This window comes from Sphaeramia orbicularis, chromosome 4 (genome assembly GCF_902148855.1).
Source record: "Sphaeramia orbicularis chromosome 4, fSphaOr1.1, whole genome shotgun sequence".
NCBI lineage: Eukaryota > Metazoa > Chordata > Actinopteri > Kurtiformes > Apogonidae > Sphaeramia > Sphaeramia orbicularis.
The window spans coordinates 55,706,014-55,812,225 of record NC_043960.1 but is presented as its reverse complement, the minus strand read 5'-3'; the positions used below and the strand labels follow the sequence as shown (position 1 = coordinate 55,812,225).

The following is a 106,212-nucleotide window of genomic DNA, read 5'->3' as shown; positions in this document are numbered from 1 at the left end:
TGTGTGTGTGTGTGTGTGTGTGGGGGGGGGGGCTCAGCCGCATGTGCACAGTTCGGCCGGGAGGGGGGTGCATGTGCGTGTGTTTCGGCTGGTCACCTGCGTGTGTGTCGGTTTCAAAGTTCCTTATACAATGGGGGTACGTGGCGGTGCGGTCCATGCCTCCACAGAAGTGAAAGTGAAACTTTATGTTCGTTTACCTTTTCCCTGCACTTATGGTCCTGGTTGCGAAGCGACGTCAGCTGATCTGTGAAAGTTTGCAGCACAAAGAAACTTCCCAGCAGCACAATGGAATATTTTTAATATAAAATTTTTGTAGAGGGTGAGACTTTTGATTCTTGGTTAAAGGCCGAGTTCTCCTCACCAGCAAAGAAAAGAAAAGAAAAGAAGAACAGCAGCACAGAAGTCAGAAAAGTGAAAATGAAAACACACTTGGATCTGGACGACAGAAAAGACTGACATGAGATTCACACCACTGAATGTGAGCCTTAATTGTGCCCCAGTTCAGGTGGGTGACTCCACTACCACTGGGGTTTTCATCCATTTCACTCTCTTTACCGCAGACGTTCCTCCGCTGTCATTCACTCTTTCTTCATTCAGCTTCAGCCGACAGCAGCAGGTCACATGTTGTAAAGACACTTTACCATTGGTTGAGGGAAGAGGCGGCAGCAGTTCTGCGTTTGTGGGCATTTGTTTGTAATGCAGCCGTAAATAAAATGCTTAAAAATTGTCCGTGTTTAGAAATGAGATTGCATTCATGTGTTTTATTAACATAATTTCTGCTGTTGCAACACAGGACAGCACCGCAGCGTTTATAACGTTTTGAATATTCTGCGACTGGACACAGAGGTAACATTTTAGACTCTGATGACGTACAGACTGGCCTTCCCTATACCTTCTGCAGATAGTGGTGGAAGGTACGATCTATCACAAAACTAAAAGACTGTGTTTGAATTATGGCACAAAATGAATACAGCTAATATAATGTATAATAGTACAACCTGATGGCAGACATACTGTAGCTCAGGGGTGTCAAACTCATTTTAGTTCAGTTCCATATTCAGCTAAATTTGATCTGCAGTGGGCCGGACCAGTGAAATAATAACATAATATAGAAATAATGTCAACTCCAAACTTTCCTCTATGTTTTAGTGTAAAAATGTAAAATTGCATTATGAAAATGTTTACATCTACAAACTATCCTTTCAAAAGATGTGAATAACATGAACAAACTGAAAAAATAAGTGTAATTTAACAATATTTTGCCTCAGTTTATCATTTCCACATGTACATTATAACTTACAGATCACAGTGGATCTACAAACACAATTGTTAAAATTGAACTTACTTCTCTTAAGACATTTCAGGTTGTTCATATTTGTTCAGGTTAGTCCCATTTTTTGTGAAACTGTACATTGTTTTAGTGTAAATACATGAAAATTTACATTTACAAAGAGAAACATTTGAAGTTGACATTATTTATAGTTATTATGAAAGTATTTTTTTGGTCCTGCCCACTTGAGATTGAATTGGTCTGAATGTGGAACCTGAACTAAAAGGATTGTTCATATCTTAGTGTAATTTTTGCATTTGACACCTGTGCTGTAGCTGGTACATTGTAGAAAAGCAAATGAATACTGGATACAACCTCAAGGACAGAAATAAAAACAATCAACCCCCCCCCCCCCCCCCCACACACACACACACACACACACACACACACACACACACACACTGACAGATGCACAGAACTAAAAATGATTTCTCTGGCACATGGAAGGAGTGACTGTTAGCATGAGTCACAACCTCTGAAACTATGAATACTAAAGTAGGCCAATAAAAGACACCGAAACACAGAAGCTGTGAAATAATTTAATACATTCAATTCAATAAACAATAAAATACAAAGAAAATGCAAAGAACAAAACATTTAGTAAATAAAAAAACCCAAAAACAAGTGCAAGTGAAAAACCTAAATGTCAGACAAATTAAAATGCTTTTTGATCCTGAGTGAACGTTAAAGAAGCCAGACAGATATTTGTGGTTTTAAATTATTCACAAAGATGTAATAAGATGTAAATGGCATAAATAAACATAACAAGAGGCAAAAAGACGAAGAAAAAAGACTTTCAAATGTTCTCTGTCTCTGTTGATGACCCCCGACCTGCTTTCAAACCACTCAAATATCTGCATTTGAACAGAAAACTAAGATGGAGTTTAGTTCCAGCAGACCCTCGTTTAAGCCCAGAGCCACTGGAAGAACAGTCAGTTTTCAATCAGACATGACGTTCAGGACACCGTTCACGTGTGAGGACAGTTTTAAATGTCATTTAATCCATAAACACCCAGGGCTACGCTTGTGTCAGTTCCCAAGTGAATTTTTTTCTCTATATTTAACCTTCCTTAAGTGATTTATCAGCATTTATTGTAATATTATCTTCTGTATTTTATGTTTTTCAGCAAAAAAACATGTATATTCCTATATTAAATTCACTGATCATGTAGATGTTCAGTAAAACTCAGATTAAAGCTGCAGGTTAATATATCACACAGGTGTCAAACATGTGGCCCGGGGGCCAAAACTGGCTCGCCAAAGGATCCAATCCGGCCCGCGGGATGAATTGCAAGTGAAGTGCAAGTTAGGTCATCAAACTCAAAAATAGTATCATAATAATCTATAAATAATGACAACACCAATTTTTTCTCTTTATTTAGTGCAAAAAACATTAAATTATGAAAATGTTTACATTAACAAACTATCCTTTAACAATAAAATATGAATAACCTCAACAAATATGAACAACCTGAAATGTCAATGAAAATTAAGTGTAATTTTAACAATATTCTACCTGTGACTAAATGTTTTGTGCCTTTGTAGATCTGATCTGTAATGCACATGTATAAATGATAAGTCGAGGCATAATATTGATAAAATTCTTCTTATATTTCTTTACAAATTTCCTTTTTTTTCAGGTATTCACATCCTTTTTGTTTGGATAGTTTGTAAACGTCAATATTGGCACAATTGAATGTCATTTTGAGCACTAAAACAATTTGGAGTTGTCATTATTTATTGGCTATCATGCTGTTATTTTATTGGTCTGGTTCACTTCAGATGAAATTGGGCTGAATGTGCCCCCCCCCCCGGAAGAAAATGAGTTTGACAGCCCTGTTATACCAGAAACAGAGAAAACTGGAAAACAAGGGTCTGTTTCATCAAAGATATAAATAACTGAACATAAACCCAGTGTGTCCATCCACTGTCACTGATCCAACTCCATGGGTTTTACTGGGGAATCAATGTTGTAGAAGATGACGGTGTTTCCATGGTAACTACGGAGCCTCTGAACGTCGAAATATGGTCATATCCATAACCGTGAAAAGATGAAGAACTGTATTTTACACCAATTATTGACATGGATCGATAGGATTAGTGGATCCACATGATGTTTGGGTCTTTATGGGTTAATATTCACACACACACACACATAACACACACACACACACACACAGCACATTGAAACAGTCAATCCATAATGTGATTATCAATTCAAAGACAAGATGCTTGGCACAAACAGCCAGCATCGCCATGGCAACCAGCACACAGTCATTTCTCAATAAAGCCAGTCTTTATTGTTGTGAGCGTCACTATCAGCCCCCAGCAGCAGCAGATGACAGCGTGTCCTGGAGGCTGTGTGCATGTCCCCATCTCTGTCTTCATTCCATGGCCCAGACGATGGCCCAGATGGCCATCGTCCACGCCCTGGAACTGGAACTGCCCAAAACAGCAGCGCTGACTCACTGGGATTCGTGACAAAGAAGTCAAACAGTCAAAGGAGCTTGAGGTGGCGTACATGTAGTCCTCAGACTGACATCACCGACAGGAGCGGCTACGTCAGCATAGACCAGGGTCCAGTACAGCCTGGGGAATGAATTTGTGAAATTCCACTGAAGGTATGAACAATCAAAGGTTTCAGAAAAGTTTTAGTTCCACATACAGACCAATGTAATCTAGTAAAATAATAACATCATCTGTAAATAATGACAACTACACATTTTCTTCTTGATTTAATGTGAAAAACAAAAACACGACGCTATGAAAATATTTACATCTGGGTTCTTCTCTGAAACTGGTCCTAAAAACAGGACATGGGGTAAACATTCAAACCAGATGTAGACTAATGTTCTGAAGCAGGTTTGGAAGCACTTTGGGTCTATTTAAAAAATAAATACTTACTGAGATAAAAGAGAAACTATTTTCAGATAAAACGCAATATTATTATCTTACATTATTTTAATACATAAATCCGCATGTAACACGGTCAAAAGGACATGAAAATTACACACGACTAATTTTTTAAATATCTCTATTCTGTCACAGGCACATTTGGGAATTGAAATAATTATTCAAGGCAGAGTGTGTCACAAAAATGACCAGTGTTGTAAAATCATTCGCAATTTATTAGTGTTTAAATGTTCAGGTTCTGTATGTAACACCAGTGGACACGATGGGTTCCACACCAAACCTGGAATGAGACTGAGATTGATGCCAAACCCACATGTGTGGATTAGAAAAACCACTAGGATCCACACATTGAACACAGTGTCTTTATTTAGAGTCTATAGAAGACCATTTACACATGTTTTCACATCTAATGCACTGACACCTAGGGAGATTTAATGTCCATATTTGGGTCCTGTTTTTGGACCCCATATTTGATTAAAAATTCACTAATTATGGGATGGATCAGAGCAAGAGGATAATTTTTGTGTATTTATTTGAGGTCATCATTAGGTCCATCCTGGAGGGAAATATGTCTACATTTAACTTTTATTATTGGGTCTAAAAAGATGGAAAAGTGACAGATACTAAAGTAAACCCAGTTTCATAGAAGCATCCATTTATAAACTCTCCTATAACAATAAAATGTGAATAACCTGAACAAATATGATATTACCACATGTTTGTGTAACACTGTGTGCAATGTACATGTATACATAATAAGCTTGAGGCAGAATATTGTTAAAATTGCGCTTGTTTTTCTTACAAAATTTCAGATTTTTATGGTTATTCACATTTTTTCGTGAAAGTTTGTCAGTGTGTCATTATTTATAGGTTATTCTGTTATTACTTTACTGGTTCAGCGCCTTCAGATCAAACTGGGCTGAATGTGGAAGTTGAACCTGCAGTCATACTCTTACCATATGAACTGGAATTAGAATAGAATAGAATAGAATAGAATAGAATAGAATAGAATAGAATAGAATGCCTTCAGGGGCGTAGAACTGCGTAGGGACACTAGGGACACACCCTCCCTACTAATACCCATCCACTACTGTGTACTCACTATCAGTCCAACCACTGTCTGTAGTGTTTAGTCAGTGATTCTGGCACACAAAGGGTTAAACAGTCGGTCTCTGGTAGAAGTCCCGCCTCTAACGTAAATGTCGCTCTCCGATTGGCTCTTTGGTTTTGCTAACGTACATGCGATTGGCCGTCCCCGCTGTCACTCCATCCACTTGTAAAAGGAACCTGCTAGTTGGACCGCTAACGTAAGTTTTCAACATGTTTGGCATTTGTTCTGCCTGAGTCATGTCAGCTAGACGGATTTGAATATCAGTGGTGTCATTTACATGTACATTTGTACATGTGTGTGTTTGCGTGCGTGCGCCCGGTGTGTGTGCTCGGAAATTAGGATGTAAAGGATGTCAAAGAAAAGAAAACTGGTCATAAGACACTTCTACAGGAGTCACAGTGTGAGTTAGTTCAAGGGTCTAGAACTGTAGAGGCTCAACACAGATACTGAATAAAAGACACTATTTAATACCAAACACATACACTTTTTAAAGTTATTTTACTTATTATTTTAATGCATTTCTGTGGAAGAGCAACTGTTTAAAAACACACATAAAGAAAATTTGTGGGGAAAATACAATAAAACCTCAGACTGTAAATGTGATTCTAGATGTGATTTGATCCATATTTTGTGGAATAAATTACATGTAATAATTGAAACCAAAAGCCTTTTTTGCTCAGACAGTAACTGTACCATCAAACTGTATGATCAGTGTATCCAGAATCTGTTCATATGACATGAATCAACATATTTATGTCAGGTAACAGACGGTAGAGAGGGGAGGAGGTAGAGGAGGAGAAGAAGGAGGAGAAGAAGGAGGAGAGGCTGGAAATTCACAGGTGAGGTTCAATAATAATGCATGTTAGTCATGAGAATAACTTTGTAGAATGCTTTAAATTCTTGTATTGTCCTTAGATATTCAGATATGCATTATAAACATGTTAATTACTGAATTTTTTTCTGACTTTGATTGTTTGCTTGTTTGATCAGTGTTCCACCCTTGAAATGAACGACCAGACTCATGTTCATCTTTGTGTTGGGAAAATTTTATTACTGTCCTCAGTTCGTTTTACATCAAGCATTTTCTTAAGTTTCTGCGTGACTACACAACAATGCACTGACTCTATTACCCATGAGTCCTGTCGTGTCTCGCTCTTAAAGGAACATGGCCGTGTTATTACACAGGTACACTTTTAGAAAGAAAAAAATGAATTACTGAATTGTGTATCTGTATTGTGTAATTGTGTACCCTCAGCTATGTCTCTGGGTCACAAAGGGGACCATCAATTCCTAACATATCAGCAGATACAGCAGCTCGAGTTTTTTTCCGATTAAGCAATTGGTATATATATATATGAATAATGTTTTAACCTCTACAAAGAAATATGAATTTACAATTATGAACTTATAATTGACCAAATCCTTTTACCATGTAAATAGTTTGGGTTTTTTTTTTGCTTTTAAATTTCAATGTGCTACATCAGCTCGACATGACGTGAAATTATGATTGCAAATGCAAAAAAAACAACTGTCCAGAGTGCTGCCTTGGATCTCTTTTGTGTCCCCACCAATGTCCAAATCAAACCTCCTGCCTTGATTGTCATTATACATATGTACAACAAAATTAAAAGAGACAACTCTCTTGTGGTGCGTAGCGCAAAAACAGTTTAAAAGAAAAAAGGTGTAAATAAATATACAGACTAAAAACAAGCATGTCAACCAACCAATAAACAGTCCAGATAAATATATGTTGCACTTTGACCCTGGCTGGACACTGAGGTTAAATGTTAAATGTCCGTATTCGAGGTACTGTCAGTGTAATGTGTTCAGTACCCCTTCCACCCTGAACCTGCTCGGTCTCTGTGGACCCGTCTGGATCCACTTCAGTCTGAGACACCACCATCATGTCAGCAGCTCACGTGTCGCTGCAGATTGCTGAAAATGTTTTGCACATTTACTGTAGGATTGGATATTCTCCTTCTAGATTGCTTGACCTTTTTGGCACCATTTCTTTTTGTACTCGGTACAAAGCGGCTGATCCTCAGAGGACAGAGCACCGGTGCAGTAAAGAACAGCATTTCCATCAGGCCTGTCCAACCCATGTTAGTTCAGGGGCCACATCTGATCTGCAGTGGGCCGGACCACTACAATAAAAACATAATAATACAGAAATAATGACAACTACTAACTTTACTGTTTCCATGTTTTAGAGCAGGGGTGTCAAACTCATTTTAGTTCAGTTCCACATTCAGCCCAATATGATCTAAAGTGGGCCGGACCAGTAAAATAATAACAGTGAAAAAAAAAACTAAATTAAATTATGATAATGTTTACATCTACAAAAATCTGAATAACACAAACAACTGGAAACATCTTAAGAAAAACAAGTGCAGTTTTAACAACATTATGCCTCAGATTATCAATTTATCATTAACACGTGTGCATTACAACTTACATTACAATTACAAATGCGCAAAACATTAAATAACAGGCAGAATATTGGTAAAATTGCATTTACTTATCTTAGGACATTTCAGGTTTTTCACATTTTTTGTAAAATAACACTTTTTTTAATATAAATATTTTCATGTAATTTTACTTTTTTACACTAAAAGATAAAATTTGCTGTTTTCATTATTTATAGTTTAATCTGATAGTATTTTACTGGTCTGACCACTTGGTATCTAATTAGTCTGTATGTGGAATCTGAATTAAAATGATTTTGACATCCTCCATTGTTAATATTTTCAGTGTACTCTTGTACTTCACAAATCCATCCTACAGGCCAGATTGGATCCTTTGGCGGGCCGGATTTGACCCCCGGGCCGCATGTTTGTCACCTGTGTTTTAGAATGAAAACAATAAAATTACATTATGAAAATGTTTACATCTACAGACTATCCTTTAAAATAGGGGTGTCAAACATGTGGACGGGGGCCAAAACCAGCCCTGCAAAGGGTCCAGTCCAGCCCATTGGATGAATGTATGAAATGTAAAAATTATACAAAGACATTAACAGTCATTTTAGTTCAGGGGTCACATACAGACCAATTCAATCTGAAGTGGGTCAGATCAGTGAAATACTGTCAGAATAACCTCAAAATACTCAGAACTCCAAATGAGCATGACCTAAATTTACTCTAAAACAAAACAGATAAACCAAATTTTAAAAAAACGATTGATTTTCATTTTCTGTAATAACAAAAAATAAAGTTACTACCTGACAGAAATGGAAAAACAGACCAAACACGGCTGCGTTTTTCATTTTCTGAGACCAGATGTCACATTTAAGGACAGAGCATTAATGCCTCAGTCACAAAGATTCTTACGAACGATGGGTTTGTACAAAATCTGGGGTTCGTAGACATTCGAGGAGGGAGCATGTCTACGATGTCCAGATTTTGTATGAACTGGAAGATTCGGAACAAACCCATCGTTTGTAAGAATCTTTGTGACCTCGATGGCATTAGCGCTCTGTCCTTAAATATGACAGCATCCGGTCTCAGAAAATGAAAAAAAAAAACAAAAAAAAAAACAGGTGTTTTTGGTCAGGTAGTAACTTTATTTATTGTTATTAGAGAAAACAAAAATGAATCTGTTTTTTCAATTTGGTTTATCTGTTTTGACAATGAAAAAGAAAAACACCTTTAGATTCAATTTTAATTCTTGTATTTGAAAACGAAAATGAATGCACCACTAGTTTTTCTTTTGTTTCTGAAAAGAAAATCCAATTACCAACAGATCCACTGACCGTTGTTTATTGTTAAAACTTATTCATTCTATTCTGAAAAATACACACAATACATTTAATATATGACTGAACTCATTCAACAGTTTACACACATTTATTTTTGTACAACTACAGACTAATATGAACACAGATCTGTCTGATGCACATGAATATTGGACACAACCTAACCCCACAGTTTTCTTTCCTATTTTGGTACAAAGTTCAGTCCAGTCAGAGCTGATAGTTTTGGTGCCAGTGGTCCATCAGTGTTTTCTGCTCTAACTCCTGGTACCTCAAACATCTACAGCAGGGGTGTCAAACTCATTTCAGTTCAGGGGCCACATACAGCCTGACAGGATCTAAAGTGGGTCGGAGCAGTAAAATGATATAAATAATAGGATAAGAACTGATAAATAATGTCAACTCCAAAGTTTTCGCTATGTTTTTGAGTGAAAAAAGTCAAATTCCATTATGAAACTGTTTACACCTATGAACCGTACTTTAACATAACATGAACAAATATGAACAACCTGAACATTCTTAAGAAAAAAAGTGCAATGTTAACAATATTACGCCTAAGTTGATCATTTATACATGTGCATCACAACTTACAGATTTAATAACAGGCAGAATATTGTTAAAATTCCATTTACTTCTCTTAAGACATTTCAGATTGTTCATATTTGTTCAGGTTATTCACATTTTTTGTAAAAGTATAGTCTGTAAATGTAACTTTTTTTTTTTCCTAATTTTACTTTTTTTTATACTAAAACAAAGAAAAAAATTTGCAGTTTTCATTATTTATAGGTTATTATCACAGTATTTTCCTAGTCTGATCCACTTTAGATCAAATTGACCTAAAGTAATTCCAGCATCCTTGATTATTAATATTTTCAGTGTAATTTTTGTATTTCACAAATTGATCCTAGGGGCTAGATTGGACCCTTTGGCGGGCTGGTTTTGGCCCCCGAGCCGCATGTTTGACACCAGTGATCTACAGGATGATTCAAGGGTCTTGGATCTGGACACAGAGACTGTTTAACCTCCTAAGGCCCAGGAAATGTCAGCAAAGTGCAAGCTTTTTTTCATTCATTCATTTTCTGAACCCGCTTTATCCTCACTAGGGTCACGGGGGTCTCTTGGAGCCTATCCCAGCTACTTACGGGTGAAGGCGGGGTACACCCTGGACATTTTACCAGCTCATCGCAGGGCTGAACATACAGAGACAAACAATCACTGTCACATTCACACCTATGAGCAATTTAGTTTAGCCAATTAACCTATCAGTGCATGTGTTTGGATGGTGGGAGGAGCCAGAGTACCCGCAGAGAACCCACACGACACGGGGAGAACATGCAAACTCCACACATAAAGGTCCCACCCCCGTCAACTGGTGTTGGAATCGAACCCGTCAACTGGTGTTGGAATCGAACCCAGGACCTTCTGTCTGTGAGGCACCAGTGCTAACCACTGCACCACCGTGTCACCAGCTTTTTGTCTTTATTAAATCAGTGCCTATATTGGAAACATCATGATGCAACAGTTTTTTTCAGATGTAGTTTTTAAGATTTTTATGGAATGTCCTTTGTGGTGGACAGTTTTCTTTTCTTTTTTTTTTTTTTTTTTTTGTATAAAGTTGTGAAACTCTTGTCCACAAATGTGGACAGAAAACCCATAGCTGGGTCTGAGGAGGTTAAAGCTGATCAATATCAGCAGATTTTGGCAGCAGAGTTTTAATGGACTCTATGCACAACCCCACTACTTCCTGAACTTCAGGTGGGTCCTTTATTTCCTTTCATTACAGAGGGTATGCATGTGATGTCACCGCTAGTGGAAGTCACCGCGGTTCCGCCCACTGAGTGGCAGAAAGAGGGAAATGAGTGACAGCGTTGGCTTCAATACTGTCTAAACTGAAGAACAATATTTAATAAAAATGGGGAAGAGCTGTTGTGTGGTTGATTGTATGAACAGGTTCTTAAAGCAGTGGGAGCTATCGTTTTACAGACACCGAAAGACAAAGAAAAGAGAAGGAGATGGATCCACAAATCCAGGAAACCAAACCCAGATCTGTGGATCCTGTTTGGTGTCAGCTAACATTAATTTATGCTGAATTTTTGGGCAAAATCAGACCTTAAATGACGTATTGTTTTGGCTAACGTTACTTCTAAGTAAAGCTCTTGGTTTCATGATCAGATCTTTCATGGTTTTTGTCTTCATTTTGGGATTCTGAGCCTTGTGCTCCTACATGATTAGTAAACTAACTGAAACTGAGGCTAACCCAGTTTTTCAAATACAGGGAACTGGAGAATAAAGCTACGACAGAGTATTAGAGCCACAGAAGAAAATATAAACACTGGTCATTACGAGTATAAAGTCATAAAATATCAATATAAAACCCGTAATTTTATGATAATGAAGTCGAAAACAAAAAGAATCACAATGTTATGAGAATAAAGTTGTCGTTAAAAAAAAAAAAAAAAACTCATAAAAATGTCATTCGTTCATGAGATTAAAGTCGTCATATTCCGACAATAAAACCATAACGTTCCAAGAATAATGTAATTTAAAAACAGGTGGAAAAATCTCCTAATTTCCCAGAATCCAGTCGTCCCCTGCTGGTCCACAGCAGTAGTATGTGTGTTGGATAAAGTACTGGATCTGAACTAGACTCAGTAAATCTCCTCAGTCCCAGTAGATCATGCATATATTCACTGGGGTCAGTCCACGGTCTACTGTGAATGCACTTTGGATCAGCTGGTTCTGGGCCCTAGTTTTGGACCCTGGTTGTCAGTGATGATGAAACCATGTGTATTTGTTCAGGTAAAAGCGCTGATCCCCTCCACCCTGGATGTCAGGATCCTCCATTTGTGTCCACATGTCAGTGTTCATGGACCACTTGTTCTTTGGTACTCGTACAGATCCATGTCCAGTCCAACTGTCTTCATTTAATTTCAGATTTCACATTTTCCTGCTCTGGCTGTGTTTACTGCTATACTCCATCATGTTGAGCAGGTTGGTTTAAGACAATCAGTCTGACTTAGAGGGGCGTGGCCTGGGGGGGAAGTGACGTATGTGCATACCCTCTATTGGACACTGATTAATCCAGGTGTGCCTAATTAATCAGTAATCACAACAAGAGGCAGCAGACACACCTGGATTAATCAGTGTGTCCACTAATGAAAGACAGGAAATAAAAGACCCAGCTGAAGTTCAGGATGTAGTGGAGCTGTGCTTAGAGTCCACTGTTTCTAAATTCAACCCCATTATCAGACAGAACACCGCTCTGCTCCGATACAATAAAAACAGGCCTCTGATAACCATGCCCAGAGGGGAGTATTTCTTGTGTTTTCTTTATGGGCTAAATCTTTGACTGTAACAGTTTTCCTTCTCTCTCAGGCACAGATTTGGGTCACACAAAAACAGAGGTCACTTAATTCAGCTTTAACCCGTAAAGACCCAAACATCCACCGACGACCAAAAGCATCTACTGATGGAACTGTTTAACAACATCTGATCCTCTAATCCTATCAATACATGTCAATAATTGGAGTAAAATACAATTGTTCATTTTTTCATGGTCATCAGATATGGCCCATTTGGACGTTCAGAGGCTCCGTAGTTACCGTGGAAACACTGTCATCTTCTACAAAATTGATTCCCCAGTAAAACCCATGGAGTTGGATCAATGACAGTGGATGGACACACTGGGTTTATGTTCAATTAACGACAGATTGGACTGAAAAAGACATAATTAACTTTGAATTTATTGAGTTTTCATGAGCATCTAAACTAAGAGTAGGAAACTAAATATGAGAAAATACATACAGTAATTTAAGCTGAAAATGTAAAGAACAGAGGATAATACGATCATAAATGATGATAAATCATTTAACTATAGGGACAAAATGATTTCAGAACTGCCACAGAAGTAGCTCTGGGTCTTTATGGGTTAAGTGGTTTCTTGTCATCAGTATTATTGACATCAGTATCATTATGTGCTACACACTTCATCTTTATGAGGAAGGAATATGAATGTACACACAGTTTTAAATAGTCATGTTTTGAAGTTTACAGACTTGGTTTATTATAGAACAATGCAAATCATGTTTGAAGCAAAAAAAAAAAAAAAACAACCAGATTGTGTGCAAAAGTTTTTTTATAGTGTTTGAAAGTAAATATGAGTTGAGAGATGGATACAAATGTATGTTAGAAAAAGATGAAAAAAAAAAAAAAGAAGGTAAAAGCAGATGGATTTCTTTTAAAGGGGTTCAGCTGTGGAATAGAGCTCATATCAAACTTAAGCAATGGACTTCCTTTATGTTCAAAAAAGCATCATATGCATCTATATTTGAGAGGTATGGGAGAGGTATGGCTGGAATTGAAAAAGAAAAAACATTTATTTATTTATTTTTATTTATTTTTTTTTTTTTTTTCCTACTTGACACCATGTATTGTGTAGCCTAAAGTGTAAAGTAGGCGGTGTTAATAAACTTTGCTGCCGGAGCCTTTTTCAGTCTCATGTATTATTTCTCTCTTCCTCTGTTGTATGAAGTGTACATATGACTGAACAGACTGAGCTCATGAAATCGCGCTGTATGTGACACCAGTTCTTATGGTATTTGGCGTGCTATATGTACGCATTTTCATCCTTTTCACGTGTTATTCAACTCCATTTGATGGCATGTCAGTGTATGCCAAGATCTCCAGTTCACATATCTGTAACCACTAAGCCCAACCCTAACTGCTGATCACGCTAGATGCAAATTGTTAACCCTAACCCCTAACCTTAACCTTAATTGCTAATCACACTTAATTGCATGTTTTTTACCCGGCGTGAACATTCACATGGACAGCTTATAATGTGTACAGATAACATGCCAATTAAAAGTGGCATGTTACCTGTAATTATCAGCAATTAATGATATCACATTGGACTGAAATTAACTAACTAACATCCCAGATGGGCGCAGGAGACCCATTAAAGCATGTTTTTGTTCCAGTTGAAGATGAGCAGATGCAAACAGAACATGTGTGTGGACAGAATACTGACAGTGTCACACAGCTTCATGTAAAATCCACAGAAACATGTTCATTTGTCCTGGCAGGTAACAGAGCCCTGCTGACAAATGTGTCTGTGTGTGAATCTGACCCATATACTGTGACCAGACCCACAGGTGGTCCACAGCTGCACACCACTGGAGAGAAAAGCCCAGTGTGAGAAGACGGAGGAGGACGCACGGAAAGGAGTCCACTGCTCAGGTGAAGGTGTTGGATCAAATACTGACACTGCTGTTCACGTTCAGCTGTTCCATCAATGGTGTGTTCAATTCAGGGAGGATCCTGTTCCAAGTCAAATAAAAGGGATTAGGGACGAAAAATAACTATCGGCATCCTTAAGTATTGGTCTGACATCGAAAAAAAATGACGTCATTCAGATAATTCTGAAAATTAAAGTTTTCACTGATAAATACAGCCCATAATACTGAATCTAAATTGCTTAAATTTGGTGCATTTCACCAGTTCACAGTGTTCGTTGTTGCCTTGGCAACCACCATAAAACAAGAAGAAGCAGAAGAAGCAGAAAGCAGATGGCAGAAGCAGAGGGTGTGGATCCGTCCACTGTTTGTCAGTCAAAGGCTTTTCAGTCCCTTGCTCTGGTCCAGCTGTCAGACCCACAGCTCTCCATCAGTGACCTACTCTGTGACCCGGAAGTTGTTCATATTGAGTTCAGGTGTGAACAGGCTATCCATCCAGTGGACATGCGAAGCTGTCACTCAAAAACTTATTAGCCAATGCTGATGGACCTCTTAAAGAACCCGCCCACCTGAGTGGTTTGTGCCAAAACTGTAAACAAAGAATCACGGAGCGCAAACGAAAAAGCGGGGAGTGTAACCGCAAAGCCAGCAGCGAGAAACAAACAGAGAGAACTGGAAACAAAAGGACATGTTGTGAAAAGAGCAAAATACAAATACTTTACACAATAACAGACGGTTTGTTTGCAAGTTATAGGTTTGATTTTGCGATTACTTTTTTTTGCTTGGGTAAGTTTTATTCTCTTTCAAATTCATAGATTTTGTTTGAGAATGAAAAAGTTCTGTTTGAATATATTGGCACAAAAAAAAATTCCATAGTACTTTATGAGAGTTTTTGGCAGCCTTGATGATTAACTAACTGTGATGTTTAAAAATGTGATTAATCGTAACACCATGACATTGTTACATCATCTGTGACATAAATAGTAGGAACTGAAAACTAGGGATGGGAATCAAGAACCGGTTCTTTTTGAGAACCGGATCCCAGTAGCTCGATCCCTTTGGAATCGTTTGCCTGCCTGCCTAATGATTCTGCTTATCGATTCCACCGTCATGCGCATGCGCAATGATGTCACAGGTACGCTGCAGTGTTTTGGTCAGAAACGTAGCCAACATGATGTTGAGGCAGAAACCAGGTCGACTGGAACACTGTCAAAGCTTCCATGTCTTCAAAAGGGTCTGCTCAAACATTTGTCCACAGCATGTGATTCATTTACAGGAATGTCACGTATTTGATACGCTCCTTAGCGACGCTTGTGAATGTAGCGGCAGAGTGAACACCAGGGCCGTCATCCAGGCCCAGTTCTGGTTCGGTGTGGGCAACAAACGTTCGTACCCCCTCAAATGCAAGTTTCCAAAGGTAGGGGAAAGGAAATGAGGTGCGCAACAACAGGAGACAGGCCAAGTCGAACTGGTTCCACGTAGTGGAAATGTGGCAATAGAGCAGTTAGTTAAAGTGTCTTTAGTTTCACTTTCAATGCATGCACCCCCCCCCCCCCCCCCCCCAAACCGGAACCAGGCCCAGCCTCATCTGTTCTTATTATTTGTGCATACTGTATATGGTATATTTTCTGTGCAGATGGACATATAAAGGACAGTAAATGCAAACAAACCTGTTTGTACTCTTTTATTCCCTCACCCAATGAGAATCGATAAGGAATCAGATCAATAAGCAAAATCGATAATGGAATCAGAATCGTTAAATTCTTATCGATTCCCATCCCTAGTGAAAACCCTTGGTCTATTGTCCATTTGAAGCAGACGCAGGCTTTAGGTTCTGCAGAAGCCTTATGGACTGTTAACAGAGTTTAACACTGACTGGAAAGAAGAAGAAAACAGCTGGAAGAATGGGAACTGTTGGGGTTTGGGATCAGTATCAGTTATGAGAAGCAGGAGGTTATCGGTTATCAGTATTGGTGGAAAAAACAGTTATGGTGCGTCCTTATTTTAAAATGACTCTCCTGTTTCAAACATTGTCTTGCAGAACATTCAGAGGATGTGTTGATTTTGACATGCAGTCGGTGCATTATTGACATTTCCCTCCTTTCTGCTGTGGGTTTGCAGGTTTTAAAATGAGCGTCATTAAAGTGAAGGCTCCAGCTGTCAGTGGAGCTGAGTTTGAGGAGGTGTGGGTGGTGATGGACGACTCTGGAAATATACTGCATTCATGCTCATGCTTTCACTCCCTCTGTCTGTCAGATTTGAGCTCAGTTGAGTCTTAACCATCCCATCATTTGTCTGAATCCGTACATGTGTTTATCGAACTAAAGCTGGTGTGGTTTCTTCATCCTTCTGTCCGTGGTCACATTTACAAAACAGTTTATATGGAGCGGGTTTGTTTTATTACCTCTGCCGAGGAGGTTATGTTTTCAACGGGGTTTGTTTGTTTGTCTGTCTGTCTGTTCGCAAGATAACTCAAAAAGTTAAGGACAGACTTTGATGAAATTTTCAGGAAATGTTGATACTGGCACAAGGAACAAATGAGTAAATTTTGGTGGTGATCGGGGGGGGGCGCTGATCTGCCTTGGCGGAGGTCTATGCTCTTTGAGTGCTTTTGTAGTTTAACAATGTGATGATGGTTTTTTTTAGTAGCCTCAGAAGTTTAATGTGAAACACAAAAGTTGCTTTTCCATTGGACATCTGCGCAAAACTTTACCGATAATTATTAAATGTCAAAAACCAGAAGTGCTTAACGTTGGTTTTTCCATTAAATCACAAATGTGATGATTTCAATTTGTGCATTTAAAAGGATGTATATAGTATAAATCCACTATAATAACAAAATATAGAACATTATAGAAGTACGCATAAAATACGATATTATTGTCGTTAATTGGTTATCATGATAAGAAGATATTATCACATTTATTGATCATTGTACTTGGAGTAAATATTTAAAGTGCATATAAATATTATAGTCTATGTTAAAAATGGTTGATTACGCAATCTGATTGTGTGTGAGGTGACTAAAAAAAGTATATATGAATGGTTTGTATGGATGTTTTGTGTTATTGTAAAAATATACAGAGGAAATGTGTGTTAACAAAGCAAAGGAAGCAGATCTAGTTTGATTATTAGTTTGTAAAAAGGGGGTGGAGTCAGTAAGTTATACTTCTTCCCACTCCTTTTCGAGCGCAGGAAAATTTTATTTATCTATTTTTTCTTGACCATGTTGTATGATTCTTTGTTATCTGATGATTCTCCGTGATCAAAATCAAACTACTACTACTACTACTGTTTTTTTATTTATTATCGCGAGAAGACACGAGAAGTCATTCCATAAATATGGAGACGATCATAAATATCATGTTGATTTACATATATATTCATATTTCTATCATAGCGCCCTCTCGGTCCTGGGAAACGCTGACATTTCTCTGTTATTTGAATCTGGAATGCTTCTTACTCCTCTATCTCCTACTAAATTCTAGAACAGGGATGTCAAACTCATGTTAGTTCAGGGGCCACATTCAGCCAATCTGATCTGAAATGGGCCGAACCAGTAAAATAATAACATAATAATATATAAATAATGTCATCTCCAAACTTTCCTCTGTGTTCTAGAGCAAAAAAAGTAAAATAATGGGATGAAAATGTTCACATCTACAACTATCCTTTAAAACAATGTGAATAACATGAACAAACTGACATTTCTTAAGAAAAACTAAGTGCAATTTTCACAATATTTTGTCTCAGTTTATCATTTAAACGTGTAAATTACAACTTACAGATCACAGTGGAACAACAAATACACAAAGATTTAATAACAGGCAGAATATGCTAAAATTACACTTAAGACATTTTAAAGTGTTCATATTTGTTCAGGTTATTTGTGTTTTTGTGAAATGTTAGTTTGTTTTAGTGTAAATGCAGTAAAATTACATGAAAATGTTTACATTTACAAGACACAAAATTTGGAGTTGTGATCATTTATAGGTTATTATGACAGTATTTGACTGATCCGACCCACTGCAGATTAAATTGGTCTGTATGTGGAACCTGAACTAAAATGATTCATGTCTTCAAATTCATTCAAGGGGCCAGACGGACCCTTGGGGGGCCAGATTTGGCCCCCGGGCCGCATGTTTGACACCTGTGTTCTGGAATATTTGGGTTTCCTGGTGTGTCCACACATACCCACACGTTTGGTTTAAACTCTTCTTCTCTTCTAACATCCACCAACATCTGTTTTTTTTTTGTTCATGTGACTCTAGTTGGACTAAAAGGTCTGTCCATTACAGTTTTGGGCAATATACTGATTTCACTATGAAAAACCGCCTCTTGCCAAAAAACTTTTAATCAAAAAACAAGATTTTTTCCATTTTTTGCGCCAATTTTCATGTGCAAGTTCTATTCGCACTACTTGAGGGTCAATTGGAAAGTGACCTCAGTCCAGTTGAACCAGACATCACTGAACAATGATGCTCCTACTTCCTCCCTCTGGCCTTAGAGACACTGCTGGGGGGGTCAGGCCCAGTCCATGGTCCGGTCCACGGCCCGGTCCACGGCCCGGTCCATGGTCCGGTCCACGGCCCGGTCCATGATCTGGTCCATGGGTGAGGACCTCTCACTCAGCTGTGCTTCACCATGACACCCTACATACCCTATGTATGTATGGTACCTTCTGTAGAAGCCTTTATTTGATTATTAATCCACTGGCTGAAAATAATAAAAGAATCTGAAGAATGGGAGCTGTTGTTGTTTGGTATCAGTATCGTTTACTAGAAGCAGGAACTTATTGGTTATCGGTAAAGTCACCACAGAGGTCATCTGATTGATACGGAAGCAGCAGTTTTGACTGAATGATTGTTTTAGTAGTTTTTTGTTTGTCTTTGTCGGTGAAGTCAGTCACTCACAGCAGAAACCTAAATCTGACCAAGCGTATTTTTCTCATTTCTAGTCCAAATATCTCATCACACTTAAAATCAGACAGAACCCATAAAGAGGAACTTTTCAGTGAGATATAAGAACTGATTTATAAACAATAGATCTGGAAAATCTGATTTCAACTAATCTTACTAAGATAATTTTCACTTTCCATTCCATTGGCAAATTTTTTTTTTGCTTAATTCAAGATTATTATTTTTTTTTGTGTATGTTTGACAACCCCGTTTTTACACCATGTAGCCCATTTTAAAAACATTTTTATGTTTTTTTAAGATATGAATGTGAGTTGATTGAACAGTTCCTTTTGTATGACTGGTATGAATACATCCATACAACTGAAATATCTCACTTCTAATTGTTCGTTGCATTTTAACACAATGAGGTTGGAGGAAACTTTATCTTTAAGTGATGCAGTAAATAATAAAACATGTGAAAGACTTGACAACAAATAAGACAAAACAGATGCTAACTGTCATCATTATACATTGGTGTGTGTGTGTGTGTGTGTGTGTGTGTGTGTGTGTGTGTTGTGTGTGTGTGTGTGTGTGTGTGCGCGTGTAGATCTCAGTGAAAAGTTCCTCTTTAGGTGATTCTGTCTGATTTTAAGTGTGATGAGATATTTGGACTAGAAATGAGACAAATATGCTTGGTCTTTTTGCAGATTTTTGCAGTGTTTCTCCTCTCATCGTCCTCCATTCAAACAGATCAGACGGGGGTCAGGGGTCAGGGATCAGGGGTCTCTTTTTGAACACCCCAAGGCCATGACATGTTCATGCATGATTGAGATCTTGCATATTTAGTAGGGATGTCCGATATTGGCTTTTTTGCCAAAAACCAATATGCCGATATTGTCCAACGCTTAATTTCCGATTCCGATATCTACCGATATTGCTGCCGATATATGTGGGATATTAAACTAATTTTGGGTAACATCACATATCTCCTGTCATGGAATTAACACATCATGCCTAATTTCATTGTGATGCCCCCTTGGATGCATTCTCAAATGCAACAAGGCTTTTCAAATGTAAACACTGTCTGTGCACAGAATACATACTTCAACTTAACTCTTTCCCGCCAGAGCATTTTCCAGTGAGTTGGTAGCCAGCGCCAGCCTTTTTGGTCATTTTCACTAATCTTTGGAGGCTGACTGAAAATGTTGTGTTAGGAGTATGTGAACACTGAATACATCAAAAGAAAGAACAGAACTTCAACTTTTAAACACAAGAAACGATTTTATTCTATCTTCATTCGTTCATGAGATATGAACATTTGAATATTGGTCATTTTCAGGAAAAAATGAATTTTGAGCAAAAACTGAGAAAACTGCATTTTTTCCCAAAGATATTGATTTTCAAGATAAAATTGATTTCCTATTTACATTTTTGACTCTTTCTCATTTACCAACAGTAACACTGTATTCCAAATCACAAATAAAATAATAATAACAACAATAATAATAACAAACAGCTCTAAGATATCCCATCATTCCACAAAATATTAGAGGAATCTACACCAAACTTTAGACCAAACATCTTCTAAAGCACCAGGTTCCTTCTAAACTTATCACATTTACATACATCAGTTATAAGTCTTCCACATAGTAGTTTAGTTTTTGATATAAACACTTAAATATTCCTCATTTTCAAGAAAAAAAGAAACAAATGCACTAAATACTGTAGATTTCTGGCCTTTCCTTGGCTGCACCAGGTCCTCCTGTTGGACCACCTGCTGTGTTTGATCTGGAAATAATTATATGGACATCTAGTTATTTATCTATGTATGAATATATGTATTTATTTATTTATTTATTTCATACAAAGCCAAATCCAACAGTGTCTTACCTGTGTCCTGCTGACATTCTACAGTTGAATCTGTTCTGTCCTCAGTCTGAATCTGAACTCACTCTAACAGATGAACACTAGCTGTCCTTTATCTTGTCCCACGTCTGTGTGTCTGTCTTCTCCTTGAATGTCCTCTAGAAATGTCTCTTCTCTCTTCCTCCTGTCTGTCATTTTCTCCGTGTCGCTCCGTGCCCCCCCCCCCCCCCCCCCCCCCCCGTGTCGGACCTGAGCTGATCCGTGTTTCCCGTGTTCCGTGTCCGTCTCCCTCACCTTCTGTTTCTCCGTTCCTGTCTCTAAATGGTTCTTCTGTAGCTCCATCACATATTGAATTGTCAGACTCTGTCTCCATAATCATCTTTAAGGCTTTTGAAACTGCACGTGGTTCCTGCACAGTCTGCATTTCCTCATTCAGTGACTGCCGCTGGAGCGTTGCCATGGGATACGGAGACTCCAGTGCGAAAACGTTAAACCCGGTCCTTCATTTTTCTGAAAAAGCTGCTTAATTGTTTGTTTTTGGACTAAGGAAAGTAATTCACACGATCCGCAACAGCTTCAACTACAGTATAAAAGTGAAAACACAGAGTGACGGAAATCTCGTCATTGGTGGAGAAAGAGTTTAAGTTGTGGAAAAAATGCCATATTTATTTATTTTCTCTCCCTCCCTCCATGAGTCTATTACAGTGTGGCAACTCTACTGTACAATTTTGAAAACTGCACATTTCTTTCAGCTACAAACAATGCTTCATTTACGCGTCGGTAAATGCCGGTAAATGGTAAATGGTGAGATCAAAGCATTATTTTATCGGTTTTAATGATAGGCAAAAAAAAATGATACCGATATTCACCGATATTACATTTTTATGCCAAGATTGGGCCGATAATATCGGTGGGCCGATATTATCGGACATCCCTAATATTTAGTTTAGAAGAGCATTAGTTTAACTGGCTCTTACTGTACAAAGACTGAACTAATACTACATATTTGTTGAGTGAATAAGTAAATCAGGGTTAGTATTGACAGACTTGTATGTTAATATTACTACCAGGACACAGGGGCGTAGAACTGCGTAGGGACACGTCCCTACTAATATCCATCCACTACTGTGTACTCACTATCAATCCAACCACTGTCCGTAGTGTTTAGTCAGTGATTCTGGCACACAAAGGGTTAACAGTCGGTCTCTGCTAGAAGTCCCGCCTCTAACTTAAATATCACTCTCCGATTGGCTCTTTGTTTTTGCTAATGTACATGTGATTGGCCGACCCCGCTGTCACTCCATCTACTTGTAAAAGGAACCTGCTCGTTGGACCGCTAACGTAAGTTTTCAACATGTTTGGCATTTGTTCTGTCTGAGTCATGTCAGCGAAACAGATTTGAATATCAGTGGAGTCATTTACATGTACACTCAACAAAAATATAAACGCACCACTTTTGTTTTTGCTCCCATTTGTCATGAGCTGAACTCAAGATCTCAAACTTTTTCTGTGTACACACAAGGTTCATTTCTCTCAAATATGTTCACAAATCTGTCTAAATTTGTGTTAGTGAACACTTCTTCTTTGCTGAGATAATCCATCCACCTCACAGGTGTGGCATATCAAGATGCTGATTAGACAGCATGATTTTTGCACAGGTGTGCCTTAGGCTGGCCACAATAAAAGGCCACTCCAAAATGTGCAGTTTTATCACACAGCACAACACCACAGATGTCACAAGTTTTGAGGGAATATGAAATCGTCATGCTGACTTCAGGAATCTCCAGCAGAGCTTTTGCCTGTGAATTGAATGTTCATTTCTCTACCATAAGCCATCTCCAAAGCTGTTTCAGAGAATTCATGAAGAAGACTGTGCGAGGAAAATGGTGGTCACACCAAATACTGACTGGTTTTCTGACCCCCCTGGACCACCCAATACAGTAAAAGTGCACATTTTAGAGTGGCCTTTATTGTGGCCAGCCTAAGTCACACCTGTGCAATAATCCTGCTGTCTAATCAGCATCTGGATCTGCCACAGCTGTGAGGTGGATGGATTATCTCAGCAAAGGACAAAGGAGAAGTGCTCACTATCACAGATTTAGACAAATTTATGAACAATATTTGAGAGAAATAGGCCTTTTGTGTACATAGAAAAAGTTTTAGATCTTTGAGTTCAGCTCATGAAAAATGGGAGCAAAAACAAAAGTGGTGCGTTTATATTTTTGTTGAGTGTACATTTGGACATGTGTCTGTGTGTGTGCGCACCCGTGTGTGTGTGCTCAGTAATTAGGATGTAAAGGATGTCAAAGAAAAGAAAACTGGTCAAAAGACACTTCTATAGGAGTCACAGTGTGAGTTAGTTCAAGGGTCTGGAACTGTAGAGGCTCAACACAGATACTGAATAAAGACACTATTGAATTCCAAACAGAAACACTTTTAAAAGTTATTTTACTGATTATTTTAATGCATTTCTATGGAAGAGCAACTGTTTAAAAAACACACCTAAAGAAAATTTGTGGGGAAAATACAATAAAACCTCAGATTGTAAATGTGATTCTAGATGTGATTTGATCCATATTTTTGGGGAATAAATTACATGTAATAATTAAAACTAAAAGCCTTTTTTGCTCAGACAGTAACTGTACCATCAAACTGTATGAAACCATTGTATCCAGAATCTGTTCATATGACATGAATCAACATATTTATATCAGGAGACAGACAGTAGAGAGGAGGAGGAGGAAGAGGAGGAGGAAGAGGAGGAGAGGCTGGAAATTCACAGTTGAGTTTAAATAATAATGGATATAATTACTCATGAGAATAAAATTGCAGACTGCATTAAATTCTTGTATTGTCTTTCGATATTCAGATATTCATTATAAACATGTCAATTACTGATTCTTTTTTTTCAGACTTTGATTGTTTGCTTGTTTGATCAGCTCTACATGATGTGATATTATGAAAATGCAAAAAACCCCTCAACTTTCAGGAGTGCTGCCTTGGAGCACTTTTGTGTCCACACTAATGTCCAAATCAAACCTACTGCCTTGCCAGGACATAGTCGTTTGTGTGATAAACTGCTTGGATTCAACACATGAACAGTTCACTACAGGTCAGGTGCTTCTACCTTTAAGTCATCAAACTGTAAAAGCTCTCTTTTGCACCACTTTTTTTTTTTTTTTATTTCATTTTGCTGTATGGATTCTCGGAGCCACGGGATCTGCAGGCACGTGAAAGCTTTAAATGTGTGAAAAAACATCATTGATTGTTTGCTTTGCTGCACTCGTCTGTTGTTGGTGGATCACTGAGCTGTGACAACATGATGACAGTTCAGTCCCTTTTGTGGGAGTCCTTTGAACGGAAGCATTTTCAGGCAAACTGTCGGGACAAAAAAGATGAATCAGAGGCAAAACACAAACCACAGATGTTGTTGGACCGTGCACGTACAGTTCAGGCTGGAGCCGGTAACAAAACAGAGGAATGAAGAGCATAAGTTTCACACACCCCCACCCACCCATTTTTACCTCCACCAAGGCGGTTCTGTTTTTGCCGGTGTTGGTTTGTCTGTCTGTCTGTCTGTCTGTCTGTCTGTGCAAGATAACTCAAGAAGTTATGGATGGATTTGGATGAAAATTTCAGGAAATGTTGTTACTGGCACAAAGAACACATGATTAAATTTTGGTGATGGGGGGGGGGGGGGGCTGATCTGCCTTGGCAGAGGTCCGCGCTCTCCAAGTGCTTTTCTAGAAAAGAGAGCGCGGACCTCCGCCAAGGCAGATCAGTGGGCCCCCGTGGGCCCCCCACCCCCGATCATATTCATCAAGGCAAACGCACTAAATCGGTTGCACAAGTGATTTTGCCCGTTTGAGAAACACAACCCTCTGTGTGTCCTGTTAGTAGAGAAACATTTGTTTGTGTATTTGGACCCTAATAGTTCAGACAGTTTGAATTTGAACCCTCCAGCTGCTGCAAAACTATCTTTAGATTCATTTGGACAAAAATCCAGTGGATTTCTCCAACCTGTTTGAATTCCTGCTTAATTAGTTACGTTTTATAACTACTCACAACATTTGCACGTATCGGTTTTGTTCATTTTTATCATTATTTTGTTCGATTTTTGTTCAATTTTGTTCATTTCTTTCATTATTTTTGCTTAATTTTTTTCGGTTTTCTCAAATTTTTTTCTTTATTTTGCTCAATCTTTGCTTGGTTTTGTTTATGTTTTGCTCGATTTTCATTCAGTTTTGTTAATTTCTTTCATTATTTTGCTTAATTTTTTCGGTTTTCTCAATTTTTTTCATTATTTTGCTCAATCTTTGTTAAGTTTTGTTCATTTTTTTCATTATTTTGCTTGATTTGTGTTCGGTTTTGTTCATTTTTGCCATCATTTTGCTTGATTTTTGTTCGGTTTTGTTAATTTCTTTCATTATTTTGCTTAATTTTTTTGGTTTTCTCAATTTTTTTCATTATTTTGCTCAGTTTTTGTTTGGTTTTGTTCATTTTTTTCATTATTTTGCTCGATTTTTGGTCAGTTTTATTCTTTTTTTAATCAATATTTTTGCTCAATATTTGGTTGGTTTTGTTCTTTTTAAAATTATTTTGCTAAAAAAAAAAAATTGTTTTTAATATTTTGCTGAATTTTTGTTTGGTTTTGTTCATTTTTTCATTAGCAAGAAAATGTTGGAGGACTTTAGTCCACCCATATTTCATATTCATCAAGGCAAACGCACTAATTGGATTGCACAAGTGATTTTGCCCGTTTGAGAAACACAACCCTCTGTGTGTCCTGTTAGTAGAGAAACATTTGTTTGTGTATTTGGACCCTAATAGTTCAGACAGCTTGAATTTGAACCCTCCAGCTGCTGCAAAACTATCTTTAGATTCATTTGGACAAAAATCCAGTGGATTTCTCCAACCTGTTTGAATTCCTGCTTAATTAGTTACGTTTTATAACTACTCACAACATTTGCACGTATCGGTTTTGTTCATTTTTATCATTATTTTGTTCGATTTTTGTTCAATTTTGTTCATTTCTTTCATTATTTTTGCTTAATTTTTTTCGGTTTTCTCAAATTTTTTTCTTTATTTTGCTCAATCTTTGCTTGGTTTTGTTTATGTTTTTGCTCGATTTTCATTCAGTTTTGTTTATTTCTTTCATTATTTGCTTAATTTTTTCGGTTTTCTCAATTTTTTTCATTATTTTGCTCAATCTTTGTTAAGTTTTGTTCATTTTTTTTCATTATTTTGCTTGATTTGTGTTCGGTTTTGTTCATTTTTGCCATCATTTTGCTTGATTTTTGTTCGGTTTTGTTAATTTCTTTCATTATTTTGCTTAATTTTTTTGGTTTTCTCAATTTTTTTCATTATTTGCTCAGTTTTTGTTTGGTTTTGTTCATTTTTTTCATTATTTTGCTCGATTTTTGGTCAGTTTTATTCTTTTTTTAATCAATATTTTTGCTCAATATTTGGTTGGTTTTGTTCTTTTTAAAATTATTTTGCTAAAAAAAAAAAAATTGTTTTTAATATTTTGCTGAATTTTTGTTTGGTTTTGTTCATTTTTTCATTAGCAAGAAAATGTTGGAGGACTTTAGTCCACCCATATTTCATATTCATCAAGGCAAACGCACTAATTGGATTGCACAAGTGATTTTGCCCGTTTGAGAAACACAACCCTCTGTGTGTCCTGTAGTAGAGAAACATTTGTTTGTGTATTTGGACCCTAATAGTTCAGACAGCTTGAATTTGAACCCTCCAGCTGCTGCAAAACTATCTTTAGATTCATTTGGACAAAAATCCAGTGGATTTCTCCAACCTGTTTGAATTCCTGCTTAATTAATTGCATCTATAACTAGTTCCGTCTCCACATTTGCTCATATCAGGTCCAGACTTCAGACAAACATTCTCCAGTATTTCTCTGTAATTGTTTGTCGTCATCAGCGGTTGTAGTCCAGACTGAAAATATGTCCAAACTTGAAGCCCATTACCTCAAATGTTCAGCTGTTGGTTGTTGAATGGGACAGAGCAGCACAGCTGACAACCTGGAGGGGGCGGGGCCTGAAGTGGCTCATGTGCATTTAAAGGGCCAGCGCTCCAAACCACCTTTCTGGTGTCATTCCTCAGAAATAGGGTTGAAGATGGACCTGTGGAGTTGAATGAATGAAGAATTCAGACCCAAGCAGAGCATTTACAGTTTATGGAGACCACAGGGAAATGTGGGAAAAGGAAGAATTCCATTTAAAAAAGACTAATATTACTGCTTTAAGGCTGTGCACAGATTTACTGTATTTTCTTCTTGTATTTGGAGGAAAGAGACTGAGAAATAAATATGTATGTTCATTTCAAGGCAGCAAAAACTAATCTAAACAACAAACAAAACTTTGGCACAGTAGTGTAAATACACACACACACACACACACACACACACACTTATATATGTGCTTCTAAATCTATGGGATGTCGTTGTCTAACAGTGTGTTCCACGTGGGAGGAAACAGGTGAAACTCTGGGTTTCTTATAGAAAACCTGCCAGCGAGCAGGTTATGTTGACGGAGTCAGTTACCATGGCGACAGTCTCAGAGTTTGACTCACCTCTATGTCTGGAACAGAAAACCCTGAGTTTCCCTCATCTCAGGGTGAACATACTTGGAGTTTTGACATAACCCACTTTCTGGAACAGCCCTGTGCTCCAAGTGTAAAGTGTCATTAGATAACATGTTCTGATCCAACACCATTTAAATAAAACTGGACTGGATCTGAAACATCTATTACCCTTTAAACAGAACACTGAACATTCAGCAGTTAAACACCATCGTTAAAATCATAGAAGAGCGTCCATCTGTCCATCTGTCTGTCTGTGTATCTGTGCAGTTCTGATAAATGTAGGCGTTTTTATCTGTCCACTTTAGTTCCTACAGTTCAGGAATCGTCCCACATTCACATTAAATATCTGTTTTCTTTAAAATTCACTTTTTAAAGTGTAGGGATACTGGAGCCTGTGGGCCTCAGGAGGTAGAGCAATCCAATAAACATCCAATAACCAAAGGGTTGGTGGTTCAAATCCCACTCTGTCCTGGTCATGTGCTTGGTCAGCACCACCCGGCTCCAGTGTCACTCACACTGGTGTGAACGTCTGGTGGGGGTTGGAGGGGCAGACTGGCACAGATGGAGTTTACCCCCACCAGAATGTGAGGGTGAATGTATAATGGATGACTGATGTAAATGTTACAGACATCTGATCCGTTCTAATCCACTGCAGCAGGTCTGATGGCTGCTCTTCCTGTTTAGTGAGGACTGGGTTGAAAACCTGGACACAGACCTCTGCCAAGGTTTGAATAGTTTTGGATTTTTAATTATAGTTTAGTTTTATTTAGTTTTGACTTTTTTTCTGTAATTCAGTTAGTTTTAATTAGTTTTTTAGAGCAGGTTTGTGAGTTTTTATTAGTTATTGTTTTTTCTGAATACTTAGTTTTAGTTTAGTTTAGTTTAGTTTAGTTTAGTTCTAGTATTAGTTTTAGTTGTTTCAAATATTTGATCTTCCTCACCATCCTGTTCAAAAATAATGAGGTGCAGATCAGTGGGTTACCCTGGACACTTTATTTGGGGGTGGGGTTAGGGTGGCTCATTGACTGAGCAGAGACTTTTTTTCTCACTCTTCGAACCCTGCGGCTTATACAACAATGCGGCTCAAGTACAGATTTTTATGAGCTAACAGCCTCCAGGGGGCGCTCTAGCAGGAAGTGCAAAAATGAGACAGACAGGTGGAAGAGGTGATGAAGAAGATAAGTTTTAAGCTTAACAGCTTAACAGTCATTTTGTGTGTCATGCACAAACCTTCATCATGGAAAACACACGAAGAAATGCATATGATGCAGCTTTGAAGTTAAAACCAATCGATGTGTCTGACGAAGAAGGAAATAGAGCTGATGCATGCAAGTGCCACTGAGAGCGACAACAGAAGAGAGACTGAGAAGGAGTGTGACGGAGCCTTTCTGAGGCTGTTCAACTCCGACACTGAAGAAGACGACTGCAGTGGTTTCAATGAGCAGAAGGAAGATGAAGATACAGACCAGTAACTTTTCTGGGTTTTTGAACCAGCTGTGTTCCTGCTGTTTTACAGGCACTGTTTGGAAAAAACCTGTTCAGGTATGGAAATAAATATTTAAATCATCTTTCTGTGTAAATATCTCATGTTACAATGTGGACACCTACGGCTTATAGTCAGGTGCGGCTTATACATGTACAAAGATTTTTTTCTTTTGAAAATTGGTGGGTGTGGCTTACATTCAGGTGCGCTCTATAGTCCAGAAAATACAGTAGTTAGACTTGACCAAATGTGAGTCTCTGATCCAGACTAACCCAGTCCTAAATGCTGGTTGGTTGTAGTTTCACAGATACAGTCTGGGCTCCAAATGTGAAACTGTAGAATTAATGATAGAATGGGTTTAAGTCCAGATGAGTATTAGTGTCAGATCTACTTCAAACACTGTCTGCACATGACAATACATGGACTGGACAGGTTCTATCAGTGGAACACTTATAATCTATTGGATAAATGGACACAAACCAACATATATGTGTTAGAACACACCGTCATATACCTGGAAAACATCAGTAAACCAGCACTTGGGTCATTAGTTTTCTGATTCATCTGATTAAAGTATGTAATCATGATCAATCCTAATCAATTGTGCTGTTTGCTTAAAGTCTTGGGCCCAGTTTCTAGGCTATGGATAGTTTCTGGGGTTACCCTTTTTACATAATCATATCTTGCTGTAAACTATGAATACAAGTTGCGTATGTGTTTTCAAATGATTTATAAATAAATAAATGTGAACTGGTAAAATTTAACACATTTAATGATATTTTCTCAGACACTGAAGATCAGTGGAATAATTGCGATAATCAGAGCTGCTGAACTCTGTAAATTATTTCTTGATGTGAAAATTGAATTATTGTCCCAGACAGAAAAACACTGAAAACATGGGACCACTTGAGGCTGAACTGAAAAAACCCCTATTGATTGTTTCTTGTCTGGCGTCGTCCATTCTTCCCCAAACCGACGCTCTGTTGCATTCGGCTGCTTCACTGTCGTCGTGCGTCAACGCGTGCATCACCTCAGACCATTTCCTGACTGATGAATATCGAGTGTTGACATTTCTTTGAATTGTCGGATCCGTTCAGTGAACACAGCACCGAAAAAGTGGGTCAGTCGTGCTCCAGCCTCACTCCGACTGAAACGTGTCTGTGTTTGGCTTCAGTCCAACGTCAAATAGAGGCAACGGGCCACGGCCATCAGTGCCGTGGTTAAGTGTCACCTCCCCTCCCCCGCCCCCCTCCACATGCTCAGGTCTTTTATTTTTTCATGTCCTTCCATCTACAGACAGATTTGTTTGAACAAGCCAAAGTGCTGTGCTGTCCCGTAACCATCTGGCCCCGCAAGATGGAATGAACTGTTGGTAAACAGACCCAGACCTGCCCTGATATCCTTCAGGACACCGGTACGGCCATAATTTAAAGCCAAAATTCACATCAGGTCAGGTCAGAACCAATCTGAAGCAGACCAGAGCGGGTCATCTGGTGCCATCCTGCGTCTGCCTCGCACACTGAGGTGAACTCTTTCCCCGCTATTGACGAGATATTCTGTCCACGGAATGACACGGAGACAATGACAGACGGGAGGAAGAGAAAAGAGACATTTACAGTGGACACTCAAGGAGAAGACAACCAGACGTGGGACAAGACAAAGGACACCTAGTCTTCATCTGTTAGACAGCGTGGGTCTGATTTACTAAAGGTTTGCACGTGTAAAAACTGGCCTGTAACGGTACACAAAATTTTCGGTATGGTGCGTTTTCAGTTTTCAAAGCCACGGTTTGGGGTGGTTTTTTTTCGGTTCGGTACGGGAAGAAAGAAAACCCCTCAAAATGTCTATTAATGCATTTATGATTTTTTTTTTTACATTTTTCCCCCAATTTTTGGAGACAATAGAATATAGAAAAACAGGAAAAATATAATTCTGCTGCTACAAATCAAATAGAAAATAAAATAAATTATTAATATTAGTAAATGTATTTTAAACATTAGTATTGCACTTTTCCCTGAAAGGTAGTTTCGAACAAACAAGAAAAATCTAATCACAGTTCTGTCAGTTCACATTCTGCATAAAAACAACAAAAATTCCACATGAAGTGCAACATCAACAAGAGGGTAAACTGGTATTCTGTTGAAACAAACTGAAGAGAAACACTGACAACACAATGAACCAAATTATTTATTTTAGGACAGAGAACAAACTGTTTAGGACACTGTGTGTATTTGTGTGTGTGTGTGCACAGGGGATTTTTAAAAAAATTTTTTTTTGGAGTCGGGGGGTAGGGGGGGCGCGCAGTTATATACCTGGGGGTGCGGTCCATAACTAACGTAATGAACGCTGTCGTGAAACGAAAGTGAAACTTTACATACTTTCAACGTTCTATTTATTCCTCTATTATACAGTGTGTGTGACAGACACACACACACACAGACAGACAGACAGAGCTAGTGTAAGTGTTTTAGATCTACCGTAGTTCCCAGGGGCCAAACAACGTCCGTCTTATTACCGTCTCTTTCCTCGTTGTTGTCTTTCACCTGAACCTGAACTGATCCAAACTGGACTGGACTGATGGTGGAGGGTCTTCAGTCTCTTCCTTCCAGGTTCACATCATATTTGTTGTTTTTTTTAACCTTATATCAGCTGCTATTTCATATTTTGGGTCAGTGTGTGCGTCCTTCCATATGTCTGTGTGAAACTTGCGCGGATTTGAAGTTCCGCATCGAACAACGTCTTTTGTTCCTTTTTCTTTTTCTCATCATACTGTGCTGTTTCGGTACAGCTGTGTACCGAACCGAACAGGTGTGTACTGAAACAGTTTGGTTTGGTACGTGTACCGTTACAGGCCTAGTAAAAACATGTGCAAACTTGACTGCGCACACAAAAACACGTTGAAGCTGATCGACTAACAAGACGCATCGAGGTTTGCGCCTCTCAAATGGGCAAAATAGCTCACGCAACCCATTTAGCGTGTTGGCCCTGATGAATATGTAATATGGGCGTTTCTGCCAGAACACGCAAAATTATTGGGAGGGGTAAATGCAAATATTTATTTAATGTGTGCAATGTGATTTACCAAACCTGAGACTGATTGAGGTGGCTGATTTTGAGTCTATATTTAGCGCGTCTGAAAGGCAGGTTTGAACTGGAACAGCTTCACGCAAAACTGGCTACAGGTGTTATAGCGAGGAGGCGGGGCATAGGCACAACCAAAGGCAACACACAGAACCAATCTGTTCTGTTCACATCAACATTTTTGGAAAGACAGGAGAAAATAATAATAATAATTTGAGACATATGGCCCCCCCACTTTATGGGCCTGCCCCCCACACCTGGTTCCACCAGTGGCACATCACCATTAGACCAGGACCGACTCCTGAGAGACGTCTCCTTTTTTTTCTTTTTCTCTCTCTCGCATGCGTGCAGGGGAGACCGAACGGGACAGGTTCTAGCGCTGGACAACACACACACACACACACACACACACACACACACACACTGCTGTCCACAGTGGTGTGACTGGGTTCCTGAACCAGTTATATAAGCGAAAGTTTGTTTTTTTTTTGGTTTGGTTTTTTTAATCATGCCCACTGACTTAAAAGTTTTCATTCACCATAAAGAGAGAAGGCATTTATTTAACTAGTAACACACTTCACCACTGATAAGCAACAACAGAGAAATACCTATTCACCCCTCTGAGTGGAAAAAGAACAACTTCGTATTTATGAGTGCTGGCATATCCCACAGCAGTTTTTACAGTGCACTGTTTCCATGACGACAACCAATAGCACACGCAAAATCCTCATTTAATTGGGGCGGTCTCCAAGACTTTGCACCTGTTCTCATTTGCGCAGGCAATCTTAGTTGATCACCCTTTAATCAATAGCATGTGCATTTTTTAGTGCAAGCGAGCATATTTGTGCACGTTATTTGCGATCTTAGTAAATCAGGCCCTAAGAGTTCAAATTCTGATTGTGGACACGGAACAGATTGAACACAGATGTGGTTCAGCTCCATAATGTCAGTGGTGACTCAGGTAAGACACTGTTTTATTTGGCTTTTGTATGAAATAAATAAATACATATATTCACAAAAAGATAAATAACTAGATGTCCATATAATTATTTCCAGATCAAACACAGCAGGTGGTCCAACAGGAGGACGTGATGCAGCCGAGGAAAGGCCAGAAATCTACAGTATTTAGTGCATTTGTTTCTTGTGTTTTTTGAAAATGAGGAATATGGAAGTGTTTATATGAAAAAGGCTAAACTAATATGTGGAAGACTTATAACTGATGTATATAAATGTGTAAAGTTTATAAGGAACCTGGTGCTTTAGATGTTTGGTGTGGATTCCCCTAATATTTGGTGGAATGTTGGGATATTTTACAACTGCTTATTATTATTATTATTGTTATTATTTTATTTTGTTATTTTGAATACAGTGTTACCGTTAGTAAATAATAAAAAAAAAGTCAAAAATGTAAACAGAAAAACAGTTTTATCTTGAAAATCAATATCTTTGAAAAAATGCAATTTTCTAACTGTTTTGCTCAAAATTTCATTTTTTCCTGAAAATGATCAATATTCAAATGTTTATACCTCACGACTGAATAAAGATTGAATAAAATAGTTTTTTGTGTTTAAAAGTTGAAGTTCTGTTCTTTCTTTTGATGTATTCAGGGTTCACATACACCTAACACAACATTTTCAGTGGGCATTCAAAGATTAGTGAATATGACTGAAAAGGCTGGCGCTGGCTAGCAACTCACTGGAAAACGCTCTGGTGGGGAAAGAGTTAATACACCTGGGATGGCACTGGATGACCCGCCCTGGTCTGCTTCAGATTGGTTCTGACCTGGAGACAGAAGGTTTCTAAACTGACCAATCAGAAGGAGAGATGTTCTATCCAATGTCCATCCCCAGAGTGACACAGTTCAGCAACTGTGAGCGATTAGAAGGCATCGAAAAGGATAAGATAAGAAAGGATGCACATAGGTACGGCGAGCACGTAGACGGTGGCATCGAGCACGCAGAGTGGGATTTATGAGCGCTGATTATGGTTTTTATGTGTGCGAATTTTGGCACAAATCATCGCCATACCTTTGGGATGAGCCTGGGCTCGTGATATCAATGGAAAGGAATGTGAAGCAGCCCAGAGAACTCAGACTGTTCAAAGAAGAGCTGAAGGTGCTTTTAAAGGCCAGCACGCAGAAAAAAAGGATCATGTGACCTCATGTTACATTCAGTAAAAGGACAGACATGGGGTCAAAGTGAGCCTGACCTCTGACTTTTGCCCACCAAAATCTTTTTAGCTCATCATTGAGTCTAAAACCTTCAATCTAAAGTAGAGCCCGACCAATATGGGATTTTGTGGGCTGATGCCGATGCCCATATTGGGGGTTAAAAAAAGCCGATATCCAATATATTGGCCGATAACTGATATATTGGCCGATATATGAAAAAAGAACACTGATCTACACAGGATATAATAATCTTTTATCAGATAATTGTGGACAGGTGGATAAACAGTTGCATAAATCTTTGTTTATCTCACAAATATAATTTACACAACTTTAAAATGCAAACTATGGAATCACAAAAATAATTAGAGCAAAAAATATGACTTACCACACAATTCTGTTTTCACTCACAAATTTGGATGTGTCTGCCTCACGGCACTACAACTTCCCATGTGGACTAAGGACTAAACTGAGCATGTGCAGAGTGAATTAGGTGAGTCCTAAGTTGTTCCTGATTGGAGCAATAGCAAGAGTTACAACTGACCCCTGTTACAACTGTCCCCAGTCTCCCCTACACTATTAACACCCAGGCCTGCCTGCAGAAGGAAACTGTGAGGTAGACAGGAAGTGCATGGACATGGGTGTGGGTGGGGGGGTGAATACTTCATAAGACAGGGGGTCCATGATTTTCGGGGGGAAGCGGTCCATCAGAGTGCGTGGTAGCGGCCCGTGATTTTCGCCGGTGGTGGTGGTGGTGGGGGTGTCAGAGTCGGAGCGGGGGGGATTAGCAGTAGCTCCGTGAGAATGTGATTATGTGTGTGGGGGTGATAGCGTCATTGTCCAAGCAGGAGTGAAAGTGAAACTAACTCACTTTACTGTTCGTCTGACTCTCCGTGTTGCACACACACACACACACACACACACACACACACACACACACAGGAGCAGTGAGCGACAGAATCTCCACGCAGCAAAAAAGTTAATACATCGGCCTCATTGGCTACATATTGGCTGATGTTGATTAATTGGTGAAACGCCATAATCGGCCCGATTAATCGGCCGGGCTCTAATCTAAAGACCCCACATTCAGGCGTACTGGACTCTGTGGACGTCTGCGCGTATTCAAAGCGGACCCAAAGCGGACGTCCACTGGACATGTCCACGCAAAGCTCAATTTTTATGACTGTGTCAACAACATTTAAAAAACAAACCCCCCCAAAACAAAAACATTAATGTGGATATGGCATCACTGTGGACCTGAACATATACATGGAACTCCAGAAATGTCCCCATGTTGGACAGAAGTGTGGCCGTCCTTTAGACTTGTGCTAAAGTGCAGTCTTGCTACTTGACCACCACTGCTCTCCTTTGTTCACTGAGTTGAAAGGAAGCTCCAACTAGAAAGTCTTACATTTGTACCTTTAATATATATGCAAATGTAAGAAAGTATTAGTCACTTACACAGACAGACAGGGGACGCCATAAAAAAGTGTGCGTTTGAGGGCCTGTCACTCACCCCTTGACCGGCAGGGGGCAGAGTCGGTGACAGCACAGACATGAAAATGGGCAACTCCCTGAAAATGTCCCAACATTTCCTCTCGGACAACAAATATTATTGACTTTACTTCAGAGGTCCGCTGAGCATGTTTCAGCTTCAGAACAGGTTTGGTTTATGTTTCAGTCGTCTGGTATCGGTGAGTTACAGTTTCCGTGGTAGATGTAGACGGGCTCGTCACAGTGATAATACAACTGAAACACGTCCCCATAGCCGTGGTCCCTCCACCAGGTGCACAGCTGCCGGTTCCAGCCACAGCCCAGGGGGTAGAACAGCTCAGGGTGCTCCATGCCGATCATGGTGAAGAAGTCCTGGTCGCCGAGGTGACCCCTGAAGCGGTACTGGTCCGCCAGCTTCGCAACATTGTTCGCTTGCAACAGCTGATTATAGAGAGCGGAGGTCCTCATGGCCCCCAGGTCCAGTAACATCACACCACTGTTGAATCCTGGGAGACCATCAGGAGGAGGTTCGCCTACTTTGGTGTGGGGGTTCTCCTTCCGATACTGCCAGAATGTGTGTCTGCGGTGGGAGAGGGAAAGAGGTCAGTGGGTCAGTGGTTTAACTCGGCAAGTGATTCCTAAACTATTTTAGAAATTTCTATGATTGAATTTGTGCTCATTCAATGAAAGATGAAAAACTTTTGTGAAGTGTACTCTAGGGTTTTATTATATTATAATAAATCATACAAGAATAAATTATATAATATAATAAATTATATTATAATAAAGATTTTTTTGATTCAGGGGCAAAAAAGGTACAAAAACAACAAGAAAAACTAAATAACAAATAACACTGCATGAGTTGGGGAAGACAATGTAGTCCAGTGTTGGTCAAACTGTGGGGTGGACCCCCTAGGGAGGGCGTGGAGTCTTCCCAGGGGGGTCATGGGATCAGTCCTGGGTGTTTTTTTGTTCTTCAGGTTAGAACATGTATCAGGTGGAACTAATGTTTGATGGTTGGAGCACCCTGGACTCATTTTATGGACGCACACCAAACCAATCTACTGCCATGGTGACCTGTCAGCAAACTGGACAAAGAGTTTAGGTTTAGACACTGGACAAGGACTGGACTGGAAAAGACACATGGACACACGTTTGTGTTTTGGACCAGTTTGGACCAGTTTGGACTTGAATATTCTCAGCTGTCCAATGGAAACGGGCTCACTGACCCACTGATATTGGTCACATGTTCATCTGTGGAACCAACATGTGTTTGTTGGTCTAAAAAAAGGAACTTTATTGTGAAAGTTGGAAATAATTAAACATTTCCTATTTTTATTTGTATAAATATTGTCTTGGAGCAGTCTGGTTGAGTTCATTTGTATTATTCAAACAAAAATCTAAGTTATTTTTAATTTGAACAAAAAATTATTCAAGGAAAAGCAAAAAGTATTGTTACAATATTGATGTTTCTGTTAATAAAAGTTCTAATTACACCACTGTTATAATGTTGGGGTTAAGGGGGTGGCCTGGAGGTTTATGGTCCTCTAAAGGGGGAAATGACAGAATAAGACTAAGAACCACTGCTGTAGAGTCATTACTGTGGACACACCAATGTGACAGTGTTACTTTAAAACCAGCACAGACTTTCACCATCAGTACCTCCTTAACTGTTACACAGGATAAAACAATAGGTTTCATTCTAACACTGTACAAAGGGTTACCAGTATAAAAACAGCTCACACCACTTAAATGACTCCTGTATGAGTGGGTTTTGGTTTTATGTGCATTTAGTTAATTGGGAAAAAAAAGAAATTGTGCTTCAGTGCACATTTGCTGAACAAACAGCGGCATGAATGAAAAACAGGAAGAGAGTGATTCCAGAGGCCGGTGCCAACTCAGCAGCGTCTGCTGCCAACAGCGACTGAAAAGCAGCGACAGGACAGCAGGCGCTGACGGACTGTGTGCTGACAAACATCAGACCGGACCCGGGTTAGGGTCTGCCCGTGACTGGCTGAACTGATGATGGTGCTGTAGATTATGACTGAGTGCTGAGTGTTCCATTACCTCTGTTAACCTCCAATAAATGCACTCTTTTAGGGGTGGAGACAAAGACCCAAACCTATTTCACCCCTTGGCCCCTCCCCCTTACCTCTACCCCTCCATTTTGTACGTTCACACAAATTGGGATTGGACCAAAATCCTCAAACTGTAGGTGAAGTTATGGAATAATGACTGAAGATTCAAACTCTCAGATCCAACAGAATCACGTGTTTCTGAGCTTATTAATTCCATATAATAATGCTTTAATAATTAATGTTTCTGACAAAAAACTCAAAGTCCTGTATGCAACAGAGTCAGAGCAGAGAAGAAGCAGTGGTCATAAGTGTGACTTAGTTTCATGAGGAACACCTGTGACAGGGCAGGTCTGTACAGGTCAAATGGAAACACTGGCACTGCGCTCAAACATCTTCATGTGGAACATGGTCTTAAACACCAGCAGGTCCATGTGTCTCACAGTGTGTGCAGTGAGTGAGCATGTGTCTGAAACACAGCGTGTATTCACACCAGGAAAGTCCGACAGTTCACTTGCTTTGGTCTGGACCAAATTTGTAAAAAAAAATTTTATTTGGTGCGGTTCGCATTCACATTGTACATTTTTGTAAGTGGACAAAAAATCTGTAAAGTAAAACCACGTGTGCTGAGGTCTTTCAGCCATTGGACAGAAATGAGCAGTGTCGATTAAAGCGCTCAGTCCAAAGTGAAAGGAGAGAATCATGGACATTTTGTGTGCTGTTTTTGTTATCATCATAGCGGTTTTTACAGATGCAGGTGTTTGCACAAGTGTTTGAGCAGCAAGAGCGTTTGAGGCAACGTCAGGTTTACAGTATTGTAGAATTAATTTCTCAATGATGAAGACACGGGGCAAGACGTCTGCGGAGGACAGCGCTTGTGTGTGCACATCATGTTGTGACTGTTGGTCTTACTCATGCAAGATGTAACAGGTATGAAGTAAATCCAAACACTGTTATCAAAAAGCATTAGTGCTCCGTACTGCTGACCCATGTGTATCTATCCTGTATCACCGTTCAGTTTAACCAGGGACAGAATTCCTTAATGCAAGTTAAGTTTGCTAGGGGTGATGAAGTCGTTTATTATTTTTTCTTTTCAAGCACAACAGACAAATCTAACCGTCATCCTAATCATTCTCTCACTGAACAAGCTGAAAACGTCAGAGTTTTTCTGTGTCCTTTCTATCAGTTGTGTTATATGGACATCTGCCCAGATGTCCAAAAGGCAGCGTGTCTCTTCTGAGCTCCAAGTTTGACCACGGCTCATTTTCAGCTACATAGCCTGTTCTCACTGAGCGCTTCTCTGGTAAAACTCTGTTTTCCATAATGCTCGACACACGATGGGAGCTCGTTAGGTACAAAAAAACCCAACTGTGTCGGATCGGGTCCGGGCTGCTTTCACACCTCAAATGAACCACACCAGGGTTCGTATGGAACCGCACCGAGACCACCTCTTCAACTGGGTCTCGGTTCGCTTGTTTGGTCCGGAACAGTTCAGTGGTTTTTATTCACACCAGCCCAAAAGGTCTGAACCAAGGGAGCAAACGAACTCTGGTCCGTTTTAAACGAACCAAACAAGGCAGGTGTGAATACACCCACAAAAACATCCACCCCCCCTCTGACCATGTTTAAGTCCGAGCTGACAACATTTGTTTTTAACTCTGCATGTGTCAGCTGCTGTTATTTGCACTCTTCTTTTTATTTTACCCATTTTAATTTCTTTTAGATTCTATTTAAAAATCTGTATCATACTGTTTTTAATCTCTATTCTTGTTCGGGCTGTAATGGTGCCCTTGTTTATACAGAACCATTTCAGTTCAGGACCTTCAATCCAATACAAAGGTGAACCCAACGAACACATAGAATATGTGAAGAACACAGACACTGGCCTTAAGTTTCCACACGAACCTTGAAGTAGAACGCACACAGTATGAGCAGAGAGGACGCAAACAGAACCCATGTGGAACATCTGATATTCTAGACCAGTGGTTCCAACCTTTTTTGTCTCCTGACCCCATTTTAACATCACACATTTCTGGCAACCCCAGACATTCAAAACAGAGACTTTTTTTTTTTTTTTTGCCAAAATTAATTTGTTATTGATCTTGTAATAGTTTTCTACCCTATGTTTCAAATACAGGTTAATTTTAGAGGACATTTAGTCTATACAGTATAATGTATATTATTATGGACGGAGGCAGTAAATCCAGGTGTAGATTACTGCACAAAGGGAGAATTGGATTTTCCTTGGTCAGGATATGTACGTCAGTCCAGCTGTGATTTACAAGGGTGACAATGAATACTGAACAAACAAGAACTGAAACTATGAATTAGGGATGTAAACAATTAATCGACTAATGATTAATTGTCGATAAGAATTTGCTCGATTAAATTATTAATTGTCAGTTAATTGCCCTTTTCCACCCGTCCACACCTGTGGACGGGCTGGTTTGTTGTAACACTGCGGCTGGGATAGGCGCTCATGGAACCAGATCCTGGCGTTGATGCGTTAGAATGTCTGTATGGACCTGGAGCCAAACCCAGACCAGCCTGTCTGTCAGTGGGAGCGGTGCACCCCCCAATAAATACACGCACAAATGCGGGGTTGATATCGGAGCGTTTTCCCTGGAGGTTGGTCTAGTCTACAGTCAGCGAAAAGTTTCACTTTCACTTCTGTGGGGGCACGGACTGCCCAGTACCCCCATAGTAATAGAAGGAGGACAGAAAGTGACGCACACACGCATACGATTACCAACCAACACGCACGCATCCCCCGGCCGTACTGTGCGCATGTGAGTACCCCCCCCCCCCCATGAAATGCACGCATGTGCACCCCCCCCCATTACACACCGCCACATCAACAGATGAATTCCACAGGAAACACTGACTGTATCCAATGGTTCCATAAATCAATCATTTAGGAATATGACATGGTTTATCATGAAGTGTATAATCAATATTTAACTTATTCTCATAGACCGTCTTGAAAAAGAAATTCAGGTTCTCAGGAAAATCGCCGCTTATCAATTAATCGTTAATCGATCGATAAGGGCAACCAACTAACAAATAATGAATTAATCGATAATTTGCATCCCTACTATGAATTATGAAAGAGCTGCAGCATCTGAAACTGACCTCAATGAACATCTGACAGATAAACAGATCCACAGTGCTTCAGTTTCACACTCACAGTTTGTCTGCTATGGACTGGGATGGGCTCTGTCAACTCAACACAGATTTTTCATTACTAAGATTTGTTTTTATTTTTATCAATTGCTAGAAATTTCAGGCGACCCCATTTGAATTCCAGGCGACCCCAAATGGGTCCTGACTCCAAGATTGAAAAACCCTGTCCTAGATGGATGTCTAAGCGGTCCAACACCGTCCACAGGCTGAAGGTGAACCAGCTCAGAGCAGATACAGGGACAAAGACAGCGGTGAAGACCCTCCGTCTGCTCTAAAGTCTATGATTATGGAGCATCTGGGACTCACTGTCAGTTATGTCAACGGACAGAGACGAGTCGACTAAACAAGAGCCATGTGTCAGTGTTTGGTGAAGATCAGTTAAGCTTTTTTAAATGAAATTGATTTCCTTCACTGTACTGAACTGAACTTTTTCTGTACCGTTACACCCCTACTTCTTGTCTATGCATGTGAAACTTGTCTTTTAAAGCACTTTGAGTGACCCTGTGTATGAGTGGTGCTTTATGAACACACTGGGCTGACTTTGCCCTTTGGTTCTTTCATAAACAGACTGAACAGAAAGCAGAGGCGTCACCTCCGCCCTTCTGTGACTGTTTCCACTGAGCCAAACCTATTGAACTAATTAACTCCAACACACAATGCGTCACATACCCAGTACCATGAGGCCTTTATAAAAGTATCACACTGTGAGTCACTGGATGTGTCACAGGAATCTGCATCTGACAAACTGGAAATCAATGGTGACAATCAATAGACCCAGCCTTCTTTATTTTTACTGTCATCTTCAGTTTACACCAATTAAACTCAGTCACACATAAAATCAGATGCTTAGGATGTGTCAACAATAGGGGTGTGTATTGACGAGAATCTGGTGATACAATACAAATCACAATACTCGGATCACAATACAATATATCACGATATATCATGATACTGTTGAAAAGGCAATTTTTTGTTTGTTTCTTTTTTTAAATGATTATTTCCTTGAAGAATTGAATTGCACCAGAAATCTGCACAAATACTAAACACATTTTTATTTGATCAGAACAGGATCTAATGCTGTATCACAAAATGTTCCTGTGTTCAAACTGAAATTCTGTTTTATAGACATTACAGTTTAAGATCCTGTTCAAATGTTCACATTCTGTTAGTTCAGAACTAACATCAGAATAGTATTTTTGTCCCAACAAAGGAACTACCATCTGCCTCTCAGACAGTAAAAAGTGCTTTTAGGATGATTAAAATAACTATTATTTAATAAAACAGAGTTAAATAATAATAAATAAAATATAAACAGTAAAGAAAACAAAAAATGAAAATGAACCTCCGCCATATCTGCATTTGAATAAATATCTAAAAATATCTATACAGTATTTTTTAATATTGATACAGTATCGTGAAATGAAATATCGCGATATATTGCAGAATTGATATTTTCTAACACTAGTTAACAAAACATAAAATTAACAACCGACACCAAAAATCCATAGAAGTACTGTGTTCATATTTTCTGGTATCACCCCAGTTGTGTTTGGAAGCAACCGCCACAGTTTTCTGTATGTTTTTTTTTTTCTTTTTTAATATGTGATGTGTTCAATCCCATGTGCTGGTACTAATACTTCTGCAACATATGCCAATGAGCATCTAGAGCAGGAATGTCAAACTCATTTTAGTTCAGGGGCCACATACACCCAATCTGACCTCAAGTAGAACAATAGTATAAGAACTTAGAAATAATAAAAACTCAAAATTTTTCTTTTTGTTTTAGTACAACAAAGTATTACATTTACAAATTATCCTTAAACAAAAAATGTGAATAACCTGACATTTCTTAAGGAATATAAATGTAATTTGAACCATAATATGCCTCAACTTATGATTTACACAAATGCATCACAGCTTACAAATGACAGTGGATCTACAAATACGCAAAACATTTAATAACAGGCCCAGAGAAGTGACGACACATGTCCTGTTCAACAATGTCTGTGTTTAAACTCAATAACTGATCTGTTTAATACATGTATGAATAGGTCTGAGAAAGAACTGTCACATGACACATGGTACAACTGACACAAAGAACATTTGGGTAAAAATACTTAAATTCCTGCCACATGACACGGGGACTGAAAATGAACATCATTTTACTGACTTTATTCAAATGTCCAAAACATGCTGTTCTCCTCATAAATGGATCCGAAATGAAACATAGGGCTTTAGCTCTGATGATAAACTACAACTGGGATCAATAATGGATCAATATGTGAAAATGATCAGTTTGGGTGAACACAAATCTGTTGGGACACGGGGACAGGTGGGAACTGGGACACGGACTTTGTTCAGTATCACAAAAACGGACTGACTGGAACTAAAACACCACAAATATGATCCTAAGCTTTTATTGAACAGACATATTACAACTGAAGTGATATATACAGATAATAGCTGAGAATATTGGACTAATAATTGGATTGGACAGAACCTTTAAAAATTCATGTACTGTTGAAGAATGAGTTCAACAGATTCACAGACTGAAAATATCACTGATACAAGAACAATTATTATTATTAAAGTTAATAGTGCATTTACATATTTAGGTCCTTTTTTGGGTTTCATTAAATAATGATTATGTCTTTTTTTCTACAAGTGATACTGAAATTTCATAAACAGTTCCATAAAATAGAGTCGTTAAGCTAAAAAATTAGCCAATTTGAGAAATGATAGGACAAACTGTAATTTATGACACTGATGTTCACTTTGACTGGATCTGGCCTGACTGGCATCTGGAACTGAAAAACACAGGGTGTCCCATAAATCTCCATACATAGGAGACATAATCCATATGGTTCTAACATGTATTTCTTTATATTTCTTCTTTATAGATCTTCGGCAGTGGAGGACATGCATTGAAATGTGTTCCCGACAAAATGGCAGTCATATAGAGCATATTATATAAATAAAAATGGTTTATGTCAAGAAACGTTTATTTTTCCTATGTATGGAGACTTATGGGACACCCTGTACTGTATAGGGTTTAGTTTTGTGATCAATACACCTTGAGTGTCTGTGTCTTTGCGGAATCATCTTGGGGGCCGGAGCGAAACCTTTGGAGGGCCGGTTTTGGTCAACGGGCCGTAGGTTTGACACCTGTGATCTAGAGCAATGACTTTTCATCCCAGTAGAACTTGAGTCTGATTCCCTTTGTCACACACACGCACACACACACACACACGACAGATTATTTTTAGTATTGTACTGGACAATCCTAATGAGGAGGTTCAAATATAAAGAAACGTTCGTCTTTAAACACCTCAGACTGACATCAGCACACAGCACTGACACAGAGCTCTATTACAGATAAATGCATGTAGGAAGCTGCTTGTTTTGCAGGCGACCTCTCTCCTGCTCATATCCAGTGGGATCTGGCTGCAGATTCTCTGACTCATGCTTTGATCTTATTACTGACCTATATTCAGCAGCTGCAGCTCTACTGTGCTCCTCCACAGTTTTCTAATGGTCTGTTGGGTTGGAGGCTGGGGACTTGGAGCCCCTGTGGAGCGTTTGTCATTTTGAAGACGTACTCTGGGTCTACGTGCCCCCATACACATTCAGGGTGAGGCAGGTCACTGAAAAACATTTCCATTTGTCCACTCTACTGTTTCAGTACTAAGAATGTACTGGATGGAACAGAATGTATTTCCTCCAGTGTGATGAGGTCCATGCTATGGAACTGACGGACAGTGAGCTGAACCTTCGCAAATGTTTCAAACATGTTCAGAGAAAAATGAGAAAACACAACATCACTTTCAGCCTTTTGCTCTTGGCTGATCCCAGTTTCATCCATGAGTTACTTAAACAAAACATCATATTAAAGAACACTCTTCAAATCTTAAATCAGATTAAGGTTAGTGATGTCCCGATCTGGATTTTTTTGCTTCCGATTCAATCCGATTTTTTTGGGGATTAATTTTGCTGATACGGATCTGATAGGGACTTTATAGAATTAAAATCTGATTCCAATTTGGAGTCATTATTTATAGGTTATTATACTATTATTTTACTGTAGATCCCAGTTGGTCTGAATGTGGAACCTGAACTAAAACAACTATGACACCTTTGACTCTGAATCCTACTATATAATACACGTTCTGTGTCCCATTGATGTTGCAGCACAGGACGGCATTTGTACAGATTTTCCTCAGCCTTCACAGGGCCGATCACCGCCAAACTCGCCAAATGAATAGAAACATTACCTATCTACTAGGCACAATTTTATGTCCGTATTCAAATGTTGTGAGGTATGCTGGGAGATTTTAGCCTCTCTCTACTTTGAATTCTTCATCCCTGCCGCCATACTCCATATTCGGAAGTGGTTATGCTGCCGTTCATGCAATTTCTACTGCTAGCAGACGATGCTACAATGTGAAGGCTGCAGTTCACTACCGCTGTATGAATTTAATCATGCTTGACAGGCCAAACAAATACATGCTCTTCCCTTCATGCCTCACATGTTGGCTCAAATTATTACCTGCACAATGCAGGATTAAATGGTAGTTTACAAATGGATAGTGGTGGCAGACAAGTTCTACTTATCATGCTATCGTACAATGGCACCACGGGTACAATGCCGCTAGTAACTTTAATATAATTTTTGCACTTTCCAAATTCAGACTGTGGGACAAATTAGACCCTTATATTTTCCACTGCTGTAGTGTGTCTATGGACAGGTCCGTCCAGGTAACATACGGGGGTGCGTTCGGTGCCGCGCGTTAGTGATGTGAAGCGGGTTCCTCACAGGTTGGGTTGGGGCGGGTCAAAAGAATGGCAGTTTATTCGCAGGGTGGGTAGGTTTGGGTCAGATAATTCCACTAAAGCCCTGCGGGTTGAAAAAAAACCAGACTCACGCATCACAACCGGACCTCATAATGAGTCCAAGTGCAGAGTGGAAGTGGAACTTATAGATGCTTTACTAGTTCCTCTAAGCCTCTGCTGTTGCACAGCTTTTCCCTACTTTTGGAAATGTTAATTTGAGGGGACAGGACATTTGACGTAAGAACTGGTGTGACATACAACGCCATTTCATGAGATTAGTCTGTAAAAATTTGTAAAAAATGCCAAAATTGAGAGAAAGGCACATGTAAAGAACGTCTCAAATTTGAAAAGAATCAGGTGAATAGTGTCCGAGAAACAGGTTGGATTATGTATGAGTAGGTAGGGATGTCCTGATCCAACCTAAAGATCAGTATCAGCTGCCGATCTGGCATTTTTTTGAAGACCTGATTGGATTTAGTCATGTGAACCAGTTTTCACAAGTGGTTCTGCTTAACGGCTTCCATAAATAAAAACAAAACCTCATCAATATGTCCACTGTGTGTTTGAATATTTTTCTCTGGAAAGCAACGAAAGTCAAGCAACAATTTGCAAGATGTGTAAACTGGACGAGGAGGAGCATCAGGACTCACTTTAATACAACAAATTACATTCACCACTTACAAAAGTATCACACGATCGAGTATGAGAACTACAAAACTGATCTCATGAAATGGTGTTGTATATCACACCAGTTCTTATGGCATTTGGTGTGTTATATGTAGGCATTGTCAACCTTTCGCGTGTTATTCAACACCATTTGATTGTGTGTCTATTTACGCCAAGATCTCCTGTTCACATAACCCTAATCCCAATCCCAAACCCAAACCCTCAGTGCGTGGTATTTGACACATTGATTACTGGCGTGTATATTTACATGAGTCATGGTATCACGTTGGAACTCAAAGGCTGCAGCAAAGCTACATGTAGGGTGAATACTGAAATAAAAGGGTTAGTTCTCACCTGATTTTTTATATGCAAAATCTAAGTTACACTTGTCTTGATAATTTATTTTTTATATTCAAAATCTTATTTTTAGAGTTTTCTTTTCTTTTTTTTTTAATAAGAGGTATAATATACCACAAATACTGGACTGGATTGGACTTGGTTCTTTATATGACCTGACTTAGTGTAAGTTTGTGAAAAAAAAAAAAGTTTGTTATGTTATAAAACATAAAAAAAACCTTTAGGCCATTCTTTGGATGCATTTAATTTTAATGTTGCGAAGAGCTATTTTGATTTAACCATAAACCAGAAATCCATGTTTGTTATAAAATCTAAATTTAACAGTTAAAAAGTATCGGAATGGGGTCAGTATTGCCAAAGCTAATCATAAAAAAATTGGATCAGAGGCAAAAAAAAATCCAGGTATAGACATCACTATTAGTAGGCTCCAAAAATACTGTTATTGGACCAATTATATATAATTTAATCATAGACCTTGGTTTTCCCCTCGTATGTCAGTTAAAGCTGACATACGAGGGGAAAACCTTGTCATTTACTAACTGTTCGTGTGTCTCTCACCTACTTTCTAACGACTGAAAGAATGAAAAGGCATTAGCAGGTGACGGGGACATTCTGTACTGCCATTCCATACCAAATGTGTTCTTCACTTTGTTCAGCACAAGAAACAGCCTGCACTCTGAAAGCTGCATGACACCCTTTTCCTGACAGAGGGGGGGCATGTGTTGAGCTACAGACATGGAGTGTCTACTCTGTTAGATAGCACAGTAGTCTGCCAGTCTGACAAATGCATACTAAAGAATAAATTCCTGTTTTGACAGAAAAGTGGAGGCTTTAAACAAGCATGGATTTAGATATATAAGATATAGAGAGATAATATAACACCCCAAATCAGGAAAGTTTACAATGATATTGGCCTGAAAGTGATAATTGCATTATCTTTACACTGAATACTACACAAAAGAACATTATTTGACCTATGACCTATTCAAAATAAGCTTATTTGAATTATGATTATGTTTCTTTGCACAACACTAAACAGATGTTTGTTGTACATTTCAGCATTAATAGTGCATCACAGCGGTGATGATCACCTCTAACTCAAACCTAACCCTGACCCTAACCCTAACAACTCACACCGTAACAGGCCCTGGTTTTGGACCTTTCCATCGTTGGTCCACAGCATACAGCGTCTAATTCAGTGTTTTTCAGCCTTGGGGTTGGGACCCCACATGGGGTCGCCTGGAATTCAAATGGGGTCACCTGAAATTTCTAGTAATTTATATATTAAAAAAAAACAACAACAACAACAACAATGACGACAACAAAAATTACAAATAAAAAATACATGGTGAGTTGAGAGAGACAATCCCAATACATAAAAGACATGACAAACTCTGAAGCTGAAACTGAAGCACTGTGGCACTGTTTATCTTTCACATGTTCATTGTGGTCAGTTTCAGATGCTGCAGCTCTTTCATAATTCACAGTGAGTTCTTGTTTGTTCAGTATTAACTGTCAGCCTTGTAAATCACAGCTGGACTGACTGGACATATCCTGACCAAGGAAAATCCAATTCTCCCTTTGTGCAGTAATCTACATCTAGCTTTTCTGCCTCTGTCCAGAATAATATACATTATATAGACTAAATGTCCTTTAAAATTAATGTTTATTTGCAACATAGTATAGCAAACCATTAAAAGATCACAAACAAATTAATTTTTGCAAAAAAATGTTGAAGTTTTGAATGTCTGGGGTTGCCAGAAATGTGTGATGTTAAAATGGGGCAACAAGGCAAAAAAGGTTGGGAACTGCTGGTCTAGTTCTTCCAAAAAAAGAACTGGATACAGATTGGTCTAAGGCACAGTCCACAAGTGGAAAGGTAATTATGGAGGTTTTGCCCAGTGATGCTAAAAAAAACCCTATGCACTGCAGCCTTAAAGGAGCGTCTGACTTTCATCACCACTGTTTGTCCAAATGTGTCCAACCCCAGTCATGTCCGAATTATCACTAAACCATGAGTCTGTCTGTGCTAATGCACCTGAATCACTTCCCTCTCGGTGAACAACTTCGAAGATGACTCCACCACAACCAGTCCATTTGTTTACAGAACACACCAATACGTCACTCAGGCCTTTTTGGAAATTATGTCACGAAATGCATTGTGGGAATTGGAATTCCACACAACTGCCGCAGCAGCAACAAACACGGACGCAACCAGCAATGAAATTGTGTCCTCTACTGGGTCAGAGGAAATGGAAGGAATCGCTGTAAGTCAATGGTCATCTTATAAAACAGGGTGTGTGATGGTGAAAAACAATACTTAGACATCAATTTCATGACATTTTGGGAATCTGTCAGTGTGTAGGTTTATCATACATGTACTGTAACGAGTGAGTGAGTGCTGAGGGCGTGGCCATACCCTTTATGCTTATGAAGCATGTGTAAATATAAAAATCACCTAAATCTAAATGAATGTAAAATCACTATAATTTTTTTTTTCAAAACTCTTAACATTCAAGCTCTGGTACAATCTTATCTTACAAGTGGGAATGTGTGGGAGGTTTCATACAACACAGACTCATAATCAATATACAAGCGATAGCCTCTGGCTAATGCCTCCTCTGTGTGTGTTTGTGGCTTTGACTGTGACACTTATGTAAGTGGTTCCTGTCTGTTGGGATTAAAAACATCACAAATGCAGCTGAAGGGAAAAGACACGGGGCATTTTTTCCAATAATGAACTTTTCAGTGACAGGATGTGCTTTGAATGCGACTAGTGGGAGGATGCGTTCTCTGCATAATGCTGTGTCCATTAGCACCCAAACAGAGCAGGAGCTGAGAGCCCTCACAGTCGCAACAGGAAAACACTCAAGTGGAAAAGAGGCACAGTCTGTGAGCCGCTGGCTCATGGGTAATAAACCGGCTCATCCTGGGAGATTCCTGTCAGATTGGTCTCTTTGTTTATATAGATTCTGTTTTAGTGTTTTAGATGTACAGAGAAATGAACATCAGGTCATCAGGAATAATGCAGTACACAGCTGGTTTTATTTAAGGGTCTTCCAGTCCTCCAGGGACAACATCAAATCCAAAGTCCAAGAGGACGTCAACTAGAGGACCAACGTGTCATCTGGTCCCAAAAGGAAAATCAAACAGTTGTTTTACAGTAGTATATGTCCAACACAAAGCAGGTTTACATACAAACTAATATTCTACTCTTCTTCAGAATTAGACAGGTGTCATGTAAACAGAATATCCCACTTGGATATTCTCAATTTGACCTTTTTTGGAATTGAAGCATTTTCCAATTCAGACATGTGAGATATACGGATATTATTTCAGGGTGACGTCGAGTCTTTGGACATGGACTCTCTTATTTGCTGATGACACGTTTGGTCATATCACATGGAAATTTAATACACTCATTAGAGAAGCAAATGAAGAACTATGGTCTGTTTCTAGATGGTTTCAGATGAATAAACTTTCTCTCAATACCCAAAAATCTAATTTTATGGTATTTTGTAACAAAAATAAGAAGTATAACAATGAAACTAACTAAATATTCACAGATAACTTTGAAATAATTCAGGTTTCTTACATTAAATTCTTAGGTGTTATTGTAGATGAAAAATTGCCAGGCAACAGGGGGCAGAAAAGGGACCCCGAAGACCATAAACAGGGATGAGGGCTCCTCCACCTTATCCTCCACCTGGGATACTGTCCTCTGTGGGATGCCAGGCAGGAGGGGGCATAATCGCCCCCTGTTGTCTGGCAAACCAGGGTAAAACAGCTGACAATAACATGTCACAGGAACAACAAGTGACCCCTCTGAGGAAGAACACAGGCTGTAGCTGAAACATGTCAAGGTAAAAGAATTAACTGTTTTTCTATCTGTCTGACAAATAAGAAAAGGAAATCTGTATAAGTTCTCCTTCAGTGGCATTATAGGTGTTAGTCGAGGGACTGTTACCAAGATCCAAAACCAACATCCTGATGTATTTATTACAACAATATCTGAGGATTTCAATCTTGTCACCATCTCCTCCCATCCAGCCTGTTTCACACAGTTTAAGTGTCCTACCAGAGAAAACAGGAACCTTTAGGTCTCTTATCTAGATTGAAAATTGCAAAAATGCATCAAAGACAAATGTCTTTGTCAGAAGACAGAGTTGGAGAAGAAAAATGTATGTTTTTTCTTTAACTAGGACTATTAGAAAAACTGATCTGATCTTATCGATCAAAACCAAAACTCTGTAAGAAAGATAGTCTTCATCATTAAGGGCTGTTTCATAGTCAATGTAAGGGCATGCAGACGCGAACACATTGTGATGCATTGAGATGCACTGGCCGCCATGATGCATGCTTGCATCGCAAAATGTCTTGTCCATTTTTTTGATACACGACGCAGCAACGCGTGCAATACCATGCATCACCGGCGGAGGCAATACGCAAGCGATGTAGTTTAATTTAACACATTATATTACAGAAGAAGAAGATGACTGTGATTCACCGGAATCTCCAGCAGAGGGCGAGTCACTGGAGCCGGCAGGTCGGAGACAGACATCGGAAATATTGGAAATACCTGTCCCCATTTAGAATTCACATAGGCCAAACAAGAGATTAGAATTCCCCATCCTGACTCCATCTCTGCTGCTGTTCAGAGGTCAGACACACCACTGTCTATACGTGGCATGTTGTTTTTTTGCGCTGTCAACATTGTTCTATATTATGACCTGTTATGTGCTCTTTGTGCTCTGAAACTGAAGGGTTTAACAGGATGTTCACTAATAAAAAGTGACACAGGCACAGTGAGTTCCGGTCCAACGTTACCGATGTCTGTATGTGATTATTCTCCCGTGAATTGGGTGAGTTACCACTGTATTCCTACCCTTAAAATGTCTGGTGCATTGAACATCAGCATACACTCTTCTTCAGTAGACCACGTCGATCCGAATATCACCCGGTTTGACACCTGGACTGTACCGGACTCAGAGCTGCCCCCTATTGTGCTAGCGATGTATTGTATTTTACGCGTCACCCAGCTTGCTTGCGTTCAATGTATTAACTATGACAAGGAATGTGTTGCTCGCATCGCACGCGTCGACTATGTAGGCAGCCTTACAGTATATGAGCATTATATTATCACACTTGGCATCAATGAAAACTTTACACTTGCCTTTTTTTTTTATAAATTGTGGGAGCTTAATAATTCTATTTTTTCCAAATCAACTCTGCTTTGATTTATTACCTGCACAATTCTAAACATGAAATTGAATGAATGCTGTGTATTTATGGCACGATCAAGGCCAATAAATTTGTTGAAAAGAGTACAAAATTAAAAATCACAACAGTCCATATGTGGTCTGACCACCGTTTGCCTGGACACAGGCTGCACAACGCCTGCTCATCAACCACCAGATGTTTGATATTCTCCTGGGGGATGTTCTGCCACTCCTGCTGCAAGGCCATCACCAACTCCTGGACATTTGTTGGACCAGGAGTGGATCTGGATACCCATTGTCCCAAGTGATCCTATAGATGCCCAATGGGTGACAGATCAGCCCAAAGGTTTGTCCATGGCAGAACATCATTGTTAATTTGCTCCAGGAAGGCTGCAGTGACCCCAGTAGTGTGGAGGATCCAGACTTCTGGGTGGTCAGTGTGAACCTGAGGTGTCGTGACGTTGATTTTTGAATAATTTTGGCATGGCGTTGTTCTTGAGGTCTGGTTATTCTTCACTTTTGGGGACATTTTGTAGACAATATCAGTCCCAGGATTAAAAGTACAGGATTGGCACTGACCACTGAGGAAAATCACCTCATCCATTTTTCAGCCAATCACACGGCAGCATACTGAGGGGGTCAAAGACGGGCACAGTTCAGTGGTCGTCAACATGCCTTGAGCTGTTACAATTAACCCTATAACACCGAATGTACCATATTTGATCCATGAGTTTTGAAGCCCTCTACATGATCAGTGTGATATTTTTTTTCTTGAAAAACCTGAAGTATATAATTAGATACATGCAATACACAGATAATCCACCAGGGGGAGGAGTTCATTCACCAGAGGCCTTTCCAGCGACACTACAAGACTGTCATTAATGAGGAAGGAGGAAGAACTGTGACCATTTAGAAAAGGAATTAATGCTGTGTTCCAGGCAACCCATAACTCATGTTTTTCTAACCTTCTACCGGTGAAAAGGCACTGAAATGGCAGTCAAACCTGTGACTTCCCACCCGTGAAATTGTACTAGACTGATGCACTCCCAGTTCTGAGCTCTGACGTCACGTAGCAATGGCGTCCCCCATGAATACGCTGTTTATGCAAATTGTTTATTAAATCAAAGTACTGCTCTGACATTTATCTGCAAATGTTCTGCATAATCAGCAGCTACTCTAGCGTTAGCTAGTTTTCAGTCCATTAAGCGCAAGAATAAATTAATACTAAATACATATCCAAATATACAAATAACATAACATAAAAGGTAGAACAGCTTCTCTTGCCCTATGCACTGTTTTTACTCTCCCGTTTCCCTCAAATAAGCTAGGAATAAGCACCTTTGGTGATAGAAATGATTGTAAATGAGCCTAACATACGGTCCACCATGCTGGTTTGTTTACATCTAACTACTACAATTCCTTACGCTCAGGCAGTTTGGCGTGACTTGCCTGGAACGTTACAAAGTCATTAGTCGTGGTTGGAAGTTGTGACTTACAGGCTCAAAAAACCACCTGGAACGCAGCATAACAATTTGTTAGACATGTTTGTGTAATATTATGTTTTTGTTTGTTCAAAAATAACTCTTGTTTGTTCAAAAATAACTGTATTTGATAAAATTTGTGCATTGAGACCCGATGGATCAAATATGATATAAAATTGAAACTCATACATGGAAATTGATATTTGAAAAAAAACTTTTTTTTGGTTGTTCAGAAGGACCAATAAAGGCTCCAGTTTGAAAGAAATGGAATTTTCTGTCAATGATTTAATGGTTCAGGCTTTATAGGGCTAATTCAGCCAGAAATAACTGCTCAAATAAGTATTTATAAAAACAACTACAAAAAATAAGTGTAAAAAAGTTTTCTTTGATGCAGAGTAAATTTTACTTATTTTTACTAGTTCACTACCGGGTAAATAACATTATCCTTGAGACTATCAGTGACGTAAAAGCACAAAGTGCTGTCAACACTTTTTAATTTCCTTAAAAATCCTGGAATGTGCTTCAAATCCCCCCTCTGAAAGAGTACATTGTACTCAAATGCTTCACTGAACTTGTCCTCTATGACATTGTAAGAGGAAAAAAACTCCAAACACATGTATACTCTGTATACATATCTTTACTAGTCTAAAGGACAAGCTTTTACTATAATTTCAACAACTGAGGTCATTCAAGTTAAGTGGAACTTTTTCCTACCATACTGTTGTGTGATTTGAACACTATGTTTAGGAACAGAGGAGCAACATTAGTGGGAGATTCCCATAGTCTGTAGACAACAGAGCCAGTACAGACAGACAGACAAATGTGTTCAGAGACACTGGAGCCTCAAAAACCAAACCAAAAAAACTAAAACAGGGCCATGCTCTTGAAACTCTGCGCGCTTAAACATAGCATTACAGAGAAGCTTTTCTGTTGAGCATAAGTGATACTATTATTTGTAGTAATTAATTACATTTCTTAATAGAGGTCAACAGATAGTGAAACCATAAAAATGACTAAAACAATAAATATGACACAAACGATGTAAACGATGCATCTATACTAGAAATGTTTCTAACCTGGACAGATAATACTTATGAGTATTTTCAGTTTAGAAGACTGATATTAGCCACTTTCACCGATACTGATAAATAAATATCCTATTGACGCTGATTAATACGGTCTTTGTCCATTTACCAAGTAGCCTGTCAACAGTGGTCACATGACGAGAATGTACTTACAGTTTAGGAAAGACCCTCCCTCTCACATACACTTAACTGTAATACCCTCAGATTTATTATCAATACCCGATAATTATTAGTTCAACAAACAGACACAAATCTAATGTATGCAGTCTCAGGCAATGAAGACAGATAAGATAAACCACCTCAGTGAACTACAAAAGCTGCAGCTTCAATCACCTAATGACTAGTCATGTCGCCATTTGGATTTTTTTTTGCTTCCTATCAATTTTGTTTTATGATTAGTTTTGCCGATCCCGATCCGATTCCGATACCTTTCACTATTAAATTTTGATTTTATAACAAACATGAATTTCTGGTTTATGGTTAACATCCAAATAGTTCTTCCCAACGTTAAAATTAAATATAACCAAAGTATGACCCAAAGGTTTTTATTATGATTCAGAACATAAACTACAACATTTGTTTTGTTTAGGTTTTTTTTTTTTTTTAATAAACCTACACTAAGTCAGGTCAAATAAAGAACCAAGTCCAATCCAATCCAGTATCTGTGGTATAATATACTGCTTTTATGTATATGTATATATATATATATATATATATATATATATATATATATATATATATAAAAAGAAAACTTTTAAAATAAGATTTTAAATATTAAAAAATAAATAATGAAGGTAACTTACACTTCACATATAAAAAAATCAGGTCAGAACTAACCCTTTTCTTCTGTTCTCTACATTCATCTTTCTTTCAGTGTTCACTCTACAATGAGCCTTATAGTTCTCATACCCGGTCATGTGGTACTTTTGTAAGTGATGAATCTCCTCCTCCTCCTCCTCCTGTTTACACATCTTGGAAGTTGCTGTTTGACTTTCGTTGCTTTCCAGACAAAACTATCCTCACACAGCAGACATGGTAATGATGTTTTGTTTTTATTTACTGAAGCCGTTAAGTGGAACCACACTGAAAACTCGTGAAAACTGGACTGGCCAGATCACGTGACTAAATCCAATCCAATCTTCTAAAAAATGCCAGATCGGCAACTGATACCGATCTCCAGTCTGTCCATCCATGGGAGTGGATCTGTCCTTGACTGTGGTTCTCCCTCAGGTTTCTCTTTTTCCCACTGGGGTTTTGGAGTTTTTCGTTGCTGAGAAGGAGGGTCTAAGGACGGGGGATGACCGGGACATTAAACCATTTCCTTCTTCTACTGTTTTTTTGACTGTTGTTTGTTTTCATATCCAACTAATTCTGTAAAGCCCTGTGAGGCAACCATGTTGTGATGTAGGGCTGAACAAATAAAACTGAATTGAAGTGAATTTAGATCGGACAGTGACATTCCTACTAATGACTGAACCCAAACCCATTCACACTGACACAGACTTTAAAACCCTGGAGGAAAGCACCTGGATGCATGTTCAGAACAGTGAGCAGCTGCTGCAAGAGCCTCCCTCCAGAGCCTTTCCTCATGTAGACTCACCACAAACACACACACACACACACACACACACACACACACACACACACACACACACACACACACACACACACACACACACACATATATTCATGTCCTGTTTTGATGCTTTGCCTGAATGGAAAACAGTGCAGTAGTCTAAACTGGCTTGTTTGTTTAATTGTCCATGTGTGGAACAGAAAATCAGCTGAGTAACAAAGAACTGCGAAGTCCTTTGTTGACATGCACGCACGCACGCACGCACACACACACACACGCCAGTAAATGCATAGTGAACATATGATTTAGATCTGGAAATAATTAAATCTGATAATATATGTAAAGACTAATAATTTCATTACTTCCAATGGCCTTTGTCATACTTCTGAATATCTGTATCCTTTAGAAAAACAACGGCCTAGTCGTGCCCTTGAACAGGGTCACAGAACTGAGGTCAAGAGAAGGAAGTCTTGGCCTCTACAGAGAGTACACATCAGACCACAGTCACAGCCTGAAGTCCAACTGGTCCAGATCCAGCAGTTCCACATGGACCCATGTCCTGTTCTACAGTGTCTGTGTTTAAACTCAGTAATTGATCTGTTTAATACATGTATGAATTGGTCTGAGTAAGTACTGTCACATGACACATGGTACAACTGACACAAAGAACATTTGGGTAAAAATACTTAAAATCCTGCTGCGTGACATGGGGACTGAAAATGAACCTCATTTTATTGACTTTATTCAAATGTCCAAAACATGCTGTTCTCATCATAAATGGATCTGAAATGAAACATAGGGCTTTAGCTCTGATGATAAACTACAACTGGGATCAACATTGGATCAAAATATGGAAATGATCAGTTTTGACACGGGGACATGTGGGAACTGGGACACGGGGACAGCAGTTTGGACCTTTGTTCAGTATTACAATAACAGACTGACTGGAACTAAAACACTACAAATATGATCCTAAACTTTTATTGAACAGACTTATTACACCTGAAGTGATATATACATTTTCTTTTGTATTGTCCTCCATATGATGAACTGAGAGCCTCTTTGTTTGATGACATGTTTATCCGAAATCCTGTTATGTTCTGGAGCACTGATGATGACAAGATGAAATGGTTGTTTAGTTCAAATGTATTTAAATTAGCATTATTTGTTTGTAAAGCCTGGAAAAAGCAGCAGATGTGTTTGTTTAAATAGGTCAGTACTTTGTTTTGTTTATCTATCGTGCCTATTGTCTGGTATTTGATCTTTGGTTTGCATTTATGGTGTCTTCTAAGCCCATGGAAGGGCTGGGCATGTCTGTATGCAAGACACAATAATAAAAACATTCATTCATTCATTCATATACAGATAATAGAAGACAATATTGGACTAATAATTGGATTGGACAGAACCTTTGTATATTCATGTACTGTTGAAGAATTAGTTCAATAGATTCACAGATTGAAAATATCACTGATACAAGAACAAATATTATTATTAAAGTTAATAGTGCATTTACATATGAATCCTTTTTAGGTTTCAATTCATATTGATTCTATCTTTTTTCTACACGTGCTGATACTGAAATTTTGTAAACAGTTCCATAAAATAGAGTTCTTAAGCTAAAAAAAAAATGAGCCTATTTGAGAAATGATAGGAGAAACTTTAATTTAAGACACTGATGTTCACTTTGGCTGGGTCTGGTCAAAGTGAACAGGCAGGAGTCGCCTCTGCTCAGATCCTGCCAATTACTACATTATTTATGGAGCATGAAATGAAGGACTTAAAATAGCTTATTCATGAAAACATCATAATGACAGCGTTGCACAATCTTGCAACTGCGGAATAACGGCTGCTATCATGAATTTTGCAGCCCCAGCCTGATGCTGCCATGTTCTAGTTCTAGATTGTTTGTGGCTGGTTAATTATATCCATCAAGGAGGTTATGTTTTTGTTGCCGTTTGTCTGTTTTTCAAAAAGATTACACAAATAGTACTGCCCTGATTTGATAAAACCTGGTGGAGGCGTAGGCCAATTACCATACCCTATTTTATTAGTCGATGGTTATAAAATAAATATGTTGATCATGGTTTAAAAGTGGCTGCTGTTTAATATGTAGTCGTGAATATTCTGCTAGTAAACTGCCATGTAGCATTTGTTCAACTGTCTGACAACACAGGAAAATAAGTGAATTAAGGTGATTTCAGTTGGAGTTAAACACGTGATGCAAGCACATAAAGCTAAGTGGAGTAAATAGAAGTATAACAACAGGCTGAAATTAGACAGGAACTGACTGTGCAGACGCTGAAAGAGGTCAAACCAGACTAAAGTTGGTTACCTGGATGAAGCCAAGGGAAGGTTCATGTCTGGTCAAAAAAATTAAATTACAATTATCTACACCAAACTTACATTTTTGGGTAGGTAATTACCTCCGCCAAGGAGGTTATGTTTTTGCCAGGGTCTGTCTGTCTGTCTGTCTGTCTGTCTGTCCGTTAGTGTGCAACATAACTCAAAAAGTTATGGACAGATTTTGATGAAATTTTCAGGGTTTGTTGGAAATGGGATAAGGAAGAAATGATTAAATTTTGGTGGTGATCAGGGGTGGGGGGGCCCATTTCCAATATTATATATATATTAGTATAATATATTATTATATTCAGTTAACTACAATGTTTTTTCAATTCTAGTTTTTGTCATTTCATTAGTTTTCATTAACGATAACCTTGTTACAAGCTGCGCTTCCAAAGTAACTTCCCCAACACTGTTTAAAACCACATGGGAGTAAACTTCAATGGAGAGAAAGACGGCAAACAGAAAGGATTATCATAACCACAGAAACAACCAACAACAAATCACATCTATGTTAAATTCATGTAAAAGCAGCAGACACATCCAAACACATCCAAACACATCCAATTCCCACAGATTCAAACCTAACTGCTGGCATCACACTGGGAACAAATAATCCCATAGTTAAGATGTCTATCTCTTGCCAAATGTTAATGCGATGATGATTCAGTTTCCTGTGCATTGTGGTTTTGTTCGTACTGTCTAATAAAGCACCAGTGTGGTCCAGTATTACCCACCTGTAGACCGGCTGCATCTCCCTTGTGATACCTATTACTGCCCCAGGAGGAAATCTGTCAAATTCTTGGAAGAGGTCTCTGATGTTGGTCCTGTATTTAAGGTCCAGATCCAGCTGCACGATGTGGGTCAGACCTGAAAGACAAATGCTCTGTTAAAAATATATATTTATTCAATATGTCAGGCACATTTAAAACATCTCTCAACCTATTACAATAAAACAAAGTATAAAAAAAAGCAGCATTATGGTGATGTAATTACACACAGCAATAATGATAATTATCATGTTATAGCAATTAAGAACGGTTCAAAACAACCAATCTCTTGTTTGTTTCTTACACACACACACACACACACACATATATATGTATGTAACATGATATATGAATTAATTTTCTTCATTAAAATAGAAAAAGGGTGTTTTCTGGAAGTTTATAAATGCCAACTTATAAAGTAACTACACATCAAATCCAAAAGAAACACCTCAGTTGCAAAAGTCATAGAGGACGTAGCTTTAAATAAATGACAAATTGAAAACTACGTAAAAGAGGCAGGAAGAAGAAAACGTCAAAGATGCAACAAGAAGAAAATCATGTAATTATGCATAAGAAATATGCAAGAAGAAAATTACATCAAGACGTAAAGAAATAAAAATGACATACAAATTACAACAAATGAAAACAATGTAAATGACAGAACAAGATGAAAATCTAAACACAAAAATCTGCTCAAAAAAAGGTCAGAACACACACAAACATCCTACTATAGTTTAGGGAAAAAAGGAACCAACATTCTTGGTATCGCAACAAATCCAAATGGAATTCAAAACAATATCATCCACGGTTTCTAGTGCACAAAGTGACGTAATGAGAAAACTCAGCAAAATAGACCGACCCATTTTGTTCTGTCCAAACACGGAAGCTACATATCACAATACCTTCATGTGCTATGGCAACACAGAGGGGCTCTGTAAATTATGTACAGAGTGGTGAGCGCTGTTTTTTGGACCAAAGGGGCTTAACTAGTGCCAGGATAACAGGAAAAGGGTCTTACACTGTTTCAACACAGTGAGGTTGTGGGTTTGGTGACAGATCCCAATGAGCAAAGCCAAAACATGTCTGACTCCCCCTGGTGGCTGGATGCAGTATAGACGTAGAAACCCACCCCCTTAAAAGCAGCTGCTCCACTGACACCATCAGCTCAAGTCCACTCAGGACAGTGTTGGAGTTTCAATTATGGGATGGCGGGTACTATCAGGTAGTATTTTTAGTACCACCTTCACTTAAGTTCCAAGCAGGACGATGAGATACTAAAAAGTCACCTGAACCAAGGGCTGGGTGATATGGAAAAAAATCGTATCACGATATATATATATATATATATATATATATATATATATATGTAAGGGTAGAGACTGCAATCTGGTAGGATCGGCGATTCTACCAGTAGAGACTCCGATCGTAGTCTCTACCAGTAGAAACTCCGATCAGAGTCTCTACTGGTAGAAACTCCGATCCTGCCAGTAGAAGGGTTAGGGTTAGGGTTAGGGTTCGGATCGGAGTTTCTACCAGTAGAGACTCTGATCGGAGTTTGTACTGGTAGAGACTACGATCGGAGTCTCTACTGGTAGAATCGCCGATCCTACCAGATCGCAGTCTCTACCCTGACATATATATATATTTTTTTATATCAGATGATATCAAGATGTATCACGATGTAAATCAAATCACTGAGCTTGTCAAGCTTAAATTTTCTGTTCCTCATAAGTTAGTTGTGAAAACATCAGAAGGTTGTTTTTTGATTTAAATCTGATTTACTTGTTTTCTGTCAGAGGTTGAACATGACAGAAGTGCTGAAGAACATTATCCAACTGTTTCAGATCAATAAAACAGGTCCATATATTTACAACTAAACTAAAAGTCTGACCAGCAGGTAAAGGCTTTATAGTTTTAAAAGAGAACACAAACTAAACTATGAAGATAATTTTGTTTCTTCATTATGCAAGTAAAGGGAAAAAAGGCAAACAAAAAATATAGTTTTGAAACTAACAAATCAAGATTTGAAAACAAAAATGAAGGTTTAAAAATTTTTCAGCTTAACAAAATCGATTGCGTTCTCATTTGGTTTCATTTCAGATCTGAAACTTCCAAAATATTTTATCATTTTAAAAGTTTTGTTTCTAAGTCCAAAGGTTTTGCACCTCTAAATCTTTTGCAAATCAAAAAGTTTTCTAGCTTCCTCATCTTCCGATACAATCAGAGGTGTCGCCGTGGAGACGACCTGTGTCACACAGCACTTCCACCTCCGACTAATTGAGTGATTCTGACTAGTTTATGTGATAATGAACAAAATATTAGCAAAGTGCTGCTGAATCAATTCAGTTGCATTCGTGAATTGATTCAACTTGTTAATTTAAATGAATTGATTCTTTTGAACTATTCATTTGTGAATCGCCCATCACTGGTGTTGTTCCTGGTCCTCACACTCATCACTGTTCACTGATGGAAGGAGGTCATAGACATAACATCAAATGTTCCAGAGGCTCAACCAGTGGACAAATAGGGGTTTAAAAAAACTTTGTTTAGTCACATGTTAAAACAGTGTGCAGTCTCTCTCTTGATGACTGATATAAATAAAAAAATTAAAAAAAACACACAACAGCCTATCAATCACTGAGAAAACGTGCATCTCTTGTTCCGACTTAAGCACAAACACCCTGTTGTGGAGTGGGAGTCAGTGCTATGGCAACTAAACATGTGACTTGTCCATAGTCTGCTCTGCTATCTTTCATTTCCTCTGAGAAACGGAGCCTTTCTGTGCCCTGCATTTACGTCAGTGCTCAGACGACCCTTTGTGAAAAGGTTGAACATTGTGTGTTCCTCCACCGACACCTCCAGTTCTACCACAGAAACTCCTCCCACTGATACCTCTCCCTACATTTCATTTTCTTCCAGGCTGAATCCCCTCCACCTACACCAACTGTGTCAGCATTTGTACATTACCTGCCACTCCTCTCACCACTTTCACAGAATTGTTTTTAATCCAAATTTAACACTTCTTTAAATGTTGCAAATTAAAAGTCCTTTCATATTTGTAGGGATGCACCGATACCACTTTTTTCCAGACCAAGTATGAGTACTTACATTTGAGTACTTGCTGATACAGAGTACCGATACGAGTCCTTACTAACCCCATTCCAGTTCTTAGTTCCTTTTGCAAATGTGCTTTATTGTCGTTGTCATTAGTCTGACTGGAACAAAGTGCTGCTGCTGACATTTAATGTGTTGGAATGAGCGTTTCTCAATTAATCCACCAGGGGGCGCCGCTCTGAATTAATCATATTGGACAAACACCACGAAGAAGAGGAAAGTTTTATGAGAAGAAGAAGAAAGTCAGTAATAACAAACATGGAGACGACAGAGGTAACACTAATGTGATACTAATGTTGCAGCGTTTTTGCTGGTAAGGTTTAAAAGCTTAGCTTCAGCAGGAAGAGAAAAGAGAAATGAGAGATAAGTTTCGCTCTCACTTCCGCTGGCGGCGGTCTGCACCGCTCCATACCCCTCTCTGTCTGGGTACGCATCCGCCAGCACCTGGAAAACGGATGGAATGTACGCAGAGGAAGGACAGAACGCTGCGTCCATATCCGTCTGTGTCTGTAACGTTACTTGCAGTCAGCATTACTTTTATCACCAACATTTATTTCATTAAATCTCCACACTCTTCACACTCCACACACATTATTCCTCCTCCTCGTACCTGCTGCACTGAACTGGGAATGTCACACGGCCGTAAGTGGTATTGGTGCATTTGTATCAGATTACTTTTACGAGTATGAATACGAGTGGAGCCAATACCCGATACTGGTATCGAAATCGGTGCATCCCTACATATTTGATAAGAAACATTCATTTCTTTCCAGGCCTATTATTATCTTTACCTTCTTGTGGCACTTGTAAGTTTCTACACACAGGATTCATACACACTTTTCAAGGTCAAATTAACGTACTTTTCAAGACCTTTTAAGGCTCATTTTCAAACTTTTCCAGCACAGCACCTTATCGCTGGGGTCAAATACATACCCACAGGAATCCATATACTAAGGATTAATTTTTTTTTTAACTTTTTATCACAATGATGTACATTGCATTATACTATAAACATCTAAAATGATGTTTCATAATAGCAAAAAGTTTAGAAATTAAAGAAGAACACTCGCATCGAGCCAAAGATTAAGATAAAAATGTATGTCCATCTGAGAGGATCAGGTAATTTTTTTATTTTTCTAAATGTATCACCTGTAGCTTTGGCTTGGCATCTACCCTGGCATCGACCCTGGCATGGTAAATATTAACCTCCTAAGACCCACTGTCCACATTTGTAGACAAACGTTTCACAACTTTATACAAAAAAAAAAAAAAAAAAGAAAACTGTCCACCACAAAGAACATTCCATAAAAATTTAAAAACTGCATCTGAAAAAACTGTTGCACCATGATGTTTCCAATGTAGGCACTTATTTAATAAAAAACTAAAAAGCTTGTACTTTGCTGACATTTCCTGGGTCTTAGGAGGTTAAAAATGAATAAATCAATAAATAAACTGGAAAAGCACTTAGAGAGCGCAGACCTTCGCCAAGGCAGATCAGTTCACTCCGTTTGTAGTGTGGTCCTGGAAAATTTCTGTTTCAAGGGTCAAACAGCCCCCCCCCCTTAGCCCCTCCCCTCTGACTAATCAAGAATTGGGACACCCATACCCCTTCACGTATACGTGCAAAACAGAGGGGTAGGGGTAAGGGGGAGGGGCCAAGGGGTGAACTGGGACTCAGCCTTAGTGTAAACTGGTCAAAATTTGAAACTAGAGCTGCTGAACAAAACCATTAGGAAATAATCAGGGTTCAAATCTGTCTATTTTTACACTGATCACAGGCCATAGTGTGGGTGTTGTCCATTTATAGGAGGCATCATGTCATTAGATGGCTTAGCAGAAGCCCGAGGCTGTGGATGGATCAGAACTATCCTGTTTGACCCAACCTCAACTCAGCAACAAACAACACTGACATTATCTAACATCACATTTTTCCAGGAGGAGAACTGGGTCAATCTCATTAAACCTCTAATACTGGTCTTTATGGGGGCACTTAAAGCCAATGTGTGGGGGTCATTGTTTCCTGCTTGTCTCATTTACTGGGAAATACCCTCCCTCCCTTTTAACCCCTTAAACAAAGTGGAGATGTGCGGAATTTCATTTTCACTCTAATTATGTTCCCATGCATGTAAACATTCATGTGTTTAATGACAGAAGGGGTTAATGATGGTGCAGCATGATCACTAAATGGACCTGAATAAAAACTAGTTTCTCAATTCCTTTTTTTTTTCTTTTTTTCCAATAGTTTTTCACAGTTGCGGCGACACATTTTCTGACACTTGTCTTCATTTTCTCAAAACTACATATTTTATCAAAATGTCGTTCTCATCTGTACAATACACGGTTTGCCCTCAGAACAACATGATTCAATCTTCTACAGTCATTCAGGACACTAAACATTTCCTACTGAGTCAGTCCTACTGCAAAGACTTTGAATTCTGAAATGTATGTATTTCTTAATTTTAATATATAACATATTAAAAACATGTGATTCCACTGCAACGCATACTTTTCTGCTTTTCTGAAGTGAACACATTTGTCAAAAAGCTCCACTAATACCTTTGATTCTTTGTGATTGCCATTGAACAAAGCCAACTGTTCCAAGGCCTCATTAGTTCATAGCTGATCTACACCTGTGCCATTTTGGACTGTAAGCTGTTTTCTAAAATCAGTGGAGTAGTTTTTGCATAACTGTGCAACAGATGGACAGACAAATAGTAGTGACTACAGGAGTAACTACATAACATCCTTGGTGGAATAAAAAATTTAATGTTCTACAACCATTTATATCCATAAACCATTTATGTCCAGGAAACATGGAATTAGCTTCTCTATGATTCATTCTAATTATTATCAGACAAATATGACTTACATGACAAATATGCCATAAACATAACAAACAACTGTAATTAATTCTTTTTCCTCTGCTTTGGATCCAGCTATAAACATTCATATCACAGAGGAGGCTTTCCCTGGCCAGGAAACATGGGAAATATGCCCTACAATGTCTAATCCAGCCTTGGACGGTTCCTCTACACATACCCACAGGCCTCCTCCAAGGATATTAAAGGCTTTTATTTCGTATAACGCATTCTCTCATAAACCTTCCAACACCATGCCAAGAAAAATGCCTCTACTGCATTTAGGAAAGCACAACATGTATATTACACAAATGATTTATGAGTGTGGGGTTGTTATTCACCATCAAATGGACAATAAAAGCAGAAACAGATTAGATGTTATCCCAGAGATGATCACCATCACATACAGGGACCGCTCTGGTGGATCTGGGATTGGATTTGGATGGTACTGACTTTGGTTTGTTATATGGATAGTATGTGTTTTAAAAAGGTACCAAGCCTTTACTTTAAGGTGCCTTGTGGAGTCAGGGTTTTATTTATAGTTCCCTTTGTTTAACAAGTAGAACTGATCATCTTTAATATGATGCCTCATTCTGATCTGCTCTGATTTGCATTTTTAAAATGACAGCATTGTGGTTTTAATACAAACTCAACACTTCTTTAAATATTGTAAATCAAAAGTCCTTTTTATATTTGATCCAAAATATTTTTTTTCCCCAAAACCATTATTACAGTTTCCCTCCTGTGGCAGTTGTAGGGTTTTTTTTTTTTGTTTTTTTTTTTTTACCTTTATTTAACCAGGAAAACCTAATTGAGATTAAAAATCTCTTTTCCAAGAGTATCCTGGCCAAGACAGGCAGCAGTACATTCAACAGTTACAGACACAAACTTTCATACATAAAACAAAAACAAGTTTTCAAAACATGTAATGTGACAAATAATGAGAGCCATGTTGGTGGTCCTGATCAAGAGGGTCTTGGATTGTTACACTGTCTTGGGTCACCACACATACTCGAGTCAAACCTTCCAAAGTCAACTTTGCAAAAAACTGCCCACGGGATGATAAAGTGTGTCAGGCAAAACATCTGCAGCCAATGTCTCTCTCTCTCTAAGTCATACAACATCCTCTTAAAAGTGTCCACCGAAACCAGATCTTTAAGTTTCAGGTTTTTTGTAGTTCGTTCCAGGTGAATAGTGCCACAAACCTGAAGGCCTTTTTCCCCTGTTCAGTTCTAATTTTAGGAACAGACAAACATCCTGAGGTGGCAGAAGTGTTGAAAATCACAGGATTATATTGGTGAATTTATTAAATCAAAGCAGTTAAAAAAAATACATTATAGTTCAATGGCAGCACAAGGTCCATAAGTTTATCCATTTAGGTCTACGACTGAGTTAACCCTGAAGGTCTGAGCCTATTTTGGCCGTTTTTGAGTACTTTTGATTTTGCCTTTATATACTATATAAAGAAATGTTTATTATACCCATGTTTGGTATCTTATTTTTCCAGCACAACTTCATCTCTCATCTGCCTATTATTTTTTCACTTTACCCGACTATATCAACACAAAAGGACAAAAAAAGACACAAAAAATATAAAATCCGATTTGAAAAATTTATATAATTTATTGCATAAATAACACACAGATGCTTAATGAACCTTTTCAAAGACTTTAAAAGTGAATATTGGTTCCAAATATTAGGTACATAAAATTAAAATTGTAATAAATTTAAACTGTACTCAAATATTTGACACAAACGCATATCTTTACATGGGCATTTTCTCTGGTTTAGGGTTAGGTTGAAAATATCATGTGATTCAGTCCTTGGGCTGTGACCTTGGACCACTAAGGGTTAAAATAGTGAAGAATGTGGTACGAAACATGTGACGTGAACAGGTACAAAGGCAGCATCCAGGAAAGGTCAAATCATTTAGAGCAAAGACGGGACAAGGGCCACTACTTTAACAACAAATGTGTGAGAAACGTACATAAATGTCTTTAAACAACACTCTTCAAAGAAAGATGAGAAGGGATTTGGGTATTTTGGCCTCTATGATGCAGAACATAATGACAAGACTGAAGGAATCTGCTTGTATTTCAGTGGTTAAAGGTCAAGGGCTCAAGCCTAAGGTGAACATCATGACCTCAGATCACACTGCATCTCACATCAAGAACCATCATTCATCTAGAGCTGATATATCCACATAGGTGAGAAATACTGTGGAGAACCTTTGTCAAGCTCTACAATATTCAGTCACAAACACAAATGCCAGTTGAAGAGCTTTTTTTTTTTTTTTTAACTTTCAACTCCTCCTAAAAAAGCCCAGAGAAGTTGACAATGGATCCAGTAAAATGTGAATCAGCATTTGTGGATGTGACTACGTATCGCAGGATTGTAACTGACTCCCAGTTTTTATTTGCTATAATTTACTAAGAACATGAACAAGCATAAACAAGTTTAAATACTACAGCTATGATGAATCTGTTTCTGGAATTTTGTGACTTTCCCTTCCTGGCAACACATGTTTCTCACTTATGCTCAGCAATTCACACATCAGTAGCACCCCTCCTAGTTCAGGTGGAAAATGACGGTGCAAGACTCCAGTCCTGACATGTTCAGACCTCTGGAGGGACGTAAACATGTGGAACAATATCCACACTAACAGAAGTGGCACACTCCTGAGGAAGCTCATCATTAGTAACATGTTTCCATTGTGCAATTTCATTATGTGACCAAAGGATGCAAAAATAGATTCCATTATTTATTCTGCAACATTTTCTACAGAAGTTGCAATTAAGGTCAAACATATGCTAAAATTTACTTAGGGGGTCAAATGAGTGGCCATTTTTGTCAAAAAAAAAAAAAAAAGTTGTAAGAAATGCATAGAACTGTGTTGAAATAATGCTAATACATTTGTGCACAGACTACTGACATTATTTGACAGTGGAAGCTATATTTTCAGAAACATTGGATTTTGAATAGCACATGTATGTGAAAACTTTTGCTGGTGGACGGATGTGACATTTGAGAAATGCATGTGTATTTAAATTGAATAATCTTTCAGTGAACTGGAATGAAGTGTAATAAATGCTTCATATACACAAAATACTAATTTAAATAAGGTCATATATCAACTTTTTTTTGAAAACTGGAATATTGCCCTTTGTAGCAAAACCACATTTAGTTAAATTTGTTTACACCTGGCGGGGGCGGGGGCACTGAAATTAATAAATTCAGTATAGAACAGAATATAGCATAGAATATAAAATAATAACACAGAACAGAAGAAAATAAATTAGAATAGAATTCTTAAAATAGCATTAGAAAGAGCGTAAATAACCGGTGGACAGATGTGATAGTGGATGGACATGACATTACCCATGATGATCTGGTCAGCACCAGTACTTTATTAGTAATAAACTTATATACTTACTATTGCCAATCGTCCTCTTATACATAAATGTTAGTATTGTGGATCTAAAACAATAACAGCTTAAAAAAACACAAAATGTGTCAGTGGACGGATGTGACATGGTTGTTGTGGATCCCATCATACTGATGCTCGGCAGCCATGTCACCGTTTACACTAATGATCACTGTGCAAAAACTAGGATCATAATTACTTATTGTATCGTTTATCATCATACTAAAGAGTAAATAACAGTATAGAATTGTTATTTCTTTATAAAAATGCTTATTATTAGAAAACTGTTGATTTAAAAAGTGACGTGTGACATTCTTCATGTATGTATTGGCGTAACATAAGCAGGATGGACCAGCACCATACTCCATATTGCAAACTGTAAAAATAAAACGTGATATGTAGGATAGAATCTGGTAAGAAAAATTGGGGAATCTAAAAGAACAGAATATTTGTTTTTCAGGTAAATTCAGTTAAAACATAATTTGGCCATTTGTGACATGAAAATATAGCATTAATTGCGATGAAACTGGACATTTTTGAGCTGAAAACATAGTTCATATGAGCATCAACATGTTGAACAGAACTGAAATCCTGTAAAATTTGCATAACTTGCATTTACCAACACAAAGTTCCTTTGGGGATTCACTTCTATTGATTTCTTATGCACAAAGACAGAAATAAGACCTCTGAGCAAATTTTAGCCCGTACACATTTAATGACCCTCCCAAGGCCCAACTCAAATCTTGAGATATTTTATAGTTGACAATCGATGGCAAACATTTTGACATTTGATGATTATTTGATGACTACTATAAACCCTGCACTTGTAATTCAAATACAACGCTTTCATAAAACCACATGTAGCCGTTTCAACACTGAATCCCACGTAGTAACAATTTCTTCTTCCACTTTTCGCTGTCTTGACAACCAAAGTAAACTTGCTGAAATCACAACACCCACTTCACAACTTGGAGGATGTTCCCTCCCACCTCCAGCTGATGCTAGTTTCTCATTGAATCAGATGTGATGTTTCCGGTTCAGTTCGGCCACCAGAAGGATGATGTGACATAGGTTTGTGCAACAGCCTGTCTTTCTCGTATTGTGGCCTTTACAGATAAAAAGCATCCTTTAAATAGAATGTGTGACCACTTAGACACACAGAGCAGACGGGTGGCTCAGTATGTGGCTGATCGATAAGCATTTCAGGAACAGAGGGACATCAGCCGACACACAGCTCTAGAGCCGACACCCAGTCACATGGACAGATGGACATGTCACTGCAAACAACCGCCATGAACGGACGGCTGAATACATTTGGATCAGAGTCGCAGCAATCAAACAATTAGTTTTCTCACTAATTAATTAACAACTGTTTAGATGAGTGACAACCAGTTTTGTTTGACTTTAAAAAGGGGCATAAATTCTTTGCAGCTTTTTAACTGTCACTTCTCTGGTGTCTTTCCCCCTCTGTGACACAAACTGAACATCTTCAGGTAGTTGACCAAACAAGACATTTGAAGATGTCTTGTCTCTTGGGTTTTGGGAAATCTTACCACCATTTTAAGTCAGCCAGTCATCTTCTGAACCCATTTATCCTCACTAGGGTTGTTGGGGGGTGCTGGAACCTATCCCAGCTATTTTAAGACAGTTTATTGGCCAAATAATATATCATATACAACTACACTGACAGTCAATAGAAACTTTGAGGTAGAAATGTATGCATATTATTATTATATAGGGGGTTGTAATTATTCATTGTAGATTTATTGATGACTTAGTGCTGGGGTAGTTGAGATAATGATGAGTTGTCATGTTGTCACGGTTCATTGCACATGGGTTGGTCTCTTTGCAAAAGTGGACCAAATACATATTGAGTAATACTCAGTGGGTATCTGCACAATTTGAGGATTGGTTTTGAGGGCCTATATAAAGGCCCAAAAAGGCCACCATTGTTAGTCCAGTGAACGGCATCATGCCACGTCTATCATGTAAACGTTGTCTCTGGGCACTGGGTATGGTGGAGGCCGGTTTGAGCTACAGTGATATAGCCAGGCATATGTATGGGCTGTTCCCAACCCACAATCATAAACCTGGTTGAACGCCACAACACCACAGGCTCTGTTGATGATAGACCGTGTCCAGGGTGAGAAAGAGTGACAAGCAAACGGAGGCCATACCCGGTATTGACTGTTGTGACTTTGTGTTTGGCAGGTGCCATTTTCTTTTGTTAAGTTTTTTGTTTTGAAATTATTCTTGAAACTTTAGATTTTTGTTTCTGTATGCCAATATCCTAAACAAATGATTCATGTGAAAAATTACAGTTTAGGGTTTCAAAATAAAAATTATGTCAAAAAATATGGTCTCAAAGTTTTCATTGACTGTGAGTGTAGAAAAGCACTTGGAGAGCGCAGACCTCCGCCAAGGCAGATCAGTCCCATCACCACCAAAATTTAATCATTTGTTCCTTGTGCCAGTATCAACATTTCCTGAAAATTTCATGAAAATCCATCCAGAACTTTTGGAGTTATCTTGCTAACAGACAAACAAACAGACAAACAAACACACCCTGATGAAAACATAATCTCCACTGTTTCACTTGGTGGAAGTAATAAAAATAATCATTAGCGGCAGCCCTAATTTAGATTTAAATGTGTTATTTTTATTGATGCATAATTGGTTATTGAAATTAGAACCACTGCTAAAATTTTCAAATGCTTGAATCATAAGTTTTATAAACTCCAAGTACAGAATTAAATCCTATAAATTCTATAAATTCCTCGCGGTGTGCATACAGGGCTACAGCAGACAAGAGTCGTTTGGTTTCATGTGTCCCTCTACTGACTATTGACCCAAAGGTTCATTTATAGAGTCACAGTGCATGCCCACCCACTGCTGTAGCACCACTGGAGCGCTGCCATCAGTCAGCACAAACGCAGGGGGCACTGATGTGGGCAGCAGTGACGGAGCACATCCTGACTCCCCGGGGCCTCTGCAGCGGCCACGTGCCTTCCTGATACCTGACATACTGCATTTATCCTGCTGTGCACAACCAACACCAGCACAGAGAGGTGACGCCCTGACTGTGTTTAAATAAGGACCGTCAAAGATTCAAAACAAACTTTAAACCTACACATGGTAAAACAATGATGCTTTTGTTGGATGGAAAACTAAGCTCTTTTAAAGCCTACAATGAAATAAAGGCTGCAGCGCGAAAGAGCGCATTGTGTTACTGTGATGCAGAAAAAACAGGTTGAGCCAAATGATGTACTGGTGGACACACACACACACACACACACACACAATAATTGAAGGCCTATCCAGTAAATGTATACCTGGTTCGTGGGACAAAATATCAACAATTAGGCCTTGTTCCTCAAGATATGAATATTTGTGGTGGAGTTTGTTCAATGCCGTGACACTAATTTCACTTCCAGATCAAAGATGTACCTGAAATTATATTTCTTGAATAAGTAAAGTAAAAATAAGTTTTAGAATGAGGGGGATCCATGAGTTTTCTTGCTTATGAATTACAGTCAACATATGAACACCTTTCCACACTTCCTGATTGTCTGTACTTACACATAGATCTGGACAAAGTTCAGCAGCTACACTGATCTGACAGAGTCTTTGGGCCCTTGGCTCAGGTCTGTATGGACATCCCATCAGTTTAATTTCCAATTTTTCATGGGCACAAACCAGAGGAATCAAGGGCTCCACAAAAGTCACCCATACGGTCTAATAATGAAACTAACATGTTCCAAACTACACATTTTAAATAAAAAGGTTGGATATCGTCTCTACAGCTTTGGCCGTGGCCTGTTCAACATGTGGTGAGTTAATCAGAACAAACTGATGAGGGTTCTAATTTGACCATTACACATATGATGTTCGTGAATTATGGTTAGTTTTGGAGATCATGCGTTTCCAACTTCTGCTGATCCTTGGCATTTCTCTCTTTTTTAACATAAAATATTTTTTTTAATTTATTTACCAGGCATGAGTCATCTCGAACTAGTGGCATTGTACCCGTGGTGCCATTGTGTGTGAAAAGTGCCTATACATTATTGTAAATGCAGCCTTCACATTGTAGCATCGTCTGCTAGCAGTAGAAATTTCATAAACAGCAGCATAACCACTTCCGAAAATGGAGTATGGCAGCAGGGATGAAGAATTCAATGTAGAGAGAGGCTAAAATCACCCAGAATACCTCACAACATTTGAATACAGACATAAAATTGTGCCTAGTAGATAGTCAGGTAATGTTTCTATTCATCTGGCGAGTTTAGCAGCGATCGGACCTGTGAAGGCTAAGGAAAATCCGTACAAACGCCCTCCTGCGCTGCAACATCGATGGGACACAGAACGTGCATTATATAGTAGGATACTCAAATGTGAGTTAATATAATGGTCTCACATGTCCTCTCTTACCTTCAGGCATGATGTGATGCATTGCTACAGAGAGGAAGAAGATTGCATCACTGTAGTATGCTCCAGAGCCAGCACTGAAGTGCTTCTGCATGGACTCTACAATTGGGAAGAGCTTCTGTGTGAGGGTCACCACGTCATGAAACAACACCTGCAAAAGCAGATCAACAGTGTAAACATCAGTGAACTGTCACATTTCATTCAATCCTGTCCTTGTGTCCATGTTTTCTGGCTCTCACGCTGCTCATACGAGCCTTTAATCCAATGACAGTCACTTGGTGGCTGCTTCTGCTCTGATGTACAGTAGATATCTACAGATTAGTGACACAGGATTATAAAAATACAGTAAACACAGATCTTCATGAAAGATTTCCGGTAGGAGGAAAAACACACATTGGTTCAGAATTGGTTCAGAACCCTACATTTCCTGGATCAGCTTAATATAAATAATATCGTGTGAATGTTAAAGGACTCAGATAAACCTAGATGCATAAATATGGATGGATAAATAACTATGTCATGTCTTAAAGTCAGCCCACGTGCCCTTCGTAGAGGAAGCCTAGGCTCATTTGAGTGAATCAGTGCCTGGTGTCGGTACTGTGACATATAATGTAAATACTGTCAAATGAGTTTATTCTAATCGGGTTTAGGCCCATCTGTTCATTGTCCTGGTTTGAAGTTTAAAGACAGGAGTAAGAATTTGAAACTTCATTTTGTTAAGTTATTAATGAGAAATGGGGGTGGGATTAAATGTGTTTTCTTCTTCCCACTCCGTTTCCAGCGTAAATGAATGAATTTTAAATAGTGAACTTGCATGTATTCTGTTGAATGTATTTGCATTATAAGGAGGTTGTTGAATGCAGGTCATTTGTGTTGTAAAATGTTTATTTACTCAAAATGAATGCATGAATGAATGAATGAGTGAAAAAAAATCTTCTAAACACATCCAAAACAGCCAACTGTGGTCAAAAAAGCTGCATCATAATCGTAAAATCCAACCATGAATTTTGTTCATTGTTTCATATCAAAGTACTCATTTTCAACGGCCGATGGTAAAATTATTTTTTGGTGGGCACAGTATCTACGTAGGTTTTCAGATGGACTATAAGCACATATCACCACTAGGATATGCCAAAGCACATGCACCACTGTTTTGTCTTGTATTGGAGGAGCTCTACTGCGCACATGATTTTTGCCCCGAACAGGAAACACATGACTTGACTGCTCACTAAACAAAGGAAAACATGTTTAAACTTCACTTGAATACAGATTATACATGGTATTCACGGGTTGTATCATGTATAGGGGTGTGTATTGGCTAGAATCTGGTGATACAATACAAATCACAATACTAGAATCACGATATGATATATCACGATACTGTTAAAAATGCAATTTTTTTAAAAAAATTGGTTTTGATTAATTTTTAAAAGATTATTTCCTGGAAGAATGGAATTACACAAGAAATCTGCACAAATACTGAACACATTTTTATTTGATCAGAATAGGATCTAATGCTATATCACAAAATGTTCCTGTGTTCAAATTTAAATGATGTTTTACAGACATTACAGTTTAAAGGTGTGGGAGACTTTCGTGACGAATTTCTCATCAAATCTGTGAAACCTCAGTCATATCCTCAGTATCACAAATCTGTAAGTCTTTCTGTGATTACTCACCTGAATCTCTTTCATTACAATGAACAATTTCGAAGTGTCATCCACCATAAACAAACCCGTGTGTCTACATTCAGAGCCGGGAGGTAACTCGGGCATCTTCAGAATTTTTTTTTTGTGACGTGCATTGTGGAAAACGGAGGCTCGTGTTACCACTGCCGCTGCAGGCGGCTGCGCGAACCTCCCTGCAACGGCAGTGCGAGCCTCCGTTTCCCACAATGCACGTCATAAAAAAAAATTCTGAAGATGCCCAAGTTACCTCCCGGCTCTGAATGTAAATACACGGGTTTGTTTATGGTGGATGACACTTCGAAACTGTTCACCGTAATGCAAGAGATTCAGGTCAGTAATCACAGAAAGACTTACAGATTCGTGGTACTGAGGATATGACTGAGGTTTTACAGATTTGGTGAAAAATTTGTCACGAAAGTCTCCCGCACCTTTAAGATCCTGTTCAAATGTTCATATTCTATTAGTTCAGAACTAACATCATAACATTATTTTTGTGTGATAGCAACAAAAGAACTAACATTATTTAATAAAACAGTGTTAAATAATAATAAATAAAATATAAACAAAAAAGAAAACTAAAAAACTAAAGTAACCTCCGCTATATCGGCATTTGAATAAATACCTAAAAAATATCGATACAGTGCTTTTTAATATCGATACAGTTTTGTGAAAGGAAATATCGAAAAATATTGCAGAACCAATATTTTCTTACACCTCTAATCATGTATAGCTTGTTTATTTAAAATATTAATGTTTTTGTAAAATTATTTCATGTGATCCCTATCATCTTCTTCTTCTTCATGTGAGACAGGTGGGGCAGAGCCCGAGCGCCCTCTATTGACGAGCTGCCACTGCTCATTTCAAAAGGACTGCAAGAGTTTTTGCACTTCTCCATTTCTTGACAAAAAAAAAAAAAAAAAAAAAAAAACTTTTAACTGAAAATTCAATGTGATATCATGAAATTACGTAAATATACATGCCACTTTTAACTGGTGTTAATTCGCGTATTATCTGTACGCATTATAAGCTTTCTGCATGTATGTTCACGCTGCGTCAAATACCACTGAGGGTTTGGGTTAGGGTTAGGTTTAGGTGTTAGGGTTATGCAAACCGGAGATCTTGGAGTAAATTGACACGTGATCAAATGGCGTTGAATAGCGAGGATGAAAATGCATAATAGCATGCAAATGTCACAAGACCTGGCGTGACATACAACACAATTTTATGAGATCAGTCTGGAAAATGAATGCCTCTCCTAGCCCTTTTCTACCAACATGGAACCAGCTCTGGTTCAGGCACATAAATCTTTTGAGTATTTAGTATTCATGTAGAACCTGGAACACTGGTCCCTAGTTTGACAAAGTGGAAAAAATATTGGACAATTGTTGACTAAATCCAGAACCCTGAACAGAACCTCTTCAGGAACAGAAGCCAAGCTGATTTAGAAAGCTGTATGTGCAAATTTACCATCTCACTGTTCATCATCACAAATTGAACAAAACTGACAGTTGACATTAAGGTGAAATTAAGGAGTAATAATAAGTTTGACAGTATTTTTGAGCATAGAACATGGCCTCAGTAAATGACGAAACATCTGAGCAACGGGGTTATTTGAGGAGATGAAACTGCACCTTTAAGTGTATTTCTGGAAGATACTTCATGCACTATTTTGTAAAAATTCACATCAACAATTCATGATGAAAACTCACTAAAACCTTAATAACATTAGGTTCTTTTCAGCACTTCCAACAGCTGTGCCAGAATAAATTACCCAGTGTTCTTCCAATCTTATTTTGAATAATAAACAATAACATCCAACTGCAGTATAAAGCGTGTGTCTCTACACTAACAATGGGATTGCTGATGACATGGAGTCCTGTATACTAGCTGTCAGCATCTTCAATTATATAAAGTCACTCGGCAGAATGCTAAAAATACATGTGCCACAGCCCAAACAGAATGTCTGTGTGTGTATGTGAGATGCCTTTGGGATTCGACATTTTCTGGCCGAGTCATACTGTTAGCTTAGAGCGGATTTCAAAAGCTGGATGTATTTGGCAGCACTAGGAGGGTCACCCATGCTCAGCATAATTTCCTTCTTTGTCTTTTTGGCCGGTCCTTCTTACCACAGTCAGCCACAGATGGAGAAATGGTAAGATGGGTACATGTGAACTTTAATCCAATGGAAATTCCACTACAGGATGTCATGTGAAAAGGTTATGTGTAGAACTTTTAAACAATTATTTTGAGCAGGATGGAGGTCAACAAACCATGTGCAAAACAAAAGTCCCTGTCGGATATTAATATCAGAAGATCGTTGAAGAAATGTTAACCCTTTGCTCCATGAAGCTGAATTGTTCCTGATGCACATACTTAGTTTTAGACTCTCAAATGCCTTTAAGATGACTCCAATGTGCTCTTATTAATGAAGTATGTTGTCTATTCCACCGTGTTCTGACTTTACAACACAAGTGATGGGAAGTCCGATTCTTTATACTAATTCAATTCTTTCAGTTCATTCATCTGTTGTGAACTGATTCCAAATCAACTCATTTGATTCACTAATTAAAAAAACTAAATCATCTAGTGGACGTTGGCAGTGTCAAATTGCCAATACTTGGACACCTCTGCTAAGATTTACCATTAGTATGTCAATGTAGTACTATTTTGTCAATATTTAATTGTATTGGTATGCTTTTGACTTTTTAATCCATCCATCCATCCATTTATTGTTGCTTAAAAAACATCTTTATACTCTGTATGTTTAATTTTTATTTTATTAGTGCGTTTTCGTTCTGTTCTGTCTTCTTACAGTAGGGGAGATCTAGTCTCGTTCAGCGGTTCAATAGACTCAGTGAGTTGCGAAGCAATTCATTGATTCGTGAAAAATTCAGGGATTTATGAATGATTCATAATTGATTCAGTGACTCAGCTCTATTCGGCCGGTCTTCATTCAGCGGTTCACTACCTCAGCTCAATCCGTCCATTGCTGGCAACTAGTCTCACGATACAATCAGAGATGTTGCCGTGGAGACGACCTGCTGCAGGGTGCGTCACACAGCACTTCCACCTCCAACTTAATGAGTGATTTTGACTAGTTTATGTGATAATAAACAAAATATTTGCAAAGAGCTGCTGAATCCATTCAATAGCATCCTTGAATTGATTCAACTCATTCACTTAAATAAATCGAGTCTTTTGAACGATTCGTTTGCGAATTACCCATCAGACAATGCACAGCCAGGCAGGAAGTAATGGAACACAGAAAGGCCCAAGCACCGTATGCTGCTGACTACAACGTACCATAATGAGCACAGCTACTGGGCAGTGAGGCCTGGCAGTGTTTGTAGTGAAGGTCAAAAAGGTTGTTGAATTTGCCACTGTGGAAACCCCCCCCCCCCCCCCCCCCACACACACAAAAAAAAAACAAAAAAAAAAACACAGAGGGTAAAGTTGTTGCATAACTGCAGCCTCTTGCTCAGTTTAGATAAATACTTACATGAATATCATCATATTCATGTTCATGGCTGAAGCAGCCTCTGTTCAAGCAAGGTATGGTTTTAATTCATGACACATGTTACTGTGATTACTTTAACTTATAAGGCTAAGTGTTTTCAGTATTGGTAGAAGCTCTGAGAAGATGACACTGACAACTGCATATGTGAATCTAACCTTTTCTTTCACTGGATTAAAACTGAAGTCTTAGACCTGCAGGCAGTGCAGAGAAAAGGTTATACATGAAATAAAATATTAAAATTAAACCATGTCAAAGTCTACAAAAGTTTACAGCCATTTATTTAGTAGTAGCTGAGATATTTGCCCCTGGCTAGGCAAAATACATGTTTGTCTGTACACAGTGGGGGAAAAAGTGTTTGGACACCCCATGTATTTCCCACATTGTATTAAGAATCACTCATAAATCAGTGACCTCTGCCAAGTATTGTGCCATTCTCACAATCCATATACTCTCTTCTGCACATGCACTGGTCAGTCAAAGTTAAAACTGGATGAATTTCAGAGTATTTCAGTGAGTGCCCTATAAAGGGTATTTCTGGTCAACTCTTTGGTAAGTCAACAGACTTATATGGAAGCGGGTCACACAGCACTGGACCATCACATGTACAGTGTGAACGCTGGGCTTACCCAACAGTACTTCCATTTTCAGCTGTGTTTGAGCACAGCCCTGAGTAGCTAGAGTGAAATGAACAGAAAGTAATCTGACCCACTGGCTCCCAACTGCCAAGATGCCAAAGCTCCAAAGCTGAGCAAACATCTGTCCAGTCCAAAGCAGGCATGGAGGCAGCCCGAGCTAATATGGACACACTGTGACACAGCAGATGTTCCAGGAGATGAGACATTCCTGAGGAAAACAGCCTGGCAGATGAAGATGACTTGAAGAGGGATAAGTAATTTGTAAACAAGTTTATGGGCTTGTGTTCCATGAAGCATACAAAAGACGGAAATTAGGGCAGGACATCACATGCAACAGACTGGAGACATAATCCTGTCTTTATCAAAGAACACAGTAGAAGAGGGATTTCCCCATGACTGAGGGACTAGTTCAACAAACCAATACTGCCCCCATGTGGTGAATTTAAACACTGCCTACAGACAATCTATAGCCTGTGCACGGTTAATTAAATTAATTTCTTCCACATGAATATTCTCAAAATTCTGGGTGCATTTGCCCAAATAGATTGTGTGGTATAACACCACAACAGCAAAAGCTTCAACTATACCTATAATAACTGATGCTTCATAATAAACTTCTGGCCTTACATTAAAAAAAAGTGCCCTAAATTTAATTACTTAATTTGTTTGGCTTTGTGTAAATAATGGTGATAGATATTTCGTCAGTGTGGGGGTGGATAGTGCAAATGTTCCTTACATCCACAATTCAGTATTGTTGAAGTCCTATTCTTGAACTGAATGCAGTGGTTAACTGTGCTAGTATTTTATTTTTATTTAGTAGTGCTCTCTGTAAAGGGAAGTAAATGTTGTGATAGCCTTTCACCCCACCATCCTCTGTATTACACATTTAAGACTCATCTTAAACAATGGCACATTGTCAACCAGATTTGTGATCACTTTTAACCTGTTGTTACTTGTGACATCCTGTGTTTTGTTACCTGCCTAAAGACAATGGACGTAAATTAACAATTACAGTGTGTTTGCATCTGGTTTCACCTGGTTTGCATCTACTCTGATATACTGCTGGTTATTTTTCAACGTACACAATGCCTACTAGTACAATGAATTGGTCAGAAAAGCCTTTAAATAATGATGGTCCAATATGTCAAAGTTTGAGTTTCTGTGAAATGGCATTCCCATGGTGGCACAACTAAACTTCAGCTTTCAACAAGAATAAATGAACTAAGGTTGCACCGATCCAATATTAGAATCGAATATTGGCCCTGATATCAACATTTTAACTGGATCAAGGATCAGTAAAAGCACCGATCCGTAAGACTGATCCTTCCCCTTTAAATTTTAGCGACAGACCTAATTGGAGGACTTGGTGGATTATAAAGCTCTGTAAGTAAAAACTGTGAGAAAAGTGAATGTGAGTTCCCTGAAAACAAATTTATATATGAGCTGAGTGATTTATACGTTGGATGTACATAAGTACCCGCTAATGCACCTGCATGCATGCACTATGATGTCACTCATGACCCCCCCCCCCCCCCCCCAAGAGAGTGTTGTCCCACAGTCCCATGCTTCATACTATGTGCTCAAGACCCAGTGATCGACTGCTGAATCGTTGCCAGCACTTTATGAATTGATTTGGATCAATTTAATTGATTCGTTGTTGCAGCCCTAGAATAAAATATTTGGGTTTTTTTGCGGCGGTGCTGAGAATTCAGCAGCAGCACAAGATTCATGTGGAAACTTAAGGCGAGTGTTTGCGTTCTTCACATAGGCTACTTGTATTTGTTCGGTACACCTCCGTACTGTATCGAAGGGCCCGAACCAAAACGATTGGGTACAAACGAGTGTACTGTTACATCCCTAATATTTAATCTTAGTCACCTACTGGCAACAAGAAAAATGACACTCTATGCCCACTGTTCCTTGTACAGGGTGTCCCATAAGTCTCCATACATAGGAAAAATAAACGTTTCTTGACATAAACCATTTTTATTTATATAATATGCTCTATATGACTGCCATTTTGTCGGGAACACATTTCAATGCGTGTCTGCTGAAGAACTATAAAGAAGAAATATAAAGAAATACATGTTAGAACCATATATGTATGGAATGTGTTATGTCTCCTATGTATGGAGACTTATGGGACACCCTGTAGATTCACCAGAGTCCCCTAAATTTTCATCAACACAGCTGGAAGACATTAATGAGGCTACATAGAGAGGGATTTGACCTGCCACACAAATGCTGTTGCCATCAGATCTGTCTTAAATTTCATGCTTGATTAGAGTACTGTCCTGAAGACACGTGTGCTGATATAGCCGTTCATTTTACTGACAGTGCATTCTACACATGATGGAGACAGAGTAGGTGTCATCTAGTGCCACACAGTGAAAAACTGAAATGATATTTGACTTGCGTGACCCAAAGATGTCTACATGCCCATGATTGTAAAACACCCCAAACACAACCCACCAAAAGATGTGTGGGGGTGCAAGCCCACCAGTTTGTATTTACTATTTCTTCCCATTACACATGTTGTATATCATCACTCTGTCAAAATGGTATGATTAACTGCAAAATGACTTCCCAATGATGATGCTATTCAACATCTGGAGTGCTGAACTCGAAGAGAAACACTCATGCTGCCGCTGTATCATTTAATTCAGAAATAAAATCCAAGAGAAATGCAACAACCAACACAGTCTAATGCCAAGTTTCCGCTACATGGAACCGGCTCGGCTTGACTCAGGTACCAGATACTATTCCTGGAGACCGTTTCCATTATAGGATACTGCCAACTTTAGAGCACATGGACATTATAGCGACGTGGCATGTAATTTCCGTGACGTCTGCTCAGAGAGTTGTTGATAAACTCACTCGTTGCGTGGCCATCAAGGACAGAAATGCCTGAACCTCCATGATCCACCACGGTGTAGTTTTGCGGGCTGTCATCATATGGATTGACCTGCCGGTATATTTATTGTAAACTTACAAAACTGTTTTTTAAAACGGTGGGTTGCACATTGATGACACAATGACGCAGAGACAACTCTGACCAATCAGTGGTCTGCAGTGTTTACACACCACATTTTAGTATCTCTTCCTCTGTTTTGGAACCTAGGCAGAGCAGATACCAAAAAACTAGTAGTGGGTACCAGATTCCAGGTTCTTTTACATAATGGAAATGCAAAAAAGGCAGAGTCGAATTGAGCTGAGCCAGTATCGTGTAGTGGAAACACAGCATAACAGACATGTTTTGAATCATTACAAATAAGGGCTGCATTGTTTGGTGACAAGTTATACGGCGATTGTGGGCAATACTGCAATTGGTATTGCTTTGCTATTAAGGAAAAGACATTGATTACTCAGATGTGTCAAACTTACCAACTTAAACTAGCATAACAAAACACAAAAATTCAAGCACAAGAAGTTGTACACTGTGACCTCCACTTTGCATGTTTTATCTGCTCAGTGTCACTAAATCCATTTCTGCAATTAAGCCTCTCTAATACTGACTCTGAGCTTCTAAACTGCAGCCCCTGTATAAATATACAGGATTTGGAATTACAATTGTGATTTGACTGATTGTGCAGCTCTAGTACCAATACAAATCTAAACACTAACAAGTGAAAAAGTAAGCAGAGCTTACTAATACCCCGGCCCCACCAACATAACACTTTGTCCCTCCTGCTCACTGATACCCTGCCTAGTCAGGAATTCATTTTGAATTTTAAATTAAAAGACAATTCTAGACTAGACTGAACTACATTGGCCTTTTTGGGTAGTTCAGTAAAAACCAAGACAAACATTGTTCTGCTCAAATCTTAACTTTCAATCTGATTGCACTTTGTCAGCTGGATTGGGAGAGTAGTCTTCGAGAAATTGGTTGGACAAATTTTTTAAGTTCATATTTTCAAAAATTTGTAACAAACAAACAAACTGAAATTCAGTCATTAAACTGCACCTCTCCTAAGTGGTATAGATAATGTGTGTCAAATTTGAAAAGAATTGGTAGAATGCTCTTCAAGAAATTGGTTGAACAAAAACCTTGGCCAGAGAGACACACTGGATTCCTGGTATTACTACACATTTAGTTTTGGGGGTCGGGGATATAACTAGGGATTCACTTTACTCTGGTAAGTAAATGGGGATGGGTGCTACACATTTTAAAGATTTAAACACTTTAAAGAGCTCAGTTACACAGAAAACTGAGATATTTTACAGTTCACACTACTTACCTCGTACTTAAATGTTGCATCTTGGAGAAATTCCTGAAGCATCTTCTCACCGAGCTCCTGGCTTGCCTGGTCACTCACAAAATGAAGCACCAACACCTCTCCCTCTAGGAAGTGCCCATGCTTTATCATTGACAACATTGCCACCCTGAATTTATCCTGCAGACTTCGGCTCTTGTCCACTTTGGTGAACATCATGAGTGCATGGTAGCGTCGGTCAGCAGCAGAACTATCCTTTTTCGTGGACCTAAGCCCCTCACTGTCTACCCGTTCATCTCGCAGTTCATCCCCTAGCTCATCAGATCCAGGCGTGTGTGAGAGCCTGGTGTCCACAGTCAGATCGGCGTCGTTTCTGTTGATATTGTGGCTGGCATGGGTCTGCTTGATCCTCTTGGTAGTGCTGGAGAAATTCTGCCTCTCTGACCCAAAGTAGTAAAAAGCTACGACAGCAAGTGCTCCAGCCAGGAGAAGAACAAACTGATAGGATCTGAAAGCACTGATCCTACCCATGGTTCTGGATACTACTCTGAGGATCCCCATATCTCCGTGCTGCTGTCATGAGAATGGTGGTGTAAATGGGAAAACAGTCACCATTTTGGAAGACCGCCGTTCATGGACATTTGTCATATACTGCCAATATATTCCTGAAAAACAAAGAACACTAATTAAAGTCTAAACCCATTCAAAAGAATTTGAGGTGGCTAATGTGCCAATCATCTAACAATGGAATATTTTTAAAGGGTTGCAGGTTATCTACATCTGTGTCATATGTAGATAGTAATGTAGTAATAGTACTAATAATAGGTAAGCAACCCAGATATATTCAGTTTACCGTCTGAGGGGACAAAATCGGAAAACATACACATTTTACAAAGAAAATAGAGAAATTAGACCTTTTTTCTTCCTAAAATTGTTGTCGATAGAGTTGGTAGTCACATCAGTTAGGTTCTACATATGAAATACATGTGCAAGTCATATTGGTGTCATCAACCCAGTCTTTGGGAGATGTTAAAAAGCCATATAAGCATGCAGAAAACATGAGGACATTTCTCAAAACTTCGCACTTGTGATTTGGGTCATTAGCTTACCTGTCTTATCACGTAGCTTTTTGCAGAAAGTCTTGACAGCTTGTTAGGCGGTTTGACTCCCTTCAGATATTTTATTCTTATTCCTTACGGAGGAGTTGGTTTTCCCAGCGCATTAGCTACTGTGACACATGCTCAATTATACATAAAATTATCATGCAACCAGCATGAAAGACACACACACCACAGAAACCTGTTGACATGTAAGCTTGCTAGTGGCTGCGAGAATGCTAACAGTTTTGTTTGTGCAATTTGCAGCGTTGACTTGCACTCCGACACTTCACATGTTAACCACAACCATAGGTCTAGGTACCGTTTTTGTCAGGGATATTTACCGGTCTGTGCATTCCTCTGCGCTCCTAAAACTATGTTGTTTGAACGTCTATGCGCCAGTTTTTTTAACAGAAAATCCATTAAGGCTTAAGAAACACCTTTAGCTAGCAGCTTAGCATCAACACAACCTTGGCCACACCCACTTTTTAGTTCCGTCGTATTCCAAATCGTGCTGCATTTACAACAGTTTGGAAAAACCATACACAAAATATTGACACTGCAAACGACTTCAATAGGATTTTGTTTTATCGTAAACTTTTGACTGTATTAATCTACTACATTTTCGTTTTGTTCATTTAAAATACTACACTTTTAATTAAGCTTTCAAAGCTCGTCTTTTTATCTAGTATAAATTATATATTGCCTCAAACTGTGTGTCGTAAATCGCGCTATATTTACCCAAAGATAAATATATATATGAAATATCAAGGGGATAAAGCTTTTTATCTATATTTCAATTAAACAAATTGTTTTTACCAGAGAAGAGTAAATCCAATCCAATAAACTATATTTATCAGAAGAGGCAGCGATCACAAATACGTAGATACCACTAAACGCATCATCTCTGTCGCACGGTGCTTTCTGCTGCTGCATTGTTGCTCCGTGCTCTCGGCAGCTGCTTCCTTGTCCTCAGCACATATTATCCAGCTTGTTTGTAAAAGAACAATGCTAGGTTTTGTGTTTGTCTAATGTTGTTTTCCTCGTAAACGATACCTAGGTTGTCTTTTTGATTTGAATTCAGGCACCCTGCTAGCCAAAAGCTAGCTAGCTGGATTAGCACTTGGAAAAATGAATTCCAACACGCACGTCATTCAGGTGACAAATGTGTCTCCGAGCACAACGTCCGAACAAATGAGGACTCTGTTTGGGTTCCTCGGGAACATAGAAGAGCTTAAGCTGTTTCCACCTGAGTGAGTATTGTTAACAACGCACCGGGTACATTTTATCGCCTAGATAACTAGACTCGCGCTGGGCTTGTCGTCAGGCCCTTAGCTGTGTGTAGGCCCTGCTTCTCTGTTTGCTAATGCTAAAGCTAATGCTAATGTTTGCCCGCGCCTTTACGTTGTAGATTGCAACGGCCGCTTTACTAAATCTCAGGAACACTTAACCCCGCTATCAATTCATGTGAGTGGTGTTATACAGATTTCTATTCATGACATACTCATGTAGAAAAAATTAATCGAGTTTTTGAGAGAAAGAAATGTGCTTAATAATAAGGACTACACTACAATAACCAACGACAGATAGTGTGTATTGACATTAATTTTATTATTTATGTATGATCACACACAATATATATTAAAGTATAGTAAGCAGAAAAAATACCCACACAAGTAGAAGTAAAATGAATTGTGTGAAATGGTAATTTGGCAGTTATTACATTAGTTAGTAAATGTATGTTGCATTGATTTGAATATGAATATTACCATTAAAGATGCGTTTTGAAAACTAGAGATTGCTAGTATGTATTGAGTGGAAATACAAGTGACATTAATAAATATTTAGTCTCAGTCATGCTTTTCAAACTGCATTGGATTTCCAAGTTACACTTGAATGCAAATGAGTGACACTGAAAGATCTCTCGTTGGCTACATTAGGGATTAATTGTCTTGTCTGCTTTGTATTTTTCTCATTGAAATACACCTGGCTACTCTGCAGGTAGGAAAATTAAAAGATTGCAATTTGAAGTGAAAAAAGACTGCAACAACATACAGCATACTGTAGTAACACTTCTTGACTTCACCTGTATTACAGGCACGTAAGGGGCCACAGCATCAGAGATCTCCCAGTTTTCCTGTGGTTCAGTTGCAGAAGAAAATGTGCTAAAGTGAAACAAGGTTGAGAAGATGTTATAAGCATCATTTGGTTATATTCAGACAAATCTAATGGGAATACACTTAAGATGCAGAAATCACACAGGATAAAACAGTTGCTCATGATCAGTTATCAACTCGGTTGTCCTCCAGTTTCATTCTCAGAAGTGGAAAGATGGCATATTGTCTCCTTGTTTGTATTCTGTGCACAACGTTTCTGTATTTTCTTCCAGTGACTCTCCCTTGCCTGTGACCTCACGTGTCTGTTTTGTAAAGTTCCTTGAGGCTGAGTCCGTGGGAGTTTCCCAACATCTGACAAACACCGTCTTCGTGGACAGGGCCTTGATTGTGGTTCCTTTTGCTGAAGGTGGGTGTCTATGTCGTTCTGGTCTCACTCACATGGCTATCTCTGGACAAAGTTTGTAGGTGTTTATCATAGAAGTGGAAACATTTCCTAAGCCATTGTGAGTTTTTCTGACCAAGCAAATTAGTTAAGCTTGGTTTTAGGAATATATTGAAAAAAGGGAAATGTACATTTGTGTCCATGTCTTACAATCTAGCTGTAAACTTCTCTCTCTGTTATTTGTGTTGTGGTTTTCATAGTGGACAAGTCATTTGCAGAGAGCCCCTTCCTTGCTGGCTGAAAGTGGTCCTCTGCTGCCATCAGGAGATTAGAAAAAATAATGGCACCAGGCTCGCAAGCCCCTTCTCTGTCTTGTTCTTCAGTAAAATATTAACTATTTTCTTAATCTCTCTTTTCAAGTCTTATTTGCTTTCAAAAATTAGGCACACAACTCTTGAGCAGAATAAGGGGAAAGGGTGGAGGGCAGTCTCACATGTGAATATAAAAAATTTTGAATATATTTCCTTCATAAAATGTTTGTCAATCAATAGGTATGCACCAAATTAGGGATGCCCCGAGCTGATCTGAGAAGTTTTTACATAAACCAATCAAGGATGTTTTTTAAAAAAATTTGGCTGCCTAACCCAAACCATCTCTGATCCCTTTTCTGACTTAAGTCAGTCACATAAAGGTGTGCAGGCTGTCAAAATGTATCCACTGATGTCAGGTTAATATTGCAGGAATAATACTCACTTAAAGTCCAACTCAGTCCAAAAATTCACAATTTACCCAGTTAATTGGAATGTGTCAGGTCATAACAATGCAGTGGAACAACATGACGATAACAACACTATATTCTAACTGCTGCCTCTGGGGGTTTTTTTTTTGTTGTTGTTGGACATACTGTGTAATATTTTAAGATATGAGTGAAGACTGTGAGAGTAAGTTATTTACTTCATCTACATTTCAGGTATCGGTAAAATGGAAAAAAAAATGAAAACATAAAAATGAAGATTTACTGGGGAATGGTTCATGCATTTTATAGTAACACATGAGCTATAGCCTTATAAATACTGAAATAAATGTATTTCATAGTGCCCTGTTCTAAAATCAGCTACCAGAGATTTGACAAACTGAAGTGCTGGTGACACCTACAGCCATTCTATGCTAAGCTGAGGACAGTGAGTTCAGATCGCCACAACCTTGACTTATGATGCTCAAAAATTGTGTTTTTGTGAACCTTTGGTCTGAACTGGGCTTAGAAGTGATTGTGTCGCACTTAAACTAATATTGTATAATTTCTGTTACAAATACATGCAATAGGTATCCCTCTACAGCAGCTGTACACTGACATGCCTTTGTATATTCACATGTACACAACACTGTAAGCAACGACCTAAACTTCTGCACATCCACACAGGTGTTTACACTGTTACACATGTTTCTGTATTATTTTTGGCCTGCTTTTACGTTCAGGTTGCACAGGGCTAAGAATGTTGTTCTGTTAGTTGCACAAAACCGGGAGCAGAGAGGGGAATTATTCAAACCCAGGGTATTTCTACTCTGTCCTGAGGGGGGAGAGAGTACAGTGAAACATCTGTGTGGAACACAAAAGAGCACGAGCGTTTGGCTTTGCTGTCCTTATGTCGTGCTGTTCAGCTTTCAACATGTTCAAATGTGCACACTATCTTTTACTACTTTTTTACGGAGATAAATATAAATGCAGGATCAGGACTTGGTATTGGCATATTATTAGATGATTTGGATTGGAACAGAAAAGTGTTCGGGACATCCCTACACAAAGTACACAGCATGCAACATAGAAGAACTAATCGATTGTGCATGCTAGAGTAGATTTTGAAGGTGTGAACCATGATCTACACACATTTTGTTTTTTTTTTTGTTTTTTTAGCAAATGTTTTTGCAGTTATTTTGTGTATCATACCAACAGCCTTTTGCTTGCTGTTGTGCTAAAGCCTTGTATTACGCTACACTGCATCTGTATTCCCAAATTTTCACTAACGCAGGAAAGGTAAACATAGTCTCTGCTTAATGTTGGAGTAAAAATGCCTTTTTTTATTGACCCTCTCCAAACATGACTCTGAAAGAGTTGAGTGAATCTGACGTTTAACAGTGGTGTTTCTTTTGTTGTTGTGTTTTACAGTTCTTTTTCCTGGTTCAGCCAGCCCTATATACCAGGCCCTGCTGACAATGCCACCAACAGTTTTGTCTTCTGCAGCCTTATCCTGTTTCTCAAGTGTCTTTTCTGTTGTGTGTGCGTGTGTGCGAGAGTGTGTCTCTCTCTCTCTTGCTCTCTCTCTCCCTCTCTCTCTCTCTCTTTCTCTCTCTCCCTCTCCCTCTCTCCCCCTGAAATATAAAATGTCAGATTAAAAATAGCCTGTTTTCAGATTGCACAGCCATGGATGATCATCTCCATAAGATTTTACTTTGATTTTCCTGTTTGTTTTTTCTTCAGCTTTGGGCATATTTTTATGAATCTATCATGGCTTTTGCTGGCAGTAGCCTTTAATTGTTTAGTGCACTTAATCTTTGACATTTTGTGCTGTTGTAAGTGACTTACTATTGGATAAAGCCTAGCAGTATTCTATCTGATTAGCAGTACGATGTTCATTCGCCAAGTAAGTATTTTGTTTGTGGTGGGAATTGTACAAAGTAACCACCAACAAAAGCCCAGAAAAGGTAAAATGACTGAACCTTTTCTGTTTTTGTATCGGTAATGGTAAGTGATGTTGAATTGTACCCTTCTGTCTACACCCAAATCATGAACTTTGTTTTCTGTATCTCAATGTTTTTGTGTGCTTTATAGCGAAGCAGCCGGCGCGAGTCGCTTGTTCATAAAACATCTATTGAAAGTTGAGAGCACATCCCACTGGACAACTGGCTGTGCTTGCTTACGTTTGGTTCATGACTTAAAAAACGAAGTACAGGTGATAAAATCTTGGCAGTGTTGACCACAATGTGTATTGTGACTTAAACTCATAGCTGCTAATCCTACAATCATACTTTCACAAAAAAAAAAGTCAGGACTCAAGATTTACAGACGAGACAAAAGTGGATTTCTCATATTTTTTTTTATTTAATTAATTTTTTTTGCTACAGAGTAGTTAGACTGAGGTGGCTTGTCTGCAAGTCTTGTCTGAGTGTTGTCTGTTTTCATGTCGCATGTACTGAAATGTTGTTTTTCTCCAGGAGTCATTCCTGATGAATCTAAAGCTATGTCGCTGCTGGCTCCAGCCAATGCTGTGGCAGGAATGATGCCTGGGGGAGGCCTTCTTCCCACACCCAATCCTTTGGCATCGGTAAGTTTTCAGTTGATGTTATTTTTCTAAAGTCTGCCTGGTGTCAACTGCATTTGTAATGCCTAATGTTGTATGCATTATGTGTTAGCTTTTAATTGTTGGGCAATGACCAAAGCTTGAATTTTAGGTGTAATGCTACAGATGTCCAGTGGTTCCAAAAGCCTGATTTCCATAGACTTGGATTGGATTTGTGTGTAAAAATACAGGAGTACAGGAGTCATTCTATTATACCCCTGCCCAATGGTCAGGCAGGACCCAGAGGGTCAAGTTAATTCTATTTAACTTCACTTTCTATGTAGTGTTAGATCACAACAGAAGTCATTTAAAGATACTTTTCCTATAGAACACATTGATACCTTGTTTTTTAATGAAACACACTTCATTGCCGTATCATGCATGGGGGTGGAACTCTGCCATGCACAAACACAGACGTGTGTTTGCACACACATGTGCACATACAGTTATACCAGCAGAGAGAGAACACGTAGGAAAATATGTCACATCAGCCAAGTAAGAAGCAGACAAAGATATTTGCATTTTTAAATGCTCCCAGGAAAGCGAAGATTATAACACTAGCTCTCCAGCAAGTAGCAGCCAGAGTAGCTCCTGTTCCGGTTCAAAGTATAGAAAAAAAGCCCAGTCATCACTGGATGACAGCTTTTGACCCAGCTAGGCTGTCAGAGGGGAAATAACCCCCCGGGTTATACAAGACTGATCTTAGTAAATAACTACAGGGTTCCCATGGGGTCTTAAGTCTTAAATTTCCGAATCTGCTTTTAATACCTTAAAAAAGTCAGTTAAAGGTATTAAATTTGATATAGTGGGTCAAAGTTCAAATTTTTTATGAATTTTTTCCAATGTTTTTTTTTTTCTCCATTAATGTATAATGGGAGAAATTTCAAACATCTATAAAAACATACATTTTATTTCAATGTACTTAAAACTTCACACATACATAGATGCCATTGATATGTTGGCATCAGCACACACACAGCAGACATCAGCTGGATCCATGCCAAAACAAGCTACAATACAGTATGTGCGAGGGGCGGGGTTTGTTGTGGCTGGAACCACTTGTTTTATTTATTTTTTCACTGCATGCTTCTTACCTAGCCACTTACCTTCATGTTCTATGTTTGCACCAAACCACTGAAGCAAATTCCTAGTGATGTGGACCCTGTTTACTTATATGGCAATAAAAATGATTCTGATTCTTAGATGTTTGTGTTGTCAAGAAAGTAATTTTATGTCAATATGCCAACTGTGACAGTCATTAAAGATTATCATGTAAGAATTCTTGACACAGTGTGTACTTTATCCAGTTTTACAAAATACTATTAGCTCAAGCCCACATTACCTAACAATGAGCTTAACATCTAAGGCTGAGAAGCCCTCATATGGTAGAAAATGGCTTTATGAATGCCATGGGCTGATGTTAGGGACAGTTTTTTTTATGTTGGTCACTGGGACATAGTTTTCTGTCACATTAACTCTGGAAAACTGAAATAGGATCAGCACTACTTTGATGGCATATTAACAGCAGCTGTGTCACGTGTTTCAGATGGGAGGAACACCATTTGGAGGTCTTGGAGCTCCCAACATGGAGCAAATGGCGGCTATGGGAATGCCTGGACCCAACATGAATCCTCAGGTGAGAATGAGTTCGTCACAGTCAGTGCTGCTCAAAACAACACATCTGTCAGATGGTTAATGTCTTGTCTGTCAACTTTAGGCACTTTCTGCTGACTTCCTGAAACTCATGCAGTCCATGGATCCAAAGTAAGAAAGCATTTTCATCTCCACACCTCATCCAGGAAATGTACCTCAGTCTGTTTTACAGAAAATCTAAATGATTAATGCCACTTGTAGATTGAATCCATTAGCGGCCGGACTGAACTTGAATCCAGGCCTTAAGACCGATGCATCCAACAAGGAGATTGAAGAGGCCATGAAGAGGGTGCGAGAGGCCCAATCTCTGATTTCTGCAGCGATTGAACCAGGAAGTGAGTACTGAGTTCTTCATTGGTTCCCCTGCAGTGACCATGTATTTGTATACTTAAGTACTGATGGTCATCATGCAGCTCTCAACACTTGATGTCCTCAGTTAGGCTTCAAGAATGTCCTCACCAGATGTTTGTCGTGTGATTTCTTTTCACATAAGTTTTCAATTGTAAAAGTACATAATTTAAAACAAGTCCACATTAATCAAGTTCTAACTCAGTCCATTTACATTCTTTGTTCATGTTTTACTTACTTCATGCTCTACAGTGAGGCTTTTCTTCATATGAACATTTGACTTTCTTTTTCTTTTCAGATAAGAAAGATGAAAAGCGTAAACATTCCCGCTCTCGGTCCAGGTCACGGCGCAGACGATCCAGATCTCGCTCAAGACACAGGTAAGAGAGACCCACATGATGAAGTGTGTCCTGATCCACGACACCAGCTGTCTGCTCCCAGTATGTGTAACAGATGAATGCAGGTCACCGCTGTTCAGTGAACGGGGTTTTAACTTTGGCAGGAGATCAAAGAGCAGGTCTCGACGGAGATCTCATTCAAGGAGCAGGAGGAGGTCCAAAAGTCCACGAAGGAGGAGGTCCCACTCCAGAGACAGGGGCCGTCGCAGCAGATCCAGGTCAGCTTCTTCACTCTTGGCCTCATGCGTCTGCCTTTCAAATGGAAATAAACAATGAGTTCAGATTCATCACCGTGATTAATATGTGTATCGACTAATATGCAAATGTGCACTGTGACATCATTTCATCCCTCAGCTCTACTATCGTGCTCTTTTTCTGTGTATTTAAACTACGGCTGCAACTAATGACTATTTCAGTAATCGATTAGTCATCAACTATGGTGAAGAATAATCAGATTATAAACTGCATCGCAGCTATAAAATACTGTAGCGTCCAAATGGACATCAGAAGAATAGACAAGTGTTTATTCCACTGGTCGTTTTATTGGAAGAACAGTAGTGGTTACTGTCGGCTGTAACCACGGCGACATAAAGGAAAGAAAAATGAATGGTCAGCTGAACTGCTGGCTCTGTCTCCCTCTCTTTTCCTGCTCCACCTCTCACATGCACCGGTTCAATGGCTCCGCCCACATACGGGTTCTCACCCACTCACCTGTCAATCATAACCCCATACACACTGGATGCATTACAGACAGTAACTGCTGACCTTGAAACTTTGGACGGTTGTCAACACCAAGAACGCAGAGTACGGTCTCGTGAACTCGGCGAGTACGTTCTTTGTAAGAACAGTCTCAGAGAACGTGCTTCCTAAGAACACAAGTCTATCTGTAATTGAACGGCTGCGTACTTGTAAACTTTCCCCCCTGTCTCTGCTGTTTTTATTCCATCTGCTCCAGAACGTATTTCCCTCAAATCACCACAATGTCACTGATTGGATTTCAGTACATTTGTACTAGTATTTACGTGTCATTTATACATTTTGTATATTTTTCTAAACTGTAATACATTCTGTCAGTTCAGTCGGGCACAGCTGCTGGGCTCCCGGCCAAGCAGGTGGACTCATGGCCGAACTGGCACAAACTGCATCATGGGAATTATTTCCCAGCCACGTCTACAGGAGTCACCAACCAGTGCATCCTTGGTTTAAACTAGCAGACAAGAACAGCATCCGGGTATTTCATGTGTTCTTGGTTTATGTGAACTTGCAATTGGAACAGAACTTGGGCTGCGACTGATGACTTTTAACAAGAATGAACAAGAACACATTGAGAAACAGCCAGTATCATTAACAGACCAATTACTGCAGGGTCGCTACAATACATTTCATGTTAGGATTGACTCTGTCAGAGCAGTAGCGTGTTGCGAGTACATGTCTGCTTTTTCTGAAAAACGCTGTCCATGGCTCCTGTACTTGTCTTAACGCTGCATAAAATTTATCATGAAATTGTCAGACAAAACGACAACATTACTCTGTAAACTGTCATGATCCTACACACACACACACACAGACAGACAGTAATGGACTCGCTACTAGCATGGTAGCTAATTATATTACGAGGCATGGCTAAATCTTCCTAAACATGTTTCCTCTGTAAATGTTCATTCATAGCTGTACTGGCCCTGTGGTCCACCAGACTCAGACGCAGATCTGACATGGGACAGTTTTCTTGGTTGTGGTACATACAAAATGTTCCCAAACTTTGGACCGTTTGTTTCTTGTAGCATCGCTTCTGCTGGCGTCTACCACTGCCCCTTCTGATCCTGTCATTAGTGCACATGTGCATCAAAGATTTGAGAAAAGTGAGACGTCTCACTCTGAGCTACTTCATTTGCTACAGGTGAAACATTGTTTAGCCTGGGATTGGATACACGTGATGATGCCACTCACAACCCGTCAACTACTAAATTAGTTGTTGACTTATTTTGCCATTGACTAGTCGTTGCAGCCCTAGTTTAAAACATTGATAATTAATACAGGAGTTGACAGTACTTTCTATTTTAGTGATAGCCCCTGTGCACCAGCTCTGTGACGTACTTCTGATCTCATAGTTGGTCGGTCAGTTTCAGGTTAACTTCCTGCTCTGGTCACAACAGCAGGAAAATGGACGGACAGAAAAACTGGAGCGCTTAAACTGTCAGAAAAAGGAGTAAATCAAATATGACAGATACTTTTCAGTTCCAGACAACAGTTGGAAGCTCCAGTGAACATCGTTGTGTTCCACTTCACTCCTGATCGAGTCGCTATAATAATGAAATAAGCCTCCATCGCATTCCTTGCAGTGGATACACAAAATACGAAGGACGGGGTTTGTTGTTCCTCAGCACACAAAGGTATAGAGCAGACATTTGGGTGAGGATCAGATCCATAGAACTGCTAAGAGTAGACGGGTTTTAACTACAAACACTGAACCATCAGTGTTTGAATGGAACAACTACACCAGCAGCAAGACAGAGCGGTGTTTGGAGAACTGGACTGGACCGTCAAGTCCAGAACCTGTCCCAGTGGAGACTGAAGAGGAGATTACCGAAGCTGTGGTCCCAGTGCTAGTGGACCAGGACTACAGAGGCAGTCACATGGTGTGTGTGGACCAGGAACAGGATGAGAACATGCAGGAAAGAATGGAGACACTGACACAGCAGGTACAGCAGGTTTAACTATTATAACGACTGGACCCAGTTCGAAGTGGAGCACAGCGATGTTCACCAGATCTGCCCACTGTTCTGTGGAACTGAAAAGTATCCCTCATATTAGAGTTGAATGAAGAGAGTTGAGTGAATTGGTAAAGCACTTTGTGACTCTGTCTGTGAAAAGTGCTCTATAAATAAAATTAACTTACTTACTTTACTCCATTTTCTGACAGTGGAAGTGCTCCAGTTTTTCTGTGTCCATTTCCTGCTGTTGTGACCGAAGCAGGAAGTTAACCTGAAACTGACTGACCAATCACTGTTGAGGTCAGAAGTCAATCACAGAGCTGGTGCACAGGGGCTGTTGGACTGACTTATCTGACATGATGACAGTAGTCGCTTTTCCATCGGACATCTGCGCAAAACTTCACCAATATTTACTAAATGTCGAAAAAACAGAAGTGCATAATGTCGGTTTTTCCATTAAATCACAAATGCGATGATTTATTTATTATTGTGAGATGACAGGAGAAGTCATTCCATAAACATGGCAAGGAATATAAATATCACGTTGATTTACAGATATATTCATAATTATATATTTCTATCTTGTACTAAATTTTTAAAAATGATGTGGTTTCATGGTGTGTCCACACATACCACACCATGTTTCCTTTAAAACTCTTCTTCTCTTGTACTTGTTCATCATCTGTTTTTTTTCTTACTCATGTGACTCTAGTTGCAGAAAAAGGTCTTTCCATTGCAGTTTTGTGTGATATACCAATTTAACTACGACTGAAAAACCACCTCTTGCCAGTGCAAAAACTTTTCATTGAAAAATGAGAGTTTTGGCGAAAATTGTTGTTTTTCCATCAGGCAAATTTTTATGCACGAGTTGTATTCACACAATGTGAGGATCAATGACATCAGGGTGAAGCTGTTTTCACTACGATCCACAGCTCCTTGTTTCTTAAATGAAGTTTTTTGATGCTAACGCTCTGGTTTTGTTCTGCACAGGGACAGAAGAAAGGAGGAGAAATCTAAGAAAAGATCCAAGACGCCCCCCAAGAGCTACAGCAGTGCCAGGAGGTCCAGGAGCATCAGTCGGTGAGTGGTCCTGGATCCGTGGATGGTTCCGGTCCAGTTGGGACTGGGACTGTTAGAAGATATCGATTCTGCAGTATATCGCGATACTTCATTTCACGATACTGTATTGATATTAATAAGTACTGTATCAATATTTGTAGGTATTTATTCAGATGAAGATATGGCGGAGGTTCATTTTTGGTTTTTTGGTTTTCTTTATTGTGTATATCTTTTTTTAATTATTATTTAACACTGTTTTATTAAATAATGGTTATTTGAATCATCCTAAAAGCACTTTTTACTGTCTGAGAGGCAGATGGTAGTTCCTTTTGGAAACTAGAAGAATTAGAAAAATGTTGTGATATAGCATTAGATCCTGTTGTGATCAAATAAAAATGTGTTTAGTATTTGTGCAAATTTCTAGTGTCATTCAATTTTTCCAGGAAATAATCTTTAAAAAAAAAAAAAAAGGAACAAAAAATGGCCTTTTTAAAAGTATCTGATATATCGTGATTATATCGTATCATGGTCCTACTTTTGTGATTTGTTTCGTATCACCGGGTTACTGCCAATACACAGCCCTAGTTTGGACACACATGACTTAACACCTGGAACATTTCCTTTCAGTTTAAGATGCTGTTTTTTTTTTTTTAATGTATAAACTGTGGTGTTTTAGGAGGCACAGGCGAAGCCGCAGTGCGTCCCGTTCCCCTCGGAGGCGTCCGTCCAGGTCTCCGTCACCCAGACGGTGAGCAGACGCTTCAGCGTTCACCGCTTGTTTACCTTTGGAATGAGGAGGAACCGTAAAGTAAGACGATGTGTTTGTGTTACAGCCATAAAAAGGAGAAGAAAAAGGACAAGGAACGTGAGAAGGACCGAGAAAGGGACCGGAGGGAGGACAGGGACCGAAGCAGAGACGAACGAGAGCGATCCACCAGTAAGAAGAAGAAGAGCAAAGACAAAGAGCGAGAGCGAGACCGCAAGTCTGACAGCGAGAAGGGAGACGTGAAGGTACGCCAACATACGAGGGCTTCGGTTTCTGACTCAGTGACGGGGAACCGACATTACAGGTGGAAAATAGACTGATACAAATGAACAGGAATCAGTCAAACCAAGTAGAGGTGCAGTGAACAGTTTGACGGCTGAATTTAAATGTTTAGATTTTTTTATTTTTACACATATTTGAAAAGATTGAAAGTTAAGACTCAAAATGAACCCCTGGGTGGGTGGGGCATCAGTAAGTAGGTGGGGGTGTTAATATAAGCTCCGCCTACTTTTCCACTTGTTTATCAATCATTTTTAACCCCAGATAATTATCAGGGTTGGTATGGGTGCATGAAATCCTGGAAAATGCTTGAATCTCAATGTACTGTTTTCAAGGTCTGGAAAGAGTTTGAAAATCTAACTATGATGTGATTTTATTTATTTATTTTTAATATTAACTCGAGGCAAAGCTACAGAGAGGGGATCAGTTTGGGAAAATAAAACTTTGTCAAAAAAGTACATTCTCAGGTCGACTCCACGTACATTTTTATGTCTGAAGTACCTTCCCTTGGATAAAACTATGTTCTCTTTTTAATTTCTAAACTTTTTGCTTTTATGAAACATAATTTTAGATGTTTATACTAGAGCTGCAACTGATGAATCAATTAGGTCAGGGGTGTCAAACTCATTTTAGTTCAGGGGCCATATTCAGCTAAATTTGATCTCCAGTGGGCCGGACCAGAAAATTAATAATATAACCTATAAATAATGACAACTCCAAATTTTTGTCTTTGTTTTAGTGTAAAAAAAAAAACCCCATTAAATTATGAAAATACTTCCTTTTATAAACGATCAAAAAAAAAAAAAACCTGAAAAAACTGAAATTTAAATTCAAAAACGTAAGAAAATTTAGTGCAATTTTAACAATATTATTCCTCAACTTCTCATTTCTACATGTGCATTCTGGATCAGATCTACAGCGACACTAAACACTGAGGAACAGGCAGAAGAATAGTTAAAATTGTGCTTAATTTTCTTTAGACATTTCAGGTTCTTCATATTTGTTCAGATTACTCACATTTTAGTGTTACAGGATAGTTTGGAAATGTAAATATTTACATAATTTAATGTTATTTTTTTGCACTAAAACAGAAAAAAAAAATTAAGTTGTTAATTCAAGATTTTTTTACTTACAGATTTTTTTTTTTTTTTTTTGGCTTAATTCAATATTTTTTTTTACTTAATTGAAGAATGTTTTTGGCTTATTTCAAGATTTTTTGCTAAATTTTAGAAATTTTTTTTTTTTGCTTAATTCAAGATTTTTTTTTTACTTAATTGAAGATTTTTTTTTACTTCATTGTTTTTTTTTTTTGTTTTTTTTTTGCTTAATTCAAGATTTTTTCCTTAATTCAAGCTAAATTTTTTTTTGCTTAATTCAATTCAAGACTGTGAAATTTTTGCACTTGGCAAAAACATCCCAGGGGCTGAACTGGACCCTTTGGTGGGCCACATTTGGCCCCCAGGCCGCATGTTTGACACCCCTGGATTAGGTGCTTGAAGCCAATGCAAAAATTCACGATTCGATGAATTGACTCGAATTGTTTGAAGGGAAATATTCCATTGCAGTTTTCCTGAATTGAAGCTTCTTTGTGCGTCATAATAAGCGTCCATGTGAAACACAACAGTGGAACCAATGTTTAACAGCAGAGAAATGAAAGAAACAAAGCTTTGATTCAGGAGAATAGTGGTTGAATGATGTTTTTTGGATCACTTTGAGTCGATTAACCGGTTGCAGCTCTAGTTTATACGTAATATAATGTACATTATTGTGATAAAAAGTGAAAAATATTCCTGTTGATGTGTATTTGACCCCAGCGATAAGGGGCTGTGCTGGAAAAATGAGAAAATGACCCTTAAAAGTGCTTAAAATTGGTCTTTTTTTTTTTTTTTATCTACTTTGTTCCACCCAAATGAGCCAAATAAAGCGCTAATGCCTGTGCCCTTTAAGCTTTAAGACCTTCAGCTGATGCTTCACCTTCTGTGGCAGGTGACCCGGGACTATGACGAAGAGGAACAAGGTTACGACAGCGAAAAGGAGGGAGAAGAGGAGGACGAAGAGAGGAAGAGCGACTCCGACTCGGCGTCGTCCCCCAAAGCCCAGGAGGAGCTGGAGCAAACCGAGGGACAAGTCCCCAAAAAGTCCAAGCTCAACGGAGACGACCACCATCAGGAAGACATGGAAATGAGCGACTAACGCCCACCACACCACGCAGCGTCTTTCCAACGTTCTTTTCTATTTTTAACATCGGCTGCAGAGCCTGTGGCCCGTCACTTGAAGTAATACAAAAAAAAAAAAAAAAAGTGTTGTCTTAACTGTAGAAGTGTGGGGCGTTAAGGGAGGGGGAGGAAACGGGTCATCATCTGTGAAGACAAAACAAGGACTGAAACAGGAGGAACACTTTGAAATGGTCTTTGCTGTACTTTTTTATCAGGTTCTGAGGAGTTTTGTTTTGGATGCCTTTTGTCCCGACAGTAGAACCCTGTGCATTTACTCCTGAACCGCTGTATCTTTTACTCATACGGATCGTCTTTTCACGTTTGAACCATCTGTCACTCACCCACCTTCACCAGCTTCTGTTTTTTTTCTCTGCTGAACCGTTTTTGATTTAACTTTTAACTGTAACTGTAGCTGTAGGTTGAAATGTGTTGAAATGAAATACTTTGTCCTCCACAGGTTTTCCAAAGGAAACCAATAAAAAATTGGATCAAACTGTCTTGTTTTGTCGTGCGTGTGTGTGTGTGTGTGTGTGTGTGTGTCTGGGGGTGGGGGGGGTTAGTGACAACATCAAGTCCAAACTCACTTTTATGTCATTTTTATTTTAGTACATTTTATATGAAAATAGTGTGGCAGACTTATCCAACAGATTATTCTGTACAGTTGACATTAGATGGATGAAGACATTTGGACAGGAAGTCGTTCGTTCAAGCAGCGAAAAAGAAGAAAAATATGAAAGTGTTGTGTGTTCGAGGAGGAACACTTCCATCAGCTGAGGACTGACCCCGACCCAGACCGGTTCTGTTCAGCACGGGTTTGAACGAGTAGAAGATGAACGTGGAAATCCACAAACTATTCACTCTCCGTTCAGACTGCAGGTGAATGTGGCCCAGACCAGATGTTTCCACCTGGATCTGACCTGTTACAGACACTGAACAGCACTAATCTGACCCAGACCGCTTTCATATGTGGTCCTAAATCTGACCCAGACCGCTTTCATATGTGGTCCTAAATCTGACCCAGACCGCTTTCATATGTGGTCCTAAATCTGACCCAGACCGCTTTCATATGTGGTCCTAAATCTGACGACCCAGACCGCTTTCATATGTGGTCCTAAATCTGACCCGGACCGCTTTCATATGTGGTCCTAAATCTGACCCAGACCGCTTTCATATGTGGTCCTAAATCTGACCCGGACCGCTTTCATATGTGGTCCTAAATCTGACCCGGACCACTTTTTTTTTTTTTCTATGGTCCTAAATTAGACCCGGACCACTTTCAAATGTGGTCCTAAATCTGACCCGGATCACTTTCATATGTGGTCCTAAATCTGACCTGGACCACTTTTTTTTTTTTTCTATGGTCTTAAATTAGACCCGGACCACTTTGAAATGTGGTCCTAAATCTGACCCGGATCACTTTCATATGTGGTCCTAAATCTGACCCGGACCGCTTTCATATGTGGTCCGAAATCTGACCCGGACCGCTTTCATATGTGGTCCTAAATCTGACCCGGACCACTTTCATATGTGGTCCTAAATCTGACCCAGACCACTTTTTTTTTTCCTATGGTCCTAAATTCAACCCGGACCACTTTCAAATGTGGTCCTAAATCTGACCTGGATCACTTTCAAATGTGGTCCTAAATCTGACCCGGACCGCTTTCATATGTGGTCCTAAATCCGACCCGGACCGTTTTCATATGCGGTCCTAAATCCGACCTGGACCACTTTCAAATGTGGTCCTAAATCTGACCCGGATCACTTTCATATGTGGTCCTAAATCTGACCCGGACCGCTTTCATATGTGGTCCTAAATCTGACCCGGACCGCTTTCATATGTGGTCCTAAATCTGACCCGGACCACTTTTTTTTTTTTTTTTCTATGGTCCTAAATTAGACCCGGACCACTTTCAAATGTGGTCCTAAATCTGACCCGGACCGCTTTCATATGTGGTCCGAAATCTGACCCGGACCGCTTTCATATGTGGTCCTAAATCTGACCCGGACCACTTTCATACGTGGTCCTAAATCTGACCCAGACCACTTTTTTTTTTCCTATGGTCCTAAATTCAACCCGGACCACTTTCATATGTGGTCCTAAATCTGACCCAGACTGCCTTCATGTGTGGTCTTAAATCCGACCCAGACCGCTTTTATATGTGGTCCTAAATCCAACCCAGACCGCTTTCATATGTGGTCCTAAATCCGACCCAGACCACTTTCATATGTGGTCCTAAATCCGACCCGGACCATTTTCATATGTGGTCCTAAATCTGACCCGGACCACTTTCATATGTGGTCCTAAATTCAACCCGGACCACTTTCATATGTGGTCCTAAATCCGACCCGGACCACTTTCATATGTGGTCCTAAATCCAACCCGGACCGTTTTCATATGTGGTCCTCAATCTGACCCGGACCGTTTTCATATGTGGTCCTAAATCCGACCCAGACCACTTTCATATATGGTCCTAAATCTGACCCGGGACACTTTAATATGCGGTCCTAAATCCGACCCGGACCACTTTCATATGCGGTCCTAAATCCGACCCGGACCGTTTTCATATGCGGTCCTAAATCCGACCCGGACCGCTTTCATATGCGGTCCTAAATCCGACCCGGACCGCTTTCATATGCGGTCCTAAATCCGACCCGGACCGTTTTCATATGCGGTCCTAAATCCGACCCGGACCATTTTCATATGCGGTCCTAAATCCGACCCGGACCGCTTTCATATGTGGTCCTAAATCCAACCCGGACCACTTTCATATGTGGTCCTAAATCTGGATCTGCTGTTTTAAATGTGACTTCAGTCTGAACGTCCAGGTCGCATTTATCCGACCTTTACGTCACTGAAATGCGACAAACGTCACAGTTCTGTGCTGAGACGAGATTTTATTTTATTTGTATTGAACATAAGAATCAGGTAAACATCAAATATTAGAGAAAGAATAAAAAAAATAAAGGAAATAGAACAAAACAAATGAAATCAGAAACTTGGAGGTGGTTTTAAATCAGAGATTAAATATTTACAGTTACAGATTTTAGTGGATTTTTGGTTCGAGACGTGTTTTACTGTGTTCAAATATTGCTTTACTTGGTTTTCAAAGTGATGTTTATTTAGTTTAATGAATATGAAATGAAACGAACATGATTAATGTTTGTTTCAGGAGGGAAAGGTCTGTGCGGATGGAGGTGTGTTCAAAGTAGAAGAGGGCGTGGCTTTCCTGGAGGCTGATCACATGACCTGTTTTAACGTGAATGAGTCCAGAGGTTTCTACTGAAAGTGCAGCGATGAAACAGGTGAGTGATGGGTTCAGTTCAGCACAAGTCACAGTCGTAGCCTCTGTCTGTTTATAGGAGAAATTAATAAAACAATTTTAAAAAATGCTCCAATAAATAGAGGGTGTCCCAAAAAACTGCACATAATTTGAGTTGTCCATATGGGAGGGACTCCATGGTCCGCAGAAATCATACTTAATAGGATTTATTTTGAACCTAAAATATTTAATTCTACAAATTTCTAACAAAACAATGTACGAATTTATGATTTAATATATGAATTTTTCTAAGAAATTCACGTTGCGCGTTCACATTAGACTGAGTTTGTTCGTCCTTCAGTCCGCAGACGGCCTTTTCTGTTTACTCCTGAAAGCACAAAAATAAAACTGAGCAAAAAGAGCAAACACATTTGAAACCAATTATGAGGGGATGAAATGATGTCAGATTTTTTGGGACACTGCATCAGAAACCTCAGAGCCGATGGCCCATCAGATAATCCAGGCAAATGCTGAGGACGCCACAGCCTCTGGGGGGCGCCACAAAGTCAGGCAAAAATTCACCTTTAATATAGTTTTTATATTTATGTTTTCATCTGGGTTTGTTTGTTTGTTTGTTTGTTTGTTTGTCTGTTTGTCTGTTAGCAAGATAACTCAAAAAGTTAGGGATGGATTTGGATGAAATTTTCAGGAAATGCTGATACTGACACAAGGAACAAATGATTAAATTTTGGTGATGATGGGGGGGAGGGGGGACTGATCTGCCTTGGCGGAGGTCTGCGCTTAATTAGGTGATGAAATTATGTCAGATTTTTGGGGCACTGTATATCAGTGTGTGTGTGTGTGTGTGTGTGTGTGTGTGTGTGTGTGTCGGGGGGGGGGGGGGCTTGTTTCAGGAAAATTTTCAGATTCAACTTTAGTCCTGATTTTCTAATGCTCACATGTTTTGGGAATACAAAAATGTGAAAAAATTTCAAATCAAGCCCAAACCCACCCCACCCCACCCCAAAAATTACGTTTTCAACTCTAAAAACATGGGGTTTTTTTGGGCAACTTTCAAACCTTCTTCACTTTTAATAAAATACAATGTAGCAATCTGCTCATGCTGGGCCCTTCAATGTTTTTTTGTGAGACGTCATGTCCTAAAGGTGTAGAGTCAAGGTCCAGTTTCAGGTCATAGGTCACCCAAATGGTCCAAAATGCATATTCCGTGGATCTGCCTTGGTGGAGGTGTGCGCTCTGAGTGCTTTTCTAGTTTTTCTACATATCCCTCCTCCGCTCTTTGCTCCTCATCCTGTTTTAATTTGTATAAAAATTTATGCCATGAATGTTTTGTACATTAAACTTAATGGTTTAAGAAAAAAAAACAAAAACAGCCTCCATATTTCCTTCTGTAAACACAGTGTGTCTGCGTGGTCTCGTATTCTGTCAGGACCTCTTTAGTGCATGTGGGTCACTTCAGGACCTCTTTAGTGCATGTGGGTCACTTCAGGGTCACATTCAGTTCAGACTCAAAACTGATAGAAGTCGTATTTAATGTAGAATATGAACGAGCATACAAACAAAATCGGATTTCACCCAAAAATCCGAACTGCGCGTTAAAACCTACGGTGTGAACGTAGTGTTAATGTCAACGTGAATAAGAAAACTGAAACAGAAACACTGTACCAGACAGGAAGTTCAGCAACAAGTTCATGGAAATATGGAACAAATAAAAGGAGGAAACATGAAAAAAAAGAAAACAAAGAAAGTGGAGAGAAAACAGCTGATAGTTAACATTAAGATCAAACCATAAAATCTGATTTCTGTTTGGATGTTCAGTTCATTCCCTGACTTTGATGTAATCGGATACACCCTAACCTAACAAACCTAACAAACAGTCCCACTCCCAGAATTCCTTGTGTTGCTTTTAGTTTGGATTATGACCTGCATTCACTGGAGCGTCGTTTCAATAAGATTCCGTAACGACAGGACACTTTTTCCCTCATATTTAGCAGAATTTTGACCAACTGAAGCATCAACACTTCTTCCACAAGCTTCTACTGAAGGTGCAAGGCCTGATGGGTAATCACCAGTGCTCGAGCTGAGGGGGGAGGAGAGGCTTTACCCCCACCACCCCCCGAAATATAAATGGTCTAAACCACAGGTGTCAAAAACCGGCCCGCCACAGGTTCCAATCTGGGCTGCGAGATGAATTTACAAAGTGTAAAATGCAAAAATAAAGATATTAACAGTCCAGGGCATCAAACTCAAAAACAACAACATAATAACCTAAACATAATGACTCCAAATTCTCCTGTTGGTCTAATGTCAGAAAAATAACATGATATTATGCCTATAAATAATAAATAATGGCAACATCAATTTTTTCTCTTTGATTTATTGCAAAAAAACATTAAATTCGGATCTCCTTTAACAATAAAATGTGAATAATCTGAACAAATATGAACCTGAAATGTCTGAAGAAAAATAAGTGCAATTTGAACAATATTCTGCCTGTTTTGTGCCTTGGCAGATCTGATCTGATCTGATCTGATCTGGGTCTGTATTCCTAAACATTCTGAGAATCCTCTCCCAGAGCTCCTAACTGAACCTAAAAATTCCAGAAAGCAGTCTGAGCTCAGCAGTGATTCCAGAACACTGTCAGAGAACTCTGAGCAGGAATGGACAGAAACTCCTGTCTGAGTGAGGAGGTGTGGTCCACCCCGCTGCTGGGTATGAGTCATCATTTCAAAAGCTGTGATTGGTTGATCCTAAGAGCTAGAAAAAATATATACTTTTGGTGATAGTGGGCAAGGGATGGACCCTCACATCTATAAACCTAATCATAGAATCTACTCTTATGAAGACTGTGGAATTGTAAATAATATTTCATATAAAAGAAAATATCTGTACAATGAATAGTAAGCTATACTTTAAAATTATCAACAAAATGTGTGAAAAAACTCAGGATTCACATAGTGAGAGTTATATTTATTTGCTCATATTAATTGGCACACTGTAAAAAAAAATCTGCAATTTAACAGAATTTTTACTGTTTATTTTACAGAATTTTCCTGTATTTTTAAGATACAGGAAAATATCAATGAAATGACAAAAACAGACTGTGATTTTACATGTCAAATGTAAAACAACACAAAAAAAAACTGTAACTGTGAATAACCATAAAATTTCCATTTTTT

At 38.9% G+C, this 106,212-nt stretch overlaps 2 protein-coding genes across 11 annotated transcripts; one reads left to right on the top strand and one right to left on the bottom strand.

Annotated features, from left to right (window-relative positions):
• Positions 1–35,839: 35,839 nt before the first annotated feature.
• On the bottom strand, positions 35,840–84,979 carry LOC115418511 (xyloside xylosyltransferase 1-like). 3 transcript variants are annotated; one of them, XM_030133010.1, is made up of 5 exons: positions 84,501–84,979; positions 83,416–84,056; positions 73,341–73,488; positions 59,484–59,616; positions 35,840–36,508 (listed from the first exon to the last, which is right to left on the bottom strand). In XM_030133010.1, exons 2-5 carry the CDS (start codon positions 83,950–83,952, stop codon positions 36,112–36,114), a joined length of 1,215 nt encoding a protein of 404 aa, XP_029988870.1. In that variant the 5' UTR covers positions 83,953–84,056; positions 84,501–84,979; the 3' UTR covers positions 35,840–36,111. The 3 variants fall into 3 exon arrangements, with proteins under 3 accessions (XP_029988870.1, XP_029988871.1, XP_029988872.1); XM_030133011.1 differs by having other exon boundaries at positions 84,833–84,977; XM_030133012.1 differs by having other exon boundaries at positions 84,929–84,949.
• Positions 84,980–85,375: 396 nt separating this feature from the next.
• On the top strand, positions 85,376–100,250 carry LOC115417548 (serine/arginine-rich splicing factor 11). 8 transcript variants are annotated; one of them, XM_030131567.1, is made up of 13 exons: positions 85,630–85,741; positions 86,490–87,011; positions 89,815–89,935; positions 90,198–90,307; positions 91,869–91,958; positions 92,040–92,086; positions 92,177–92,310; positions 92,622–92,703; positions 92,826–92,939; positions 96,423–96,512; positions 97,168–97,239; positions 97,325–97,502; positions 99,523–100,250. In XM_030131567.1, exons 4-13 carry the CDS (start codon positions 90,224–90,226, stop codon positions 99,727–99,729), a joined length of 1,098 nt encoding a protein of 365 aa, XP_029987427.1. In that variant the 5' UTR covers positions 85,630–85,741; positions 86,490–87,011; positions 89,815–89,935; positions 90,198–90,223; the 3' UTR covers positions 99,730–100,250. The 8 variants fall into 8 exon arrangements, with proteins under 8 accessions (XP_029987420.1, XP_029987424.1, XP_029987421.1 ...); XM_030131560.1 differs by lacking the exon at positions 89,815–89,935 and having other exon boundaries at positions 85,376–85,741; positions 86,878–87,011; XM_030131564.1 differs by having other exon boundaries at positions 85,627–85,741; positions 86,586–86,668; positions 86,878–90,307.
• Positions 100,251–106,212: the final 5,962 nt, after the last annotated feature.

What these genes read in the sequence shown, in the direction of transcription:
- LOC115418511 (XM_030133010.1), bottom strand. Translation starts at nt 83,952, where the DNA reads ATGGGGATCCTCAGAGTAGTATCCAGAACCATGGGTAGGATCAGTGCT. An exon ending in ATGCAACATTTAAGTACGAG is followed by an intron (nt 73,489 to 83,415) that starts GTAAGTAGTGTG and finishes CTGCTTTTGCAG; the next exon opens with GTGTTGTTTCATGACGTGGT. An exon ending in GAGATGCAGCCGGTCTACAG is followed by an intron (nt 36,509 to 59,483) that starts GTGGGTAATACT and finishes CTCCCACCGCAG; the next exon opens with ACACACATTCTGGCAGTATC.
- LOC115417548 (XM_030131560.1), top strand. Translation starts at nt 85,620, where the DNA reads ATGAATTCCAACACGCACGTCATTCAGGTGACAAATGTGTCTCCGAGC. An exon ending in CTTAAGCTGTTTCCACCTGA is followed by an intron (nt 85,742 to 86,877) that starts GTGAGTATTGTT and finishes ATTTTCTTCCAG; the next exon opens with TGACTCTCCCTTGCCTGTGA. An exon ending in AGGTCCAGGAGCATCAGTCG is followed by an intron (nt 96,513 to 97,167) that starts GTGAGTGGTCCT and finishes GTGGTGTTTTAG; the next exon opens with GAGGCACAGGCGAAGCCGCA.